Source organism: Neodiprion pinetum, chromosome 4 (genome assembly GCF_021155775.2).
Source record: "Neodiprion pinetum isolate iyNeoPine1 chromosome 4, iyNeoPine1.2, whole genome shotgun sequence".
In the NCBI taxonomy this organism is placed as follows: domain Eukaryota; kingdom Metazoa; phylum Arthropoda; class Insecta; order Hymenoptera; family Diprionidae; genus Neodiprion; species Neodiprion pinetum.
The window spans coordinates 27553283-27675178 of record NC_060235.2 but is presented as its reverse complement, the minus strand read 5'-3'; the positions used below and the strand labels follow the sequence as shown (position 1 = coordinate 27675178).

Genomic DNA, 121896 nt, shown 5'->3' with positions numbered 1-121896 from the left:
TGACTTGTTGTCTGGGCGTTTTTACGATAGTTCCCAGACTTCGTAGGCCCCGAAAATTCAGGTTTCCAAGTCCCAGAAACTACAATCCGTTGCACGCCCGAAGAGTCGAAAGAGTATTTAATATCCGACTTGTTCCATCGGGGCCCTTGCAAGGCCCTCGGAGTACGCAGGCGTCATGCGCGCATTGGGACCGAGGGCCCACCTACGCCAGCTCTTTCTCTTATTCAGTATCCCCACCCGAGCAGCCGGTGTCCAGTTATGTTGCCGCGGCGAGTCGGGTCTGCTGGAATTGTTGTGCTGCCGGCCGTCTTTCGCCGAGCGTACCTCTAATAAGTCGTCGATACCGTTGGTGCTGCGCGTTTCGCGCGCGATAAGCGACGTAGCTTTTGTCCCTCCGCGTTCGAATAAAACGGTGCGAAATTGTTAACAAACAGCCGAGCTGTGACCCGTTCTGCGAACGCCGCCCTCTTCCGGCGAGCGAGAAGCGCCAGGAAAACAACTCGGGCCCAACGCCTAGACGGTCAGGCCCAACGTCGTCTGCGTCACAACTGCACAGGATTACGTATACGTACACATCGGTCAGGTAAGGTGCCAGTAGCCTGTTTCTGACGTGCATCGTCGAGCACGTGCAAATCCACATCCCCCCTCCTGCCCGCGGGTCAGAACTCACTGAAACGGCCCTCAAAATGGGCCCGATCTCGTCTTTGGTATGCAGCGGCTCGTTCTTCGCCGCGAGAGACGGAGACACCCGATCGGCCGGCGGTCAGCCGAAGCGGAAGAGCCGAGCCGAGGGGCCCCACCTGCCATATTGAATCGCCGGACCCCGGACGTCCCAACTTTTCTTTCAACGGGCCCCGTGAAACTTGCGACTTTACCGGCTTTTCGTGCCACCGTTCGCAGGTGTCGCAACGCTGCGTTTTCATTTTTGTGCAAGACTCACAATCCTTGGCGCCCGTTTATGCCCGAGCTTAGAGAACCGGTGCCTGCAGCGACCGCCGAGTCTAACGACTTTTGGGACACCCTGTATATACCGTATTATAAGGTTTGTGCTTAGATATGGGGGATTATATACGCAGTGTGCGTGAAGGTTTAGAACTGTTGCTACAGGAAAGTTTTTTGACAAATGTTGAAAGGTTATGGTTTTCCACATAAAGGTCACAGACTGAATATTTTGCTGGAGAGTTGATTGTGAAAATTTCGATTACAGTAGCGGGCTTGGGTCTTATACACATTGCTTTGGCGTTATACGGTTTATACAAATTTCGTACGTTACGGTTGTTAGAAAATCTTGGAAAAAATTGATTACACCGTTACAAGGAGAGTTTGAATATGGTTCGAATTACAAAAGAATGTGATGCGAGTTTTCATTTTTTTACCCACAACTATTACACTTTTCGATGTGTGGTAGAAAATAGAAATAGTCCAGGATTGTTTTTGAATAAATTGAGAAAACACAAGTTCAAATCGTACAGTTGCAAAATAGTCAAAAGGAAAAAAGTATATCTTCAGTTCTCGAAAAGTCTGAAAAGCTTGAGGGTTTCATGTTTCGTTGTCAGTTTTGCTCGGCCAAACATGGGATTGATTGAATAATATTGTCAACTCAGTCTCACCTACGCGCAGACCAAATGGGGATCACGTGTTTGCATTACTGTCTTTCAGACTAGATTACAGCCCACGCGATTCGAAATTATTCTGAATCATTGCGGTGAAAACACAGGTCGTTTTCCATTTTGAATATTTATAAATAACGTGAATAATTGCATAAATAATAGGATACGTGGTTGTAAGAAAGAAAATTTGTTCATACAATTTTTATCGAAAAGAGAAACGCAGTTTGTTTCGAACCTTGTAACGCTGTTCTTGGGATATTTTATTAATAGAACAATTATACTGATGAGTCTGCTTATTTTCAAATTTGTAAACTCATATCGGACGTCAAGAATGATTTGAGGATTATTTGTTGAACGTTATAACGACTGTATTTTATTGTTAGTTGATTTTAATCTTTTGTTTCGTAAAAACATGACTGTAATCAATTAATTGTGAGAAATTGTCTGCATGAATATTTCCTGCTGAAAAGAGATGCAAATTTTGTAATATTACGAACGCTTCGCTGTTTTGTTGATTTTCGCATCCATGACTCATTTTTTGCCAACTTTGTTGCAAATTTGTAATTCAATTAATCAACACGTAACTCACATGGAAAAAAAAGCATAAAAATACGTGAACCGATGTATTTTACTTGTTTACCAGAACTTAACGGGCTCGAGTTAAATTATACATATTGTTATTAGTATTACTAGTATTACATAATATATACACAAAATATTGAGAGTATTTTGATCGAGATTTGTAAGCTTGTTACTTTTGAAATTCACCAGACAAATTATTGGCAAACGTGTTTAGATATAGGATATATCAAAGAATACACCGGGAACGTAAAAAGTCATTGTTGTAGAAAAACAAATTATTAGTTTTCTATAGAATACGTACATGTGCTTATATGTATATGCATGTGCGCATAATCTACCTGAAATGATGTAACGATTTTCTGACGCATTTGGATAACAATGAAGATATATTGCATAACGTTTGGTTTGGTAAAAGATTTCGGCTCTTTGTAGTTTCCTCGTTTTGTTCAAGAATGTGAATATTGTGCATAGGTATAATATGACATAGGTACATTTGTACTCTTTTTTTTTTTAAATTTCATTCACGAATACCACCGACGAAACACGAAGACACACCCTTTTATTTCATATTTCAAATAATTTTTTGTTATTTTTAATAACTATATAACATGCAAAACCAAATTCAATCGGGTTCAGGGCTTTTATTTGTCGTCTATGTTATACCGATAAAAATCATGCGCTTCGACTATCCTTCGTGAAAATTTATCCGTAATCATTCAAAACAATACGATCGATTCCTCCAATCATTTTATAATTTTTATTCTTCCATATTTGACAAATTTGTTTCCTTCTACATTGTTTTATTTTTTATTTTATTATAATTTTTCAAAACGTTCGCCGTTGATAATTGCGACCAAATTAATAACATAAATCTTACCTAGATCAGTCACGGAGTTTGACTCGACCGATTTAATTTGTCTTTAACCGTCCGCGTGAAAAACGATCGGTTATTTCACTTCGCTGCGTAGTTGATTTCGGTTCGTTGATCGATGCTACGACGGTTTGAAACACCTCGTTATACTCGTATAGTAAACAATACTCGCATTTTGCCCCGTGGCAATTGTAACAAGAGAGATTTTTATTGTCTCTTGGAAGTATCATGCCCAATTTCACTTCGAAAAACACACTAAAATAATTTCTAGACGCCTGGTTATTTTCCACGGAAAATTTTTACCCTTTAAGAATACGACGCTCGTATATTTACGCATGCATGAATGCATGTTTTGACACCCACGATGACACCTCGAAAAGTCCAACGAAACGGTGACAAGACATTAACGATCAAGGAACCATCGTCTATTCGGATAATAATTCATATAAGGCACGGGAACAAGTGAGAGGAAAAGCAGCAACGTACATTCAGAATATCTTTCCGATTCAATTCGTATAAATGCGCAATTTCTTCGTTCATCACTTACATGGCATTTGAATCGCCCGCCATTTAACGAATTTCCGGTCATTTATAACTCTACACATATTGAATTCGATGCTCCAAGAAGAAACACATTTTTGAAAAACGGCACTGCAGCCACGTAATCTTTAATTACCAAATTCCCTCTGTAACCATTGATTATTATTACATTACATTGCAAAAGGTATCACAGTTTACAAACAAATTCACACTAAATAATTCAATTGGTACTGAATTTTTTTTTTTCAACTCCACGAGACGTAAGAGAACACTTTATAGGTACATGTATCGGATTATGAGGAAGCACTTTCTTCAACTCCTTCACAACATGTACGCCAAGTGTTTTATTTGTTTACTTTTTTACTTTCGCAAACCGGCTTTCTGAATTGCATAAAATTGACCATGACTCGTTCAACCTTATCTCTACGACGGAAATTCAATGACTGGCAAAATTGTAAAATAATGCAATGTGCCTGAGAGTAGCTACAAAATATACATATACACATATAAGTCACATGTTAACACAACATGCATATTGCTTTTTTGTACCCATCACGCGAATAAAATGTCTTAATCGATTCATTCGATTAAACTATTGACGCACCTTCGTCGATCCCCCTTTAATTCTGGCACGTGTAGAAGTTTTCGATCTGCAGATTCTCTGAGGCATAAAAACCGAATTTAGAATTACTGCAATAATTGATGCTACCGCTAGTTTTCAAATAACAGTTTCTGAGACTCTCAGTTGAAAAAATATACCGCTGTTATAGTTACACATCCAGTTATCCGTCAGCTGTTTAATGCGGTTGCGAAACTAGCTCGCAGAAATTAAATTGTGAAAACTGACGCTGCAGAGAAATTTGCCATATATTTGTACATATATACGTATATATATATATATATATATATACATATATGCATAGGTTATTCACCTATTATAACACGTGAGGTGAAAAATTGCTTTCAACACTCACCTGTGTGTCTGCAGCTACAAAATATAATAAGCATTACAGAATAAGGTTGGAATGCTACCGCGGGTATTTTTATTTACGTTCTTATCTTCGTATCGGTTTTCTTTCTCCATTCTCTAGAAAATATTTACATCAGAAAATTTTTCCTGAACTCAAATTATGGACTTGGGAATTCCGAAATTGTACACACGTTGCTTTGCGTCAATTCTGAAGGACCCGACAGGAAATAATGGAAATTTTCTGTCTAACTTTTTTGTCTTCGAAACATGTTATTTGAAATTCACTCGAATAGAAATCCGGTGTGTAAAATTATTCACGGATTCTCATGTTCACAGGTGAACACAAGTGAATATACTCGTATATACATATATTCTCGTGTTTAACCGAACTCTGTGTTCGAATTGAAAAATAATTAGACTCGACGTGAAGAAAACGTGTACAGACACACGCGAGAAGAAGAAATAACGTCGGTTATCTCAGGTCTCGAGGTATTAGGTCAGGCGAATAAATTGGCGTAACTTATCTCTATACTTTTTATTTATCACCGCGTATATAGAAAGAAGAGTACCAAACAGAAGATAATAAATGATAACAACCAGTGACAATAGGTATAGAGATGCGTTATTTAAAGGTTTTTGAGATAAAGTTCAGAGACGGCTGGAGAGTGATAAGAAATTAACTATTTTTGGGTCGGCACCGTGCGATTCCATGACGCAATTATGAAAAAAATCTTAATGTCAATTTTGGATGACACATGTGACGGACTTCGTCCCACCATTCTCAAATGGCTCTTTCATTAAACCCGCGGCTTGTCCTTTGTTTGAAAACTCTCAAATCTGTCAATATTATCACTCATAAATATAGAAATAAGTTTACGGTATAGATAACGAGAAATACGTTGCAGCAAAATGCGATTTTAAGAAATTATTCTGAATCATCGGCCATGGAATTGCTACAGATGTATATTCGAGCTGTTCAACATTTTGACGCGGTTTAAAAATTCGTTGAAGCTGCAGTATAAAATGTACAAACACTTTTTCGTACAGCATTTGCAACGGAAAAAGCAAAACGGTATTTTAATTTAACCGAAAATTGGTCATTCTTTTTTTACTGCGCTTTTGATCCACCGTCGTTCTAAATTCCCCCGTTCGAAAAACACCGATCCTAATTCAGACGCAATGAATATCTTCTTCCCACCCTGTTTAGAAATATAAAATATTACATCACGTTCCCTTCGCAGCGTGTTACTAGTTTCAAAAAAACGAAAAATAAAAAAATACTCTCCAATCTTTTTCCGAGTAAAAATTTTCGTGCCATATAATAATCGATCTTAGTATATCATGAGGGAGTTTTAACCCTTATTTCAGCAGACAGTTGTGCGTAGTAAACTGAATGCGTTAAAATACAGTTAAATCCCCGCGTATTCGTCGGACACATGCGAACGGTGCACGTATGCCTACGTCGTTGTATACGTCCGTTTGGTAGAAGGTAAAAGAGAGATTTTTATCAGCTGAATACGGGATATGGTCACGATAATTTTCTCCACGCCACGAAAAAAACCAGTCTGTCGACCCGGAATAAATGCACGTGAAAACGACGAATTCGTACCTAAAATTGTAGAACAGTGTACGATGCAAGTATTAAATTGTCCGCGGTCGTTTTATTTCTTGCGATTATTTACTTCACTGTTTCGAAAATCATCGGGTGATATAATTATTTTTATACTTACGGTGTAAGTTAATGTAACGTACCTAAATGAGTAGGTACGGTATAATTCGTCGATTTGAATTAAGAAAGTTGGAAAGCCTGCAAGAATCAGCTTCCGTTTACTAAATTCACACATTCGTAGGGTGCGAGAATTTTTCCAAGCTGAGAGAAAAAAGATACAAAAAATATAAATTCAAACCTGGACAAAGATTTGTCACTTCAAAATTCACTTCAAGATTGTCAAGTATATGACAGATTCGTTCGATTCTATGCCACGATAATTTATTTTCTTGAAAAAATTACTTTCTACAACTCTGTTAACACATTTTTTTTTTTGCAAAATACTTGTATCGGTATATATTTAATTGTAAAAGATTCCACTGATACTGATTTCGATTAAAACAGTGATATTAAATTTACCATTTAAACCAGAAAAAAAAGAAAAAAATCTTATAATAATAATAAGTGAGGATTAGAACGAATCCATCACGCTTTTAACATTTTAAATCGATTTGAAGTGAAAGATCAATGCTTAAGCTGTGATTTAAAATTTTAGAGTTTGTTTATTTCTCTCGAGATTTAAGAAAAGTAATCGTAGCTTCCACATATGTAAATTTTATAAATTCTCAACGTATGACCATCTCGTAATTAAATCAACAGAGCGGTATTGAATTTCTACTCACCAATTTTCCTAGAAAGAACAATCTGCACGTGAATAACGAATGCCATTAACTTAAACATACTTACACACCTACCTGTGCAGTAAATACGTAGTTAAACATTAGGGAATTCGGAGAAGTTACGTAAAACTGAATTCAGCATCTCCGATTCTCTTTGTTTCTAAATCGTCTCAGCCATTCTCGTTCGAAGCATGAAGATTGCATAACCTGCTAATTACTTTGATTTCCGAGTATGCCTGAATTTGACGTCGGTAACATGCATTTGTCAGAATCATTAATAACTGATTTAGCCACCAACACTGAGTGAAACTTGTACGCAAAACACAAGGTAAATTAAAATATATATATATGGGGCATTCCACGTCGATTTCACCAGAGTTTAACTCTCAACCTCTTGGATTTGGTCCGCGAGTTTTATATTTGACGTTGGTTGGGATGTTTTTGGTTTGGGCTTCAGATATTGTGTAATTTTTTTTTATGATTTTCAAAAATGTCGCAATTACTGTCGAAATATAACAATTTAAACGGCTTTGGGGATGTCATAGAGTTATAAAAATCTGAAAAAACAACTTGAATGCCTTTCGAGACCTGGAACAACCAGATACAAGAGGGTGAGGGTCAGACAGACCCTAGTCAAATTCCCTTGGAATGCACCACATATGTATATGTAACAAAAAAAACGTTCCTTATTTCCGTCACACTTTAAATCATAGCCGCAAAAGGAAAGAGCGTTTGCCGTTTATTATCAATGTGTACTCTCTGTAACATGAACAACGTAGGTACATAAATGTTTAATGTATGTAAACAATATCAATTATATATTCGAACAAATTGCGGCTTGAGGTTACATACACTGGTTTTTACTGCACTCCTTTATTCACTGCTTAGTAGATATGTAGGTACGCATGTACACGTGTATTATAATAAAGATTAGTTTGTTGAAATTTTCTTTGATTAGCGCGTGAGAAAAAAAAGAGAGAGAAACAAATACCGCGAAGTGCGATACAATTTAAAAAAACAAACGAGGCAAAAAAAGAAAGATCTTTCCTGTGTCACGTCAAACTTTAACCACGCAGTTGTAGCGAGGATCCGTTCTAAGATAAACAAATAAGTTATATGTTTACACGCACGTTATCCAATTAGCTACAGTAATTCGTCATCTGAAAATCCTGGTGCTCTAACTGGAATGTATAATAAAGCATAAAAGAAAGAAAGAAAAAAAAAAAAAAAAAAAAAAGAAAAAACAAGCGGCAGAGGACAAAAATGGACGTGAATTAATGACACTTTTCGTATCGTATAAATATTATAACACCCGTTTTTTATGTTACGTTTACGTCACATCTAGAAATCCAATGATCTTGAACGTTTTGGATCGTTATTCACTTTTTTTTTTTACACCGTCACCTTAGCCTCGGTCAGAAATTTGTTATGTTTGTTCAACTTTGTCAACTGTCTGACAAAAATGTTTGCAGCCAAGTTCAAGTGACTATATTGTGAGAAATAAATTGCGGAATATAAAACATGAAGATATATTATTTGTTATATTATGTATCGCTAAATATATATTTGAAAATAAAAACTAAGAATGACTTCTTCAAGTTGTTACGAACTAAGAAGATCAAACTGCAGGTGTTTTAAATCAATTACGAATTAGAAATTAATATCGTTTATAAATATTCTCAAAAAATTCCAGAGGATTTTTAAATCGGTCCACAAAGACGTTAAAAAATATAACTACAATTGTAATTTAAATCAAACTGTGTAGATCGATCTGTTTTTTCGTTCGGTTTCAAAACTCACGTGACAATTCATTGTGGACTCCACAATTCGTTGAAGTTGAACAGAAATTCACATCGAGTGCAAATTTTTGCATTATAAGTTTTTCACCTGAAAATTCATCATCAGGATTTATTATTGCGACTGACAGGTAAAAACGTAATTTCAGAATTATCTTGCGGGGTTTTTAATACGCAGCAATTAGCAGCGGATAACCGTTTCGAAGCATCCGTTAAAGAATTTCCGAACGCATGTGTCGTAACGAAAAATAATGACTATGGAAAAATACATCGAATTTTAGACACAACCAGATGTTAGAAATGAGTCAATTTCAAATATTAGCCAGCGGTCTCATCAGCACGTGATAATATAACAAGTTATCTTAATTATAACTCAATCGACGGTTTCAGCGAATTCTGTATATGAATATAACCATTAGCGCAATGTTTTCATCTCTATTATAAAACAATGTTTATTAGTAAACTGCAAACACGCATAAATAGCTGAGGAACTACCAAGTAGCAGAACATTGTACACAAACAAAGTTGGCATGCCTGCGACTATAATTTCCACCTATATTATTATACGCATCGGTTTGATTATAAATCATCGCGGTAAATTTTTTTCTCTGCATTTTTATTTCTCTTCTTTCTGAGATTTTCATCAGTAGAACATAACACTCGATATTTCTGAATTTATCACGAATGATTAAGGATGTTCGGGACATATAGTCGGCTAGAAAAAATAAATAAATCAAAAGTCTATCATCGTCTCAATCTAATCGAGATGAATCAGATTTTTACAGTGAACATCTTGTCATTAACAACGTCAGAGAAATCACATTTTCCCAATATTTTTTCACCGAGAAGTCCCTATAGTTCGTCTGATTCGATAAAAAGTAGCTCATTTTGTTCGTAAATGACTTCCCTACGAATTATATGTGAGATAGATTCTTAAGTTCGTGAGTTGACAAAAATAAGTCCGATATGTGTAATCGTATTAATCTACAGACGTTGAACTTATTATTTAATAAGTAATATTATAATCGTTGATCACAATTTGACTCAGACGATCTGTGGAAAATTAATCTACGAATTAAGTCAGCTATTCCTTCTCGGAATCAGACAAATAATGAGATTTTTGTGATGTCATAGTTAAAATATCGACGTGTTTACGTTTTAATTTCAGTGTTTTACGATTTTCTCCCCCGCCGCAGTAATTTTGAAATTTAAATGAAACAAGATCAGCTTCAGTGGCACTATTTCAAGCTCTGTTTCATCACCTTTTCGTTTCAACATTTTTTAACAGGATCTGATTGAAAAGTTACGACGAGAGAAATAAAATTGTTGAAAAAAAGTTCCGCAGTACTATTTGCACCGAATTATTCAATCGGAACAGTGAATAATTTTTCACCCTCTTTAACTGGCAAACTTGCAGTATCTTCGAAAAAGAAAAAAAAATACAGGAACAAGAAATGAAAAAGTTCGAACGAGCTTTGCTTTATTCGCCCTTACTCGTACCTACTAGGGGTGGAAACTTTTTCCGCATGTTTTATTTTTAATTTTTTCCAAAGATACGTAGTAAAACGCAAATTCGATTGCGAAATCGATCGTGTTTGGATTGAAATGCGAAAGGCAAGGTGTGCGTACTTTGCGGATAGACATCCTTGGTTGTACGCTGCAAGTATGCTTCTTGAATCCTAACGTCATAATAAATTGGCTAATTTTTCGCTATTTTTTTATATTGTAGCATTTTTTTTTTTTTTTTCCCTTACTTCTCTAGCATCTTTCTTCTCTTTCTCCCAACTGAAACATCCTCAATTCCAGTACACCTTTCATGTTTCCTCGACTTAATGTCATAACAATCTTAATTCTGTTTGATCATATAAGTATATCACACATATAATATTCCAATGTATATTTATTTACCTTTCAAAAAAATAGTCCGCGTAAATTGTCATGTTAAGTGAATTCCATGCGAAACCAACCAGCATCTGACTCTCATCATTTTTGATTTTGTTCAAAATTGTTTCTGCGATTGTCCTAAATCTGAAACGGTACCCTGAATTTTTTTTCACATTTTTTATTCAACCGGTCAATTATTTATAAATATTGAGAGTGATTTTGATAAGGATCTTGTTTAAAATTCTCAAGAAACTTTCAAAAACTGTATTTTCTTTTCCAAATATTTCAAGACCGGGCACACGACGGGCTTATTTATTTCCATTTTTCATAACTTTAAACATTCGTAAATATTTCAGCAGTCGAATACAAAATCTGAAAAAATTCGGGGTACCGTTTCAGAGTTGTGACGATTGCAGAAAAAGTTTTGAATAAAATCAGAAACGGTGAGGGTCGGACGTTTGTCAGGCTCGCAAGGCATTCCCTATACATATATTGCACATTTTGTATAGGATGCGAATTGCCAGATCGTTCGGTTTAAGCTTTATTGGAGCTTCCGTTAGTTTAGAAAAATTATACCCACATCGTTTTTATACCTAGATATATTACATGCAGTTTCCGTTTTAACCGATTAAATCTCGGTGGTCAGGGGAGCCGAATCACGCGTGGCGTCGCAAAACTTCGAATCAGCGATGATGGAATACTCATACATAGGGCATTCCGTGCCAATTCAACCGACATCCGATCTTCACCTTGCTAGATTTTTACCGTCACCTTTTATCCCGTCTTTCGAGGCTAAATCGAGTCTCGGTATTTTTTCTCAGCCTTTCAATCACGAACGGCTTTCATTATGTACGTATAAGTTGGTCAATATTGACTGCAGTTACTTCAATTACTGCGCACATAATCGAATTATCAAAGTCGAAGTTTGTTTTCAATTGAAGTCTCGCAAGTGGTACAAGAGGCTCTCAAGTTATTTGACACAAATTTTTGCCGTGAAAACAAAGTGCTTGAAGCCGGTTACCGAAGTGCTTGTTTTGTGTTTTCTATTTTTCCACGCATATTCAATTTTACAAATAGTTCTCACGATACATCTGTTTAAATGAGTCACTGTTTCATTTGTCACATCCCATATCGCGTTCCGATAAGCTGGTTAAAAATTATTGCGTGGTATTTTTTCATTTTCTTTTTCGTCAATTATTCTACCATTCAATTTTTTATAATAGCACATATATTCACAATATATTAACAATCAGTTCCAATCATCGAGTAACAAAATTTTCTAAAAGGCGATGCCAATCTTGTTCAAACACATTAAGTGAACAAGTAAAGGATCGTGAAAAAAATCTGTATTACCAATGCCGTGCAAATCGGCAGCGAAAATCGAGTAAAAATGGGCTTAAAAGTTACTCGAATTCTCATGGAAAATCCCTCTTTCACATTTCGCGTCAAACATACGAACAGAAATATTTTCTCCTCTTCTGATCCCCGGCGTTTGACAAAGATTTCATCTAAATAATTGTCAAATCATTTTACAACATCTTTTTATCTAGACGAATAAAATAACGCCGTATGTACAAGTATTATACCTATATGTATAATTATCCGCAACGAGATCGAGGATAGTTGTATTATTACGTGTGAAAGGAAAAATTTGTACCTATCGCTAATTGGATCTCATTATGCCCAAGAGACTTCTGGCACACAGCGAGTCGCACAAATATTTACAATAAAAATATTCCACCGGTTTACGTATAATTGACGGTGGGCTCAATTAGACAAATACGTACATAAAATGCACAAAATAAAACGGAAGAAAATTTTCAATATTACGACTCGAGCGAAGATTTTCGCGACGAGAAAACTGAAATTTTTTAAAAGCACAAGACTTGGTGAAAAAATTGCAAAATTTATAAGCTTTGCACTGTTATTTGTTCGATTTAAACCCCGGTACTTGAGTTTTTTTTAACCAGTGTACAGAAAGTATGTCCTATAACTGTAATTAACAGAATCGTATCGTATTCAATTTAATTGAAAAATTATTTGAAGAGTAATAATTGACGCGAATTCAGTTTTCTTCGATAGCAAAAAAAAAAAAAAATTTCCCGGTTCTATGGTCGATTATTCTTAATGATAACGAACCTATTGGTGTACTTAAATGTATGACGTGGGAATAAAAATATAGATGAATATCTGTCGAATGTGGTTTATGCGACACGTCGTAACCACATAATCGGGTGATAATTATTGATCTTTAGCTGTGTAGGTTTGTTATAAATGCGTCTATTATTAGTATTATTATAAACTGGAAAACAAGGGCGGAAAAAAAATAACTGTTCGCACGCATGTGCGATGTTACACCCATGCAATACAGGACACACAGCTATGTATGTACGTCAGGACGCGGAACAGATTGATGTATCAATTTAAACAATTTAGCCTGATTTTAGTTCGCTTTGACACATGACTATATTCACGTGAGTTAATACAGCACTCCAGGCGTGTGTCCGTGTTTGTACTGCAAAAGGCATTTACGTGTGTGCGAGAGACGGTGAATAAGATAAGTGTATAGTGAAAATGAAATCGTCGACGTTAAATTTCGATACAGTCAAAATTTCTCGGCGAGATAATACCGCTTTAAAAACTAAAGTAAAAACAAACAAAACAAACAAAAACATCGCTTCAAGGTAACGATAGTTGTTCTTAAATTACAGCCGCTGATACGCGAGTGAGATCATCCACTAAACTTGTTTCGTACATTTAGTTTGTTTAATATTTAATTGAACTGCGACATATAGAGAGTCATGATTAAAAGAGCTCAAAACCTTAAACACCTTTCTCTCCTTTCCGCAGCTAATTATGGTGGATTTGCTTTGTGGCAAGAATTTTTTTTTTTTTTCTTTGTCTCATTTGTAGCAAGAAAAAAAAAAGGAGGAAAAAAACGCGTTGTGCAAACGACGCGGCGGATTCATTTTCAGCATGATACTTGAACTTTTTCAACGATCGTGTTTCTTTACGTAAATGTGATACCCATCTCCTATAATGAATAAACGTAGGTAGGATTATGAGCGAACAGCCGTCGACTAATTGCTTCACAGTCGAGTTTTTACCGTATATTAGGTGTATACATAATAATATTATATTCGCGGTGATATTTGTTCTGGACTAGCACATAGAACGGGTGAACGTAGTTGTTTCTTTTCCAAGGTGTAAGGTTGCTACAAGATTGTTCTGACGGATATGAAAAAAGTGACTAATCAGACGGTGTCTGCGTTAAAAATATAAAAAGCTGCGATTACAGGGAGTAAACGACCGGCGGGGATTATAATTGTGTACCAAATCGTAACGACAGTCTTGTCATCGTTGCAGCGTAACTCTTTAAGTTTGAATCATTGAAAATTCACCGATACTCATTTTCAAGTGTACGCTGTTAGGGAAAAATCGCTGCGTGTACGATGTGGAAGTCAGTAAAAAAAAATTGGTGAAAAATTACTGAAACGGGAATCGGTGAATTTTTAATGATTAAAATTTAGAGATTACAGCCGACTTTTTTCTACTTGTGAGTTGTATTAACAATAAGAAAAAAGTAATACCGACTGTGCAGTGCAGCGGAAGGAGCGGAATGTTTATTTATCGAAAGTAGTCTGGAGACCGAATAACAAATTATAATTGTTTCAACGAAAGATTATTTCACAGTTGCCGTAAAAGACGATAAAATCGTTTTTTGATACAATTTTTTATTACCACAAGTTTCGCGAAGAATCGCAAGTAACGATAAATAACAAAATACGAGATATCAAGCTGTTGTTTACCTCGAACACATGAAATCCCGTCCTCGCTGAAAAATCCGTTTTGTTGTACTAGGTACCGTAGGTTATTACGTCATATAATTTTCTACTAATTTACTTTCGTATAATTCGCTATTCATTAGGTCGGACAATTATTTGCAGCTACTTCGTATTATGGCCTGTAATTTTCCCTCGAAAAGCAATAAACGAATATTAACGCAAATTTGGAATTCCGCGTATTGTTTTGATTTGAGAATAAAGATAAAGAGAAAATCAGCGTAGTCGCTAATTATTGTTAGTATTTCTTCTTTTTTCTTCTAATATTACCAGGTATAATCTATACTTTGCCGGTTGTCGATAAATGACTTTATAATACAGTCTTGCCGTTCTTTTCTTCTCATGTTTCTTTTGCTTTAAAATTCTTCTCTTCTTTTATTTGCGGACCATTTTGATCTGATCACATGACCCTAGCTAATTTGAATTATATTTTACTCTCACGACATATTGTAGGACTTGGAGAAAAAATACGATTTGCAAAATTGTACATGAAAACGAGAAGTTAGTTTGCGGTTAACCATTTCTAACATAATTTACACGGTAAAGTCTCTACGAAAGTAAGGAAAATCTGAGCCTGAAACAAAACGACACGACGCGACATTTGAATAGATAAGTTAAAAGAATCAGTCAGAGTATAAAAACATTCAGTACGGAGATTTTTTCATCAGTGTTCGATAAAATAATTTCTTCCCGATCCTTTTTCTGTTGTATTCGTATCTCATCGTCTCATTTCGTTCAGATTCACGATCAAGCTTAAACGGTCTGGACTAACCTGTACATAAAATCTCGGTAAAAATATTGAATAATATTATAGTTGAACCGAATGTAAATTTATTTACAGAAGCTAATTAACGAACCAGCGTGTCTAAATAATGTAAGCATAGCGTGCGGTGTAAAGCTCCAGGATTCAGTTATTGTAGACGATTCACACTTCAAACGGTGGTTGAATCCTTCGAGAACACGATATTATATTCAGTTTACAAAATAAAAAATAGAAGAAACGGAGAAATATAAAAACAAGCGAAAAATGTTTTTAAAATTCTACTACTCATTTTGTACCTAAAAATATTATCTTTCGGTCCCGTTAAAAAATGCGAATAGTTATAAGGACACGCAGCTAGATATTTCTCTCGGTGTGATGTTATCTCTGATTTGACGCTGAGTGTAAATCACCTGTAGAAATAACGTTGACACCTGTGTAAATTATGCACGGAAATTTACCTGATTGCGAGTCAAGTTCAGCCGAAGATCTTTACCACCAGCCAAACATACCCTCGAAGATCGTACGGATAACGACGTTTCGCATCTGACGCGTCCATTTGTGCATTCTCGTCTGTGTGATGATTCCTTACGCGTGCGATGGTTAAAAAGTGCGTTGACTCCTGGAAAAAACTCGCCGCTGTACATAACTTTGAATTATCACTTCGCTCCTTTATACGTACACACACTTGCAAGCAGTTTTCTACGTTTTACATTTGTCTGGGTCGTGTTACAGAATCGTCGCTGCGTGAAATTTTCCAACGGTAAAAGAACGAACATAACTCGGTCATTGGAATCCTGGCGACTAATCCTGACAGATTGGAATCGTTCTTTTATCCTTGCGCGCCAAAACGAAAATTGTATGTGTCTGAAGCTTATGGTGAAATGCGATGTACATATTATACGTTAAAATCTTTTTTCAAGAAACGCAAGTCCTCGTAAATGCGTCGCGTGAAAATGTGGGTGAAAAATTTTACCATCCGCATTATACAAAGTAAGCTTATTTCTCGCTAAAGATAAATTCCCGATAGTTTTTTTTTTACCCAGTTTCGAAGCGCATAATTAAGCCGAGTCAAGCTTTGCCAACGACTATTTTGTGATAGAGCACAGTTTTCTGACAAGTACGTGATATTTTGCAATTCGATCAATTACTTATTGTCAAGGCACGCATGTCGACCAAGTGTTGACTCCGTCGTCGTTCTTCTCTGGGAAGAGAAATACCGAGCAAAAAAGTTAGTCCATCGTTACAGTCTGTTTCTATTATTCTTATTTTCCGAAGCAGTTTAACACACCGTACGCGGATTTTTTCTCTTCGTCGATACATTGCATCGGCAAGGATATAACGAAAAGATCGGCGTATAGAAGACAAATCACAGCCGATTGTCGTATTAAACACTCGAAGTGGGACGGAGAGGCATCTTGAAAATTTATTCCTCGTGTTCTTCGGTGTGTTCTAATTTAAATAAAAGAAAAATCAATTGGATGTACGACTTAATCTCAATTACGAAGCCACTTACTTCGATCGCTTCGATAACTAGATGTTGATGATTAATGCTAGTCTGCTAAATCGCCTTTGAACTTCAGATCTAACGTTCAACGTTTCAACAATTACTCGTCATTTTACTGTAACGAAAAAAACTAAAGTACGACGATTGGTAAAGTTTGTTTATTTTTATAATTTGGAGGGCTTCTGGAGAAAAGTTTCTCGAGTTAATAGATTGTACATTTTCACTACAGGAAGCAAGAAGAAAGCTGGGCGTAATTACTTCCAGCGTAATAATATCGTCTCTTAACGAGATGCGTAATAGTTCCCAAAAATCTACGAAAGACGTAGTATACGGTATTTGTGAAAGTGTTCCGAGTGGCACGATGCCTGGAAGTTGACTTTCATTTCCGATCCAGCAGCTAAAGAATCGTATCACGTATACACCGACTTGCAGTCCTCACCTACGGTGCAATGGATGTTTCGGAAAAAAAATTCACGCAAGTCCCAAAGAAAATATACAGCCCTTATAACTCAATAGTCACCACAGACGATCATTAGATCATAATTAGAGCGCTAGAAAACGGCAAAGTTTAAAGAATTCAACGTCAAGAACATTTCAATCCCGGAAAGAACAGCGCTCGGAAGCCCGAAACGATTCTCTCGTGACGCGACGGTGTTTCTGTTGTTAATAGGATGAACGATCAAGTGCCTCTCAAGTACCGAATGTCAGCTCTGACCACACGAGTGTCTAAAAATAATCCCCGCACATTGGTATTAAACCGCAGTTTAACGAGATGTGTCGTAGGGTGTAATTCGACGACTCGGTTGATTGATAATTGCACGTGTCATGGATTCCGCGGTTTCTAAAAGGAAGAGATTCGGCCTTAGGCTACGTTCCAGTAATCCCGATCGCCACTTCCTAATTGGCAGCGACCGTTTCCTGCATCACGGTTCATCCATCCAGCGCTGTGAAAGCGTCAGGAGCTGACCGGCGAGACCTTGTCAATTTCCAGGGTCAATTTCATCACGAGGGGTCGCTTGGTCACTTAGTCTGTACGACTTGACGAGCGAGTAGTTCTCCCCCCGCCCCTCCCTCTCTCCCTCACTCTCTCACTCTCGCTATTTCAAAACACGCGTCTTAAATCGCCTCGATGATCCCTCTCTCTTAAACGACTCGCCTTTTAAGGTTCTTCGGACACGTAGAGCAATGTAAAGATAAAAAGCTGAATTTTTTGTATTTTATTAATCGTTAATAAATACGTGTAGGATAATTTTTTGAGAAAGATGTGACGTGTAGTTTTTGGGCGATTAGTTATTAAAATATGGATATTCAACGTGTAGTCAATAGGGTAACCCTTTGGATAAAATTTAATCACAAGTGCTAAAGATATTATTACAAAAAATTGTATTTCATATTAATCAATTAAATATTTTTATCTAAATGATCGAAAATTCACGTAAATATCGATTAGCCATATTCAATGATGAATGACGTATCTGAATCGTGAAATTGTGGCATCGTCGGATAAAAAAATTTTTTACAATTGTTTTCTTTGCAAATCGTCGAAATTGTTACGTCGAAATTGAGTCGTTTCATTACTCATTTTGTAAATTTATAAATGAAATTCAATTAAACACTGGCAACAACTACATAACACACATCTATTTTATGGACGGAGGAATGATGATCGAGATAGCTGAAATCATTGTGAATTACTTGGAATGAAAAGCATGCCAGAAAGTCAGAAAAGTTGTGAAAACCATTTTAGGTCTTACGGTCAACGCCAAATGATTTCAATACGATAATATTGGACAGATTTCTACCTTATCGTGTAATTTCCTCGATTTCCCTTAATTTCCAATGATTTCCCAGCATTCTGGGTGATCCCCAGTGATTATTTGTGATTACCTGTAACTCTGTCCGAGAGTCGGAAGGCATCGAAAATCGATGAAAAATACTCGACAGACTGGAAATCAATCTTACTGAATCGGCATCACTCATTTGACTTCCAAGTGAATAACCCTTCGGTGCAAATCCTAACAACGAATGTGGAACACCGACGCAACATTTTCTCGCATCGCTGTAACCCGCTAAAATTCCGCAACGCCGTTGATCGATTCAATATATTCAAACAGCGCGCGAGAATCGCAACAGCAGTCAACTTCGCACCGACGCCGATGCCTGTGCAGTTTCACCGAAGCCGGCGAACTTTCTGTACGGAAGTTTTCTCATTTTTTCAGTCTGCGCATTACAACGTAAATCACGTTGACGAATTCGTTGATGTAATCGGTAATTATTAAGAGCCATGGGCATGTGTATTAATTAACCTGCACGCGAAAATTAACTCTGGAATGCTTTTTCCTTATAAAAGACGTGTATACGTTTTATTGGAAAAACGCGTCAGGCGATAACGACGGATCGGATTCGTCAACAAGACGCGACGATGCCAGTGATTTAGCGATAAGGAATATCTCTAGATCTAATCGCATCGTCACGTATGCGGTAGACAACTGTTATTTATTATACATGCACGAATCCTCTTCTGAGATTTGCTTATTTTCAGTGGCGATAACGCGCCTCGCAATTAAAACGCGAGATCATCGGACATCTGCACTGCGTTATAATAAACATATTCGATAAAAATTTCGGTATTATAGTAACGTGACGCAACGATTGTTTATAATTGATATATATCTCGCTCTTATTATTGTACACACACACACAGACGCACCGTTATTGGTCCCAGCACGTGTTCAAAATTTTCTATTAAACACATCTGCCGCTCCTCTTCTTTTCTCGAACAAAACACAATCTATACCTACGTGCAAGCATTCATACATATATATATATATATATATACCTACGTAGTTTATACACACGTATTTGCAGACGTGCAGGTAATAGCCGTGCGCGCCCTGGCATGCCGCTTATTGTTAATCATGTGCGTGACAAATGTTGAACGGAATGGATTTCGCACGAAATGATACAGGCATTGCACGCATATACGTCGCGATGTGTAACTCGCGTCGAACACGTGTGACAATGAATGCAAGCGGAAGACTTGAAGTGAAGAAAACAAGATGTATATGGGGAGTTCCATACGTGATGTGCAATCGATTTGTGCGATGTGAAAAAAATAATTACAAATTTTGGACTCGGTGTAACTCGCAACTTGTAAAAGGTAGAATTTTTATTATTTAGGGGAATTTTTTTTACAAACCATTAATTGACTTGACCAAGTTTGAGACAAATCGGAAGGGGCGTGGACAATCGATTGCACATTGCGTATGGAACTCCCCATGTATGGAAGAAATGGGAACTAATGACTGAATATAAATGACAAACAATGAGAACAGCAGTTTGATATTCGTCAGTGAACGTGAAAGAAAAAATGAATCAGGAATGATGAAAAAAGAAAAAATTATTTAACCGGCGTTAATTCGCTCGGAGTCATTCAAATGTGAACAATCTGCTTTGTCCCAGATTCTCATAATTAGTACCAATAAAAAAAAAAAAATAAACTTGAATGTCCAATAATGTCCATCGGGTCATTCGCCTGTATTAAGAAATGATAATTACACATCAATGTTATTATATTGACACTTTTTTCGAGAGTCAATGAAACATTTATGCCGCAGATGAAACTTTAATCTTATATCTTGACCGAAAATTTTGTCCATAAATCGTGTAATAAGAAAGATAATAATTTCTTTCGATTTATAATACGTGTATTACGAACGCGATATAAATTTCTGTACTGTGTCTAATTATTGTGCGCGGCGTGATTACAAAGAATACTTGGAATGCTAGTAATTAAGAAGAGAAAAGAGAGATGAAAAAGTAAAGGAAAAAGATCGAATTCACTTGGAGCAAATTATACCACTAAGACGCTATCAAGCACGTAAGATTATAGACGAATAAATATTTACTCATTCGGATCAAACATCTTCGTTTTGGGTAATATATTTCTCATAATAAACATTTTTTGACGGGATTTTATCTACGTACGCGGGTGTGTATATTACGCTCAAGTATACATATATTATCGTTTCCCAGTCACATCCATACAGCGTGTTCTACACAGTAGAACCCCAATTTTATAGTCCACGGATCGAATGATTTTGTTATAGATTTTTTTTCCTCACAAAACTCAACATCTCACAATGTTTCAAATACCGCATCTACGATTCGATAATTCTTTTCAAATTTACGAATCTGTGTGAATTTTTTCCGTTAATTAACACGTTCGTCAGGATTGGCAAATGAATAGGAATAGAGTATAATAAATGAGTTTCTAAAACGTGTTAATTTCAGTACCCACGTATACACATATATATATAAAACTTTTGGTTCGGATAATTATTTTTATTTACAACAGCGTTGAATCATAATTCGCAAACGCTTCGTTAAATGAGGGAAGAAAAGATGTGTAGAAGTTCGTTGTCAAGATACGGGTTCTACCGTATAAATCTGCACGTGAACTCTCGCTGACATGCATTACAGTAATCGAAAAAAGCGATGCAGTTACGTGTACATCTTGTTTTTCTTTACTACCATATATATATATATTTTTTTTCTTTCTCTTTGCGGTTCGTTACATATTACAAGTATTATTTCACTGGGCTAGAAAACAACGTCGTGGGCGGAAATATCGTTAATTACTTCTCAGAGTTTTTATTATACGCATTTGTGTGTACAAACACACATACACGCACGCAGGCACATTATACGTATATGGAAATGATTTCTTTCAACGGCGAAATCACCACTCCACGTGTATAATGCATGCGTATAACGTATTCGAGCCACTTCGTAAGATGCGATGAGCAACTAATCGTAACCTCTGATACGCCTCAGGCGTTGAAGATGATTCGAACTCGCGTAGGTAAACAATTGGAAATAAAAAAATACCCGTCTTTCATGTTCTAGGGAATAACAATGCCGATTTATTATAAACAACGACGATTGAGCGTTCAATGGGTCGCGAAGAAGAGTGCCTGACGTAACATTCGAGTTGAGAAACTTTCCGCGTATACAATAATATGTAAATATACAACTTTTCCACGCGGGCATAAATCAAGGGGTAGGGTTATAAAATGCCTTTTCATCAATTTATTCAAAGTATAAAATATAAAGTGGTAATAAATTTGTATTCGATGCGGAACGATGGGTGTTGGACGATCGCTTTGATTACGTCTGAAATACCAAATTTATTTTACCTACTTCTACGGTTTTTCAAATCATTCGTAATTCGACGATCTTGTCAAAATAAGTTCATTTGACATTCTTCCCCGAATTTATTTCAACGTAGTTGTAGTTGTTCGAATTTCACGGAATTGGTTCGAAAGGGAGACTCAAAATTTTCAGACACTTTCCATAAAGTATCTTACGATTATTTTAAAAGCTTCTCGTCGCAAAGATTTCGGACGAATTTCATCACGTTGGTAAAATTAGCAATTCCTTTAGGTTCATTTTATTCTCCGTAAAACTCTTCGGAAACATTTTAAACATATTTTGCGAGAATTGCAATTCGTCAAAAATTCAGAAAGCCTGCGTAGCTGGAATTTCTCGGCTTAACTTACCCATAAAAAAAAAAAAACAAGCGTATCGTTTGAACGCAAATTTTTTTATTTGAAATATGTAATTATAAAATAAAAATAATGGTTCGTAGAAAAAGTACGAAATGTATAGACGAGAAAAATGTCGATTACACTACAGAAATCACTCATACATTGGACCGTTGATCTCAACTATATTCTTTCTGATTATGGATAATCGTACTAAACTTTTCTGTAAGTATTGGGATAATTTGATATTGGTGGAATATTAAATTCATCTTAAGGCTCTACTTCACGGAAACATGTAGTAAATTAGTGATCGTAAAATGTTCTACCTATGTATTAGAAACTACAATAATTGTACGTTAAACGGTTGTTGTTATAAAATTTCCTTGTAATTCAACCAATTTGTATTTCAAGCGTTATTTTGCACGATACAACCCATTTTACTAAAGTTTTCAGTGTCCGGTATATATGATCTAAAAAGAAGTGATAAATTTGGCGGACCTTGATGGGGCAAACCTAAAAACTTCCCGCTGGGATACGTTTTGAGACGTTAAAACATTCGCGAATGAAATTGAAATTTTTTTTCCCCCCAATATGGTTATTACAGTAACTCAAAAAGCACGTAACCGATAAAATCTAAAATTTAATCAGTTCTAAGTTGAGAAAATCTGGGTTGATATAGACAAATGTCACCAAAATGGTACACTCTCAAGATATCATAATTTTCATTTCGTTCCTGATGCTGTCAATCAAATAACTCGAAAAACCACCAAACGGATCATATCCAAATACATTGAGAAAAGCCGTTTCAATCGAGGCCCAAATCATAAAAATCCGTTAATACGTTCTTCTGCATGCAACCTCGAAGAAGAAATGACTCACACGGGCAAACGTCGAGATCCGGTGAAAAATCATACTTTTCATTTTCCTCGCGATTATAACAAATTCCCTGATACTTCTATTTCTTCGTCAGCGATAAAAAATTTAAAAAAATAAATAAAAACTGAACAAGAAGCGGAAAGTTTAAAATGAAATTTTCGTCGGTGTTGCTGGCTTTCGAGGAAAAGGCAAAAAGCCAAACTCTTGTTCGAAATCGGTTGGCGCATCGCGATTCCCCGCGAGTTCCATCAAACCAGATCCACCTGCCTGCGCGGCGTCAGGTGCCGACGTCAGGCGCCGCGACGCTCCCCGCCAAAGCGCCCGACGCCGCCGTCTTCCTCCCGGCATTGCGGGACCGCTGCGGCACCGCGCTCGGTTAGCCATCGCCGAAGTCAACTCAGTTGCGCGTTGAAACCCAGACGAGAGAGTTGCCGGTTACCGTCGCTAGCCAGCACCTGCTGAGTTCGGTGTTTCCCCAAGAATTTTTTAACGACAGTATCGAGGCCGCGACGAGCTCGATACATACCGGTTTAAATTCATACAACAAAACGCAGACCAGCCCGCGAGAGATTTCCACTCGGGATATTTGATTTTTTTCAAATATTTTTACAATTTCTTGTAAAACGATGCATTTGACGCAGATAGTTTGTATCGTTTAAATTGTGTTGAATTGCATGTAGCAGTGTGCGAGACTTTTTATTTGGATGAATATAACATCGCGTATACTACATACGAGTTTAATGCAATCTAAGAAAGGCGTTGCGTTCGCGCCGAAATTCAACTTCGTGACTGTCAAAGTTACCTGCACACAACGGTAAAACTACTCGCTTTCTCCAAAGACGTGCACCGCTGTACGGTTCCTTGCTGGGAGAAAGAGAGGTGCTTTTTTTTTCTATACGATATATAAAAACGAAAAGCCCGAACCGAGTAAGTGCGCGCAACCGATGAAGTAAAGAAGGAAAACGGCGCTGAGAACTCGCGTGGATTATCGAAACGGAAAGCAAGAAAAATAGAAGGAAGAAAAAAAAAAAAAGGTAGGATCACGATCTAAAATGATCTCGATATCTGTGCCGCGCGGCAAGGCGAAACCACCTTCTGATACTCGTTTAAGACACGCGTCTCGACTCTCGTAGGTATGTAGGTAGATGCACGTAGAGAGACGTAAGGCGTCTAATTATTTGCCGAGGACGTGCCGGAATGCGTCCTTCTGCCGACAAGAGATACAGAGACACTGAAAACCCTGAAAGCTATCCGCTCTACGCAATTACAGATCACGCATGTGATGCAGAAAAGCTGCAGCGGTCAAACAGTTTTCGCAAAACTATGCAAGAGACATTAAATCGATCGCGCTCGTTGTCAGTTTCGTTTCTGCTTCATTAGGTGAACGGTACGACGTTGTTAATTAATTTTTAATCGCCAAAGGTTCACCTATTCTGTGCTTTGCGGGTGTGTGCCGTTTCACCGTGCACGCGGCGAGCGACGCGGAGAGAAGCGTAAGCGCCAACGCGCACCTTCGTACGCATGTGTGAAGTTGGTTGCGAGTGTGCAACAGCTGCTTGGCTTGCATCGGCCGACCCGTAATCAGCGTTTCTACTTCGGCCAAGCGACGCACGCAAGGTTTGCAAGTATGGATACGAGTATAATAGGCGACGACTGCTCGCCAGCTCGTTGACTCGAAAGTGAGCGCGCGGTGCTGGCGTCGGTTGCCTTGTACGAGGTTACATCGAGCTGACGTGCACCTCGAGCGACGTGATGCGGGATGATCGAACGATCGCTTATTGTTACGAGGGTGCCACCCTGATAGATTTCGACGTTGACGCTTGCGTATCCAAATATCGGAGTCCGCGTATTTCGAACGCGAAAATGGGCTTAAGGTCGCGCAGTAATCGCGCCTTTACCGACCGAGCAAACTCACCCTTTTTCTTCCTATATTAAATGTAAACAAACGGACGAATAGGGCTTAAGCTTTGACGGTGCATCGCTCTTTTGTAGCGGAATTAAGGAAGGTTATTCATATTCCGATAATCGTGAAAAAAATTTGTGATTTTTATAACCACATTTCTCGCATTTCAAGGGCCAAAAAGTGCGCAGCTGAGATACTTTGCGCTATTCCGGAAAGAATGAGGAATAGAACGAGCCATCGTTGAACTGTTTTTATGCAATAATCATGCATTAATAAATAAATGGCACGAATTCGACGAATTTACTATAGCGATTTCGTAGAATCCATGCCATTCCTTTAGTTCTGCGTCAAATGAAAATGCATCGGAGCGTTTTGTTCAGAGTTGTGTATAGAATGCGGCTGTTAAGCGTTTGAGATACGCGGGCTTCGATATTTGAAGATATATGTGTGTCAACATGGAAATCGATCAAGGCACCCCCTTAAACCGCTTCGCCGGAGCAAGAGAGGCATAAATGATGATGGGCGGATCAATGGGACGTTTACGTCTTTTGGACAAATATAACCCAGCTCATTTTACATATACATGCGTTCTTAGGTATCAAGGAAATCCCGAGTTATAAAGATCCTAATTGAACCTCGAACCTCCGATGTTCGAGGATATACCGCGATCCAAAATTGGGACTCGTTTAATCCACGGAAGCCTCGTTTGTAATGTTCCTGGCTTAGACCTCAATTGATCCTTGAGGTTTTCTTTTCTCGAATTCCGCGGATTCGCGGCACTCTTCGAGTTTGACTAAGACCTGACAATCTCGATGACCAATTTCGATCTAGAATTCTTGACAACTTCGAAGCTCTATTTTTGTCAGTCAACCTGAGCTGAGAGGATCTGGAGAGCGTGGAATGACATCTAAATTCTACTCGGCATACCTGAACGACAAAGGAATTATAGAGGGTTGAGAGGTTCGAACGTGTTCCAAATTTTTCTCTCGGGAGTGCGGTGATATAAATCGGTTCAAATCCTGCGGAGGACATAAAAATTTCCAGGAATATTTAATCATATCAAAGTTTGTAATGTTGCATAAGAAATCACGAATCGAACACTTGGAAATCAAATTGCAAAAAGAAAGAAATTCGAGTGATTGAAATATTTCTTATAACAACGAGGAAGCGTGACCGAGTGAACCGAAATCGTAAGAAATCATTGCGAATCATTTCAAATCACAAATGATATAGCACTCGAGAAATAGCCCGGCAAGTGTTGTAAGTCTGGCGATCTCACGAACACCGAATGGTATCATTTCATTAAACTTCTATTGACTTTTAGCTCATCGTGTGATTTTTTAAATCTTCAATGATTTCACAACGTTTTCGATTATTTCTAGTAATTTCCATCGATTTTTTTGTGATTCCATATAATCCGAAAATCACCGACAGTCGTCTTATCGATCGCTCCGAAGTCATCGGAAATTAGGAGTGATATTGGAGATCAGTGTTGATAAATCGCGACCATTAATTTGATCGTCGAGTAGGTAAATGGCCTCTATATTTTACCATCTGTGGCCACCTTCGTAAAATTCTGCACCAACTTGTTAACCTTTACTTTCATTCTGTTCGATTATTCAATATTATTCATCACCAAAATCCGACTTTAAGCAAGTTCTTGACAAAAGTTTTTGACAATCGACACACCTTATTGTCTTACGAATAGTTTTTACGTGGATCAAAGCATGTACCATTCATTCATCGTCATTACCTTCGATCACGCGTGATGAGTTAGAGGACCACAATTCGATCGGACAATGATCACATCAGGTGGCCGAAACTGGTAAAAACTCTGCAATTACCACCGGAAGTTTTTACGGGATTACGAACAAAAAATGAGCATAAAATTTGTTATTTGTGTAATGATTTACTTGTTTGTTTCCTTTTTTTTGCTATTTCGTATACTGACCTTCGATAGTTTTAGGAGCTGGATTTCGAATTCATATCCTGAGGAGATCACCTTGCGAACTTCAACCTTTCGAAATTTTTTACCTATAGTCGGAGTAATTTTGTGAGAAAAAACCGTGTGGCAATGACGATAATGGATCACCCATCTGCAAATCGCGATCTTCAGGCAAGTTGAATGTTCCTAATATTTAGTAAAACGTTGAACGAAGTGCAAGACGAATGTAGAAGTAGTATCACAAGTCTTTGGAATCCTGAAATCTCGAAGTCATCCACTAAATATGCAATTCTCAATCAATTCTCATTGTTAAACAGAGTTGAAAAAACTTTCGACTTTGCGAGATCCGTGCAAAAGCAATGTTATTCTTCGAAATGTAAAAATATGGGAACAATTCCAAGGTTTCAGAAGAAAGCATTGAGCTGTTCCTCGTTTCGTCGTATTGTCCGAACAAGCTATTTAAATAAATTCAATTCACTTCTCCAAGTCACAAGTTACTTTATTCTTGAACAAATTGTGCTATCGATCGATTAACATATTCTCCAGGTTAAAGAGAACTTTAAAACGAACCAAAAAAGATTTTCTTCATTTCGAAAATATCGTATTCTTTGAAAAATGTTTGTTCTTCGACTTGTTCTACTTTTTAATCCATTACCGCAGTTGCTTGAATGCAAATATATGAAGAAGAGGAAGAATTCTCTCGGGTGCATTTGGCGTTCCTTGAGTACGGTTGGATACTTACGGATTAGCGTGTGGCAGGGACATTACGCAGTCACTTTAGTCGTGAGCCAACGTAAATACACAAACCGTACCGTGACCTTATGGGAGGAAATGCACGAGCGTGCTGCGAACACTCATGCTGCAAGCATGTTTGGTGTGCAATATATTGTGCACTCGGCGATCCTTACTCCGATCCTTCAAGAATTGGCCGATTGCCAAAAGTGACGTTGATTACGTCACCACGAAAATTTCAAGCAAAAGATAAAAGAACCGTAAGAAAATGTTTCGTCGATTAAAACAATCGTAGTTTCACGTCTTGATAAGAAAAAATGGTTCTCATAACTAATTGTTGAATGACAAATGATATGTCACATTGGATCCAAAGCAGAGAACTTGTCTCGTGATTGGTACTTGGCAGAGTCAGCAGATCCATTCATCGTGTGTGTACGAAAGAAATTGATTCGTGATTGGACAAAATACGAGTACTGGTCACACGAGACAGGCAATCGCTCGTGATACTTTTCACATACGGTTTACCTCGTCTCGTTTCGATATCGTTACGTTAAGCGGGGAAGAATAATAATGCACGTATGTTGCACGCGAGTGTAACGATCGCCGAAAAGTTGATGGCCGTTTCCGAATAGGAAAATAAACGAGCTCGTGACACACGGATATTTTTAGCGGATAGTTATGAATATAGAGGAGTGGCGTGTGTATATTGTATAATGATTTCTGCATAACCAATCTTGCGGATAGCGATGATTGCCGATCCGTTGACGGGAGGAGGATGCCACGGTACCACTGCCAATTAGAAAACTGTTAGCATTCATAACCATCGAGCTCAGCTGTGGTGCCTTTGCGAAGAGTTACTACCATTACAGATAGTCCTCGTCGCGCGTCTCGGAGTTCAAAACTACTTTTCTCCTCTATGTATGTATATTATCTATACGCATATGTACACGCTACTATACACGCATAATGTGACTCGTTGATAATTGTACATCAGAAATGAAAGTGAACGTGCACGTTTGTAGATATATACGCTACTCGGAAGCTTTCACGAACGTCGCAGTATTTTTTTACTCTGCAACGAGGTTGTTTATTGGTCAAGCTATTTATAACGCCGCACACTCACCAGTGATTATCGTATCGGAGTCGAAAGTTTGTGTTTTCGTTTTTTGGTCACCGGAAAAAATTTTGCAGTAATGTATGGAAATATTTTTACGATTTCCCCGCTTCATAATAATAACTTCTCCTGATCACCGTGCACCCAGACCCAAAATAGTACAATCTTCTGTCTAACATTGCGACTCTTGTACAATCCTTGATTCGGCTCGACGCTGGACACGTTCGCTTCCGTTATGCTCGTCGATTTACTCGAGAGGTAATCGGAGCCTTGTCTATCAGACGCGTGCTCGCGATTGCTTACATTGTGCCCGGCGTTGTATCACACACCTTAACTCAACGTAAAGCAAAGAACATCGCTATCTCGCTATCTCTCCGCGCATGGTGGGGATTTCCCCGTTGTGACGTACGAAAAAAATATAGTGAAGAAAAATAATCAGAGCATCATCTCTCATCGTCGCAGGTTTACACACTGGCGCGTTTACTACATGTGTTACTACGTATCACACACGTGACCGAGAAAAAGTTCCGATCGTTCCTAGTGTTGGTTACACACCGTGTTCGTCACGGAGCGTGTCGGTTACGGTATACAGAGAGGATGTTACAACCTTTTTTTCATTCGATTATTCACCGGTAGATAAGAAAATCCCCGGTCGTCAATTTACGATATATTTTCAATAAGAATAGCTCGATTTCGATTTAATTCTATCGCTAAAAGAATCGGCTTAACTGTATGATCTCACACCGTTGCGACCAGCCAAGGAATGACCGATGTTGTTCAATACTCTCGAGTATGCACAATAAATTTTCTGACTTTGTAAACAGTTGGTTATTTTATTGCAAGCTGTTGAGATTAATTTTAGCGTACCTTAGCGTAGAACCCGGTACTCGAAATCTGCGGAGCATGATTTTCATACGTCCGCTCTATCGCGCGGTTGTTTCCAGACTGAGGAATTCGACTAGCTGATTTTGGTCGTTACGATTAATATAGATCGATGACGTCAAGGGAAAAAAAATTTTCGATGACGTCACTTTATGAACATCCGAACATCCGACATCCAAACTTTGGTTTCAAACCTTAATACTATGTATGATGTACGATGTACGATGTGTGATGATATTATAGGCAAACCGTCGGATTTCGTATCCTTGAAAAAAGGTCACGAGATGCTTGACAGAAATGACGTCGAACGGCTCAGAACTACAGCTGTTGTTTGCGATTGTGTAAGAGAGAGATCGATGATTGACCTTCGTCAAATTTTTGTACATCAATTATCTTATATCTGTACTCGCGATCTTGTAATTCTCGTTACAAGTTTGTTGGATTTTTTCTCCAATATCGATGACGCGTGACATTTGTTCGAAGCGTTTTTTAATTCTGCGAAAATAATCGGACTTGGCGCTGCTCACTTAACATGTAAATTCTTGTTCACGATCAATTTCAGCTATGAAACGCTTACGTTTCAGTTATATTCTTTCTCTGTTCTTGCTATGGAATTAAAGTAGTGACACAAGAAACAGTCCATTTTTACCGACTGAAATTATCGGCAACTAACTTTCTCGACAAAGGAAGGATATAAGATAATTGGTAAAATCGAATGTCAAAAACACTCGTGCCAGTGGAAGAAAAAAAAATTAGAAGAAACACTAGACGTCGGTAACGTTTTTTTTTTTTTTTTTTTTTTTTTTTTTCAACCATCGCAAGCACACCGTTCGTCTTTCATTTAAACAAAATTACAATCAGTTTTGCTGGCTGATGAATTCCATCCCGACAAATCACCTCAAAATTAGATGATGCGGTATAAATTCGAAATGTGACACACCTATTATAGCGAAGCAGCTCTGTCAGGTATACAGGATACATATATAATATACAACACACGCGTGTAGACGCTGGAAGTGACTTGAAAAGCGAGTTTATATTTCAGTACATGTATCGTGTATGCGTCGTGCATAAATCAACGGAATGCCAGAAGCAGGAGCATTCTTATAATTTCCTCTCCGTTCGAAATGGGAGCCGCATTGAACGCCTTTGCACCGCCTCTCCAGCATGCACATACATATTAAGGAAAGGGAAGTGATTATACGACGCGTAAAATTCGCCATACGCGACACGAGTGTCTGGGCATTGGTAAATATGATTCAGCCATAGACTGAACCATGGGTTACGTAGTTATACGGTGTGCTATACGCTGCACTAGATGCTGACTAATCGGGACTCGTTGAGCGTTGTACGGCTTCAGAGTGTGTGTTTCAAACGGTCAGTGTAGACTGTAACTCACACATGAATCCTGCGTAATGCTATATACGTGTATATATATATGTACGCGTAATAAAATTTACCGTACTATTTTACAATGCTTCACTGCATATCGAGATATCTTGCACCCATTACCATGCACCACCACCACCACGACCACTACTACCACTGTACATAACTTTGTGAAACGATGCCGCCAGCACATTGCACACTCTCCACTCAATTTCATTCCACTTCCGCACCTCTCTAAACGGCTTTTCTTACGTTACTTTTAGGATCCAGTTTCTTGTCTCCTGTTGTTCGTCGGATAACGAAAGATATAAATTTACCTCGCGGTGTTGAGTTGTAACAAAGTTTGTACGATTTTCCACTTCTCGTTCAAAGAGGATGTAGGTGTGTTGTAATCCTGAGAATCATTCCAAGCTCAATGCAGGAATCCTGATGCCTTACGATGAAATCCTTGACTAACCGTTTCCTCGTTTGTCTTATTTTCTCATTCTTTTTGCCTCTATGATTCAGACAACGGAGAGCAAAATACGGTTTCGAAATGAATCGGAGAACACAGAGTCAAAGTATTTGGAAAATTGTTGAAATCAATCGAATATCAAAGTACGGTTCTTTGGAGAGAAGCCAATATTATATATATGCGCTGCATTCGAATCGCAGCTGACTAAAATTCCTATTTTAAGATGTCTCTTGTGCAAGTTTTGAAACTAGTTGATTATGCAATATGTATATTACGTAACGAGAGAAGAATGTGTTTTTTCATCCAATCGTTTGAAAAGAGTCGATTTACGTTTAACATTTGAAACGAGACTGGACAAGAACGAATAATATGAAACTATAAGTGTATGTTTTTCAACTCTGTTTAATCCTATCCAAACGAAGTTATGAAGCGAATTAATAAATGAATAAATAAAATCTCTTCTTCCTTCAAGGTTATGCAGTGTGAAAAGCTGTTTAGCGATTCAAAAATTGTAAAAAAAAATGATGGTAAAATAGCGAAGAAGGGGATTTACTCGTATCGTATTCCGAAGCCATAAACCAACTATTACATTAAACGAATGAACTTGACAAAATTTGCCAAATCAATCCAACGTTCAAAAGTTGTCCGAAGTTGGTATTCGTTAAATCGGGGTGTATTTATTACCACGAAAGAAATTTCCACCACAGAGTCTTACTGCGTGCAACCAATCGCGTCTACAAGTTTCCTCTTACAAATATAAACCACGAAGAGTTTGTTTTTCGCATTAGCGTTCGAAGAGTTGAGAAAATGTGACACTAAAAAATTACGAAACGCTTGCCAACTGGGAGGAAAAATAGAGAAGAGGAAGAAGATCTCGCGTGTGATCAGCTTCTGTACAAAAACCGCCAGTGACGGCGTTTCGTCCGTTTGCTATTTCGCGTCGTGTTTTTACTTTGTTATCATACGTCTCTCGCTTCCTCTAATAAGCCCAGATATAAATGAAATTTCTAATTCGAAGCACATCGCTGCTGTTACATTCGAGCTGTCGTCGTTGCGGAATTTTCGCATAGAGAGAAAGCGTCTTGCGAGTTAGACAGTTTCATGCTTGCCTAGGTTTTATCTACGTTTCTGCACAGTCCATCCGCAGTCTACATGCAGGCGACCGAATCCGCCTGTCCGTATAAATAGGCAAATGCGAAATAACTGCATATTTTACCCGTCGAGCCGTCAAGCCGAGATTCTAAAACGATACGCGGTACGTCTTGCAGTACAAGGAAATAATATCGTTGCCAATCTCGCTGGTAAATCGCGAATCGCCGAGTTTAACGCCTACTAAACGACATTGCTGCAATTCAAGTACGAAAAAAAATTCCCATCAACGAAACAAAGTCATCACATTTAATAGGTCATAATCAATATACACATATATATATTGGATAAATGATAAATATGGATAAATAATCGACAAGTGATTTCTATAATATCACTATTCGATAATAATTTATCGAGCAATCTTGAGGCAACGAATCGATTCAAGACTCTTAATTTTCAAAGTTCGTGTAACTGCGTCGAAACGGTGAAACCCGATTTTAATGTTCATTCAACAAAAATTAAAGGGTATAACAATAATGTCTTCCTCAGGCCGTATCCCGTATGTACATTATTCAACTATCGCTGCACGAAACACAATCAGGATCTTTATGATCGTTCGTTAATGATTTTTTATCGACGAACAGGCTGCTTCGTAAATCGCAATATCCCGGCAGCACAAGTTCGTAGTTTTGTTGCGAGGATTATTTATCGGACGAATTGAGAATTCCAAGTCAGCGTCTCGAGTTCGACACGCACTTCACACACGTGAAGGTAGTTTACACTCGCGTGCGTTGTACCGAAGGGTATAATATACGACCAACGTACGGAATACTGATAGACGCCTAGTTTCAAAGTGGATACCTAACGCATATAATTCTTACGAAATAATTTCTTATTCTCATTCGAACCAGGAATTTGAAACGTCCGCGATACGTGTCGTTATTATCAAATGTAAGAACTACGCAAGCTGTTAAAAATTATTGTGAAACAACAAGAGAGTTGTCAATTTAAAAATTCGGTGCAGCGGCGCAAATAACTGTGTTTTTGATTCTAATAAATTGTGTAGTATATTTATTGTGTTTGTAAATTGAATAAACAGTAAATGTACGGCGAATTCGCCGTTCCGTATCCGAATAAAACTTCCAATGCAGTGTAGTAGGTTTCGTACAGAAATTTTCAACAGTGCAAAACACGAGAAGGAAAGAAATATCGAAAGAGAAAAAAATGACGAAGAATGAAAAAAGCTGCCTATACGCGAGTCTAACGGATGTTGAACCTCGACTTCCGGTTGGCCCGGTGGAATATTGTTAATTCGTTCGCCGGGAACTGGAGCAAGTCTTCAAAGTCGAAACGATTTGCCTCTCGTTCGAATGTACGCGCATACGGTGGTAAGATAATTGACTGCAGAGAAAAAATATATATGAAACGACAGAAACTTTCGCAGAGTTTCGCTGTCGTTATTACAGGCATTATATCTCAATGTAATAAAATCCGTTGTGCAGATTCTTTAATTGCAATATTCACCGTGCAGAGAATTCTTTGGATTTTAGACAAGGCTTCAATTCTTGGCCATTTTTCAATCGCAACGATCATTTAACATCGCGTGTCCGCTGATATAAGGCCGTTACGTCTACATGACCAGAAGGGCGATTTCTAATGGTAAAAAAGTCATATAATTTGTTTTTTCTTCTCCGCCTTGTGGTATTCGACATTAAAATACTGGAATTACACGGATACATTGTAATTAGTCGAAAAAAGAGATGAAGGTAAAGGACGGTGCGTTTATTGATGGATACGGCTTTAACCTTTGAGCTAATCAACTTTTTTACACAGACTCGACGGTCTTAAGGTCACACATTTAGCGGATACGGTCTTTCAGAACAATCTCCTTCTCTCTTACACAGTTCGTGACGTTGAAAAGTCGGATGCTTGCCGGATTTGCGATTGACGTTATTTCTTACCGTATAAAAACCAAAGATCACAATCGCTGATCGTTTAAAACGACATCGCAACAGAATTTCCTCAATCTTAACATCGATCGTACTTTCATGTTTTTTGCAAGAATACGAAAAAAGTAAAATATCTTTGACGTTTTATACGACTTCGCGTAGCATCGGACACATCGGGTCTCTGATATAGGAGAGAAAAGAAAAAAATGCTGTACATACTTCACACCCGAGTGCAGAGTAATGCAAACGTCTCAGAACTCACCCAGCTTTCCGTCTTGAACGATACGCCGTGCGACAAGTTTAACATGAAACGCACCACGAGCAAATTTATATCAGTAGGCAAAAAAAAGAGAGAAAGAAAATCGAATTAAAAAATAAAAATAAAAATAAAATAGGTATTCGATCGGGCGAGGGCGATGCGCGTACCTGTGTAGGAAGCCCACGCACCGGCTTCCGTTCTCGTCGACTCTACATCACCGGGGACGAAGAGTGAGCCGCATCCAGGCGATGTGTAACGTCGTTGTCGCGCGTCCCACGTGTAAGAACGCAGAAACGGCCAGGCGTTTCACGGCTGGGACTTATAATGATTCTCCGGCGGAGTCTCGCCGAGACGACTCTCGGCGACAGAGATGGCAATTACAGTGGCAAGAGATCATAGATAAACAACCATACCGCCGCTATATCTATTTAAGCGTCCGAGCGCGGCGGAATCCGCCGTGAGAACCGCATCCTCGCGAGTTCCTTACTTGAGAACGATAGGTACCCCTCATTGATGAAAATTGATGTGGAAATCCTTTTACCATGGTGGCCACTCAATTCCGCTCACGGAATTCCCTGACTAAAATCATTATTTTTCCCTCACATTTTGACGCACAATTTGTGCAGAAATCACTAAAGACTATAGTAACCTGGGTAAAGTTATAAAATTTTTTTTAAAAGTTCTTTAGTTCGTTCATTATGATTTTTGAAAATTGACCAAAAATGAAAATTTCCATTTCCGTGGTCTTGTTAAGTATATATTTAAGAAGGGACTCCAAGGAGCGAAATATTTTTAGAGCTATTATTTGAACATTTATGCTGTTTGAAATGAAAATCGAGGTTCCAAGAATTATGACTAATTAACGAATGTGTAACTTTTTGAAAAATAAACTTGAAAATTTTTTATTTTTTTTTTACGCGGGGCGTCTATACCGTAACAGTTGCGCAGAGCGCTATGTTCAGCGTTAAATTAAAACTACTAATACTGAAGATAGAATTCCGGGTGCTCGTACTTTTTTATTAGAAACTTCCTCCTCTTTAAGAATCTTTTTAAAATTTTCGCTAGCGCTTTTACTTTTTGAGTTATTGCCAAAAAACTGAGACTTCGTTTTTTTTTTTTTGATTGTTTGTTTTTTAATAACAACAATTGCAACTTTTATCGGCGGTGAAAATGAAAAAAACTTCTTTCTTAGAATCGCATTTCGAATCGAATGAACGGTCGCTCATATTTTTAGGAGCCTTGGAACAATTTTTCGCAGGAATCACACTCGTGGACTAGACTATCAGGCGTCGGTGAACGTGCGTCTCCACATGCAGTGACGGCCATAGATAAGTCACACCGATGTCTGCTCGTTCTACTGAATTCATGTGACAATCAACAACTAGGAGTCACGTGAAGTCACGCGAACTTACTCGAAGTCACCTAGAAATTTATTCAAAGTTCACGAATTCGTTTGAAGCGACGTTAATTTGAAGTTATTTGAATTCACCTAAAGTTACTTAAAGTCTCTTGAAGTCACTCGAAGTAACTCGAATTTATTCAAAGTCACTTGAACTCGCGTGAATTCACTCGAAGTCACGAAGAAACTTGAAATAACGTTACGCCTCGTAAAGTGAGTTAGTCATAAAGTCTTTTCAAGTCTTAAGGTTCTGAAGGCAGGTGCATCTATACCCAACTTCAAGAGTACTTGTATCATCTCGATGTAAATTGAGACGGCTAATTGATAGAAACCTTGATCGATCTAATTACACCAGATGACGTCTTCTGCAATAAACATTTTTTGGCAGCTACAATTATTTACCGACGAAATTTCTGCAAAACGCACAACGTCCTGCTCTAGTAAAAAGCCTCCGTAGTGAGAATTTCAAAAATTTTCCACGATTGAAGGACGAATTACCTTGTCGTAACGAAAGGTTGTAATAAAAATCATTATTTCCTAAATACGAGTATATGTTACCTCACCGTATCACAGTTTACTGTATTTCGGACAGTAGAAAACCTGAAGTTTGGCCGAAATAACGGGGTTTACAAAACGTTTCATCGTTCAACAGTAACGCTGTGAACTTCAACCTCGTAGAAAATCTTCACGAAAGCTTGACTCAAAGTTTCAAGTTTCGGGTTCATCAAATTCTGAGAGTAAAAGACAGTGATTCAATAAAACTGGTGACCAAAATTTTCTGGAGAATGTCGGTATCATCTTCTTCGCGGGCTTCCGTTACACAAAAGCCTCCTTGAATCAGTCGTGATCGGTACAACAATGCGAACGGGTCGACGCGACGGCAAACAATCCCAGAGTGGGTACTTTATATACCATTTCATTGTCGGAATGCGACGATGCATGGGGACGGCCTGTAACGCTAACCCAAATTTTAACAATTCCATTTCAAGTCAGGCCTTTTTCGCACGCTGAGTATACGCGTTCGCTCAAGCCTTCGAAGGAAAAATTGAACCACATTTGAATACAGTTATACCAATTATTCAGTACCTACACATACGAAATTCCAAGAGAAACTTGTTTCCTGTACTTTGTCACAATGGCTCCATGATTTACTTCCTCGCTCGAAACAAGTCAACAATTATTTCGAACGATGTATAAAGACAAGAAGCGGGTCGATTATCTATGGCTTTATTTATTCTCATCGGTATTCGTCTTAAACAAATGCAGGCCATTCGTTCATCAGCTTCAACATATTGCAAACAATCAAAATTGACAGTTATCTCTCGACATGAATCGGGATTTCCCACTTAAATGTCCGTCGCGTGAAAGTATTTTGAAAAGCCAAACACAGACGACCGATTCGTGCCATTGTCGCCTGACCTCTTGGAAGAATGACATTGTACGTATATTAATTATCAATCGACGTACGGTAACAAAAGTAACGATTTTTGGAATACCTTGGTGCAGCGGTAAAGTATCGAATGTACTGTCTGTTGACGAACGTTGGCGGCTTGGTGTGGCAGTAACGATATCCTTTGACTTTCTCTTCGGTCCAGAAGTCAAATTCTGTCGAACACCGCGCCTCGGCGCACAATGTATATCCATCGAACGAAAAACTGGACCGTGGCTAACGCGAGCGAATCGCTATTTTTCGTTTTATCAATTCTTCGATCCTCTCGCCGTCTCCCTCTCTCCCTCTCTCCCTCTCTATTTCTCTCTCGTTTCGAACGGTACACGAGTCAGAGCCGGCCTTTAATACCCAAGGTGGAAACACATTGGTGCGTTACCAATCGATGCGCGAGTATTGCCACGAGCATCGCGGCTGGTGTATATCGGTATACGTATCTGCCTGACTCAACGCGCGATGGATTTATTGCCGATTTCGGCAGCCGCGACTAATGGCCGTAAAGACACGCCGTAAAATATCGGTCAATCAACGGCTGGGTACCTTCGGGGGACTTTTTTCACCTCACTTTTCTTCTCTTTTTGCACCGAAAGTCATTGACCATTGCGGCATATTTGCGACGGACAAAAGAGACGAGGAAGAAAAATTAGGAACGTAGAAGAATTTCTAACGCAACGCAAAGAAATTTTAAACTATAGGCGTACGTGTTGTACGGCAAATGGTCGCCGTATGACGGTGAATAATGAAACACCGGTGGCTGAAGCGAGCAGGACGTTGACTCTTGATACTTTCGCCACTTTCATGTGGAGCGGAGAACATATAATTCATCCAGATTGTCCCATGCATGGAATTAACGCTCGGGCCGCGTGTAACGTATGCGGATCATGTGAACGCGTATGAAAAGTCAGGACTATACCAACAGAATGTGCAATTTTGCGGAAAATGGGTTACAAGCCGAACAAACCGACCCGTATATGTTATAATTGTATTACTAATTTGCATACAATTGCGGGACGCTTCGTTGGCTCTTTTTTATAGTTTGAGGGAAAACTTGCGGGTAAATATTATATATTCGTTTCAACAAAGGGCAAATTAGTTTCAGTATATTATATGCTAGAATTTTGAAATATCTAAGGCGTGTGATGTGGACTAGACTGTTACGTATGATTTTTTTTTTTTTTTTAGCTGCCGAAACAAGGTGTTATTTTTTACTTCGGTAACGTTTTTCTTTCGATGTTCTACTGTTAAACTAATTCGGATACGAATATTATCATCTCCATGACTGTGAAATAAGGAGAATACGATTAGCTTAAAAATCAACGTGTAAATTGCACACGAGGAGATGAAAATCTTTCGGTACCGTCATTTTGAATTGAAATCGTTTAATTGCGGTTACGAAAAAATTTGATCAGTTTGGCATCGGCTGACATAATTTTTCATTTTTTGTCCGCCTACGTTAGAGACAATCCGCCGATGTTCAAAGCCCCGTAATGAAATAAAATCAAACTTGGCATACTGGGTGAACAGTCAAAGGACCCTGCCGAACAAATCAGTATACAATTCTCAAAGATCGACGCGATATAGAATTTATATTCATAGAATTATAAATTCTTTGATTTAGTTAGGAAATGTTAATTTTTATATTGTAGATCAATCGTTTCTCATACGCCCACTTTACTTGTCGTATCTTAAAATAGCTATGTCAATATTGTCGTAAACTATGATCAGTTGTTCGAACTTTTCTTTCTTTCAATGGGTAAATTCTCAAAGATTGCTGAAAATTTTCGACTCCCCGAGTGGTGATTTTCAATGCAATTTTCACCGACAGATAAATTACGTATTATGAAATGAATTTTGACTAATAAAAATTCACTCTCATTGACACGGAATATCGTTTGAACCGATTATAAATTGACGTTTTAGTTGCGTAGATTCTGTCAGGTATATCAACAGTGAAATCAACGTTTAATAACATTCTCGTCAATTTCAAGATTCTTTGTCTGTAATACACGTTTTATTTTTCAACGATAAGCATCTGCACGACCGTGCATTGAATTAACATAAATCTGTAAGCGAACCTTGAAAAGTTCCTCGGTGACATTCAAAACATGTTAAAATTGATATTTCAATGACTAAAGTTTAATCAGCATCAGTAAATCAAGTTGCGTTCAGCGATTTCGCTCGCTTTCTGAAGAAGTCCAAGAAAAAGAAAAAATGAAGAAATTTTTATATCGGTTTTCATCATAAGAAGTCATTGTTCAAATTATACAAATTTTACAAAACTCTTTTACTTGTACAAAAAATTCCAATCTCTTTCTGTCGCGTAAGTCTTGTAAGAATCCCTCCTTTTTATAAGAATATTATACGTGCAGTAGAAAAAAGCGATATAATAGGACAATTGAATTTTTAGTCGCACTTGACTTTGTTAAAAGAAATTTAGCGTCAGAGAACAGATTCATCAATTCAATGTAAAGATACAAATTATCTCAGACAAATTGAACCAAATTTTTTCCAGGACTTTTTAATACGGATTTTCACTTGTTACATGATATTTCTAACAACTTTATCACCACTTTCCGGTGCATAGTTACAATTTACAATCACTCGTTATTAGCCCCGGATTATTCGAACTGAATTCCGTACAGTCACGAGTAAATCAATTGTTCGGTTGGGTAAATTTTCTCGCTTGATTATCTGACTGCGATGTTTTCCTTGAAATTTATTTATACTTATTTCAGCCCCCGTGTTATGCAAGCGTAATGGAAGTTGCCTCGATCAGAGTTTGATACTCATGGCGATACTTTGCGCATACCTTTGTACGTAAAATTGCTTACGGAAAATGGGCCCCTGGGCAGAATCGTCGTAACTGGTTGGTTGTAAGTAACGGGTCATCCCGGCTTGAAGCCCGCGGTTCGTGATGCAGCCTGCGTCTCGATCCTTCTTGATTGTATTATTTATACGTTCACCTCGGTTGCCGATCGAGCAATGCGGTGAATGAATGTGGGTCAGGTTTACCCTGGCAAAATAAAGACACGTATGTGAAAAAATAACGACGCATCTGTTTGTCCAACTCGGATAAGAAAGGGGAGGGAGAGAGAGATTGAGAGATGAAAAAAGAGATAAGACAACTAAATGAATCTCGGAATCTCGGACGGATAGACGAATCGATGAAACATTCAAATGATCGTGTTTATCAACTTGAATCATCATTATTATTATTAATAAGGCTATAATTAAGATCGTTTTCGTCGTTTCAGACAACATTTTTTTTTTCTCTCAATTTAAATTTCAGAAAATATTTTACGATACCTGATACCACCTATTAACGACACTTTCAATCTAATTTGAAAATATCTTTTGGACGACCGAGTCCAAAATTTAATCGCTGTCTTCGATAGTTCTAATGTGTATTAAATTTAGGATATAATCATTTTTTAATGGTTTGAAAACTTTTCGTCGTTCGCATAATCCTTGTTTCTTAAGTAAAATTTCTACTTTCCATTCGCACGGTAATGCTGGATCGCTCGTGCCGAATGTCGCGGATAAATTCGTGGTCACCTGTTTCCAAATTTGATGTCTCATTATTCGCAATCGTGAGTTTCTGTCGTTGAATAAAAAAAAAAAAAAAGACAAAAAATTTTACACGCTGTATACACATCACAATTATGTTTTACGATATTTGTATACATATCACATATCTGAGGAATTGTATTTCCTTGTTTTGGAAAGAGAAGGAAAGGAAAAAAAAAAAATTGGAAAGCGTTACTCAGTCACGTATGAAAAAGTTATTCAATCAGTTCGTATATTATAATTATGGTAGAATTGATGAGGGAAATCTCTAGATATTTATAATAGGGTACACCATGAGAATAAAAAATTTATTATACCAAAAATACCTACTAGATTCACTTCTTTATAGACTGTAACGCTCGCATAGATTTCTCGAAATAACTTTGATCGATTACATCAAACTTTTCCATCATCATCAGCTGACGACTTCTAAAATCTGAATAAACATATGGAAAAAAGTTACGCGAATATATACTTACATTACTCAACTCTGTTAATCGACAAGTTTGAAAGTTATCGTCGATACGTTTAATAAATTCCAACCGATTCTTTTTCCCCGCAGATAAACCAGCAGGCGAGCGTAACAACTCGGGAGAAAAAAAAAATTAAACGGGATAAATGTATTGAATTTCAAGTTCTTATTCGCATAATAATTACTAAATCGGCAAATCGATGAATTTCACCAGGAAATATAATAATTTCCGCCTTCCGACAGTAACTTTTCTGAAAAATCCTACACGGTGAAGATTTTCGTGTCGTCGTGCGCAAGTTAGTAGAAATAGCAAGAAATAAATTTAAAAAAAAAAAGGAAATAAAGCAAAGTACAAAAGAGACGGATTAGCGAATAACAAGTTTTTCTACGCCCGTGCGGCTCGCAAATTAGCACTCATGTCGCGATAATTAGAGAGGGCAAAAGGTCTCAGCTCGTATTTTCGCGTTAGATGTTAGACAGAGAGACACGCCGTAAAGAAAAATTGGAAAAAATTCCGTTTAATCGTGGAGATATTCGAACCCGACCCGATCGTGAAACCATCGGGACGTCGCGTTTCAGGTGAAATCAAAAGTACGTACGTACGTACTTATCTACGCGTGTGTAACAAGTTGCACAACATTGCCCATACCGGGCATAATCTCACCGCTGCTCTTGAAGTTCGTCACGATATTTGCATACCGATCTCTCGTTTCGCCGATTGGCCATCGGCCGAGTCTTCCTCCGTGCACTTGGCACTGATCCGACAGGCTAGTTTCTGCAGCCTGCAAAATACTTTTGGCTTACGTAATTTTCACCGTGGATTGTGAGGTAGACTTCTTTTCGTTCGTACGAGAAAACCAATTCATCTAACGAAGAAATTTTCGTCGCGACTTACGTCTTCGGTATTATATAATGACCTATAGACTTCGTGTGTACGAAAATAAAAATGCAAACAACGGGAATAAAATATGGAGATTCATAAAAGCGAAATTACCGCTGAAGAGAGATAAAGCAAAAAGTGTAAGACGCAAATTCCGACGTACAATGTATCGAGGTATCGAGGAGTAAAGCTCGCTGCTTGTAATTAGTATCAACGACCAATAATTCATCATCGCATGTAACTCGACAGGTGGTTCTTCTTCTTCCTCTTCTTCGTGCAGTTACATGTATATATATATATATATATATATATATATATATATATATATATATATATATATATATATATATATATAAACATATACGTAACTACGTTCGTATTATAAGGCAACTGTTGATCACGAGCCTTGAACCCTGCAGCAAACTCAATCCGTGTGCATGTGGCGCAAGTTTCTCAAAAGAAGCTTCGAGGCATTGGCGTTACACGTGGAGCCTCGGGGCTTTTCACACAGCCGTTTTTTATCTGTACAGTTTAATTTCTGCCAAAAGGTTCTTCGCTAGTGACGCTGTTACGAATGTAAAATTACCGCGATTAGCGATAATTTGATACTAATTTACACAAAAATTTTTAATCAAAAAATTATTCATTTAAACGTATTGCCGATACAGTCAGGAGGCTAAAGTTAATTATGTCACTATTAGCGAAATAACTATTTGTTCGTATTAAATATGGTAGAGGTTTCTTGTCCGAGAAAAAAAAAAAAATACACAGAAACAACCGATCGAACAATTGAAACTAGTTTAACTTCTTCAAAACCGGTGAATCCTGAACTGAACTTTTGTTCTTAATTGCAAAAATTACGTTTTCCAGACAACAATAACGATGTCTGAATAGATCTGTATTATATATTTGCGTATATATATTTGAAAAATATGCGCTAATAAATTGTACGCATGATCAATCGATTTGAATGTGCCTGTGCCTATCTCTTGTTTATAACGCATATATTTATTTCTTCCTTATAACGCGGTACGCGGTATAATAGATGTAACATACCTTACATAATGCGAAGTCACGTGTCGCGTAAGTCAAGTATTGGTTGAATATTTTTTACGTCTAATCCTGTCACGGAGTGGAGAAAAAAAAGTAGGCAAAGAAGCAACAAACAATGGGCGGAAAGTATCGTTCACCAGCTGCATCTTGTCTATGTCAATGCAATGTGCGTCTGTTTTTTCGTTCGATATCTTGGACTTGATACGCAAGAAGGCACACCTTCAATCCGTACGTCATATTACGAGAAATGTTGTAAGCAAGCTCCACGCTCGAGTAATTTGACCTCTCATGCGATGGTCAACAATCGCCATCCGCGAACATGGAAATGGCGATAACGTATCCGATGTTAGAAAATGAATAAGGAATCCCGTATTCACGGAATTCGAAAGGAAATATTACAGGAAAATTACCCACGAAAGTGTCGAACTCAAATTTACTCCGACAATTCCGCAGTGTACACCGTACGTGATTATTTACAGATGTACGGAGAGATATTTCTAGTTGTGTGTGCTTACTCTTGCAAAGTCTTCAAGACGATGCCCAACCGAGTGAAACGTAACCTTACGTTGACGCATCATTAGCGCAAAAAAAAAAAAAAAAAACTACTTGTAACGCCATTCCATATTCTACATTCTACATAACGTAACATCCACTTGACTATACATTTTTTACCATGATCGAAAAATATATTTCTGGGTATGAAATGAAAGTCAGTCTTGCAGCGGTAATCGGAATATCTAGTACGTCTAGTAAACAATCATTTTTGATTACCGTCACTCGTAATATATTTCAGTAAATTGATGTCAAGGCCCTTTTCGACTGAAAATGAAATATTCAATATGGAAGTAACCCGAAAATGTAGTACTGCCAACTATAATTCCGAGTACCACATTTTCCTGCATTTTAACGACACCCGTTTCGCTTTTTTTCGAATTTTCCAGCACAACCGTATTTTTTCCATCATATTGTTATACTCTGTATCGACTGGCCTGTAAGTTTTACCCACGCGTTCTTGTACCCGTGATGTACGCGCAGTAAACTTACACGCCGCTACGGCAGAACCGCGCGTTTCCCACTTCCGGTTGAAGTGTAGAAACACAGAGACCAACGGACCGATAGTGCTTCTGAAACTGGCACGATAACGCCTCTGCGCATAGGCATTAAAAGGGATGTGGTTGCGAGTCTGCGGCGATTCGTTTTACGCTGTAAATCGTTTCGAACAACCTTTCTGTACAATTCCCATCACGCGTGACTGTACGTTGGGGTGTGTAAGATAACAAAAAAAAAAAAACGTTTTTTCTATGCCTGAATGAAACTTTCGACCCTGTGTTCGAGAAAAAAAAAATCTTTGACACACCCTATTGCACATGTTACATACAACTAAGCGTATGAAAATTTTCTCGAAAATCAAGCAGCTTCTTCGATTTCTCATTACGTTTTTCTTTCCTTTCAGATATCAGGAAAAACGATTCGGTAAAGACGTTTTCGGTGGTTCTTCGAACGCAGACAAATCCCGGAGGACTTGAGGAAGAGCTGTAAGGTGAGCCGGCGAGTTTGGCCGAGGATCGAAAGGAAGAATCTGAATCCGTCCGTGATCGAGGATAAATATCTCCGGTTAATTGGATCCTGTGCGTGTGCGCGCGTGTTTGTGTTATTTTGCGCGAGTGTGAGGATAGAGAGGAGTCTCTAAAATGTAAGGCAACGACGAGGAAGAAACGCGAGGTTATCGACCAAGTCGCAAGGCACGGCTTGTAGAAAGGAATACATTGAAGAAGAATAAAAAAAAAAAAAAGAGGACAACTTGCAACGCTTGGAGGAGCTGCACCGAAGCAACGAGGAATCGTCGAGGGATTATTTTTCCGTCATGAAAATGATGAGCGACGTGGTCGCCGTTAACGTCGACGACGGATCACCGATTAACTCGTCGGCGTCGGCCTCGAGCAGCAAGGAATTCAGGGAACGGACCTTGAGGTCCCTGAAAAAGGGATTGGGCCGATTGTGGAGGAGACACAGGGGCAATGCATCCATCACCGAGTACGACCCGAGCTACAAAGTCGCCTATCTTGGCAACGTGCTTACGGGATGGGCCAAAGGTCAGTTTTTAAATATATGCTTGACGCGTTTATTCTTGAAATCAGGCGGAGGGAAATTCTCATCAATCGTAAGCCAAGCGAGCAGATAAAACCAACGACTCGACGAACTCGAATGTATGTAATCGCATCCGCACTCAGAACTATGGGGTAAAAGTCGAACAACACTTTCTAAGTTTACCGATTCTTCAAGACTTCAAGACAATGTTTTGTCAAATCGTAAGGCTTGTGGGAACCTGGTTAGCGGGTAAAACGAGTCCGCGAACGTTGGAATCGGATCAAAACCACCTGGAGTCTGATTATTTTTCACGTTTCTAACTGTGGAAACTTTGATCGAGTTCTTGACGTCTCGGGTTGTATTGTTTGAATTCACTCGGACAGAGTTCTATCGGAAAGTAAGAATGTTGTTTCATTCGTCTTTACTGGCACTGACGCGAATAAGATTGTCCGAATTTTTTTTAATTCTCTCTTTTTTTTTCCTTCTTTTCCTGACCTGCGATTCAAACGGTCCGGCACATCTGTGACTAATTCCCAGACGATGGAATTGTTTTCACGAAATTGGCACCTCCTGCTATCGAAGAATTCGAATGCTACCGATGACGGGTATCAAACCACTTTCGTCAACACTGACATTCTGGAAGTGTACGAAAATCGCGGTTTGATTAAAGCGACGCTGTCTCAAGTTCCGAGATTCGGAGCGTTAATGGTGTCGTGAATCTTTCGGTGTAATTAAATTCCCTTGGAACGGTCATATTAATCAGGTCTAATAAAGCTGCCAGGTACGAGGTCGCAAAGTATTCTTCCGCAATAAATTGTGTCTGGCATATTTTTCACTCCATGGCTTGCAGTCGAGGCGTTCAATTCTTATACTCTGGTTTTAGTTACACTACAAATACGTACGGAGGAAATAAAGAAACATTTTCATTGACTTACAGAAAAGACTGGAACGAATTCCGCTTTAGACTTGTCAGCTGTGTTCGGGCGTAAACGAGCAAAGGGATCTTTCGAATGTTGCGGATGGCGCTCGAGTGTTCGATGCATTAAATGTGAATGAAACGAAGTGTGACTGAATTTCCCTTTATTTTTCTACAACGATGCAAAAGCGTGCATGGAGAGCGTTTGCGGTGTTTGCTTTTCGTGTATGTAATATACAGACTATTCAAGAGTCTTATCCACTTTGTTTTTTAGATTAGTGCAAAGTGAGTTGAATAAACGAAGGAAGTGAGTGTGTCGTTTTTTTTATCTCTCATTGTTAATCTCTCTCTTTCTCTCTCTCACTCTCTCTGCTAATTCTGCACGCAAAGTTTATTACACAATAACAGTTTACAAGAGGAAACGCGACGATGGAAAATTCCCGCGTTTATTTATAATTACATTATACGTAGAATCGTTGTCTCTATTTCAATTGTTTATCATTTTCCGGCTATAAATACTCTGGAATGCATCGCAATCCATCCACATTAAAATGTACGACGTAGTTTATAATTAGATGCGTAAACAGGGAAATTTTATAATTTCAAAAGCACAAGACGCGTAACAATTCTAGCTTACAATCAGATCAGTTCTAGGAAACTCTGCTCAAATTGTCATCGATACGGATATAAATTGTAAAAAAGCCTTGCGCCCAATATTGTCATGAAACATCATGCTTGCGAAGAATCGCAACTCAATTATTCTTTCTAAAAAATATTCCACTCGACACAGTAGCTGAAAAAAAAAAAAAAAAAGGTTCCGGAGTAGCTGAATTCGAATGAGTGGAATCGTTCAAATTACTTCGCGCGTTTATTATACCTCTATAAAATAGATGATCAGACGTTGAGCTGCGATACCTTGCGAATAAATTCCAACGGGTAAGGCAGACGTTGATTAATTCGGCTCGAATGGAATGCCTCGCCTTTTGCATCGCATTGTAGCACGCGGACGCGATTTCATTAGCATCGTGTCATAGACGGTTGGACAGTTAAGATAATAATTATTAATAATGAACAGCGACCCTCAGGTTTTATCATTGAATTCTTGGTACCTGGGTACGTATTTAAGACAAGACTGCAGCAGGCGTTAAACCCTATAAATCCAGCCACCGAATCGGACTCACTGGCAGAAAATTGCGCAGAGTTACGAGACGAGAGAGGAAGAAAAAAAAAATTAGAAAAATTGTCGGTGCGATGAAAAAGAGAAGAAGAAAAAAGTAAAAAAAAATAAAGGAAACTCGACGAGGTAAATGTAATGTATGCGGAAAGAAACTGGGCTGCTTTGGACTTGGAAGACGCTGGTAGCTGACACAGTGCGCGACGCTAGTTTAATGTCACCTCTTGAACTTGGACGAGTTTAATTTGCATACAACTAGAATAAAACAGGTATACTTGTACGCAGAGACACGTATTCGTACGACCGCAGGCGAAACCGGCCTAGAGGGGGTTGCGAAAAGGAGAAGAAGTGTAAAAATGACGAGGGAAAGAAATCTTATAAATTGAAGAAATTTTTATGAAAATAAAAACAAGCTCTTATTCAAATCGTGTAACGCAAACACCGTTCAACCATATTTATTGCTTGTACACAGCTCGCTGGTCCGACGCGTTAATTCGCGGAGTATGTGTAAAAAAATTCACGAGTAACAATTATGACGGGATTATTATTTTGCGCGCAAAAAATTGTTGATGAGATTATTAAAGAGCACGGTAGGCGCAATGCGTGGATGGAATATATATATATACACTATACGTTTGCACACGTATGCGTATATATATATGCACATGTTATACACATATATATTATATGCCGCGGTTTATTTTTCACCGTTTCTTTGCACTCTTGTCAGCTCTCTTTTCCAAGTATTATTATACGACGATGATGGCGATGATTGTCCCGCAGCTGTATCGCAGCTTCATTTATCTAAATCGCATGTGTATAATTTACTCGAGCTGGGCGGGGATTTATATAGTACGTGTCGTCTAAAAGGCAACGCGACGAATGCAGATTTCCGCGGATATTTCTGCACACCACGTGTTTATTCCCATGGATTTTTCACGCGCGTGTGATCTCGGCACGTGATTATTATAAATACACCTGTTACAGACACGCATAATATGTATATATATTAGGCTGATTCAAAAAAAACGGCTAATTTTTTTTTTTCAAAATCCTCACATAAAAACTTCCGAGAAGGTGTGAAAAGACGCCTGTAAAAAGCAGAGCCCTTAATATTATTATTAAGAGGTCGCGCATCGGGAATTTCTATTTCCCGTTTAAATAACACAGGAATAAATTTTTTTAAATTTTGCAATTTCGTATTTTTGCAACGGCTTATTGAATTAGCGGACCAAAGCATATTTTTGTAGGAAATTTGACGCTCTACAAAAAAAGTCCTTACAAAGTTTTTCATAGTCACACTCCTTCAAAAGTTATTCGAGGTCAAAGTTGAACTTACAAAAAAATTCAATGTTTTTTTTTTTTTCGAGATACTATGAATCTTTTCTCATTATTTTGTTATAAATAGGATAGATTTCGGAACAATTACATTTTTAAATAGTCAAGTGCATCAGTTATGGATTCTCCATGATGACATGTTTATTATTTAACATCGCATTTTTGTAAGGTAACTTTATATTGACTCGATGGGAAAATTAATGATTGAAAAAGCCCAATTAGAGTAAGATATATTTATTAAATATATCTTTATAACAAAATAATAAGAAAAGATTCATAGTATCATCGAAAAAAAAAAAAACATTGAATTTTTTTGTAAGTTCAACTTTGACCTCGAATAACTTTCGAAGGAGTGTGACTATCGAAAACTTTGTAAGGACCTTTTTTGTAGAGCGTCAAATTTCCTACAAAAATATGCTTTGGTCCGCTAATTCAATGAGCCGTTGCAAAAATACGAAATTGCAAAATTTAAAAAAATTTATTCCTGTGTTATTTAAACGGGAAATAGAAATTCCCGATGCGCGACCTCTTAATAATAATATTAAGGGCTCTGCTTTTTACAGGCGTCTTTTCACACCTTCTCGGAAGTTTTTATGTGAGGATTTTGAAAAAAAAAATTAGCTTTTTTTTTTGAATCAGCCTAATATATATACATTTATATCTGTCTCGATTTATTTATTTCTCTTCGCAAGTGATAAGATATATCGGATAAACGGCCACGTTATATTATAAATATCGAAGATCTTTCAAGAAAGTGATTTTTATTACCTTATGGTAAATATATCTGTGTGTCCGCGCGTATTTGCGTACGTATACAATATTGTACCCTGTGTCTATTTTACGCCTTGCATACCTTATACACAGGTGGAAACTTTCCAATACATGCAAACATGTTCCGATGTTGGAACATTTTGTCGACTGAATAAAGGGGGGCGGGGGGCAGAAATCGTCGTTGAATTGATAATTAACGCGGTAATCAAGCGCTTTGTCGATAATTGACAGGCTGAGCACGTGGATTAATTCCTATTCAGGCCGGAAGTGCGCGCTGGTGGAAAACCATTCATGCAGTAATTTGTTGTACATATATACAAGTTAACAATCGGGATTATCTTGGCTTCAAATCTCTGCATAATAATTTCTGACGATTCATTGTATCGTGCAGGCATTCCGCATCGTTCGTTTACAATTTCAATCTGGCTAAAGACTTCTTTTTTTTTTTTGAAAAACAAGATTTCACTCCGTTAGCACTATTCTAAAACATTTCATTCCGTGGCTGAAAATGATTCTAACCATAGAAATGTTTTTCCAGCAAAATTTATTTGATTTGATCGAATGTACGATTTTAATATTTTATTAACAAAACTGAGAATGACGATAATAATAATGAAAACACTAGAGGTATTTTCATAATTGTACGAATCCCGTCGTGTACGCAGTGCACAATCAACTTGCGCGTAATTTTATAGTGTGCTTTCATCAAATTATCGTATCTCGATCTAACAGGAAGAGAGATTATAAATTAATTGTGTGTGCGATCAGATCATTTGTCAATTTTAAATTAATTTTTTTCGTTTATTGTTGGTTTAATTGTATTTTTCTTTTGAACCAGTTTGCTGTGACATAAAACATGTGATTTGGATTAATTGAAAACTTTTTTCCTACATACATATGTACGCATAAATTATACCGTAAAAAAATACGCGGTTACGTCAAGAACATTTTTTTCATCCTACTGTTGTTTCTTTTTACAGACCTGATGTATCTGCACGCTATAAGATCTTGGCATACATGTTCTCAAGCTTAATTATAAGAAAAGAAGCTAACACACGCGAGAAAACAAAATACTAAAAGTGTAAAACCACAAGAAAAAAGGAACTGTTGGCATATCGTAAAATTTACGAGCAACGCTGATATATTATTTGTCACCGCGAATAAAAATGAGCATATAAAGTATCATCAACGATCATTAGAAATATTTGTAATTTTCAAACGTAAGCAAATTTTCAATGCATGAAGGGATTTTTGCTTTTGCAATTTTGATGCAATTTGTTGAGCACGGTACAAAGTTTATTGAATATTTTTGGAATTACAGTAGGTATTTTCATTATTTTTTCTTGGCTAGCGCCTAGCGTTAAGTCTATGTTTTTAGTTAATTCATTTTTTTTTCAGTCGAATAAGGCTTTACCGGGAACTTATTGTTCCATCAAAATCAAATTATCGCAATAATTGAAAAAAAAAATATGCATACATATCACACGAATGACTGTAACAGATATTCTAGTTACAGTTAGCAGAATTGATTTTCATTAAGTATGTAGCACTGTTTTTCGGTCACGATAAAAAATGAAAATAGTCAAGAACCGTACAGTAACCAGAACTGTACGGAAATTTCTGTCGGCGTGGATGATGATCGGATGCTAGTTGGTACGAATAAAAGAGACGTCAGGGTCGCATTCTTACGTTTCTTGGCAATAGACGTAAAAACTGAATTAAATTTTTAACATTGGTTTTAAAATCGAGGACGCGGCCAAAGCGCTGCGGCGACTTGCCGCTTCGGGCATGAGTTCACATTCAGCGGTATTCGATGATAAAACCTGTACTCATACGGTCAAGAAGCGAAAGAGACGAAAAATAATTAAAAAAGTAAAAATCAATTTCAGTAAATCAACCGTCGATCGCTGATCCTGTCTCGGAATATAAATAGTACTGCTAGTCAAAAGGCCAAATTGTCTGCAGCGCGTTCACTAAAACTTTGACGTCATTTTCGAGCATAATCTGCCGATTAGTGTTCGGGTTCGTTATAACGATAAGTTGAGGAAAAAATAAAATAAAATATGTATGAAAAAAGTATTCCTCAAATCTGGGACTCTGACATTCAACGCAAATTCCTTTTGCAACTCAATTGAGAGATTCTCCATGTATTTTGTTGTGTTATTTATCGTACGGATTATTCTCGACTTAATACGTCAAGGTGGTTTTCTTTTGTTTAACTCGGCTGATTTTAAACGACCTCATACGAATTTCGCAGTCTTACACCACGCAACTGATTATATCTATATGTATATGTATACAAATTGAAAGCCATCAATATTCGCCATTTGTCTACAGTGGTGCGAATCGGTAAAACCGCTACGCGTTGAGAATAACAATTTGGCGCTGGGGAAAAATATTAATCGTGGACGGAAGAAATGTAATTTCCAAGAGAAAAGCAGAATTGAAACTATCTCACGCATTCGATGTTGATTGATAAAAAAAAAAAACAAAAAATATATATATATATATCGTTAAAGTTACCGTTCGTCGTTAATGATCCTTAACTAATTTCATCTCTCAGCATAACTTCCAGATAAATCTGAGTAATGAAATTTATTTCAGTGCAAATGCACACTGATTTGCCTCGAGTTTTCACGGACGTTGCGTCGCTCGGCGGTCGGAAAAATAAAGAATCGTGGGACTATAAAAACGTAGAGGTGAAAAATGCCCGATCGCCCACCGACTGGTACGCAGTCAAAGGCGTTGCCCAAGGAATCTCCTGCTTTCTCCGCGCATACCTGCACGGCATACCGTCGAGGATATACAGTCGCTTCCGTAGCTCGATGCCGGAGCAAATGTTGGAAGGGTACAGGAAATTACACAGTAGGTACCCATCGGCATCGAGGTCTGCCATAGCTGCCAATGCCGAGGCGAGGCGAAGCGAAGCGAAAGAGCGCGGCTCGTGCAATACAGTTGCTTTTGCCGTTTGTCATTATAACGCTGAGGTTCCTTTAATCAGACCCGCCGTTATGGTTGTCGAATGGTTCAACCCTTGATTGACATCCTGGGGTACAACCGACCCCCACGTATTTTCTTCGTTAATTTAAAGTACCTGCATGTAATGGCGCCATCTGCCACTTTCGTATTTTGTTATATAACCTGTATAGTTTCAAAAAGTAACCCTTCAAGAGCTTCCAAAAAAAAATTTCTAATCAAAATATGTAAAAACTAATTTTTTATCACGATTTTTGTCGCTGGGGTACAAATGACCCCGGTGTGTCAAGCATGTGGTTCTACAGAAGTGTGTCGAACAAAGGTTAAACGCGATGTTCGAATCTGTTTAGAGAATATGTGAAGTTAGAGACGACGGATGAAATACGCGTATAATATGTAAATAGAAACTTTTACCATAACATTACAAATAAATGTATCTAATTACAGACTTTGTATATTGTTTTATCGTAAATGCAATGCAAATAACGAACTTGTTACACTGCTTTCGACATTTTCGTTCTGAACCAGAACCCAATATTGAGAAGTAACACATTCCCGTATAATCTGTAACGTTTGGAATAAAACGATTGTCGCAATCGTCGTAATAGCAATCGGTACGATAGACCAATTTGTAAGTTAAGGCACGTTTAAGTGTCCGCTCGTTTTGATCGTTCGTTGATTCTACCGTCAAAGTACGCCGTTTTTTGTCCAATCTGAACAGCCAATGAAGACAGGTCAACGACGAATTGTTCGAAGTCTTGATTTTTGAAAGTGTCACTGATCAGTAGTCGTTCGTCAGGATTCATCTTTCGTTATTTTACTCTCCCATGTTTGAAATTTCGATATATCGGCCATTCCAAATACCGATCCTTCCAAGTTTCAATCCCCACCGCCTTCGCCACTTGTCCTAGACTCACGACACCGACAATGCGCTTGACCCCTTGCCACGAGACTGGGTCAACGCACCGCGTGTTGGATCGATGGCCCGGCATGCCAGAGGACATGTGACGTTTGCACTTTGGTGTTGGGAGCAGTTGTGTGACTCGTTAATTAGCACGTGCTTTCGGAATTTGTTTTGGCGTTCCGTCGTTGAACCGACGTTTACCGTTAACGGTGCGGGCCGTTGAAAATCGACGTTCGTATTTGCGCATTTTCGCTCCGACGGTAGCTGCTGGTGCAGCCGTCTTTGTCTGGACTCTGTTTGTTTATCTTCTTTTCAACTTTAAACAAGCCTTTCCAAGTTCAAGGCGTGGCGCGTGTAATACCTTCCAATAATAACACGTGTCGCTCGGCTCTTTAACCATCGGCTAGACGCTCGGGTGCAAGCTTACCGAAGCTTTCCGATATCTGATGTGTGAACTTGCGCGGAACCAGACCTTTCCACTTTCTATCCACGCGCAGGTAAGCATGCCACGCTTAAAATTATCACACAGTCGAACATCTTCGGTCCTCGGAATGTGTTTTGTTAACTCTTTCATCGTCGCGTCTGATCGTTTCTGCTTCATTGTAACCTTTTGTACCTCGGGGCACCTTGACGAACAAAACACTTGGCTGAACACTGTCCGAGTTTCAAATACTGTTGTTACGGCTTAGCTGTTTTCATTATTTTCAACCTCGTTGCACAGAATTAGTTACGACACTTAGAGCGTTGTGAATTGATCAGTTCGTGAGTGCCATAATTTGACGATTAGATGTCGAACAGAGAGCCGTAATTTGCTGTATTCGGTACGGAGTGTGTCGCGAATCTATGAAATGAAGAATAACAAGGGAGTAATTATGCCGAGTGAAGTAAACACGGCGAGACTGTTTGAGTTCCGATTACTCAAACTTCGATATTCGTTTGAAAAACACAAAAAGCATCGCAAATCGATGACGCGTGAGCATGTTTATCACAGAACGTTTAGTAGTCACGAGCAGCATTGAGTACTGATTATCAATTCGTTCAGGAAGATGATCAGAACGATGAGAAAATCACTAGTATTCATAACGCATACGACTCAGCGTACGCGTCGCGCAATAATTCCTCTCGAAATTTTCAATAACATCGTGCAGATATGATCGGTATTTCAACAGATATAGAATCAGTTCATCACAGAGAGAGAGAGAGAAAAGGTGACTTGCGATCTCGATCAATCGGCTGCATGTGGAAATTGATCGATAATTGCGCATAAACATTTCCACGAAATACCTACACGAACCGAAATCGTTGACTGCATTCCAATCTTTCGCATCGCAACATCGATCGATCTTACTCGGACAGTTTTTGTTCTATCATTTCAGTCTTGCGATCAGAGAAAACGAAGTATCCGCAATTTTTATTACGATTTTTACAGGCACATACCTATATCTTCATTTGTACACATACGGATGAATAATACAAGCTTCAAATGAGTTATGTAAGAGTGTTTATCTCCCAGTTGAATTAAATTATACGAAGAAAGTTACAGACCAGGCAATTCCAGGTTGAGAATTCACACTGCCGACCGACTGACCGTCCGTCTCAGATCAAAGTACTTATCGGGCTGTTATTGCCTTTTTTTCACACTGCCTGAGAGCCTGCTGGATTTTACTCCCAATAAGGTAATCCGACGTAAAGGTACTCGTTCGCTTCTTGCTCAAGATGCCTGTGCAATCATCCCGAGAAGTGAATCTAATCGACCCCGTGATAATCGATCGTTGTTCAGTTTAGCCGGCAATGTTAACGTCACAAAAGATTTTGATATTTTTCCGTGACGCGGATTATTTCTGGGTACAAATTGATCACGCCGCTATTTGGGTAACGGATATGACATGCAAAACTGTGTACAATCACCTGTCGCGTTAGAATATTTGGTGGCCACCGCTGGAGCGAAAACGCTGTAAGATTGGCTTAATCGCGATAAATCGGATTACGTATTGATCGCCGCATTTTGATTCAGCCGAGTCGGCAGGTATCGATTATTGCGAAATGACCGATGACTTACTTTATTAGTCGATTTCTGCATAGTCGGTAGCTTTGTTTTGTTTCGGTATTGTCACAGAGTTGAGAGATCGCGAGCTTTTCAGAGAAAAAAGAAAAAAAAAATTGTACGAAAACTGAAAATCGTAACGCAGCACCGTTCACTGGGTGAAAAAAAATACCCATTGTTCGGAAATTGGTGAGGTTCTTTTTCCGAACCATCCACCAGACGGTGATAATTATTCGCTAAATTGAAAGGAACAATTTCGATCTGGTTAGCAAGATCTGCAAATAGAGAGGCGTCGTTGCATATTCGTCTACGTATCACACGCCTCGATTTCCAACGAGCAATTTTTGCCGGCGGCGAAATGTCGTTAAAATTCATCATTACTTTCGTTATCTATAGGTTGTCTATCTCGGTTCGTTCAACTTTGAGAAAGTCAGACCAAAACGTTTCAATACGTTAAGTAGTGAGTAATTACGTGGCGGAGTGATTGCGGCATGTCATCATCGCCGTATATATTCGTTTGCAACAACCAAACAGAAAGAATCGTTACACGTCCGACTGATGATTCCGCAATGCGGATATCCAGCTACTTATTTATCATTCAAGGTTTGACGGGAGATTAGATTAACTCGTGTTATTTCGAGACTTATCATTCCACGTGCAAATTGGAAACAGTGTATCGACCAGTCATCGGGATATTTTTATTTCACCCAGTTGGTTCAATTCGAAACAATACCTCGTGAAAATCTGATCTATGTGTACGCGCTATACTGCCTCGTATCAATCAATCATTCGGTTTCGACACATTACACGCGATCAATAACACACTAAACTACAACTGGCGTGAGCTAAAAAAAATTCGGTATTCGATGCGTTTGTCACTGCGTAGGTAGTTTAGTTAGACGAGCGGCTATCAAACTAACCCTACAACGAATTTGGATGCGTAGGTTGCTATTTTCGGTTTGTTTTCGTCTTACGTGCACTGCGATACCGTATACGACCCTTCCCATATTTAAGGCGGTTGATAATAAGACAATATTTACTGTAACAAGTATGACGGGAGTGAGGAGTTTCGGGAATGATTGAATGTGGAAGAGAGAAGTTAGCCAGAGAAGAAGGTGTTTGTTGGATGAGATTGGACCGTTCTTGTTTGAAGAGTGACGTAAGAGTGGATAGCTTCTAGAATATTGTACATTTTATGCTGAGGAAGATGCGGGTGGTTGATCAAACGGGAATACAGGATGGAAACAACAGGATCACTGCGAGGAACGTGGGAAGATAGGAAGGACGTATGGACTGGACGTAACAAGTCGTAGAATTTTTTATACTAAAAAGAAACCCCGAAATTTCATTTCTTTTTAGGAATAATAACCTCATTTGTATTTCCTGCGTTAACAAAGATTTTAGTATTCCTGGCCTTATCCTGAAGAGATTAAGATGCCTGATTGAGGATGCTTTAGATGATTTATCACCGATCATGAAGACGATGTCAGAATGATACATTGAATTGAATTTTTTGAAAAGTTTACTCCGACATCGAATAAATTATAACACTCACGCGAATTGAAGTATTTCGCAGGGACTAAAATCATGTTAAAAAGTATACATATTATACATAGCTACGAATCCGTGAATTTCAACTGAAGAATCACACGTGAAGCATTCAAGTCACGCGCCATGGGGCCAAGAGTATAAATTCTATTGAGGTATTTTTTTAGTCCTCGCATCGTTGCAGGAATAAGGGATTCCTGAATTAGAGCCGGCTCTTTTCATCGCATCAATTACAAGTAGACAAGATTGTATCGTGCAACGGAGGCTACAAGTATTCCAAGCTAAACATCTCCGTGTATGACTTCCACGGATGAAGTACGTTTCCACTTGATCACGGTGCAACGTAGTTTTTCTTTTTTCTTTTATTCACTCTACGTAAGTTTAGGCAGGTAACGTTGAACTTGACCTGAAACTGTTACGTAAAGAATTTCGCAATGATTACGAGAACCGCAGTGCGGTATTTGCGTGCGCGTGTAACTTGATTGTAATTTTTTTTTTTTTTTTCCGGTTGTCTCGCAACGAATTTGAACTTCGCAACTTCGATTCTCGATTCTTGACCCCTTTGCTTACACTCAAAACTAACGACCAATATCGTTAGGTACTTTAGATGTTGGGACAAATGGCGTCACGTTGTTTACAAAACGTCGTTCATAACAGTCAACGTTATTCCCAAAAATCTGGACATTCTTTAACACGTTGTGTTTTTAATTAACACCAATGATCTTTCCATTTTTCCCGTCATTGTTTCACAAGTATAACACTGAAAAAACATCGCATTGGAAACGTCACCGATATTTTTTAACGGGCATTCTTTCTGAGAGGCGTGAAAGTTTATAATCGTCGAGCTTGTCTCTTTCTCAATGATCTCGTTCGTTTATAATTCAGTTTGACTTTTGCCCCGCATTGTAAAGGCGACTTTCTTACGAAGTAAATGATAAAAAAAGTCCGCGCGTTCTTCGAATCGATGTCGCTGCTGTGTATGATCGCACGTTTTAACCGCACGATTATCAAGTGTTGATGCAAATTGTGACTTGGATGAATCGATGCGAGAATAAGGCGGCTGGCAAAGATCTGATCTTTAATCCCTGAACTAAAATAGCCGTTTTTCACCGAAATCAGCTGCGAGCTGAAGCCCGGGGATCATCATTTCTTGCATACCGTAGCTGGGCGTTAAAAATTTTTCCTGGAAACCGTTGATCGGTTTTACTGTATACGCTGGTATTAAATCTCTGTGCGTAGAGTGATGATGCGAGTTATTATGCAAATGATCGATATGGTATTCAAACGATTGTAATTAGGCTCTTATCATGACGTCAGCAACGCTGCATAATTTATTCGCATTGTGATATTCGATCGATGCAAATCTCTGCTGATTATAATTATTGCGTGATTAGTCTCGATAACTTTACTCGACGATTACTAACAACGCGTTATTCGTTTTGCACTTAATTACTGTTTAATTTTCATCTTTTATACGCACATACGTGTGAGAAGATACTCTTTAAATTTTTTCAATAGTTATTAAATTAAATTTTCTGATTTTTTAGTCAGTTCAATTACGTATTGAATATTCTCACGTAAGAGTTTTAAAAATTGTAACGCTATCTTAGTAACAAGTTACATTTGCGTCATAAAAATATTGCGCGTTTATAGCAGCTTTTTCACCGAATCGTAAATCCGTCAATTTTCACACCGCGTAACAGCGTCGATTTTCTACTTGTTTACCGCAGAATCTAAGAGTAGACGTTTACCTCTGTAATAATGAATATATCAAGCAGCGTTTAAATTCCGCTTAGATCAATTTGAAATTTTTGAAAGTATGAATTTATAACTATGCAGAAAACGATTTCCTCGGTTCTGGTCACGGAGGTCTAGGTTTCATAGAAAGTCAGTCATCTTTCGAACTTCGTACGATTCTGAGACAAAGGATTTCGACGTAAGCTTCCGTAGATTGCAATAACGTAGGTAATCGAATGTGGGGAACTCCAATCTCCTGTCAGATAAGATGTAAACCATGGAACGAAAAGGGCCGCTCCCAAATATATAACATTGTGTAATCGCGTAGGCGGAAAAAACGATTTCGCTTATAAATCTGACCTTGAATCGTACAAAGTTCCCGTTCTCCTCGCATGCCTGCTTTAACACGGTTTTTACAACACGAACGATTACACATCGTACAGCATTTCGTAGACTTGACACCGCAGACCAATTTATGTTTTGAAAAATTTTCATTCGGATGGGAGAAAATTTCCATTCATAGACATGCCGGCACCTGGTTGAAACAGACAGAAATGTAATTAGAATGTTGTATCGAGCGGTATCCGAATTGTCGGCAATTAACGATTACACACCAAAGGTGAGGATCGAGTGAAATAACACGTCCCATCCCATCAAACGTCCCGTGAAACCTTCGTTCAACGATATTCTTATACATACACATATTTGCGTAACTGTGCAAATTGGGTTCCTGCACACATTTATCAGACATAACATTCCGCAAAAATTCCCACTGTTTGTTCAACACTCGATTCTTTTCCTCTTTCCCCAACGAGGCATTATTCTGTATTAATATAATGCCCGTGTGCTTACTTCCGAATAACTGTCATCGGTTGCTCGCCGATGTTCGCATAATGAACCTAAGTCGATTCAGGAAGCGTTAACGGGCTTTGTTCAAATGTTCTGTATTTTTCTTCAAACAGTTTGAAATATCGGAAGTTCTTTCTCCAATTCGTCAAAGTCAACGATCGAGAAACTTTACACAGGCTTAATTTATGCATTGTACGTACGAGTTTAACTCGCGCTAGATTCGACAAGACGGCTTGCAATATATAAATTTTATCGATTCTCCAGAGAATTGTGTTCTAGTTGTTTTCCCTCACATCCGCACCGGCTGTTTAAAATCAATGGAACAAAATTAGGCTCGGAATGAGGTTACCCCAAATCGATTTTACCCCACGCGCAGCTTGTTGTCTCGGTAAAGACGAAACTTGACTCGATAACAGTGCGTGCAGCACTAACAATCCGATCAATCCAAGATTCCTGAGAAATGTCTTACCGGGTATCGCATAAGTCGCGAGTTCTTGGCAACGAACACGCATTTGGTTATAAGCTGGCGGCTTTGTTATCCGAGAAAATGGTGGAATCAAGACCGCCGAGCTGATTTCATTCGCTTTATTCCGACTTGGCAGACCAACGATCGTATTCGTGACCCAGTGTAACGTATTACACGCGAAGGGCTTCGGATTACTGTGAATTCGCTCGCTGATGAGATCCAGATTAGCAAAACTCAACCGCACTTGACATTCGTCGAACATATATACCTTCGCCATCTTTAAGTAGGTATCAAAATACGATCTCTAATTCGTTGGAGAAATCAATTCGGTATCGAATAATGTAACCAAAGAAGAAACACTGGCAATCAATGTCACTTGCTGTTTTTAAACCAGTTCGGTTCGATGATCAGCGATAACGTTTGACAGACCCAACTTCTCTACGGATTCGATCATTTTTTACCATCACTCTGCTATCTGAACGGCCAAAGTATATCGGGATTCAATAAGTTCTTGGTTTCGCTGTACGTTCCATGGATCAGAACTGAAGGTGACGTAAATTTTCCGAGCATCGATATCCCACGTTCAAAGATATCGTCCTACAAGCCCAGTTTGCAAGAGTTTTGAAATCCTCGTGAAACTTTTTTCATTATCTGCAAGAATCGACGGTTATTTTTCCTTGGATCTTTTTGGATATTAGGCCCAAGCAACACATTTCGAACAGTCATTATCACAATTTCTCGTTCTGGTCGTTAGCTTGTGGACGAACCGAAGAGACTGATGTCATTGTTTTCGTTATCAGATCAGTGCAGCAACGCACATGCTTCGCATCTTGCACGCCATATTCAGTCCTTCCCCCGACCGTTCAACAACCGCAAAAACTATTGCTCAACATAGAAGATCTACGGAGAATTGCGTACACATCATATGTTAGACGGAAGGCGCTGGTTAGACACGTGCGGTATTTTCCGCTTATTTTTCACCGCACATCATTCAGACCCAATCATAGCGTCGGCAAAATTTCCTGCAACCGGACCAAAGCGCACAGCGCTCTTCACCGAAAGGAGAAACCAGCTACAACTCATTGCGAACAAACCTTTGAGGTAAACCAAGGTCGTGTTCAATCACCGATATTCAATGCATCCAGTGCACCGAAGTGTAACGGTTCTTTTCAACGGTAAAAAACACTCTTTCTTACGCACAAGGAATGTTTGCTCTACAGTCCCAGGGCTTCGAAAACTTGCTCAAGTACAGACAGGCGAAAACCTCGAAGAGAACGGTAACTTTTACACAGTGTTCTAGTGGATGACGTGACAAAAAATTAAACGAAGCACCATGCAATCGACCATATGGTGAATACCGAGAACCCATCTTGCAGATCCTCCTGGTTAGGATGATCAACGACGGCTTTCCTCGATAAATACTGATCCACGTTTCTATCGACGCGGGATAAAAGTGAAAATTGAGAACTGTCGAGCCTTGAATTACGCGTCTGCACTGAGAGAAATTTTTAGTTCCGGTTAACGCTCGGTCCTTGACTATTTTCATTTCTTATCAGACCACGATCGAAAAATATAATTCTAGGTAGAAAATGAAAATTATTTTTGTAACAGTTACCGAAAAGTCTAGTATCCGATACTGTTCTTTCTCGTTACGATCGCTGTTGCTATATTTTCTTGCAGCTGTTGCGAAAATTTAATGCTCGTACAACGATAAATTAACGTTAAAGCCGCATTTAACTAAAAAAGTAGAGCGAACCTCAGAAACTGATTTTGCGTTGCAATTACCAAAAAAGGATCGACAACAGCGCAAAATGGTTAGGCGTACCTCGTTTTTCCTAATCCCAACAATATTCAAACGGTTTTTTTTAACGTTTTTACTCGGTTTTACTGAATTTTTCTAGTTACTGTAACAAATGAAATTTTTCTCAGTGTGATTCCGTGATCAGAAAACTCTTTGGAACAGATAGAATCTGTTCGCACACAACTCTGATCGGTTTACGGTGTCGACGAGTTAATGTGTGCGTGCAGTGCCCACACACGAGACGCTGCCCACCATGGTTGATGGCCTCTTTAGAGCGAGCGATACCGATTGCAGAACCGGGACGATACCGACTTGGTAATTAACGAATTAATGCTGCACGCTTATGCCTCTCGAGGTTCTCTCTTTCACCGTGTACAATATTCGATATGTCCGCTGTTTTAGATTCTTGTGCGGCTTGTATCGTACGCTCAAACCTTGTCCTCGCAGGGTTATTCCGTCGGAATAGTTTATAAACCTGTACAACGGCATGTCGACGAGTTTCAAATCCTTCCCCCCTCCAAAAAACACCGTGACTCACTGCATTTTTTTCCTTCCACGCTTCGGACATCTTCGGATCCTTTGTTGCAACGAAATATGTACAACGATACTGCAGTCGGTCAAGGCGACTAATTCATACGGATACGTTTTTAACTGTTATAAAATTAATCGGTGCTATCTACTTGCCCAATAATCGCGGCGTGAGGTACTTATTATTTTTTTTTTCCCTTTTTTTCTTTCGTGGATCTGTTGCACACGTCTGTATAATTAGTGATATTTCGACATCACCTTTGAATTTATTTATACCCTGCCTAGACATTGTATCTTTGGCTCGATTGGAGCCAGTTTTATATTTTACGGCTCGGTTTCTACGCGATTCGATTATCATTCGCGGAAGGAAACCTGGCCACTCGATACGAATAGTCAACGAGTTTTTTTTTCGAGACGTTTGCAAAAATTCTGACCAATATTCCACGATAGACTTCATTTCCGAAAAGTAATTAAATTTACTTTTTTCATCTTTCAAATCCTGAGGATTTTGACCGAACAATTTCTGGCTCTGTTCCATTCTCTCTTCAATTTGATATCGATTTTTCAGCGTCGAAGTTGAATTATTGGAATTTAAATTCACCGTCTTCTTATTCCTCGGCCGACTTGACCAGCCTCCGATTACTCGAACCGGCGGAGCTTGCGTTTAATTATTTCCTAGCAGCTCGAAGACTCGGATGCGAATACATACACTTTGTATCGCATGATCCAATCGCGAACGTAAATAATAACCCTGAAGAATTGAAAAAATAGTCTTCCTCAAATCGTCCCAGAAGCCTGGAGTAGTCGATGGTTGTCAAGGTGAGCAGGGCGGTTGGATACGTCTGTAACAAGTATACCTATATGATACCTGCCTTATACCTGGCGCGTGGATAACCAGGATCAAATTTCACAGCCGTATTTTCGCGACGTTCCGCAAACGTTCCGTCGACTCTCAACCTAATTGGATCCTTTGTCATTAGAATTTTTTCGATCTCATCGACACTTGGATACATTTTAAAGTACCTATCGATTCCTCGCAATCTTTTGAAGTCTAATTTCCTCGCGTATCGAGAACAACGTGTCGATTGAATAAAACAAGCCTTATCGCAACCGAGTGCCGTAATCGGTGTGATTGAAATAACCGAGGAATGCACAACCTCATCTCTGTGTCTATTATGCAAAAACAACAACCTCCGAATGATAAAGTCCCGAGGATTTACCGCGTACGGTATAATCGATAATTTATTCTATCGTACATTTTACACTTCTGATACTGTGTCTGTAAATTCCTGGCCCGTATTTATGTTAATATCATATCTCGGTATAAAAATACATTCGTAGGCAACGCTGATCGGCCTTCAAGGTTCTCCTACCAGGGCGTGATAGATATATTGCGACTTTCTCTCACCTGCTGCCTTACGATCGATATTTCAATCACGGTTTTTCGTTGTAGATACTTGACGCTTCGATATCGAACTTCCCGATTTGTACCGATTCGAATCCCTCTTTTGCTATTGAAAACACAACGATTGCACAACGAATCAATTTGTAACACGTGCGTGTACAAAACCTAACGGTTGGTCACGCCGCAAATTTCGTACTCGAAGTACAGTTCGGAGAAAAAATGTTGAGATTGTTACAGACATTAAAGTTAATTTTATCCCGTAAAAATGATCGGCGCATTCTTTTTTTCACGGCAAATGAAACGATTCGGTAAGGCGGATATTTTATACTTCAAACTATACCCTGTGATACTTTTTCTCCAATGAATATCATTTCCACACCACGAACACGGACTCAGTTTCCCGCATAGGCGAACTTGTCAGTCCAATCCGAGTTTTGCGAACAAAACACAGTGCTTGGTTAAGCTCGGATCTCTCGAACCCTCTTCGCGATAAGTATCGTCCAAAGTGGTCATCGTCCTCTCGTGTTTCAGGCGAAGGCTGCGTTGAGAAGCCAGTGGCAACTTTGTGGAGAAATTACGTCGGAAGTAGTCGACCCGACGTCTCGATGCGGCTGACGGTGACGTGCGGCGGACTAACGGCGACGACCAGGGACCATGGACTAACGGAGTACTGGGCACACAGGATCACTTACTGCACGGCACCGTCTTCCCATCCTCGCCTGGTCGTCTGGGTCTACAGGCACGAGGGCCGCCGACTTAGACCCGAGCTCAGGTGTCACGCAGCCTTGTGTTCGACGGAATCCACGGCGAGGAGACTCGCTTCTACGCTGAACGCCAGGCTGCAGCAGGCCTTGATGGAATTCAGGAGAGATAAGGTCTCCAGGCAAAATGCTAGGTAATTACGATTATTCCTGCGTACGATAAAGCGACGATCGATCGGGGAGGTCGTTTGAACGGAAACTGATAACACTTATTAAATTTATAACGAGATGGTCGAACCGCGCTTGTATTCCTAAGCTACGAGGATCTGTTTGAAAATTTCAGAATTGGAACTACGAAAAAGACCTTACGTATTCGCATCGCTCATTTCATTCAAAAGATTTTTACCTATAAATTCATCGAAGCACCTTTTTGTTTATCGTTTTGACATCGTTGAATATTTCGTTTTACAATATTGCACCGATGTAGATTAGGTATCGTCAAAAAACGACCCTAACGAATCGACTGATCAGAAATAAGTAAACCCGTATCAGCGACTTTGTAGAAAACAGTTTTCTGATCATACGAGTCGATGGTCGTGGAGTAGATTTTTAATAATTTTCAAGCGCTTTGAAACGTAGCATCGATATCTAAGCTGTCGTTAAGAAATTGCAGTATTCGTTGCTTCGTTTCATTTTTAAAGTGAGCTCCGTAATAAACATCAAAATTTAACAAATAATCAAAGCGCAAGTATCGCGTAATCAAATTAATGAAAAATATCGACATTTGGCCAACCGTCAACGTCAAAGCTCAACGATTCAAGATTCGCGGAAAAACCGCAACCGACGTCCTTTTTGGTTAGTTTGTTTGAACTTTATCTTTTTCCTCACCACAAGCTTCGGTTATCGACTTGATTCCGGAGAATTATGTATTTTTAAAATCAATTCCATAAAGAACAGGCCGCAATAAATCTTTTCGATGATTTATGTCGCTGTATTTGGTCGTTCCTTCAGAATATTAACAAACTAATTAAATTTATACCCGTTTCAAGAAATATAATTTTAGATCAGTAACAAATTTAGCTGTACTGAGAACAAAAATATATCAATAACGGTGTAAGAACAATTTTTTTGAAGTAGGCAATACTTTTTAAAAGAATTTATCACTGTATCTGATGTGAAAATTCGATTCTTTTTTCCTCCTCGTTCTTCTTGGTAGTCGGCTTACAATAAATGTTTCGGGAATTTGTGCACCGAACTTGTGGGGCTCTAGAAAGTTCATATTTTATTTTTCTCTTCTTTGTCTGCGATAATAATTGTGACTAAGATCTCGTTGCTGTTCGGAGCAAAAAAAAAATTGATTCATGCGAAGCGGAATATCTTTAATACGGCAACGACAACCGGTTGCGGAAAGAATTTTTGCATAAACTTACCGCTGTGTCGAAAAAACTCTACTTTTTGCTCGTAAGAAACCGGATAAATAATCGAATATTCTCAAGCAGAAACTTCCGAGATAGGCGCGAACGTTTCCTATCAGAAAAAACTCCTCGAACTTTTATGCGTTCGAATATGGTTACATCTGAAATTCAAATGATAGCACTTATACACGGTGTTTCGACAATTAATTCTTAGACCTGAACTTACCATTAATCCATGCATGGGTAAAATAAAAACCCGCAAGAAAAGTAACAAAAAAAAAAAATCAATGCAATACTTTATAAAAATGGTTATTTTCTACCAATATCCGTGCAATTTTTACTAAATGCAATGTAAAAATAAGAAGTTTATGCTATAAACCCAGAAACTATTTTCATGTAATCGCAGTGTACCACCTGTCAAGTTTTTCAGTAATAAATAAACATGAATTCGCTGCACGATTCGATTTGGATATGTCAAATTGAGCTTCTCGTTCACCTTGACTTGTCGCAAAAATTAAATGATCCCGTTGCATTAGTCACTCGAGAAACACATTTATCGACGGAAAATGTAATTCACACGACTAACCTCGTCAACTGAAATAACGATTTTATTGCTGTGATTCAAACGCAAACTGAGCAGATTGCTTTCTTATCAGATCTGCCTGATATAATTGGTGCCGAATTCACTTATACATTTATATATTTCGTTAGGTTTAGCTTTTTTCAAGTTCTCAGTTATTATGAATTCGGTCGAGGTGGAATCATACCGCAGCTGTCTAGCCGTCATTTCGTTTGGCGTAGAGTAGCATTTCATGTCTAACGACTGCCAAAAATCGTCTTAGAGCGGAAACAAAGTTTCGAGTGCGTCCGGAAAGCCATTTTGATTCACCGCCCAAGCTTCGGTTGATCCAATTTCTTTGCATTCTCTGTTTTTAGGACTTTTTTTAAGGCAAAATCCTACTACAGTGCATCTAGCCGTCGTCTTATGTGGCAGAAATTAGCATCCAACAGATAACGAGTGCTAAAAGTAATCTCAGAGTCGAAATGCAAGTGGGTCCCAAAGCGGCCATGTTAATTCAGTACCAATCGTTTGAATCCGCCTGTCAAATATCTTAAACGTAAAATTGTTTTCTTCGATTACGACGAAATCTCAGTATACAGGGTGTCTAGTCAACGAAATTCGTTTTTACGGCGCATACATATACACGAGAGACAAGAATAATAATAAATCGACGATAAATTGACGTTTATTTTTATCTCCGCACTGTCTTTCCGACCATTCATTATCGTCTTCATCAGCATATTGTCCCGAACAAATTAACTTCTGTTACAATTAACCCCGTCAAAATCCGAATCATTATATAAATCCGAATGAATTTTTCACTTCAGGTTATCCCTGGCGAACTCGGTGTACGAAAATCCGTCCCTCCCCCGTAGGAAGATCCTACTGAGCACGGGCGGTCAGAACTACAAACCTCCGCTCGAGCGATCGAAGAGCGCCCCGAAGTTATCGGCGATCGAGGAAGACGCGGCGGCCGAGGAGCTGGAGCAGGCTCGTCTCCTCGAGGAGTTAAGGACGCTGCGAAGCGTGGCGAGCAGTTGGCCAGACCAGGACCACTGGCGTTTGGCGCGGCTGGTCGAGGCGTTGAACCGTGGGAACTGCGGTGAATTCTCGGACGAAAACGGGAGCATATCGAGCGGTTGCGAGACGGCGAGCACGGCCAACAGCGAGGAACGAGCCCCGGGCAACGAGGACTCGAACAACAACTCGGAGTGCGCGGAGCCGCGGAGTCCCAGGAGGGTCTACTTCTCGGACGAGGGTACGGAGTCGGGTCTTAGACGGAACTCGGACGGCTCGCCGAACTTTATGACCTGCACCGGAAGTCCGAAGTTCAAGCTCCAGAACCGGAAGATATTCGCTACCGGCTCCGAGCCCGGCCACGTATTCGACTTCGAGGACGTAGAGGAGGACTTCTGCGAGGAGGAGGACCTCGTCGACTGCAGTCCTAGGGGCGAACACCCGAGGCGACCTCAACTCGAGGCACCGACCCGCGAGAGGCGCCTAAAACGCGCCGACACGTTTCCCTCCCCCGGAAGTCAGCTCGACCTTCACGAGGAGGACGAGTTCTCGTCGGTCCTCGACGCCCTGGACGAGGAGGCCGACAGCGACGAGAGCGGCTACGTCGAGGCTCCGCCCAAGGCGCTGCTCCTGCCGTCCGAAGGTGGCGCGCCGAAGAAAGTCGATCGGGACAGCGACGAGGAACTTCGGGAGAGGATCGCGGAGCGCAAATCTAAGGAGAGTAAGAGGCCGACCGGACTTGCGGAGGACGTTAAGAGCTCTTCGACCTGTCCGATATCCGAGACGATAAAAAAGCTCGCCAACGTATCGGTCAAAACTTCAAAGTCACTAGATATATCAACTAACAATTGCCCCAAGACCCTCAACGGCCTGAAGTCTTCAAAGTCATTCGACAGCTCGCCGACGATCGACGGGCAGACGGAGAACTTCGAGTCACCGAGTTTGCTTCAGAGGAAAAAACTCCTCGCTCAGCAGGGTGTCAAAGTTTAACGGGGATGTTTCTAATTCGCGCGCAGAAATATTCACGAACCGATATTGCGTAATATCAAGTGTTTCGTATATGCATCGATATAATATTGCCGTGTCCGTGTATAGACGACGAAATTTAGAAACGAATATATGTATATTTGCACGACGCATGACTTGTATATATATATATGTATACATATGCTGTTGTAAGGCGTTACAATTTGTCAAGATAAAATCACCGGTGCACGAGTGCCACCCTTAAACGGTGGTTGCATAATTGTAGGGGAGAGTGGGCAGAAACTTTTAATGGCAATACAAATATTAACGTGTATACTTTATACAGTTGTTAATAAATTTTGTGACTATTTAATCCCAGCTGAAAGTTGTTTTTCTCTTCTTTTTTTTTTCCATTTTTTCATTCTTCCCCAAATCGTTTACGATTAATTTTTCAGACAAATCAATCTCGGATTCCCTTTCTTACGTATATTTTTTGAACAATTTTACCGAGTTATTGTGCGACTGAGTATACAAATTTTAACACTTTTTCTTTGCACATTTCCTTACTTCTCTAAAATTGTATTTCATCCGTATCAAAATCACAACATTTACCTTTATCTAAGCAGAATTTCTTTCGGTTCACAGTGAGTTTGAATTCGAAATTTATTCAAAATGTACAACAATCAATACGAAATGATAGTCAAATTGAAACAGAACGAGTCAGGTATTGCTTTCATAACGCACTGTATAAATTATGTAATGAAAATCTCCGTTCCTCGAAAGTGTTTCGGCTTTTGATATCGACTTCGGTTTTCGTTTCACGTGAAATCCCGCAACTGCGCTTGATAACAGGGATGCTAAATCAGTTTAGGAGACCGCAAAATAGGACAGCGACCACAGGATATTGAGTAACATGACGGCATGCGGCTTCACCCTGCGAAATTCGTTATCGAATTTTGGTCGTCGATATTCCGAAGCCATTGAATTAAATTTCGTTGGTTTTGAATGTTATTTTAGAGCGATTTAAAAAAATTTTGTCTCAAAAAGGCGAAGAGTGGTTGACCTTGTCAGGAAATCAAACAAAGTCTATCGATATTATATTCTATATTTACCGCATCTCGAAAAATGGTATTACCTTCTAAATTATATACGTTATCCATAGCTTGGATCGAAATGTGAACCACAATATGCGACATCTCGTCACCGTCGTTGGGTGTAATAAGGTATAAATAAGCGAAGGCCGGGCTATTGAATCTTCCCTCACTCTCTATCTCTCTCGCTCTATTACAATATTGTAACAAGTTACGCAAACAATAAATGTTTCGCGTTGCTGATTTGTATACAATAATAATACACACATGTATACGCATATAATACGTATACGATAATAATATCGAGAAATACAAGATTACCTTACACAACCGCTGCTGTTACGTTACATATCCGCCACGGATTCACACTTTACCCACAATGCATTTTTCATATAATTATCAACTGCACCAAATGCGTGAGTAATGAAAGTACCTTAGGCCAATAAGACGACTATCGATCCCTTGTTCTTATTATCTGGGCACGATGTAATATGATTAATTTCAAAGTCACCGCATACATTTATTGTTGTTGTTGTTTTTGTTGTTATTATTATTATTATTATGATGTAAATAATTGAAGAAATATGTACTTGCAGATTGTACGAAACCGTATTTACGTATTGTAGTAAATATTGTAATAATTGTTGAAAATTATTATAGTCAATGACAGCTGCCGTCATATATTACACAGCAATATAGCTCCGCATTTATACGTGATTCGTTTTCTTTTTTTTTTGTTTTTTTATTTTTTTTTATTTTTCCTCTCTCCCCCGCTCTATCTTTCTTTTCTGTACATAATAGATTATGTAATTCCTGTCACAATACTGTGTATATTCCGGTTGAACAACAAGTTCATACATAGAGTATTACTGAATTATACATTATCTTATCACAATATACATATATAATAACGTAGTTCGAATACTACCGTGACTTTAAATAAGTAATTAAGGACTCATTCCCCTCCCCCTCGTTTTGTTGTTGATTAATACTTATATTGTTATCATTACCGTCATTCTCATTTGTTTTGAACACGATTCATAACAATAGTAGTAATCAGGATCACAATTACTATTATTATTGTAGTTGTTATTGCTATTATTACAGCGTTCATGACGTATAAATGTAGTTTAATAAAAGTAAGACATACAATAATTGTTATATTATCGATCAACGTTACATTTTTAATTAAACGTGTACCTATCATTGAAACCGTCGCAAATCGCTGCAGGTGAGACGGTTAATATTTAACCGCGGACTTGACGACTTCGTTCTTCATTCGAAAATCAAAACCCACGATTTCCGATTACCCGATACATTTGTCCTAACGTTCCAAGGAGAAAATTATCCCATATAATGACGTTGAAACAGAAAAATAAATTTTGAAATATTGTTGATTTGTCGGTGCTTTAATTGATATTTAATTAATCCATAAATATTGTGTTATAATATCATGAGATGTATCATTTGCATTGAAGTGCGATTGAACCGTATCACCAATTCAGAAATCGTGGGTATTATTCACGTATCATTTATACACATTATACATACACCGCATGCGATATTCTCGTTCATAATAATCGATCAAAATAGGTAATCCGATAAAATAAATGTACAGCTGCTTCCATCCCGCGTTTAAACATTATTATATATTAGTTATGAGAAACGACTGTATAAATATATTATAAAAAATAATAGCTGACCTTTATTGAATATTTATATATATATATAAAATATATATATATATATGTATGTATACACATACCCGATTCCATTGACGTTATTGGTATTATCATTATTATTGTTTAATAATTTTATTACTTTATTATATTACGTGTGCATGCGCATGTATATATAATATACAGAATTGTATAAATAATGATCACTGGTGAAAAATAAATGTTTCCAATGCAATAAATCTTCTGTATTTTTATTCCGCATCTTCGTGTCTGCCGCTTATACTCGTTATTTTACTTTTTCTTCTTCTTCTTCATCAATTGCATAGTATTGATGAATAATCGAACGCAGGAAATTAACTTCTGCATTGACCTTACACGCCGCATATTTGTAAATTGATGAATTTATGGGCTGCTTAGTTATGGTATAAATGATTATTTATCCGCGGCTATCCGTCGTCCGAGGTGCAGGTAGGTCGAAATGCAAGTTCGTCTCAGTTTTCACTACTGAGATCGTCGGTATACGATATAATAATGCAGAAAAAAACATAAACTGGTAGACATTGATTCGACGCTGCAGGTGCCGGTGTAACAACAAGATGTTATTGTATATTTAATCTCCCGCCGCGCCTGCGGTTTGCAAAAATTAGAATTACATCATTGGATGTTGCTAATTCCGGTATACGGCAATTCATATTTTGGGTGATGGCAATCTTTTGTAGCTGGACGTTAATTGTTACTCAATTCAATCATTTTCTTTATTGTATGTTTGGAGAATTTTATTTTTTTTTCTATTGAAGTATAATTGTTGTTACGCAAGGGTTGAGAAACATTTAGCCTGTTAAATATATCAGCAAGGGTTGTGCCTCGTTGTAGTCACGGGAGACGAAGCACCTGATCGATACCAGATTCTTACGGGGAGAAGAAATAGCCGATCTATATTAAATTGTATAATAGATCAAGCAAGGAAGACAATTTTATGCGATTAATTAGATAAAATAGTGCTGAACTGAACGATGAATCGATTCGAAGCAGGATGAAGTAAAATGTCAGTTGAAATTCGGCTTTTCATTTTCTAAACATTATATTCCGTATAATTACGTTCTAAATTGTCAAAGTTACATTCAGTATGTTAATAAGTATATCAGGTTTGACATTCAGAGAGACATTTCAACGACAAATATAAAGTTCTGCTTCAGCCTCTTCGCCATTAAAGCAAATTTTTGAATTGCTAATTCAGAAAGAATTCCGTCGGGACGTTAATTTAAAAACCTGGCATATGCATTAAAGTTTATCACTACACATTTTCGATACGTTTATAACAAGTATAAAATAGAAAACGGCAGCATCGTAAAGCAAACTCTGGTAAGAATTTTTTCTACAGCTTTTATAAATTGAGTCAAGTATAGCGAGACTTTGGTATTTTTCTATACGCTATTCGAAATTCAATACCCGCAAGTATTCTGCAGGAAAATATTATTATCGATGCCTAATTTCCCCACGGGATTGATTTTTCAGGACTTTAATCGAATTCAGTGAGAACGAATTTACCGCGCGGCTTTTGTCGTTTTTGAATACTATAAAATACTTTTCCCTGAAAAAATCAACGATGAAAAAATTTGAAAAATTTCCAGACGGCCATTCACAGCAAGAATCCTTTTTATTCCATCGGAAAGATTTAGGATCTCTAGGATCGTAGCGGAGACTCCGATCGTAACGTTCCTCGTTACCAAACCGTACAACACAATAACTAAACTAATGTTTCTCGTCTGACTGAACAAAGGATCGATTTTCCGTATAACCAAGAGCACCTGTCTTATCGTGCGATGAACTCCGCAGTACAAATGCAAAACGTCCGCAACATAAAATTACACAAGATAGAGAATATCGATTCTATTTTTGCTGCACCGCCAGCCACGGCTTGCCTGCTAATTTCCATTTTCACAAGAATAGAACCGGCGTATTGTCCGATCGTTCCGACTTACGGACATTGGAAACTACGCAAAAAATGATTAACCCGATATTTCATCGTTTTAACAAGTTCGGTTTTAACGACAGGATAGTTACACGTAGAGATAATTCGGCAATGCACGTAACAAGTAACGGCCTCGTAAAATATTACGACTAAGAATTGCCTGCCAAGCGTTTTCTTTCAATTGGCCAACTGATAAGTAAAAGTTGATTGCAAAAACTGCGACGTCGAATCCCTCGGACTATTTGGTGCATTTTTCTATGGTTAAAAAAATGCACGTAAACCATAAGAATTATTTTTAGTGGATTGTTTACGCGACTGGAATTGAAAATCCATTCCGGACACCGTGGAAAACTCTGTGTGATTCATATTTCCAGTTTAGTTCGAGGCGTACGTTTCTACGGGGGAGTGGAAAACTACGGTGAAACATTGCGGTCTATCGATTCTCAAGCCTTTTGTGCAAGCTGTTCTAGCAATACAACGTAAATATATAGGTATATATAAATACGCATGTTGAGTGTTAACTTCGATGACACTTTCGAGTATAAATTGAAAATTCCGGTGAGTTATAAAGGTGTTGTAAAAGTATTTGGAAAAAAACGAGACATGCTTACAAACAGATAAAATATAAAGGGGCTTTAAAAACATGTATATAAAAAAGTTTGTGAATAAATTCTTTTTGGAACTGATGCGTTATTGTTACCGCAAATATTTTCATAAAGGTCGTTTTGAAAAAAATTTTAATTATCACGTCGCAATTGATTTTTCGGAAATGCTACTAAATTTGTGAAATTCGAAATAGAATTTTGGTCCCTGCAATGAAATTTGACCGCGTCTCACGTGGACATATTTTTAAATCGATGATAATAAATTACCTTAGTATTTTATATATTACGCATTTTTATATCAATACCTTTGAAATGCATTTCATGATTCAGTCTAAAAAAAAAAAATCAACCGCGACTAATTAAATTCAATCTTAACACGTCGATGAAAAATCGAATTCCGATAATTTTTAATTCGTTATGCAAAACAATTCGTAAACTGATAATTGATCATCACAGGCATTTACAAGAAAATTATCTAAAAGCACTTTTTCAAAATAGCAGGCATCTACATTATAAATATGTGTGTGTGTCTATAAACTGCTTTACCTGTACCCGTACAATCTTGAGGGGTATTTTACACGAAATATCAATTACCTTCTCACTTTACGATTAGAAACCTGGAAACACGGCAATAAAATACTCCGAATTTAGTATCGGATTACAAAAACAGAATTGTCGCATCAGCGATTCTCTTGACGTAATTACAGGCTGCGCATTACAATAAGCCTACATTTAATATAAACGCGAATACAAATTCTTCGTATCACGATTTTTAGTCAGAATTAATATAATCTGATTTTTTGGAATTTTTGCGTATGCTGTAAGAGGTTTGCGTAACAGGGTTATCAACACGCGCCCAAGACTTGTGACGTTTTCCGAAATTATTGTATAATGAATTTGTCCGTGGATTCTTTTAACGCTGGGTTTTTACCAGATTTAAAAGCGTGCCCCGCATGAAGATATTTCTTTGTTTTTATTTCTCTTTTTATTTTGCAAAACATGTCAACAGAATTCTGTAGGTTGAGACTATGTACTGAGGGTAAACTGCGCAATCATTTAAAGATGTGCGCAAATGACGAATATTATACTTTCCATGACAAGATTCGTATTTTACCAAAGAACTGTGACAGCTATTCATATTTTCTTTGCAAAAATTCAAAAATTATATTACAATATTACATGTTTGAATTTTGTAATATTGCTTTAGAACTTCACACAAAAATAAAAAGATATTCTTGCCCACTGATCGGAAGTTTTACGGTACGATAGATGATATTGCCAGAAATTATCAAAATATCTTTACTCCTCATCCACATGTGATTATAATTATAATTATGGCCCAAAAAACTAATATATGAAGTAACAGAAATTACGCAAATGTTGTGAAGTGGATTTGAAATTTTACGTAACATTTGTACAGGTGAATGATTGTAGGATTTGAAACGAAGCATTTGACCTCGTTCGTCGAAATTGTTTGCTGCAAATGACTGGCGTGTAATATTTGTGAAGTTGTCCAAAGAAACAATCTTTCTCGCGAATACGATGAGCAATAAGTAGGAATTAAAATTCAAACCGACTACGAGTAGTTTCGATTCAGGTCGATCAATATTCTCGATTCGTGTCACGCTTCAGCTGCACACGTATTTATTCGGACTATATATATATATTCGTTTGCGTTGCTAATACTCAATTGATAATACTTATCGACGACAGGATTACCGACTGTTGGTAACTCCAATGATCTATAGTGCTGTTGCGCGAGGGTTTCGTTTCACGGGATCTCAGGTGTGTAAGCTTTAGTATTGATGGCAGCACTAGTCATTTCTTGCTTCGTTAGATTCTTTAAATTCGAATATGTCCAAGTGTGGGTGAATTAAATACTCGCACAATACAACACACAGTTGTAAATGTTGTGAAAAATTTAGACTCACTTAAACATCATTTACTAGCACATTACATTTCACTAAACGGGAATTTCAAAGACGTTTGAGATGGAATTTGTCAACCATATGGTCGTTTCACAAAATGTCCCGATTGAACATCGCACTATTTTATAGATCATCTATTATTATGATCCAGAACACTACTCAGGTATAAATTATCACGTATGTTTCATTCGATCGTCTTCCAGTTGATTTGTGGAATAAATCACATTATTCTATTGCCATCAAGCAATAGAACGTGGCTCTGTATTTAAGTGCAATTGTGCGATCGCATTGTATATACGAAACCACGTGTCGCGTCGGGGAATAAGAAAATTCACCAGTTAATTATATGTAAATTAATGAGGTGTGTCAAGAAGCGAAACGAGTGATTCGAACAATGGTAATCATGCAAAATGTTTCGTAATAATAAACAAGTGCCGAAATTGTTTAACAGACGCTGGTGACGGTTCAACAAAAATGTATAAAATTTTTAAAAAACATTGCGTACAACCCCGATAAATTTCTAACGCAATTTGTAGGCATTTATATATATTATACATAAATATTCACACGTACACACGGAGCTCAGAATTCACATGCGGTGAATTTGTATAAATTTATGTATAAATAATAATGCAGACGTTAACGGCGACTGAAACAAACGCGAAGCGAGCTCATCGCAAAATTAATTACCCGTATGATAATTAACAGACAAGTTCGATTTCTCTCGGCATAAAAAAAAAGTGAGAAACTGCAGACGTTCAAACATGTATTCGGAGAGTTTGACGATCCCTGCAGCTTAAGCCCGGTCGTACAAACATTGATACAGGTCTCTCAATCTGTACACACGCATCAAACGACATCTGTATAATCCATACAAATTATGAAGCGATGAATTTTAAGAATCAAAAACAAGGCTTGTTTATGTTCGTAATGTTTAAAGGCAAAAAAAATATATCTCTCGTATACTTTGAACACAGAGTTGTATCAATTTTTTCTTCAACAAGGTTAGTGATCCAAAAATCAATTCCTTTTTTCAATTTCGTTACAAAATCGTTGCAGATTGAGTATTCCTTGAATTAAGATATTCGCAACCATCGCAGCTAAGAATATAAGATCTTGATAAACACTCAATGTGCGACGGTGATAAGATTAAGACAAAGTATCGAATTTTGATCCATTACAACCTCCTTAAGGAGGTACCTGGGTCGATTTCGACGTTGAAGTATACATCTCCAAATAACAATGTCTACGTATCTCAAAAGCGAAAAGCGGCTTAACAGTGCCATTCCATACACAAATCTGAACAAGAACATTCCAATTGGAGATATAGATATACTCCAACGTCGAAATCAACAAGTGCATACCCTTGAAATTAAAGCACAAGAATAGTATTATATTTTCATTCATAATTCGTTGTGAGTTTATAAACGAATTAACCGCGTATACGATCCCAATGCAGATGAATGTTACATCCGTCCGGCGCAATGTTTCGGAAGTGATCACGAGTGAGAATAATTATTTCTCAACGTGAACAAGTGCGAGGACTGCCGTTTGAGCCTTGCAGCGAGTCAAGATCAAGGCGTCGCAGGGTCTTTGGCTTCGTCTGTGGATATGATAATGTCGCGTGTGCACGTGGAGAGTGTGTGTGGCCTACTAAGGCACCCGGAATATCTACGTGACAGGGCTGCCGAGCACGCGGTAACCTTCGGGTTTAACAAATTCAACGAATTGAGCGAAAGAACCTTTCTTTCGATCTCTCGCCCCGCCTCTCCTCTCCTCTCTTCTCCGCCACTCGTTCCATTCCTTCTTCACTCCCACCTCCCAGCTATTTCCTTCCTTATTTCTTCGACTGCACCGCGTCTTGGCGAGCGGGCGGCTAAGGAATCGCTAGATCGTCTTCGAATGAAAGTAGTTCATAGACAAGGACGTTCCGGCTACCGTCATTCGTCGACTTACGTGTGCAGCCTGTATCGCCGCAAACATGCGCCTCTATGAACCTCGCACTGCAGGGACTGCCTTCGCGATCGGTACGCGTATATCTTCTTCGGAAGTTAACAATTCGAATATCGTCCGAATGATTTACAGAATCGAACCTTTTGTTTCCCTGCTATTTCCCTACCTTGCCTTTACTTCGCCGGATCTGGTCAAACCACACGTGAAAGACTACTTCATTCGTTATTCACGATACTCGCGGATGATTAAAGCGAGTAGAAAGCAGTTAAAATTTCGACCGTTGACCGGCGCCAGGGCTTGAATTTATATCGACGCTGCAATTAAAACCGAGCGCCAAGATCTCTGGGAATTCTTACAGAGACCCAACGCGATTGAATCGAATTACCAGGGCATGAACTAATCAATTGAGAGAGCGACTCCGCGGCCGGAGTTTATGCGAATGAACCGCAAAGGCGGCTGCTGGCTGATCGGGGTGCCGATCATGATAACATAAGTATTATTCATGGGTATAAATTCGTTCAGATAACATGTAAAATATTTCATCACGCAATCATTTATAGAAAAAATTAAATTCAACCTCATTTTCGTCTACGTAATCAAATAGATGACGATGGAAATGGGAGATTCCTAATACATCATTGAGAAATAGTATATAATACTTTGCAGCAGGTAGGCAAAAATAACGACTCTGAATGAGTGCGGATATCATACGTACTCAGAATCGTCATTAACCATGAGTTGCACATGATATTTTTTACAACAGACATGTAAAATTAAGCGATTTTGACCGCCTACTGAAAATCAACAAAAGACGCAATTTCAACGATCGACGCACGCTTTGGGAAATAGCGAACGATCTCGCTACTATTGGTCAAATATTTTTCAACTAGTGAACAAAAACAGTTTTGGAGAAATGGTTCGCCATTTTCCAACGCGTACGTAATTCATTGAGAAATAGCGTCTATTGTTCATTGTCAGCAGCCGGCCAAACTTGACTATTTTTACGTTTGAGTTGTGGAAAAAGAATTGTTACGTACGCGAGATGTTATACACTTGATGAACTTGACCGGACACGGCAGTTTTGTCGAAAAAACAAATGCTGTCAAGTAAAATCTAGTCCGATCAAACAAAACATTTCTTCCGCCACCCGCAAAAGAGAATTCGTTAGGTTCGAACAATCTTTTTCCCGACTCAGGAACAGTAGATTCCGAATCCTTTCTCTCAGTAAGACTTTGTTATTGAATTATACTTACTCTGGTAGAACAACCACATCAGTCTTGACCCCGGATTATCACATAGCCTATATGTTTCAGTAAACACTGGATTATCTCGTCTCGATGCCGTAAAAACAGATGTAAACGAACAGCAGATTCATCCGTACAAACGACGACGAAAACCGAACACTTGACTCGGATAAAATGATTTCCACACAACGTCAAATATCGCGTTCTTTTCCCCAATATTATTATCTCAACTCCCTTCTCGACAATTTGTTCAAATATTGCAAAAATCCGATCACTAAATGCTCCACTCTATCGAACTCCTTGTGACTGGTAACAAACCGTGGCGCCATCTGCGGTGATATTACCGTACTACTTTATTTTGCTCCGTACGTAATTAACTACCCTTCGTTACTGTCAGTATTTCGTGTTCTCAACTATAGCCTCCCTGTTATCGTAAAAATCTGCTAAAATTCACCTCGCAATTTTCGTCAGATTGCTAAATCTTCCCGGCAAAATCGTCTCGCTGCAAGATCTGGCCGCGAAGAGGTTGAACGAAACGAAAACAGGTAACGTACGATTCCGTTTCTCGATTATCTGCCGGTTGGCCTGGCCGCGAGTTCTCTCGTCGCATCGCTAAGGGAGGCTAGAGTTCGCGGCTGCTGCAACGCCGCGGCGTGTGCGGAGCTCCAACACTTACCCGAAGGCGAACGACGCCGGCTACGCCGAGTGTGTAGTGTTAACGGCCTTGCTCTATGTGGGTCATGAAACAAGGTCCCACTACCGCGAGACCCAGGCGATGTACTCGAGTCGCGGCGTCGTCGTCCTCATCCTCCGCGCCGCGTTGCGCCTGCATCGATGTATTATTGCATGCCGTATGTCAGGTGAATACGTATGTGGACGGCCTGTGTTCGCACTCTGGGACTCCGCACGGTCGCCTTGTTTTCATCCGGGCTTACGGTGTAAGCTCGATTTCGTAACGCAGTCGTGGCAGGCTAATTTTTGTAAGTTTTCAAGAATTTTCAGGGGTTTACCGACTTTGGCAATTTATAAATCGATATTCGTTGGTGAGGGTGTGTTTTGTTAGACAGTAAAGTGGATCGAGCTTTATTAATGGATGTGTTTTTGCTTCGTTGGAATTAGTTTATAGGGGGTATATCGTTGTTTACGATAACGTTAGTCGTTTCGCCCGGTGACATGGTTTGCACACGTTGTGTCAACAATGGCTCCAATGATTTATTTCAAATTTGAAAATAGTATTTTCGGATGGTTGATCCTCTTTGCCACGATATCCAACTATTTTCAATTTTCATACTGTTTGGTGATTACGTGAGGAAATGAATAGTCGTAAATTTTTTACGAAAAATCGAATTTCAAATTCAAGTTGCCATCGTTCTAATGAAAAATAAAAGAATACCATATTTCGTATCGTAGCAAAGAAGATAAATTATCCAAGAATACTAGGTTTCTGTTATATATGGGGACCTCATAAATATTTCAACAAGGAAAACGGTTCACTTTATTACCAATAGCAAGACTTTCTATTAATTGGTTCCATCAAAAATACGTAAATAAATCTCGGTCTGCATATTTTTGAACAAAGTCAACCTCGATAGAATCGAATAATTGCACTATTATTTCGGTGTGTATTTTGATATAAGCGAGTTTTGTAGAAGTTTAGCCTCTGTTGTCGTAACTCCCTGTCAAAAATGATCTTTGCAGATTCGATCTGCTAATATTTATTCAATTACCCGAACCCATACGATTCGGATGTATTTTTTTACGGATCGAATATTTTCTCATTTCATGATCACAGTCTTTAGAAAAAATACTATACCAGATTCAAGCTTTTTTGGAACATTATAGCCACGAGTGACGTAGGCTGGTTCATTTATATTTATAAAAACGTGAACACCGAATGTCAAAATGCTTCTTACGTCAAGAGCATCAAGTTATCTAGTTCACACTTTGTTCATGTAATTGGGGAATATTATATCAAATAAAATACTCTGTCTTCGAAATAGACAATAATTTCATCTTGTAGGTTCGGTGACAGAAATTTGAAGAAAAAACCTGTTTAACAATCATAATATATTACAAATACTATACTTATACATTCGTAATACGTGTACTTTTTTTAATTATACGAACATGTCAAATACCAAGTCAAGTTCCTATGCAAACTGTTGTTCCGAAGCAGTCATCAGATTTTGCTAACGGAATGTATGAGCTCAACATTTCTAACACAAGAAGTATTGCAAGATTTGGTAATCGCGATTCTATAAATATACATGATCCGGTATCTTTTAGGCGTTGCTATTTCAAATCGGTTCGAAATCAGTACAACATTTCCGTCGAAGAATTTGAAAAACTGGGTCAAAAGCAGCCGATTTGAATCTGAGACCTGCGAGTATGGGTTTATATGTATATCAGTATCCGGGATCCTTGAAAGAATAACTAAACCTCAGCCGTGAGAGAGATGCCTATAGAATTTTTTCTCAACACATCTCGGTTGGCCATAAATGAGAATTTGCAGACATCGTTGCACGTCTGAAGTGAATAACATTCATCCGATTAGCCGATCGTTCGAAAAATTATTTTTTTCGACGATTTCTCACTCTCGTCCAATCAGAAGGATTAAGGATATGCAAGTAAATTAAAAACAGGAATAAGGAGTCCTCGGAAGTAGCAACCCCGTTATTTATACCTCATTTCGTTTTTGCGGATGAGTTCAACCGATGCTACCTCGCAATCTGTTGGATGCTCGAAGATCGTTTCACTTCAGCACTCGATTTACGATTAGTGCTGAAAGTCACGACTGTCTCGACGGGTACAATTTCCACTCTGTGCTTATCAGCCATTGGCTGTATCTGCCGGTTATCTTGTAGTCCCAGGACGAGAGATCGCTAATTTTGCAATCTGCACGCTTCCGTCCGCATGCAGAATTAATTGTTCGTCCGCTTGTGATGGTAGAAAAGGACAGACTGTTTACTCGCGCGTGCGAATGTGTCTGATGCGAACTGGTATTATATTCATCTTCTTCTTTCTTAACTTTGTACGGGAGCTGAAAAATTATACTTACCTACGGTCTACACCTGACAAATCGATGCAGGCTTCTGGGGTTTTTCACAACCGTGTATCTTGCAATTTTTCAAAAGATCTAAAAGATTCGTTCGATTTTATTCCACCAAGATCCTTTTTTATTTGCTATTTTTCCTCGTATCGATAGATGTTAAATTTTTCAAAATTTCACTAATATTACATATTTTTATTTAAAAAAACAGCCACATTAATTATTGAAAAAACAAAAACTATTTCAGTGAATTCGTGAAAAATTATTTTCCTATAAAAATATAAGCCATCATGCATGTAGAGATGCAAAGTAAAGTTGAATGGTTTCATAGATTTTTCAGTGAGTTTAAATTTATGTAAACTGTAAATCGATATCTAAGCTTGTGTTTAAAATTCAGTATTTCTTCTTCGCGTATTCTCAGGAAAATCTTGCCGGCTTATAAAAATATATCAATTTCATACGTTAATTCGGAACGTTTTACTATCTCGTAATATAATGACCGAAAATGTATTGAATTTCGACTGGTCGAGTGGTGAAAACCGTTCTCCCTATCATCTCGATGCAGAATGCGCCGAGCGCTTGCATGTTTAAATTAAATAGCCGGTAGGTATCACAAAATGTCACGAAATGACCCCGTTATTAAATGCCACGAGTTGAAACGCCGGATCCCGCACAATCAGCCATCCGACAAAGTAGGTAGACACGCGTATATTTACCAATATCAGGTACAACCATTAGAGGAATGGATATTCCCAATTATAGATATAATGTTGCTGAAATTGATGCGGAAAGTGCACGACTTGCATTCCTAATGCATTTGGAGTGTTTTCCAAATTTTAACTTTCACTCCGATGTATGAACAGCAGTTTGTATACCGAATTACCAAATAATTGTACAGTCGCTGCACCTGACTTGGTAATCCAGCGGTGTAATGAGCGCAAAATTTTCAACCTATGAGAAGCCAAAATGGCATGCGCAAATCTGAAAACACTTCCTTACATCCTTCGAGCTTTACGTGTGACTAAAATATCGCTGGGTGTGAACTGATTAATGTTCTTTTCAGCGTCGTCGTTCTCGAGCAGAAAGAATTTTGCTGAAAACCTTATGTAGCCAGATATTTCGAACGGTAACATTAAGCTTTTGAAATTGCTTGTATACAACAAACGAGAATAACGTCTTTTGGCTCACCGTACATTTTGACAAATGACCGTACAATTATCCAAAAGAAGTTCATGTGTCACGCAGCGTCTACAAAAATTTGCCGCAACTTGGTTGGTTACAACTTATATGATACTCACCTTACGGTATATTCGGAAAAAAAATTTTTCTTTTTTAATTAAAAAATTCAATTTAACGACCCATTTTACAGGAAATTTTCTCTTGGAAACACATTTTCTTGTAAATACGAAAATTAATGAAACAATTCTTTGAAAATCGCAAAACAATTTAATTTTATACAATATACTTATAAATTCGAAATCTTGATTTCAATCCAGTCAATTTAGATTCGACTAAATCGCTTGATACACTTCACTAAATCCATTCGGTGGATAAAGATTTGTCTTTACAAAATGATAAGAGCTACTAATTGATGAGCGCTGTCAAAAAATATGTTACATCGTAAATCTACAAATTTTTTTTTCCGAAGTGGCAAAAGACATTCTGTAACGCGTTAAAAATCCTTTCTCGCAAGAGAAGTAAAATGAGCAGTTATTAGGAGGGGCTCCAGGCTTTTGTCCAGTATAATCAGCAAAACCAAATCATTCGTGGTCTAATACCATTGAATCAGCCTGCGAATAAACAATGGCATATTTTTTTGTCATTGATTGATGCGGCACATAATTCATGTAGCATAAATTACAATCGAACGATAATTTTTTCGGTTAGCACAATTAAACAATCCATTCAATTCTCACAAAATGATTTTACCGTGTAGATCTGATTTCGCAATCGCAACAGAATATATGGGATTGCAGTGCCAAACCTTTTATTACTAACTTATATTACTAAAACATTTCTTTTTCTGGACGATATAAAGTCAACCAAACTTCTTTGTCGTGTTAAAATAATGTTTGGTCGGACGTATATTAACTCTGAAATTTCGTTTTTAAGACCAAATTTTCTTAATTACGGACAAGTTTTTTTTTCGAGTGTACCTTACAGACACAGAAACATTTGCTTCGCGTATAAAGTAAGGCGCATTATATCCGTACATAGCGACTGATTTGCATTCGACGAGGTATTAGAATTTGAGTCCAGGCTTAGACGCGTACAATGGTAATTAAAATTTTCCCATAAAATAGATCATCTGATAACCGACCTGACGCCGTCGTATCGCGCAGCGAATTCTTAACTGTTGTAGGTATAACGTATGAATAAAGTTTATGCGTAAATGAGGGAAGGAGACATAATCGTACACACCGTAAAGTTGTGCACGGATATGTGCAACGTGACCGAGCGCGCTTTCGCAAATTGATATTGTACGCACTTTCATACAGTTATATGTATATATATTTATTGGGAATTTACAATTTCCAAACTCGCGTTCCGCATTTACACACCTCCGGGATCATGAGTTCCGCATTCGCAAATTTCGATTGTCCTAAATTTGAATATACCCACACATGCAGGTGTAGATATAAATCATGCACAGTTCGAAAGATTGCGTCGTGTACTCTAATTATTTCACGGTGGGAACTTTGCCACGGGAATTACGAAGAGCTTCATTTTCTCGTCTTCGTTATATTCATGCATGGCGACTACAGCCCGTTGTTTTTTTCTTTTTCACAGTTTATCATCACCGTGTTGATTTTTACATCGCCGCGAACACGTTCACTTGTTATATTAATCATTTTCACCCACTCGAGGGTGTATTCGTACGCGTTCTATATTTATTCCTCCCGCGCTGAGCATCAACTCTTGCAACACTGAATTTATAAGCCTGTGCGAACACTGAACCGTTCCACTCGCATGACCAGAAACCGATCTAGAAATCTTTTTAGTCAATACTGCAAATCATGCATTTTCGAAATTGTTAATGGATCCTTGCAAAATCGATTTTAACTTTCTATTAATTCCAACGCGTTGTTGATTTAATTAAATAAAATAACGCGATATTCCATAACTGTATACTTTTGCTGTACAAAATTTCTGACAAACTTGTCAAGTAATTTAAGACACCCGTTTCTAATTCATTCTCCACCTTTGATCGTGTTGTATAATATTTTGGATACATGTACATTTTTTTTCAAGATCGTTGTTATTTATTCCGCTCGGTTATCGTCAACGCCACAGTATTTTGTATTTGTGGTATACTAGCTTCTGCAAGAGAATCATTTTCTAAATTTGTCATTGCATATTCTGTCCTCGTATTAAACAAGCGATCATTTTGCCAACCGCAATTACATCATATTATACGAACACAGAATTTGTCACAACGATTTCTGAGGAAGACCGTCATTTTACTCGATATTTCTGACACCCGAAGAATGTATACATAAGCCTATTATAGAAATTATAATATATATGTATATATCATCAGTTCCAATTAACCAAAAAAAATAAAAATAAATACTCGCTCGCAGCGCCAGCTCATTTCCTGTGAAAAAGCGACGAAACCTACAGATCCCGTCGATTCTTGTTGAGAAGAGACGCAAAGATGTTCGCAGTTGCATCTCGGCTCGAGGTGTGAAGCCAATTGGTCGCATAATTACGTATGTAAATTAACCTATTCGTTAGAAGCCGCGCGCGTGAATCCGACACCAGGGACGAAATGTGGAAAAACAGTGTAACCGTTATAACAGGATGTAACGTCGCCGTGGATCCGTGAAGGAAAATAATTTCGATTTCTCATCGGGAATTTGAATGCAGAGAAACTTGGTCGTTTAATTTCGCGGCGTATGTGCTCACATATTGTTATTATTATTATTGTTGTTGTTGTTATTGTTGTTGTTGTTGTTGTTGTTGTTGTTGTTGTTGTTGTTATTGATACTATCAGTATTCATGCTCGACGTACCGATCGCGACTACGCGACTAAACGCATCATTACGCGCGTCATTACAGTAACGGCTATACGAATGAATCCTAAATTTAGGTGTTCAAATTTAGCTCCGAGTGCACACCGGTGAAGGAAAATTTTCTAAATTCACGGCAGTACCGGTAGATTGTGGAAAATAAGCACAAAGGCCAAATGAGAGTCGGTGCTTGTAACTTGTACACCTGCACTTAGGGCATTCTATGCGGTATCGATCAAGATCGAAAATCGAGATCTTGGATTTGCTCAAGAAGTTTTTTGCATCGAAGTACCGATCTAAAAACGGAGCATCAGTTTTTTTCTAAATTTGCCTAACCACCCCCATTAGAGATATGATTTAATACGGTATTATCGAAACGCCCATTTGTAAAAATTTTACAAATTTTTCTAAACATTTAGTCTAATGTGACAAAACTCTTGAGCGCTTTTCAAAACCGGAGTTGTCGTTACAGTAAAATATCGATCACGTTCAAAAATAATTAAAGATTTTTTTTAAAAAATAATACACATTTTATATTACAATGTATTCGTTAGTTTCCAATTCCCGTAATCTATGTTTATTTTGCCAAGCCACATTATCAGATACTTTTTTTTTCTTTATTTTGATATCAAAAAATCTTTCCAATCTTTACTTATATATTGTTTCATATTGTTTTTAAATATTTCACATGTTCTGCTGAGACGCAAAAAAAAAAAAAAAAATCAATTCTATTCACTATGTTTTACTATATTTTTCTGAACTTTTACCAGATTTTAAAGAACGGATGCTCCAGGAATACACGACAAATTAAATTATATCTCGGATAGAGGTAGCTCAAACGAATTGTTTTTTTTTTTTTTTTTATTCGAATAGATAAAAAAATATGTATACGAGATATTACGCGGTCATTTATTTCCTGTTTTCAAATGCAAAAAAAAAAGAAATATAGCTTTTCACGACGAATTGAAAACAACAGACTCACGGTTTCGTGCATACTAACAATAAGATATATCTAGCTATACATATACATGTAGCAAAAATATTGAAATTCAATTGCCCGTAACATTTACAATTGTTACTTTCAACGAAAAAAAACAAAACGCTATAATTATTTTAATCGTACCAAAATTCGAAATTAAAATTCAAGATAAAGGCTAATTCTCGTTTTTATCGATAATTCGTCGAATGCCCAATGTACTCGTATAAATATACAGTACGGACAAGCTCTATACGGTCAGGAATTCCTCTTCCGACTTGGACCAGCCAATTAATATCCCGTATCACGTGTATCGCCGTGAGTTACCATCGCGCGTCCGTAAGTCCGAGTGCCATTGAACAAGGTGGACGTATGTGTGCTTCCGTATGCACGCGTCTCCTTCCATAAGTATCCGTGCGTGTGTGTGTGTGTGTGCGTGCGAGTGCGTGGGTAGAAAAAAAAAAAAAAAATAAGTAAAATTTGGAACAGTAGCTGCGCGATTTAATCAAGCGTTTAAAATCCGCGACGAGATTCGTCGTGCGATATAATATCAAGAAGTCGAAAAGGCGAGTTCCGTTGCCTCGGCGGAGTCGATCGTTGTTCGATCCTCTGAATCGCGACGTAAAAAAGTGTGTCACAAATTTCGTGCTGGCCTGGTTCCTGCATAATCTTCCGACCATGAGGGCGGCAGGGGGGGAGGAGGGGGGGGGGGGGCGGGGGGGCGGCGGAGGCTACCGGCCACCGACTCGCGCGCTAAAAATTGTGTATGTACAGTTTCGAGTGGTTGCGACGTCTGGCGTATAAACGAGCGAGCTTTCGGGCTTCCTTCTTAGTGCTCTCTCGGCGCTCCACTCGACTCACGGCAGCATGCCGGGTCGTCTCGTATTCGTCCTATGTACCTAACGCACCCACCGACGAGCGACGACGATAAGAGACGGACGGACATGCGTGCGTTCGCCTGCGCGTGCACGACTCTCCGTCCCTTGCAGACGCGCGTGTGCGTGCGCACGGGGCTCGATGTGCGCGTGAACGAACACGGAACCAATCCTCGTCGAGCAGGCAGGCAGGCAGCCTGGAGATCCTGAACTGCACCGAGTAAGTGTGCCGCCTAAGTGGAACAGCGCTGCGCTGCCTGGCACGAAACTTGCCCGCACTGTAGGTACTCCGCTCCACGTCGTTCGGTGCGCTTCGTCGCACGGTGAAAGACTTTCTTTAACACTCTATACTCCGTATGTTGTACCTATGAAACACTGGCGCGTCTTAATACTTGCGCCGAATGGCCATGTCGATTTTACACACACGCGCGCGCGCTCGCTTCGTTCTCCTCCATCTGCGGCTGCACTTGTGCCCAATTGATCTTGAAAATATTTCACATGCTGGAATATACGGTCGCGGATACGCTTGTTCAAGGATTGTTATTCCTCTTTGTACAAATTATACAGGATTGAATCCTTCCGATATCGATGTTTAGACGGAGCTTCCGAATCGCATTCTACGCTACTGCACACTGGCAAATTTTTTTAATTTTAATAGTAACGCTTGATCAAAATTTTTTCATGATAATTCAGATCAATTATTTCAGAGTAGAATATGATACGATGAAGAGATGACTCAATTTCGCATTTACCACTTCGATCATTACCGTAACTCTTTTCGACCACGTTTGATGGACGCACGTTTCGGACACGTGTGAAAAGCTCGACTTACATACGCGCCTGCACGCGTCGACTTCGCAGCTTCAGACTGCGAAAAGATATTTATATCGTGGTATAGTTATTTCCCTGAAAAATTTCCTTACGTTTTGAATGGTTAGAGAAATTTTAATACAAATTTAAGATCGATTTTATTTGGACATTTGAAAAATCATTGCTTATTATATATTTCTACCTATCTACGATCTTTCGCAAGAAAAACCTTTGCCCATAATTTTCTCTAGATTTTATACGTATATGAAATGCTACAAACTATCCAATTTTTTTTTTTTTTTATCACGTTCCAATTACTTCACACAAATTAGTAATCCGTTTTTTTCCTACACTTATGGGAGCTGCAGAATTGTTTTTACTACCGACGAGTGTAATTTTAATGGAAACTCGAAAGGTTTTGCACAACTGCGGAGTAAAAATAAATGTAACAATATCGAACCAGCTTGTGAAAATATAAGGGAAATAGAACCGTGATTTGCAATGATAGTCTATAAAGTCTAGGTGTTGGATAAAATTTGATGCATCTAAAATTTTACGAGCCGTATACGCACCTACATATATACATTATATACATATACCGAGTCTCATCTCGCGTCGAATCTTTTGGCAAGAAGCACGCCTTTCTCCATTTATTTTACCTCTCTCTCGTCTATTTTTCGTATTTTATTTACTTTTTTATTAAACGTATTTTTATGTATTCCTCCGTCTATTAACCTGCAGAAAAGAGAAGTCGACGCTTCCTAATCGTTAGAGGATCGTGTCACGCGACGTCGATGCTTATCGTGGACGAAAACGTTGGAAGAGTATAAAAAAAAAAAAAAAAAAATACGGCCAAACAAATAAATAAATTCAGTATAAAAAAGAAATTTAAATATAAACAAGTGTCCGATCGGTACGAAATACTTTTACTTATACTCCTAAAACGGAGGCGATTCATGCATATAAATTCAATCTTCCGTTGCAGTATTCTTCCGTTTCCTGTTTCACCGGTATAACCATCAGCAGCGTAATGAAGAGTATTATACAAATTTCTTTTTCGGGTTGACGATGAGGAAAAGAGAGAGAGACAGAGAGAGAGAGAGAGAAAGAGAGAGAGAGAGAAAAGAATTCTCTCACCGTGGACACCGGAGCCTCGCGATAGACTCGAGAAGGTATCTCGACGGCGGTCCTAGCAGGTCCAAAAATGTAGGTCACAAGGCAGAGGCAAGGCAGCACCGACTATATACCTAGTCGCTACACGTAGGTCGAGCAAGTCCCGAGATGTTTAGCCTCTAACTGTTAAACTCGAAACACACGCAGGCTGCTCCGAAAGAGAGTCCCATGCAGAGCCGCGGGTTGGTACACCTAACCAACGGACATCTTGGTCCAGCGGTGACGAAGACCCGAAGGACGCAAATCCGTTGCGTTACGAACTCTTGTAGCGGATATGGATGATCGGCAGACGGGCGAAACAGTCGGTGAATTTTGGATATTGACAGATCGACGAGTGGTCGAGTTCTTTAATACGCTTCGGGTATTTCGTACTCAGAACTATGCGTATCCAGCTCCGTTGGCATATTTTTTTGTTTTTTTTTTATTTCAATCAATTAATCATAAGATGAGATTTTGTGGTCTCCGCGGGATATCAAAAACTACTTGACTGAGTTACTTCACGTTTTGGGACAATATTCTAAGATAATTCGTCTTATTTGGCACAATATCGTTTTGTTGGTACACATTTTTTTTTTTTTTTCCCGATCATATAAAAACGTCGTAAATTTTTTTTACGTCAAATCGAATTTCAATTTTAAACGGTCGCTCTTAATTTTAAGTACACAAATCGGTTTTAACCGCTTTCGAGATATCGTGGGTACAGAAAAACTCGTCACCTCGTGAAATAGTTGACGTTAGTATCAACGGCTATTCTACTTATCAATTGATTCTAATAAAAAAGATATGCAACTGAAGCCCGATCTGCATATTTTCGAATACCTGCAAGAAAAACCCCGATCGAATTGAATGATTGGTTATCGATTCCCGAAATTCAGCCACGTTTTCAGATGTCATTTCGTTTACAATGCATGTTGCGTAGATTTCAGCTTCTTTTCAACGATCCACTGCCGGCCCAGTCGAAGGAGAGCGTCGGGATGACGATGGTGCGGTTCTTCTCGTACGACGCGAGTTACATACCGTGTTGAGCGGTATTTTTTATCCGGAGTGTATTATATGCACGCGTGTAATTGCCAGAGAGAGAGAGAGAGAGAGAGAGAGAGAGGGAATTACACTGCAGTCGACCGACAAACCTGCACACCGCCGACAGTTTGTAATTGCGGGGTTACTGTGTGAAATGTTGCGACTGGAGGAGTTTCGGATATAATACTGTTCCAGTCGTGTTGCATGATTATTTTCTGGAAGACTACATTTTTCACACTCGCGAACTATACACGCGTATGACGCATCTGCAAATAACGCTTCCAGCTTTATGAAACCGAAAATAAGGGATCACCGTCTTTCGACACTTTCATCTCGAAATAATCTTCGTTTATAGCCTGCAGATTCTTTCACAAAAATCTATTTTTTTTTTTTTTTAATATTATAGTAACGAAGAATGATCCTCTAACATGAACGGAAAAAATTCATCTCTCACGAACAAAGAATTAGTTCCACTTCCGAAGAGTTGTACAGACTGGACGGTAAAAGTCGAAGGGTATGGGTAGAAAACTAGAATTGCTGGTTGATAAAAGTACCAGAATATCGAATTTTTATAGATAAGAAAATTTTATTCGTAGAATTTAAAAATGTGGAAAATACAAGCACGGAAAATTGAAAATACAGAAACATAAATTATAGAACGGTCAAAACGTGGAACAGAAAAATCGTGAATCTGTACACGATTCTATATTATCGAGAGAACACCCGACGATTTTATAGTTTGGCATTTTCTAATCTTTTACTTTGCCATACTTCGGCTTTCAAGATTTTTAAATTCTATAAATCGAGTTTTCGCTTCTTTAAAAATTCGATATCATGGTCTTTCGATTTTTCCATCTTTCTATATTTTTACCCTCACCCTATTTTCGGTGACGTATTGCAAGTCTCTTATTACCAATTGCACCGTGAGATCTAGAATAAACCCATGTATACCAGCCTGTGAGTAAGGCGACGAAAAATAACCATATTTAGCCGAACAAGAAAAATCAATGCGAACGTGAATATGTGTCAGAAACGATGGATATGGATCAAGGATCACGTATTTATTGCACATCCTGTACAAAAATTGAAATGTACAGGAATATCAATGTATATTCGTTGAATAAGAGCGAGAAAGAGAAGAAAAAAAAACTCAACAGACATTTTGTTTTAAATACTATATAATAGGTGTGACGTTTTGAATTGAGTAAAACAGTGAAAACGCTATCAACAACAGAATTAAGAAAATAATAATAATAATCATTATTATTATTAAAAAATCACTTAGACATCTAGATCCTATAAATTAATCGTATAAGGTGTATACACGCTATTTTAGGTATGTGTGTTATTATTATTAACGTCATTAATATTGTTATTATTATAATTGAAACACAATGCTGCGTTTCATTTATTTTCTAGCAAAAACAAGAGTCAAAATAAAAAACGAGACGAAATTAAACAATCATCCAAAAGCATAGAGAATGATTCCGTGAGTCATATATTATTTACGTACGCTTGCACGTTATAAAATCATATGCTACGTATAGTTTTGGATATTACAATAATAACCTATCATTTATTCAATTTATTCGTTTACTTGTTTGTCTCGTAAATATTAAATAATTTCGTTAACAATCTATAACAATTTTGCGTAGCCAGCTACGCTAGGTACCGAGTAATAGTCGCAATATACTGAAAATATATTTTTCATCCTTTGACCATTGCGCGTGAAATGGTCGAAGAATCGAAAATACAAGAACAGCTTCCAAAACGAAAGCAATTGCCGTTTTACATGTATTTCATTTTCTCTGCAGGAAAATGAAACATTTTTCTTGCGAAAAACCAAAATTTGGAACTGAGATCTGCGGGCAGCTTGGGAAAAATTTGCCCTAATTGAATAGCTTATCATACAAACTACATATTCTTGCGCTATATTTATTTTCTCCGTCTGAAACTCGACGTTTTATTTCCGTTAAAATGGTTCTTTTTTCACATGAAGAAAAAAATTGCTTGTTTTATTTATTCATCGGCTCATGCGCGAGTATAACACCGCAGAATAAAGGATCACAAAAAAAAAAAAAAAACAACCGTTACGGTTATACGATGCGCCCTTGGACAGAACAGCGAGGAACATGAAAAACAACCTTACAGAATAGTACAAACACGAACAAAAACGAAAACGAAAATAAAAATAAAAAACGAAGGAATTAATGTTAATATTAATAATAATAATAATAATAATAATAATAATAATAGTAATAATATCTACAAACAACACTAAGCTTGCATAAATAACATGAATTAAACCAATAATGTAGTTGTATATATAATACAGGAAAATGTAGAAAAGGGGGAATAAATAAGAAGGAATATACGTGTGAAGAGACAGAGTAGCGGAAGAAAAAGAAAGAAAGAGAAAACGAAATAGAGAAAGAGAGGAAAATATTGAAATAAGAAACGGACAGTTGTTTTTTGTTTTCGTTTTTTTTATGTTTTTTTTTTTTTTTTTTTTTTTTTTTGTTTTATGAAATAACAATTTTAATTCGTAAATTTATATAAATAGTTATGGATATCTAATTTTATTGTACAAATTGCAATCACCGACCACACGCACATTATACCTATACTGCAGTAAAGCAAATGTGAAATATTCACATACGTTTTCGACGAGTTGCTGTGGATATTTAAAGTACGATGCAACTCGGTAAGAGAGAAAATCAACGAGAAAAAAAAAAAGTAAAAAAAAAAAAAAAGAAAGTAGGGAAGAAAAAAAATACGCTGACATAAGAATGAATGTACACAGATATAATTAGTCGCTATACATATATACGTTTATGTATACGTATATAATAATACAAGCAGAGATAAATTGGTGAAAAATAGTCTATCATAAATCGATACTAGAATAAATTATTATTCCCACGGGCGTTTTGAAGCGTGCCCCCCCCCCCCCCTTCGAAAAAAAAAAGAAAAAAAAACGAACAAAAAATGAATTCGAATGAGTAAAGGCCTCTGCCTTATGTGCAGCAGTATCTATGTACACGAAGAAGTTTCACAATATTCTGACAAACGTTCTCGGTTGAACGTCATTATTGTGTAGCAATGTTTTCCCTCAAAGATTTCATTCGCAAATGATGTATTTGTTTTTTCGTTTATTTATTTATTCAATCGTCTTTAATTGTTACCTTAAAAAAACCCGTATGTTGGCCCTAACGAAACGATATGGTTAACTTATATTCTATACTCGGATGGGGGAAAAAAAAAACAAAAAAAAAAAAAAAAACCAAACGGTATTGGGGGAAATGTAATAATTTAGGGGAAACGACCACTATATAACTTGATTCGTAAATTATAAGCTTATATCCTTTAAGCTATTAGAGTTTCTTAAATACTACAACATTCTTCTAATCAAAACCGGACGATTATTTTGGGTATTTTACAACAACGGAGGAAAAACAATAGAAAAAAAAAACAACAATTAAGAAAAGTAGTGAAATAAATAATGAAGGAGAGAATACGGCATTCATAGACGTACAGTATTAGACAGTAGAGGGTATAGTATAATATAAAAGGAATATAAATAACGGAGTGATTAATAGAACATAATACAGGATAAAATAATGTTAAATATTCGCATTTGTATGCATATATACATGTCATTGTGTATGTATATATATATATATGTATATATATGTAAGTGTCTATCTATGTAGTATATCTATACGCGTAGGTGATTATTATTTACACTCACGCATATACATATCTACGTATACGTATATCGACGATAATCGATTTTATTTACATGGAGCAGTAATTCTCTGCACAAAAATAATACATACATATATATATATACATATATACATATATATACATGTATATATATATATATATGTATTTGTATATATGTATGTATATACGTATATCACTATATAACATTTAACCAGATCACGTGTGTATAATAAATATAAATTGTTTCGGCACGATACATATTACATGGTGAACTATTGTGCTATTCTTGCATTACATTATCACGGACTGCATGATATTTTTTACTCCATTGCTTTTTTTCATTCACCCCCCCCTCCCCCCCCCCCCCCCTTTTTATCATCGTTCACTGCTTATGCCGACCGGAAATCTAGCCACAAGGCTTCATACCTTGTCAAGAGGCTGTGTGCGCGTGTGTGTGTGTAGATTTATAAGAGACAACGGTGCGATATGCTCAGCTCTGTGTTCATAGATCTCACTTACCCACCGGCGATCCGTCGGATCAGCGATCATAAATTTTTGCTACACATACGATAATTGACTTTCACGTCGTCCGCACGATCATACAGATCTCAAATATATTTCTCGTATTCCCCCCCTCCCCCCCCCCCCCCCCCCCGACACACATCTCGGGCTAGTCGTAGGTACACGATGAGACAAAACGGCAAACGCGCCGATTCTTTCTCGACCCTTCTCCTTCGGGACTCCATTACTCGAGGGATCGCAGATAGCGTATCACGCGTCGACGGATCGTTCGCGACCGACTTCGTACCGCACTCGTTGTTACCGTTGCGTCGCAATTTCTACTGGTAAATGTTCCCTCAGACGTAAGCGAACGTCGACGCATGCCGCCACTGACGCTGATCAACGCTGTAAGAAACGAGGCGACGTCTTCGTCGAGGCACGAAGCGTCCTTCCGCCTTGGTCGAACACCGCTCGAGCTTTTAATGCCAGCCAGACAGCCAGCCAGTCAGTCAGTCAGTCGTATCTCTGTCATTCCACTGTGTGATCCACTATCGCCATCGCTTTCCATTTTCCTAATCCCGTCCGATCCTCTTGTGTATCTGCTGATGCTTTATCAGGTGTGCCTTCTGCCTGAACGCCTTGCCGCATACTTCGCACCTGAACGGTTTCTCCCCGGTATGCGTTCTCAGGTGCACCTTTATGTTGCTCTTGTTGAGAAATCCCCTGTTGCATATCGAGCACCTGTGAACGGGCTTCTCCTTGCCGCCTATCAGTCCCGACTCGGTACCGTAAGGCAGTCCCGTGGTGGTCGAGGGGTTCTTTTTCGAAGCGTTCTGTCCCCCCGTTGGTTGTCTACTCCGCTTTCTGGACATCGCCGGGGTGGTGAAGGACGGATGAAGGGGATGGTCGGGACTGCAGGAGGTCGAAACGCGTCCCGGCGGACTGACCGGAGGATAGGGACTCGTCGAGGAGGGTGTCTCGCCGCAGGAGGCGTTCTGGATGCTGTTGTTGGGCGCCTGCAGTCGGGCGTAAAGAAGCGGCGTGCCGTTCTGGAGCAGGTTGTTCATGGTCGACGCCGCGTGTTGCTGACCCTGACTCGAGTTGGCGTTGGCGTTTCCCGCGTTCGCGTTACCGTACATCTGAGAGAAGGGACTCGGCGACGAGTTGTTGTTCTGCTGTTGCTGTTGCTGATGTTGCTGTTGCTGTTGCTGTTGTTGCTGCTGCTGCTGTTGCTGCTGCTGTTGCTGCTGCTGCTGCTGCTGCTGTTGCTGCTGTTGGGTCTTCGGCGAGCACTCGACGGACATCCAGTCCTGCAGTTCGAACCACTGTTCGTCCCGCGAGGCGTTCGGATCGTTTTCGGATCCGGGTCCGTTTCCGCCCCCAGGTACGGTGGTATCGGCTATCGCCGAGCTGATGATGGCCGCGATGTCCTCGATGTCGTAGTCCTCCTGTTGCGTCGACTGCGGCACCTGCTTCTGGCTGCCCTGGGGACACGGAGTGCTCGAGGAGACGACCTGCGTGTCGTAGAACTCCTGATTCGACGAGGGGGTCGGCGACGAGGACGGGATCCCCTCGGGCCGCTGACTCGCTATCGCGTGAAAGTGCCGACCCGGGATGCCGTTTATGCTGAGGTGCCCGGTGTACCCGGTGAACGGCGGTAGCGGCCTCAGCTCGGCCAGTGACTGGGAAGGGACTCCGACCGAGTTGCCGAGGAAGTAGCTGTCCAGAGCATCCTGGAAACCGGCCGCCGTTTGCTTCACGTCCGCCGAGTCGAGGAAGTCCGTGCCCGTCTCGCCCCACGGCGAAAGGAGGATGCTGTCGACGCCGACGACCTCCGCCGGCGAGCCACCCACCACTATGTTGTTCCCCTGTACCGCGTGGTGCGACTGCTCGACTCCCGAGTTCGGGCCCATAAGGTGCGGCGGGGCCCCCTGAGGCCCGCCCTGCTGGGTCTCGTACTTCATGCCGACGATGAGATCGGAAGCCGACGGCGGCGAATCGTCGCAGCGCGTCGTCGTGGACTGGAGTATCCGGCGCAGGTCTTCCTTGGACAGAGCGCCCGGCTGCAGTCCGGACCTCGGTCTGTTCGAGTGGCGGTTCTGGGAGGTCGATATGACGTTGTAGGGCGAGGTGGCGGCGAGGTTTTCGTCGGGGTCGTCCAAGACGTCGCAGCAATACTCGACCTTGACCCCGGACGAGCAGTTGGTCCGCTCGTTCGAGAGGCCCTGATTGTACTCGGACTTTACGGAGTTCGGGGTGGCGACGGCTTCGGCGTTCGTCGAGGAGGTCGAGACGCGGGAGGTCGAGAGCAGCGTGCTCAAGAGCGAGGTGTTGAAGTCGCGGACCGAGCTGCAGGGCCCGTCGGCGGAGCCGCGGGGGCCTGGCGCTGAGTCTGGGGCCTCCTCGGACTTTATCCTGACGTTGAGGGAGGACAGGATACCGTGCAGCGAGTCGGGGGAGGTCGCCTCGGCGACGCTGCTCCCCGGGAAGTCCTGGACCCCGGTCGACGCCAGGAGCGAGCAGAGGATGTTGCTTTGGGTCACCGATATCCCGTCTCGCGGCGGCGGCGGCGACGCCGTTTGCTGGTGCTGCTGCACGCTGTCCGACGCCGTTGACGCCGTGGCGAGGAGGGCCGACAGCACGGTGCTCTGACCTGAGGAGACGTGTTGGTAGCCCGAGGAGACTACCGATCCTGCATTTGCCTCCCGCTGCTCCAAGTTCGCGTGCTGCTGTTGCTGTGGCTGTGGCTGTTGCTGGTGCTGCTGCTGGTGCTGTTGATGCTGCCGCAGGCAGCTCGGCCCGACGTCGAGGGCCGATATCTGCACGCTCCGCGTGGTACCGCAGCTCGAAACCACTATCCCCGGGTGGTGACTGCACGCCGTCGAGCCCGACGACGAGTACGGGCTGGGTGTCGGCGAACTCGGGGTCGTCGTCGCCGCTGGACTCCCGTAGTTGCCGATCGAGGCCGCTGACGACGTCGACCTGGGCCCCTCGTCGACGCGGGCGGGGCCTGGGGGAAAGAAGGGACCAGGGCTCCACCAGGGATCCACTCTACTGCCGGGGGTGCTGCAGCCTCCAACGGCCCCGCGAGGACCTGGAACAGTAAATGGAACATCGAAACACGTTAGCCGGGGGCAAGGAATCCGTCAGGCGAGTCCATACTGGCCCGTCATCGATGCCTCGACTCGGTCAGCTTGCGAGAGCCAGTTGTAAACTCATACCGCGGATACTCTTTATTCAAAGAATCAAATTGGGGATAGCCGACTTGTTGTCGCAGCTTGGTTACTGTACTGTCACTTCGTCTCGATAACTGGAAAGAACCCCGAACGGTTCTTGGATACCAAACGAAACAGTATTAAATGAAATGGAGTGGAAGTGACGAGGTGCTTCGATGAAAATGAGTAACCCGGTGAGCGCTTGGCAGTACCGGAAATGTTCATGGCATCGATTTAAATTTATTTACTGTCAAATCTTGACGCATTTCTTCTTCCGTAGGTAATACGTAATTTTGCGAGCGTTACGCACGCAGGTGCCACCCTTCTCGACAAAAGAACCTTCACGAAAAGACGGAACAGTTCCAACCACCTTTTCGATAACAGGTCTTTAACGAGCGTCTATTTTCGGTGGCAATCGAGGAGAACCGACGGATGGTTAGTGACGCTGATCTCGAGGATGCTATATTTCTTAGATTCCTATCCACCTCTAATTTCGACCACGGTTGGTAGTCGTTATCATTGTTTTGTCGCAGAAAACGACTTCTATAACCCACGGGGAAACGAGTATACAAATAATTCGCACACGGTATGGTACGACGACTATCTCGATTCTGCAACACGATTCTTACTACACTAAAATACAACGTTCTATCACGTAGATGAATAATTCCCATATAGTTTCAGTAAACCCTTTGCTCCGTGTGGTCGTAAAGGTCGGCCGCGTCCGTCTAACACACCCAAGTCATCGGTAAAAGCAACATCGAAAACTGCGTTAATGAAAGACAATGACTCCACGATGTTTTCATAAAAAGTACATCGGAGTAGCGATTAGTTTTTGAGAGAAAGCAAACTCGGCGACGATGCCATAGCGGCGAATAGACTAAAACCGTCTGTTCGTACCATATGCTCAAGATTCAGGATAAAACCGCGAGCCGTTCGAGGAGATAACCGCCCGCGGGGGAAAAAGGCTGAGGGGCTTATATCGCGAGTATCGTCGTCGATGGTAGTCGAGAAGGCTCACGCAGTCGGTGATCGAGTGACCACCACCACCACCACCACCACGCTGACGATGGGTCGAGAAGAAAGACTTGCTCCGACTAACTAGGTCAGTGGCACAGAAACCAGCCACGGACGGGTACCCCGCGACGCTTCACCAACCAAATTGTTTTGCTCGCGGACCCTTTTTTTCAGAAGTCACGACCGCCATTGGAATGGCTCGCATGACACGCGTTTCGCCGTGCAGGTCCGAGGCTTGCCGGTCTGTTTTTAAGAAACTTCAAAAAATCAAAAAAAAAAAAAAACAACAAGAACGAAAAAGATGAATCCTCCCAACCGTCTAAACCGCATCCGCGTGTTACACCTACCCGGAAATAAAGTAATTTTGAAAATCGAACGAGGTCATCGAGGTGCAGGCGCGTATCCGGATCTCGGAGATCCAAGGCGTGTAATGCAAATCAGGCCCATCTCTACCCACGGTTTTATTTTACTTGATATTTTTTTTTCATCTTCACGGTATTTCCTTGTCTCTCTCTCTCTCTCTCGCTCACTCTCACTCTCCCGATCCTCCTCTCTGTCTCTCTCTCTCTCTCTCTCTCTCTTTCTTCGATCCCCGCTCCTCGACGTGTCCCTCTTTTGGTCCGTCTCGCGGCTCTCACGCGCTCCGTCTAACTCGGGTCCGTCCTTGTCTGGCCCACGAGACGCGGGGACGCCGGGCCCCGCGATGTGAGGGAGTGGGGGGGGGGGGGGGGGGGGGGGGGGGGGGCATCGAGCCGTGACGCGCCCGGTACCGTTATCCAATGGCGCGGAAGGGGCTCAGCCATCGCGGCGCGTCGCGGTTCCCGTGTTGAGGCCCACTTTTCGGCTCTACGACAATGGTGGGCTACTTGTCAATGAGATCACTGGGTATCCAGCCCGGGCGAATTCGGTGTAGCATATATTTACATGTCGTAAATACACGCATACAACCGTCCGCCTAGCAGCTGCTGCCGCGAGCTATCGGTCGTATCGATGATTCCAGTTTCCCCCTCCTCCCCCTCCCTCCCCTTCCCCCTTTTCGAGGACCCCTCCCCATCCCCCGCAAACTGAAACCCGTATAACATTTACACCTACATAGCTTTATGCGCAATATTAATACATTATCTCCTCCCCGCGGATCCGGACCGCCTGATTTTCGCACAGATCGTTGCAGCCGCGGTAACGGGACCGGGAGAAAAATTTTTGCATGTTACGGCTCGGGTTACGTGTCTGCCAAAGAAACGATATTCGCGCCTAACCGTTCGCTCGTTTTTACTACCAGCTACATCGACGCTGTTCCGAAAAAATCACCGCCGTTTACCAGCGCGCCGGATTCGAGGGTATTTAAAGGTTCACCCAGTCCTTCAAGAATGATACGCATCAATTACCGCTACTGTACACGGTTAGACAATTACTGTACCTGCAGTTTCCGCGCAACATGCATATACGCGTATACATACACGCATCGTAATACAGTTTTACAGACGGACTACAGGCTGCGTTGTTGTAATACTACATCGAAATGCTTACACGAGTATAATACGGACGAGTTTAACTTGTGACTGTGTGTTTCTGTATAACGTGAAGCATAGGCGCGGGCGAGTTGAAGAGGAGGGGGGGAAGTAACCAAAGTAGGACGAAGCACCGTTAACCCGTTGACAGAGAGCCTAACCTAAGCTACAGAAGATTTTGCTAGTCAAACGGGGGATGGGAGGGGGAGGGAGAGGTCCGCGTAAAATATCGCTTTCCTTTTCAACGCGAAAATGGCGCGTGCGAACCCTTTGACGACCCACATTCCCCCACCCTCCCCACCGATCAATCAGCAACCGTAGTTTTTTGTTTTATTTCGCGCCTTCAATCAATCTGAACTGATTTTTACCTTGGTTATTCTTCGGATCAAAGACTTACCGTAGAATCAAAGATACTGTTGCAGTGACCGAAGTTAGTCTGTTATTTTGTAATTATCTGCACCTGCGATGATTAATTGCGAAACGAGGAAACGTTCGTTTCACCAAAAATTTCAACTCTGTTCCAATCGTCGGCCCGCAGGTTTGCTCGCTGATTCGCGAACGCTATCGCGCAGTGATTGTGGTCCTGTGTAACCTAGATGCGAACGGTAGTCAGGCTCGTTGTAACGACATAACGACGACAATTATTTGCGATGATATATCGCGACAGGGTAGGTAATACAAGCGGTGAGATAGAAGCTCGGGAGAATGAGGGCCTTATCCGGACTTAGCGGTATTTGGACTGAGCTGTTATACTACCATGCGCGTGGTGTAATACATTTAGCACCGAGAACGTTAACTCTGCCGACCGCAGGCTGGTGCTCGTGACATTACACACGTGCAACGCAACCGCGTAATTACTAATTAGAATACGCGAGTGTTTACTACGCGGGCCTTGTGTTACGCTCCTATGTAAGGGACACCGGGAATGATCATCAACGTTGAGTCGTAGGTCAACGAGCGGCGCTCGTTATTCCTCAAAGTTCGCCTTTCCACCCGAACGTGCAGGCTGAAATTATCCTTAACCTTGACTCGAGCTCGAGATGGAAGTATCGTTTCCACAGCGAATATGCTCAGAAATACCGTATTTTGGATCAGAAAAAAGCACGAATCAAGGTTGAGGACTCGGAGAACGATGCCGTGAAAGACTAGCTGAGTAAACCGTATCGTCAGCCTACATCGCCAGAAGTGAATATCTATAATACCCATCTCTCAATGCGGGCTGCCCGATTATATTGCCTCGTATGTTACATAATTCGATTCCTACCGCCCTTCGCGAGTCTCCTCGGGTGACCGGAATCCCCGAAGATATTTCCAGCTTCAACCATATGCGCAAGGTACAAATCCGAGCTAATGGCAGATAAAACTGGTTCTGTACCTACGTGTGTACACGGAAATCGTAGCTGAATCGTTGTTCCGTGATCGAACCACGGTGCACAAGAATGATCGAGCAGCGAGTCCGGCTTATGCGGGCGTTCAGGTTTCCCGGCGTCCGTGTCTTACCACTCGCGGACCGCTACTACTTCCATTCCAAGCTCTGTCCCAGCTGTTCGATCATTTCCGCGCTCAGGATTGTTCACTGAAATAGATTCCCTAACACAACCGTCGCAGCAATTTTGTCACCATCGAATTCCGAAGACGCGACAATTCTCACCCGCAATTGCTGCGAGCAGGGTGTGTAATTGGTCAGTAATAATAAAACCCATGAGAATACGGCCTGTACGGATGGCGTAATTTAGTGCGGGGGCGTAACGGTAACTGTACCCTCGACCGAACGCCTCTGCACCTCCTGACCTTGTCCTCCGAACGGGGTTCGATTACGCACTGCAGCCGTCTGCCTCCTATTCGCCAGTCCTCATCTCCGTACGTTTCCACGAGGGTTCTAGGTCACGGCAAAGGTGTACACGTACAACGCATACCTACACAGGGATGTGTGTATCCATCGGAAAGACAATGGGGCCCCCTGGTTGCCCCCGAGCTTGAGGCCGCGCGATCGACGACTATATCGCGGACAGCGAAGAGGTGGGCGGAAGTTCCGGGACCGGGAGCGGGCGACGCGCCCCCCTTTCACCACCCCGCCATCCGCGCCCGTCGCTGCACGTCGCCTCCGTTGGTATTTGCGGAACCGCATCGCGAGTCGGAAGACCTCTGCGTCAACGATGTGGTACACTGACCTACTCTCCGCGATTCCCCGGCCCCCCACCCCGCCCGCAGATTCACGCCGCAACCGCCTCTCTCTCTCTCTCTCTCTTCCTCTCTTTCTCTCTCCCTCTTACTCTGTACGTGTGTGTAGGCATGCGTGAATGTGGAACCAGCCTCGCATCGGTATGAGCCAAGTGCCGATACACAGACTCGGAAAGAAAGGCAGTGGGCAAACAGGTTGAAGCTCGTAATTCCACGGTATTCCAGCACCTCGTTATACCTGATAGAGTTCGATTTTTAGAAGAAGTGCGACCCTGTCATTGGTTGAACCCTGTGATTTAAGCTCGCTCTTTGTCGATCGAGATCGATTATACTCGGGTCCAACTATCGAGGTCAAGGCGATCGGCGTTATCAGAGATCCGTCAACTATGTACATACGTTTTGCGCGCACAGGTCGCGAGGATCTGCCGATGCGATTCGGGCGCCCGAGAAAAACCGGAAGACGATGCTGAGGAGGTGGAAGGGAGACGCGGCCCTGACACTGAAATCGGTAACCGACGAGGCTCTTAAAGTCTCCAGCCTTCTTTGGTACCCTCGCTGTTATATGCGCAGCGGCGAATCCCCGGTTCTTACAAACCGCATCGCGAGTAGGTATGTACATGGTAGGGGAGAAATTTCACCGAGGAGTCGACTGCCTCCCACAGTTCCCCGAATACCTAATGCCCGTGTCGCTCGGCGCAAATGTCAAAGAACCAAGTCGCGGACGACGACGCTTTATCGAATTTTCGGACGAAGGATGGATGAGGTGGCGATGATTTTTGATAACAAGGGAACGAAACTTTGCCGACTACTCACATATAAGCAGCGTGGTATCCAGAGTGGATTTTTTTGAGGAGCCTGACGTCTTCGTATATTATTATATATCTATCCAGTGGTAACCACGCACGGAAGCACTGGTCACCGAATTTCTTGGCTTCTTGTCAACTTGCACATTCCAACTTGCACGAGTTATTATTACTCTTACTATCAGAATTATACGATATCTCTCGGCTGTCGCCTATTTTTATTACCGATTTAAGATTTAACGATTCGTGCGTCCGTGCTGCGTCTAGTCCGTCCGTCCACAGTGTCCACCAGCACACTATTGCCGATTTTTTAACAAAAAATTTTACACCCACGGCACCGTTTCTTTCTCGATCTCGGTAATTCGGTCGTACAGAAGCGACCGACCGAGATGATTTTCGATTGAGAATCTTGAAGACTTCGTATGTACGCTTATCAGGATTGATGATGACGAGGGCGATGATGCTGATGCTGCTGCTGATGTTCCTATCTTGTATGATTCGATTTTTCGTAAAAATTTCTTCTGACCTTTACTTTTTAAATGAAAACTTTCAGCCAGCAACGACACACTGATTATATTCACGATTAACGCTGGTACTCGTCCAAAATCCCGTATATCCCTTTACCGGTTTTATTCGATGTCATATGACAATAGCCGTTGTCATTTGTCGTTGATCTCGCGTATATTTTATCCACACACAATAGTAGGTATTAAACGAAAGAGTTGAACGTGTACTGCGCAGAGTCGAGTACGTATCAGTTACTTTTTATCGCAACTCAATTTCGAGGTAAAAATATATTCGAAAACTCATACAAGTTTTCAAATATCCAATGTGTACACAATATGCACGGAAGCATGTCTTCGTTGTTTTTTCGTGCTTTCTTTATTTTACCTCACTGTTTGTTTATTTATTTTCGTTAGTTTGCTCCCGTAGCGTGTTACTCTTGTTATTCAATTATTGTCGTACTCGTCGCCTGCACTGTTATTGTTGTTGTTGTTGTTGTTTTTCTTCTCTACAAACGCCTGCACTCCCGGTTTGTGTGTGTGTGCACTGTAATACGAAATGAAACTAATTTTCTAAAAGTACCGAAGAAGCGAACTGGATGGCCTGTGGGCCCTTACTGTGAGGGGCCTTGCTTGGTTTGGACGGGCCCCTACTCGGGGCCTCCTTGGGCCCCCCCCCCACCTCCGCGACAATTTCAAGCCATCCCCCCTCCCCTTTCCCCTCGGGTTCTACACCCCCACCGCCGCGGTCACTTCCCTCTCGCCTCTTCCTACCGCCACCTGTGGCTCTGTGGCTCTGTGACTCCGAAGAGCGACGCTATCTGTACCACGCGGAAGCTCGTAATGGTCCCGCATGAAATGCCGTGTACAGCTACGCGAAACTCAGCCGTTGCCAAAGATGATGCAAATTTTTACACGGATGAACGTGCATTGTGATATGGTGATGAGGATGGGGTAACGGGCCGATTTTGTGCCTTGCCTTTTTACGCCGACGATCGCGATTTGCTTTTTGAATTTTTCGCCTTTCGTTGTACCGAGGTACGAACAATAGTTGCCATTTTTCACCAACGTCTGTTTTACGCTTGGTCGAACGATTGATTTTTATATGAAAAATTAATTCGCCAATTGAATAATCTGGTTTTAAAGACTGCGCTTTTGCTAATGAAGAATGAAGTTGTGGAACAAACGTAAAAGCTCGGAAATTTTTTCACCTTGTCGATTATCGTGTCAATGAAAAATATTATTCGAGACCTGAATGTAACCGCTGATTCGTTATACTACGATTGTCTTGGCAATTGCGTGAATAATTTATCCATTAGATCTAATTCACAATGTATTTGCTTTTATTCTGGGATGATCATTTATCTTGGTAGTTTTAATTATTTCGGTAATCAGGAACAAGTGGTTTACGTGTACCTGTTAACATGTAATGTTCGAATCAGGCACGTTGAAAAGCCTGTTCTTCCAAATAGTTTGACGCGTGGATTTTTTCCTGGTGTATTTATTATACAGATATATATTATATGTACAAAACGCCTTTCGCAAACATGCGAAATACAGTTGATTATCTTCGACTTATCTTTTGCAGTCTGCATGTATAACAAGGTGTATTTAACCGTTACTGCAAGTTACGACGAAATTTACTGGTTAAAAGACAATATTGAGACTGAAGTATTGACTTTGGTAGCCTGTTCTTGCAAAGGAAAAAAAAATTACTCGTTAGGTCAAACTCACTCTCGTTACGTGATAAAATTTAAACGTATGAAAGAATTAAATGTTTCAACAGGGTAGCAGATGTGATTAAATATCATAATTGAACAAACGTTGTGAACGTTTTTAAATTTGAACCATATTTTTGATCGATTACTTTCCCAACTTATTTTCAAAAACCCGAATGTTTGTCGGACACCGCTTATTCCGATAAATTTAAAACTGTATTTCCTTTCTATGACTTTAGGAATGTATATTTAACCACCCGGTTGAATAAATACCGTTGCTAAATAGTCGCTGCACGTGGTTTAACATCATTTGAAGAATAGTGGCGTTCTTGTCCGATGTGTCGCTATATTACTCATTCGTTCTGTACGAAACTGTTATGACATTATGCCTACGCTTGGTTGAACGTGTACCTATTTAAACCCCACGAAATTGGTTCGATCAAGTGTGTGTGCGAATATTGTTTTCAGCTTCCTACGTAAGAAGTTGAGTCGCCTTCGCAAATTTCACGCGTGTATAGTGTATAATAGTTAACGGGAGCTGGATTTTAAATAATTCAAATATCAGCCAATACGATTTTACACAAATCAGCAAGCTCGGTCCATTATACCTTTGCAATTCGGTTGTATCCATCATGCCGCGGGTGATTTTTGAATTTATTCTACTTCTGTACGGTAGGCAATCAGAATTCGAAGAAATTGATTCGAATGGGCCTTCGACCGTCAGGGATTTCCATGTGTAATATCAGCAGCCGATAACCATCAATTTAGACGGCGTGTGGTCGACGACAGTTGCGGCTAATTAGCCACCAACACAATTCGCTTCTTGCTAAAAGCATTTCGGCTCAATTTCACCTGACACGCAAGTTCGAGACAGCGATACAAGTTAAAACCATAGAACACAATTTTAGCTTGACATCGGAAATATATGTTGTATTATCAGGGCTTTAATTGTGCGGTAAAAAAAAACCCATTTCAAACTGCTAAGAATCGCGAATGATTTACTGCCACCATTAATCAACATGACGTGGACCGATTTTGCGATAAAAATAATATCACTCACGTCAATTGTGCGCTTAATTAACGACAGGGATTCTCGCATGGTGCAGCCGAAGTTGCAGCGATAAGTTTTGAGAAAATACAGCGATGCTTATTAAGGCAAGTCAGTAACGGTAAGTTGATTAAAAAAAATTTGGGGATCAGATTTCTTGGCAAAAAATCACGAGTTGAAAATCTCTAATACATCTGTTATATTTTCCAAAGACTTGCCTTGTGTCATGCTGAAACATTTAAAAACCCAGTATAATACGTAATTGACCGTAAATGATATTTGAATCAACGTTTTTGTTTGTTTCAAGTCAGAAGATCGGTTATTTATTCAGAATACAGGCTTTATTCGATTAGAATAAGACTTCCTTCAAGGAGGGAAAGACGTTTATTATAAAATCGTAGTTTGCGATTGACCAATTTTATTTCTCCCCAATATTGCTCGCGATTACAAAGTACACGGCGTATAGATATCCGTACACATCGCAGGCTTCCGCAGCAACAAGTTTTTAACACAACACACCGTCTTATAGGTGCGTATATAATTGGCAGATGATTTCGCAAGCCTGTTACGCGGTTACCTTCAGAAGGTAACTCGTATCCACCGCAGCTGCCTATTCGCCGTTTCATGTTGTACGAGTCTATAGACGTGAAATTAATTAAAATCGTTGCAAAATTTTTATTATATCGTCTAATTTGTCGAGAGTTTAGCCGTGTAGTAAAGGGGATGTTTCGTACGCTTTCAGCACATACCTCGTCATGCTGTTGAATCCCGAGAGACCGACTGCAGAGCGTTATACCTCGTACGCTCGCCTTTTGCATCACGGAAGAGACGCGCCTTCTTCATTCCAACCTGCACACAACGTTCCGTCCATTTGTTCCCCTCTCCATCCTTTTTTTTTTTTCGTCTAAAATGTAACCGCTTCCTCGCGCTTACTCTGTAATTAAACGAAATGATTCTCAAATGTAAAACATACCGCCGGTGCGTGTATGTAAAATTGTAACGTTGACGAGAAACTATAATTCTTTGAAACTGAAACCTTTTTTTTTTTTTTTTTTTTTAAACAAACGTGTTGTAATACGGCGTCCAACACGAATGATGAAATATTCATCTTCTTCTTTTAATCGAGATTCGAGTATCGTCAAGTTATCTTTCGAATCTAAAACAGAGCGTATATTACGTCTTTTTCAAATTTGAACGAAGGCGTGTTTCACGTCTTACGAAATAGTTGAAATAACAATCTTAACCCTGCGCGTCTGAAAGATACATGATAAATTCCAACGATTTAAAGTGCAGAATTATTATACGGCACTGTCAGTTTTCTTGTGAGGTCTTCGTTTTGACCGGTACCACGGAAGGATGGAAGGAAGGGAAGAATGTAAGAAAATTAACGGAAAAACGGTGAGGTGAAAAAAAGTTGTGTCATCTTTGCCAGGAGTTTGGGTGACCTCGTCAATTGCGAGGTGGGTTCGACGCAAGCAAGGGTTTTATTGCAGTTTACCTCTAGTTCGGAATATAATCGAAGAAGAGGGAGGCGGGGAAAAAAATTCGTGACAATGAATCGCCGGGCAACAAGGTGGTGTAAATAGCGGTCGGTAACGGTGTGTCCGAGATTTTCGAAACGGTAAGGACAGAAAAAAAATGTTTCTCTTTCTCCTTTAGGTCCCGAAGGACCGAGTGGCACAAATTTCGAATAGCGGTTTCTAGCGTTTTTTCCGCAACTTTTTGTCTTTTACAGTTTCAAAGTTCGCTAAACCCTTTAACTGTCTGTGACCGTTTTCTCAACGGTTTAGCTTTTTGATTTCGGAATTTTTCGGGGCACTCAAACTCTCCGAGAGGTAAACTTCTATTTTCGTTCAGGATTAAACACACCAAGGTCACACCAAGAGAAATTTCTACTTACCAAAAAATACAGTTTTCGGTACGAAGTGAAAATTAGTTGTGCATGTGTAGCAAGAGAATCTAGTATGTGATACTGTCCTTTTTGATTATGAAAACGATGAATTGACGTTGAGAGCTTAGTTAACTGGAAATACGTATTGAATCCAGCAAATGGATTAAACGTCGCAATGACCTGAAAATATAGTATTAAAAACCATAATCACATTGAACAGTATGTCATACCACAATTACTTCTTATTTCAAAAATCTTTAAATTCCTATTCTGAATCCAGAGCCGATTCCATTAATTATAATTTCCCGAGAACACGTGGATTACTTTTATCATCGAGGAAGAACTTCGTCCAACTTTCCTCGTGGGTCGGACAGCTTTAACCGTGGCAAATGAAAACGACGCTTTTTACGTGTGACAAATGTTATACAACCGTCCTGCAGCAGTTAATTAATTAAAACTCTTACCGCGCGTTCAGACCAAATCTGTTATACAGCTGTGGCTCTCCTACCAGTTCCTACAAGTTCGATTAAACAATAGTTCGATTCACTGCACGTTGAGCTGAAACATACCTATGCCATAGCCATAGCCATAGCCATAGCTGTTGCTGTTGCTGTTGCTGTTGCTGTTGCTGGCCGCACAAACGCGGCAGGCGTAAGAGTGGCGGGTATAATAATACTTTCTTCGCACTGCAGCGACTGGCGGTACCATTCACTCACTCTTTTGCGAGCGTTGATCCAGATCCTGCTTGAGGTGTAAGCGCGCATATCCGTGTGTGCAGCTTACGTACATTCGCGTCATTTTCATCCCAATTGTACAGGACGAGGGCTTTTTTGCTACCGTATGATCGTTACACATGTCGTATCCCATCTAAAAAATCATTTGATGACGCGGAAATCACTCCGATCGTTTTTACACTGCATCGAAAACTGGGAATAGTATCATTTTTTCATTATCTGAAAAATAAAACGTCAGATAGATATACCTCGTGAGGTTGGACGGGTAGCATTTTATCAAAACGAAACTCGTTCGCACAGGGGAAAAGGACTCAATTTAAACCATAACTTAATCCACAGTCTTTAAGAAGTTATATTTTATCGTATAATTCAGTTATCACCGAAATTACACCATTCGTTCAACTGAAATAATTAACAGCTCTCTTATTCTTCGCGAACGAATTTTCCATACGAGACCTCTGAGATAAATATTTTCTTTGTGAATAGAAGAAAAAAAAACAAAAAAACACTGCGGACTCGATTTATCTGGATATGAACTAGTGAAACGATTAATCCAAGGCAGATTGTATTTCTACTCGTCACGTACACATCAAATTATAGTTCGTTGCAATGAGTAAAAAATCCACTATTTATACACCTGTAAAATGAATGTCATAATAAATTGTCATAAATAAATGATAAATTGTAAGTTTATATTTAAACGAATCCGTTTCTTAATTTTCGAACAAAACTAAAAATGTGCTCGTGATCTTGAAAAATGATTTTAAATCGGTACCCATTCCTGATCCGAGAAGAATTTCTTCCCTCCGATCATTTACATGTTCGAATATTTCCCAGCCGCGTGTCAAGCCTGCAAATATTATGACAAGGGACCTTCCGGAACTGGGTAAAATTTACGATCTGTTTGTACCCCGGAATCTTGGAAGACTACCACCGGAACGGTTGGGCAACGACGTCGGCGACTGCACCCTGGCCGTGTTCCTTCACCGTCATTTCGCCCCGCACAGCCTGACCGAAGCTAACTATCGCAAGGACGAGTAGAACATCTCCTCGGGTCATCTTTCGCCGGTAAGTTTATTGGGACCAATAAATTGGCGACGACTTATTCGGCCTCAAGGCCTTCTGACTTTATGATAAACTTTCGTTGCGCATCTCTCCGTATTAACACTCTGCGATTCCTGTCTTTCTCTGAGAAGAAAATTTTTTTTTCTCTCGCTCTTGGCCAAAAAATTTGTTGTAGGTATTTTGAAAAAATTTCGTCTCACCGAGTAATGCTGTTGAATGCAGTTTCGCAAGTTTAATGATTTCAATAACACGGGAGATTGTCGGTTTTTATTTCAACAATTTTTGTCACCCAGTCGCATTTAATCATAAGGAATTAATCATGAAGGCATTTTGAAGATTATTAAATTCGCGACAAAAATGTCAGTGGCACAGAGAAAAATCCGTAGCTCAAAGGATACGAGAAGTACACGGGCGGAAAAGTTACAAGCCTTGACTCGATAGTCAATTTCACCCAAGAATTCATTTTTAAACGTCCTTTGTGGCTAAACTGTTGAATAATACAAATCAAAAGATTGGAATTACAAATTTGAAAGCAATTCAATTATCTGAAAAAATATCTCTGCAGAATAAAGTCTGTAAATTCAACGGCTTACAAGTTAAAAGCCTCGAGAATCAATTCTATGTAAAAGTTTATCCTCAGCACATCTTTAACGGCTAAAATATTAAGTTTTCACCAAAACTTCAAATGACAATCTACTAGAAAATTTAATTCTCTGCTAAACACTTTCGTCATGAAGTCCGTATTATTAAATTTCACTGTATATGAGTAACAATCTGATAAAAATGATGTTTTCCGAGTGTTGTTCGTGCGAGAATTTCATTTCAACTCGAAAAGCGATCCTTTGATGTTGGATTTAAGACATCCTTCCGGCAGGATTATTTTTTCTCGATTGTGTGCAAGAAGTTGCGTCCGAACGAAACACTCTGACGTACACACGCAGTCACATCCAGTCATATACTTCTATACATATAATTTGCGCAACGAATCGGCTTATATAGTTTCGCAAATAGCGAACAGAACGACGATTTCGCAAATAAGTTTATTTACCTATCCCACAGCATAATACAGGTCCGCCGATTTTTCGCTTCTACTTTTGTCGCTTTTCCCTCCTCGGCTCCGCGCTCCCTCCACGATCCGCAGGTTCCTTGATCGGTGCTGCAGTGACTCGTGAACGAGGTGTTTTCTTTTTTGAATCGATTCGCTGACCGCCTTAGCAGCAGTCCGCGAAACGCTGAAAGGTATCAACGCCTTCCGTGAGTCTGTCAATTCAATCCGTCTGTCTCGCGTCATCGAATCGACAAGAGAGAAAGAGAGAGAAGACTTAACGAATTTGACATTATTTTCCCTCCCAATTAGCAGATGGGCCGATCTGTTGCAGGCTACGTGGAAACGTCGTTAAAAAAATTCGCCTTATTCTGCATTTCTTCCCCACTCGCAAAACGCGACACGTGTACCACGTTTCAGTTTTGACTCCTTGACCCAGTGAATTTATTGCAATCCATACATTTTTGCAATTTACGACAGTCGCGCGCCTCTTGCTTACGTCGGACAGCGCGAGACGAATCGAACACGTTTGAACACAATGCGTTTGTTTGACGACACATTGAAGGGCGGGCATGAACATGGTGCAAATATTGTACCCGAAATGCTGCAGTTACCTCCCCGAACTCCTCGTCCTTTTAGGCAATGCTCCGACAACTGTCCGACATGTGTTCCTGGACGTTTAGACCTCTTCAACTTCCGTCATGGACGAATCTCGAGGTCTGTATATTTTCGACAGGCGGGTGTAATTCATTGTCCGTAACAATGCGACACCATTTTTTCACAGCGAAATTGCGTCAAACACGCGCCGAGAAACGCGTTCGAAGATCGTGATATACGGCTCAGTCGTGTGCCTGCAATAAATTTGCAGAATTCTCAGTTTTCGCAAACTGCGATCACATGGCGGGTGCGAAATCTCAGGCAGAACACGTGCCGAGAGGTGCGGAAATGATTAAGTAAGTCCTTGAATCCTCGAGTTGGACGGTGCAGTCCCATCAACGTAAGAATTACCGGTTCAAAACTCAGGTTTGAATCAACAGTTTACGTTATTGAAATTTTGAAATTCCGTCCAAGTAACGTGGCTTCACTGTGCGAGAAGAAAACATTTTTCGTAGAGTCGAAACACTTCAACTTTACTTCAACGTCGGAAACGTTGACCGTATATAATCCATTATTTCACCAAACTTGCGATTATTAGAACAACCCATGGATTTTCGGAAGAGTTTCGAAAGAAAATTGGCTCCAAAAGGTCCTCGAATCGCAATGGGTATAAATTTCGGAATTGAGAAAAATTTTATCAAACCCGGTATAGCAATTAGTTGAAGATGAGCTTGTCGAAATCTCAAGTCAATCGAGATTTACGGTTATAAGTATAATAAGCATATCCACAGAGGAATGACGATGGCCGTCTTTTGGCGTGGCTAATGTTTTGCAGAGCCAAGTCGTTGAAGTAGTTACACGAGATGGAGGCGATTTTTATCATAAATAAGATCCCTTCTTGTTTCGTCTTTGACTTGCGCTATCGCATGTAAATTCAATCTGTTTCAAGCTTCTGTTACACTTTTATACAATACATAACCGATCCTGCACATCATCAGGAATGGTTTGATTTTCATAAGATCGTTTGTTAATATACTCGTGCACTTTTCAGACTTCTGGCAAACGCGGATACCACCTCAAATAGTTCCGCGTCAATGATGATCAAAAGACTTTCACCGCTACTACAATAATATTAGAGAGTTTCTATGGCCGTGTTGACGTCAATAGTCGTTACTAGTGATCGTGAGTAATCCACAAACTCTTGTAATCCTCGAGTAGATAAAAAATGCATCACCATACAAAAATGCGGAGACTTGATTACGGCCTGTCTTAAAAGTGTAAATAAATCAGCGATTTTTTAGTGTTCCGAAAAAGCGTTCGGCATCTCCTGTAATTGTCAGATAAAATTTCAAGCAGACATTTTTCAGGATGTTAAAAATCTGCTGATCTTGTCGATAGTCTGGTTTGCAATTAAACTGTAGGTATGTATAACAGTACAGTGGGTATTATTGTTGAATTTAAATAGTAGGTCGCTACTGTGGTTACTCAATTGCTTTTTTTTCTCATGTTTCTTAAAGAGAAAATAAGGAAATAATTATTTAAAAGTAGAATATATAATTATCGTTCGAGTTGATTGAAATCGCTGACAATTAACCGAGGGCAGTAATGCGGTGGGTAATAAACTTTTGACGACGGATTAAAAATGATTAAAAAAAGAAAAAGAAACGCTCAAAAGGAATTACCGCGTTCATTGGAGAAACAGTCCGCAGCCGACGTCTAGATTCCAAATTCTCCTATTGCGTGCAATTTCATTGATATTTTATCGAGTCGTTTATTCGTTCTCTTCAGTTTCATTTTGAAAGTTATATTCAGCCGTGCATGGCTGAGCAAATCCGGCCACCGCATTATCTAAGAACACGACGTAACGAGATGAAAGAAAACTAGGAATAGATGCGGCGCGGCCGCAGCGACGGGATAAGGAATTCCCGCTGAGTCCCGGAATCTAGCTAGTCTTAGACAAAGAATTAGGCCGGAGCGAGAATCGGGTTCAATATTTTGAAAGGATAATTTTCACGGAAACGGTATTACCTTGTTGAAGGAGGAAAACATTTTCGGGTGGAAAAAATTGAGCACTCGGCGTATTCCGGGTGCTGTGACTTCCGTGTTTTCGGATCTGCACGATTTGCCAATTTATTACCGTAGCGAAAGGAGGTCGGGCTCCCGGGGCTCGCCCCACCCTTTTGTGCATCGCTTCCGTGCAGAGTTGAGATATCGGTTTTCGGTTCCAAAATTTCGTGACTCTCTCGCTCGCTCGCTCCTTCCTTCCTTCCTTCCTTCCTGCGATTTACCTTCGCGTGTCAGAAATTCGCAGGTATTATTTCGCCGCAAACCCCTCGTAAATGTATAAATTAAGCCGAGATCTTCGTTACGGCCTCTCGGCTCCTGTCCGCATCTATATCCCCGGCCGAAAATTATCCTTGGTTCGGTAAGCCTCCTCGCTGTGAATACAGCCACATTCAAAAGTACTTTTCGTTTACTCACCGTCACCGCAACCACCACCACCACTTATCTCGTAGAAATTTACGGTGGTTTTCATAGAACAGGTCTGCGGGCTTCGATGCGGACAGTGGTTGTACCATTGAACCATTGGGCCAGTTTTACTGTCTACTAGTCGTCGACCTCCTTCTACCCTCCTCTTCCTCCTCGTCCTCCTGCACTTGGCAAATTCGAATTCCGGACTTGGGCCGGTGCACTCACGTCAGAGATAAGATGGGACCTCGTAAATCTACCGCGCCTTCGAACGTCGGATCTGCAAGGACGCGGTTCGTCGTTCGTATTTCTTTACGGTACCAATTCTCTCCTCGATGCACTCTCGCTTATAATACCGCTCGACGATACAGATATTTTCAATCATCCTGTACGGTTGATTTTTTTAAGACTATTTCGCCTTTCCTGTTACTTCGGTAAAAGTGAAATTATAGTCAATCGTCGGCTGAGTCCACTGATTTTTTAAATCCCTGAATTGAGCTGGAACCGTGAAATCCGATCAAGTTGAGCAATGCCATTACCGCTGATTAAATTCGAAGCATTAATTTTCGACACCATTTCTTAACGCTCATTCCAGACACAGTGTTCTTCTTCTTATTAACTATTTTCTCAAACATCATCATAGAGAGTGCTGAAAAATCCTGAACTAATCGTGAGTTTTGGGTGAACAGATATAAGCTTGAGTCGGTTGTTCTCGAATTTCACACCGAAACTCTCTAGCATCGGTAATACTTCATCCCTCGAGGCTACGAAATAATTTCACAGCAACGAATGATTTTCGCGGCACAACAGGTCAATGGTTTGAAATTTTTGCCAAGTAGGTGGATGCCTGTTTTATTTTTCGCACGTGCCCATGCAGTGCAGAATATATATAACTTTCAACTTCGCAGACTGGTGTACGTGTGTAGTCGGTGCTTTAATAGCATTAATGCGGATCGTAGCAGCGGCTAGTTATTCTCGCACAGACACGAGCACACCTGGACGTGTTCCTCACGCGTACGTTTTCTTCCCGTTAATGGATGGATGTGTGTGTGTGTTTATGTGTGTGCACCGCGCAAGCTCAAGAGTGGGAATGGGAATGGTCGACTCCGATTCCTAAGGCCTTGCAAGGCCGCGAGCGCTCCATCTCGATTCATCCACTTTTTTCTCTCTTTCTTTAATTATTTCTTTATTTTTGTCAATTAGCTTCGTCGCACGAGTATGCAGGTATGGCATAGGCGAAGCAATATGGATCGAGCATCGGCCAGGGGTCAGGGATGAATGCTCTTCTTGTTCGTACGGAACATCATGTGAATTTTCTGCCAAGACACCAAAAATCATCCAAGCTTGTGCAATGTGTTTCGATACACACACTGCGCGCGCACTAATTTTGCGCGTTAAATTCTCAGTTTTCAGGCTTACGTCGAAGGTGAAACGGCTGATGAACTATTCCTGCCACCGTCCCTCGGCGTGTGATGTAGCTTTCGATAACCAACAAGTCTCAGAAGTGACGTTACAGCCGAAATAAAACTCGAAGCGTGTCGATGGCGGCCATCTTCTTTCCGGTGGGACTTTGAATTTACCGTAAAAATTTTACACGCAAACATCGCGTTTGTAACTCTATAACGTCAAAGTTTTCCAAACATATTTACTTCCGCAAACAAAAAAATAAAGAAATAAAATTGTAAACAATACATTAGAATTTTCGGGGAATTCGTGATTCTCAGCGAATCACTGTGTGTAGGTGCTCGTGTGTTTGTGTCAAGAGAGGCGCGGTTCCTTCTTATAATAATGTTTACAAACTCGCGTGTATAGAGAAACTATAAAGCGATCGTGAGTGCGTATAGATTCGATCTCGCGACGAATTTCTAAACAGCGGACGTAGATCGTACGGGTTGAGCGAGGTAGGAATAGCCGATAGAGCGAGTGACCGAGTCGCCGTGAATTCTTGCATCGTAATTACCGCTGCACCGCTCATTGGTGCTAAATCAACAATCCGTACATGTAGAGGTGTGTACCTATTATGTATAAAAGTTTTCATGGTGCAGCTGTGCCCTGTATATTCCACACTCACCTCTTATCCGATCATCAATTAATCTCCGAACAGGTGAGACTCCGCATCTCTTGCCAGTCTTGCCCTATAGACACGTTCGAGGTATGTAGGTTGGCACTCGACGGCCCTAGAAACCTACAGCAACGGTCGACTTGGACGGCGTTTTCTATTCGTCCGCATCGCGATATCATGCTTCGTAACTTACACGTGCATTCGTGATACTCGTAATTTGTGTTTGTAAAACCTGTGTTTGTACCAAGTTATAATCCTACTCGGTTGAAAGTTCCATATTCAATATACAAAACTTGTCACGGAATTGCGTTATAAAATAATACAATTGCTTTTAATTACTGTGAAGTCACTTGTTTGCCCGCGATAAGTTTTCCTCGATGGCGTAGTGAAACAAATGTCGGTACTTTTACGCGAATGAAGTAAGAAATCGCAGTCGGTTAATGTTGACCGGATCGACGAGTCGACTCGTTTGCGAATATTTTTACTCTCTGTTCAATATTTTACTACCTATTTACACAAATCACCGTCTTGGCGGAGAATTTCACAGACTGTGAAAAGGAACCGTTTTCCCAAAATCGAAATTGGTGACTTTTGAAAATTTATAACGCAGAGTTTAAATTTAAAGAAAAAAAAGATTCCGTCGCGTCTGTAAATTCGTTTTGGAAATTGAATATGAAATCACGATGTACGCACATTTTCAAATTTATTTTACAGGCTGCACGTAATAACTCAGGAACTAAAGTGCATAATTGCTAGAGATTTTAATCGAAACATACAATGAACGAAGCTCTTGATCCTTATTCTTAGACACTTGAGATCTGTTTACAGTTTGCACGTCGTACTCTTCTCACGTTAAAGTCTTCGAAATCTTGATTGACGGGAAAAAAGGAACGGTACATGGTGTAGGGAATTTACAAAGTAAAAAGTCCCCGAAAGACAGGATAGGCTGTTTGTTTCTTGACCTGTGCGGTTATGCCTATAATGACGGAGAAAAGAAACGTGCCAGTGCCTTAACGTCGATGATACGAAAGCGGCGAATGACGTCCGCGGCAGCCGGACTGGTTTGATCGCATCTTTTGCAAGTACGGATACTCTGCACTCGTACTGCAGTTGAGTAACGAGTAAGTTGTACATAGGCTGTAAATACGCGTATATATATATATATATATATATACCAGATACCTACGTATCATCCGGACGAGGAAATTACGGGGAGAGTAGGGTACGCGACAAGAAGTAAAAAGCAGACGAAAAAAGGCGCCCCCCCCCTTTTCTCTCCGTGACACGAAAAAATGAGGACACCGTCTCCGAATGTCAAGCGCGATCCGATAGGGCCGAAAATATCTGCGTGCGTGACGAGGCTTACATCCGTATATCTCATTGCGGGTCTTTGAAAAATAAAGCAGCAGGGTTCGCGGAAATTGGCAAACACCGGTCGTTTCAACTTTCGTGATTAATATCGTACGGATTTAAGCGATCGACTCAGATCGGAGACGAAATTCCGATACGTGTCGAAGCTCGTCGGTTTTCTCGACTTTGCGAAAAATTTAGTTCATCACCGACCGAGCGGTGTGAATATTTTTAAAAGCGATGTGGTACGTGTGAGTTTTTGATATCGCTGTTACAATAGTCTTGCCCTGTTTCCTATCCAGCTCGTAGAAATTAAAAGTGGGTAAATAGCGCGGAGAAGTAAGAACGGTGATTTTATAAGCCTGCACAAATACGCTCTCAGCCGCAAAAATCTCACTCTGCAGGATGATTCTTGGCTATACGTTACAAGATCGAATAAAGTACACACGTGCACGCGCTTTACGATTGCCTCGTCGTGTTAAGACCCGTGTACGAGATCCCACAGCTTGATCGCGAAGAGATTAAACCCATTCGTTCCGTGTACGTATACGTCATTATAAACACGCACACTTTAGCGATCGGCGTATAATTTCTCGGTGCAATATCGAATATACGTACATTCGTACGCGTAGTTATAAGATTATGATGCGATATTGAAAGGGGATATTAATGTGAGAAGAAAAAATATCCATAAAAGTGGAATAAAAATGGTTTGAGAAGGATACAAAAAAGAAAAAAGAAAGGTAAAAACGGTAAGAGGAAGGAAAGAAAAAGGTCTCCGCTGCACGGATAAAAAGCAAAGTGTAAAAATAAATGAATATAAAGAAAAAAAAAAAAAAAAAAAAAAAATGAATAAATAAAGAAATAAAAGAGGAACCCGGTCTTCCCACTAGTTTTGTCCTGTTTCCCAAGTGGGCCAACAGAAATGGAGAGTGGAGTCTCGTGGTCGCGGCGGCGGTCGGCTCGCCGGTTTTCGAAGGCGTTATAGGATAGCAGGAATCCGTCTAACTGTTAGATCGAGCCCGTTACAAGCTCTCTCACTGGTAAACTGTATCCGCGTAATCCTCCTTTCGGCTTCTGCCATCTTTCGTCCTCCCCTCCGCCGATCAAGGATCCCTTCCTCGCGCGACGCTGATGGATTTATACTCGTACTTACGTCGTACGATAGAGATGTAGGTGAGACAAACACGGTCGCGGTTCGGGAATTGCACAAGGAACCGTATTACCGAGGACGTTGGCGATGACTCGCCTCTTCGAAATGGAACGAACTGTGTCGATCCCCTTCCCCTCGGTCGTTTCATGGAACTGCGGAAAGAGTCGGTCACGTTTACTTTTGCCTGGTGTATAAATAAATAAAATAAAAGTTATGGAATTGGGCTTATGCATTGCTTGCTAAAACTATATTACAGCTACGGATAATCGCATATTACCGATGCACTTTTGTTTTTATTCTCGCACGTGGCTCGGATCGATCAGTCTTATAGTCTCAAAGCGGTGCCTCTCTGAATTTTTTTTCTTCTTTTTTCGTAACGAAACAAAAATCTTTTACCGCGAAAGAAAGGAGATGATTTTTGTACAAATTTTCATATTCTACGGTCTGTTGAAAAATTTTACCGAAATATTAATTCAACTCCGTTAATTTTCTTCGAAAAATATGCCTACGATGTATGAAACGTGCGAATCCACGTAATTTATTTCCGCATATTATTTTACCCCCTGTTGTAATATTTTTGGAAAGTCCTACGCTGAACAAGGAAAATAAAAAAATATTTTAATCACATTTCGATTTCGAAACAATGGAGAAAAGCATTAATCTCGAATTCAATCGGAAAATATTGCCAGATCAAAGTCACGAAATCCGTTTGAATTTTTCACATTCAATTTTTATTTTCTTCCGATCTCTATAATGTTGTTTGAAAATACACTGTACACGGTAAAATAATGAATTTCACATTTTTGGCAAATACGTTTGAAAACTGCAGCTATTCCTGCACTTATAATTATAACGGATTTTTGTCGCGAGAAATCTACTTATTTAGGCTCAAAATTTATGTCACGTGAAAATGTCTGAGAAATTCATTTTTTCAAATAAACGGTATAATTGTGGGTAGAAAATGTTAAATTCAGGAAACGACATCTCAGTTCCACGTGACGGTTGATTCTGGGCCTGCGAACTGTATTTAACTGTAAAGGTATTTAACTTGGATCACTAAAAGGGTGTTAAATTATAAATATTCATAATTCGGTGTGTTTACTGATATAATCATCATCCATGCCACCGTAAATCTTTATTCAAATATCGGAGTTATCGGAATAACTGCGTTGTCTTTTTTTTTTGGGTTTTTTTTATTCTCATTTTTTCCATTTTATCCTGATAAATTTTTTCGTGTGTATTTTGTTCCATTTTTGATCATTATGAAAAAAAGAAATCAAAAAGTACCAACCTACGAAGTCTTGCATTAAATCGAGCAGGTGGAAACTATTTTTAAAATCATTTCGCGTGTCAGCCCGACGCACTCGCTCTTCGAACAATGAAACCGCAATAATCATGCAAATGAAATACGGAATAAGAATAGAGTTTAAAATCACCGAAAATAACTTGACGCATTTACATAAGACACGGATTATACGTTTTCGAGTCAATGAATCGTGAATCATGATTAATTTTAAGCTTATATCGCGTTACGTTTAACCGGGAACAATTATATTTCGTTGCCCGCACGTGTAGATGAATTAATAAAATTCGTCAATTATACTCAATGCAATCGCAATAGCCGAACAATGATAACAATGATTACAATAATAATACCGGCCACTGTTCGACACGCCTGAATTATGCTAATTATTGCCTGCACATCGAGGTAGCGTACGTGATCTTGGCTTCGTACACATTTATACCGTACACAATGCAATACTAGGTGACACAAGTAAAGCGCGTGTCGACAATCAAGTACACGTATAAAAACCAGTGGAACAGGACGGCTGCTTACTTATTATAATTTCAATTGCTCCAGTCCATCGATTCAGACGCGATGATTGATCAGGTTTGTTGGCCAAAAATCTATACCTGTACATCGAGTATTTGAGATATTGTAATATTTACGAACTACGAAGATCACTTATCACTACGAACGCCAAAATGTAAAATACCAGAATT

General features: G+C 39.7%; 2 protein-coding genes across 4 annotated transcripts; one reads left to right on the top strand and one right to left on the bottom strand.

Moving 5' to 3' along the window:
• Positions 1-296: 296 nt before the first annotated feature.
• LOC124217069 (uncharacterized) lies at positions 297-69293 on the top strand. 3 transcript variants are annotated; one of them, XM_046622329.2, is made up of 4 exons: positions 297-583; positions 45163-45802; positions 64786-65149; positions 67760-69293. In XM_046622329.2, exons 2-4 carry the CDS (start codon positions 45574-45576, stop codon positions 68937-68939), a joined length of 1773 nt encoding a protein of 590 aa, XP_046478285.1. In that variant the 5' UTR covers positions 297-583; positions 45163-45573; the 3' UTR covers positions 68940-69293. The 3 variants fall into 3 exon arrangements, with proteins under 3 accessions (XP_046478285.1, XP_046478284.1, XP_068991733.1); XM_046622328.1 differs by lacking the exon at positions 297-583 and adding an exon at positions 23564-24206; XM_069135632.1 differs by lacking the exon at positions 297-583 and adding an exon at positions 27103-27191.
• Positions 69294-95407: 26114 nt separating this feature from the next.
• On the bottom strand, positions 95408-97488 carry ich (zinc finger protein ichor). The gene has a single exon (XM_046622718.2). It carries the CDS (start codon positions 97444-97446, stop codon positions 96106-96108), a length of 1341 nt encoding a protein of 446 aa, XP_046478674.2. The 5' UTR covers positions 97447-97488; the 3' UTR covers positions 95408-96105.
• Positions 97489-121896: the final 24408 nt, after the last annotated feature.

Excerpts from the sequence above, each read along its gene's own strand:
- ich (XM_046622718.2), bottom strand. The coding sequence starts at position 97,446 with ATGGGCCCGAACTCGGGAGTCGAGCAGTCGCACCACGCGGTACAGGGG.
- LOC124217069 (XM_046622329.2), top strand. The coding sequence starts at position 45,574 with ATGAAAATGATGAGCGACGTGGTCGCCGTTAACGTCGACGACGGATCA. Across the intron at positions 45,803-64,785 it reads GCTTACGGGATGGGCCAAAG|GCGAAGGCTGCGTTGAGAAG; the intron begins GTCAGTTTTTAA and ends CTCGTGTTTCAG. Across the intron at positions 65,150-67,759 it reads GTCTCCAGGCAAAATGCTAG|GTTATCCCTGGCGAACTCGG; the intron begins GTAATTACGATT and ends TTTTCACTTCAG.